Below are 144,179 nucleotides of genomic sequence, written 5' to 3' on the forward strand. Positions count from 1 at the left end.
TGGCCTCCTCCCACCCTCCACCCTCAAGTGGGTCCCGATGTCTGTTGTTTCCTTCTTCACGTCAATATATACTAAAAATTTAGCTCCCAGTCATAAATGAGAACTGGTGGTATTTGGTTTTTCTGTTCCTGTGTTAGTTTACTTACAATAAGGGCCTCCAGCTCCAACCATTTGCTGTAAAGAACATCATCTCATTCTTTCTTATGGGTGCATAATATACCATGGTAATATGTACTACATTTTTATTTTTATCCAGTCTACTGTTTTGTTTTTTTTTTTGGGGGGGGGAGGAAGGAAGGAAGGGAAGAAGGACGGTAGGGAGGAAGGAAGGGATGAAGGAAGGAAGGAAGGGAGGAAGTGGGGGGGGAGGGAGGGAAGGGAAGGAAGGAAATCAAACAATGAGAGAGACATTGCCGACCTGGATCTAGAGGTTTACAAGTTGATTTCTTTTTTTTTTTTTTTGAGAGAAGAAAAGAAAAAAAATAAGTAAAGGAGAGGATGAAAGAGGAAGAGAAAGAGGGAGAGTAAATGGAAATATTGCTTTATTTTGAAAAAAATTGGGTATTAATAATGGCCAATCAATGTTTCATTTAAACTTATGGGTAGGTGTGATGTGGTATTGACAAAAATGTATATTTTGTGTATTTGAAGTGGAGAGCTCTATAAATATTTATTAAGTTTACTTGTTCTGGATCTGAGTTCGAGTCCTTGATATCCTTATTAATTTTCCGTCTCATTGAATCTAAGTCTCGTATCTGGGTGTTAGGATCGTTAGCTCTTGTTGTTGCATTGATCCTTTTACCACTATATCTTTGTTGCTTTAAAATCTATTTTATCCAATACAAGAATTGCAACTCCTGCTTTTTATTTATTTATTATTTATTTTTGCTCTCCATTTGGTTGGTAAATTTTTCTCCATTCCTTTGTTTTGAGTCTTTGTGTATCCTTGCATGTGAAACAGGTCTGGATGTAACATGCCATTGGGGTTTGGCTGTGTCTTTTGATTGGGGGATTTAGTCAATTTATATTTAGGGTAAATGCCATTTGATGTTGACTGGCTGTTTTAACCATTCGTTGGTGTAAATTCTTCTTTATGTTGGTGCTCTTTACTTTTTGGTGTATTTTTAGAAAGGCTAATACTGGTTGTTTCTTTCTGTGTGTAATGCTTCTTTCAGAAGCTCTTGTAAAGCAGGCCTGGTGGTAATAAAATCTCTGAGTTCTTGCTTTTTCATAAAAGATTTTATTTTTCCTTCAGTTGTGAAGCTTAGTTTGGCTGGATATGAAATTCTTGGCTGAAGGTTCTGTTCTTTGAGGATGTTGAATATTGGCCCCCACTCTCTTCTGGCTTGTAGAGTTTCTTCTGAGAGATCTGCTCTAAGTCTGATAGGCTTGCCTTTGTGGGTAATCTGACCTTTCTCTGTGGCTGCCCTTAGTACTTTCTCCTTCGTTTCAACCCTGGCGAATCTAATGATTATGTGCCTTGGGGTTGCTCTTCTTGAGGAATATCTTTGTGGTGTTCTCTGTATTACCTGGGGTTGAATGTTGACCTGCTTTGCTAGTTTAGGAAAATTTTCCTGAATAATATCCTGAAGGGTATTTTCCAGCTTGGATTCATTCTCTCCGTCGCATTCAGGTACACCTATCAAACGTAAATTTGGTCTTTTCACATAGTCCCACATTTCTTGGAGACTTTGCTCATTCCTTTTTAATCCTTTTTTCTCTAATCTTTTCTTCACGTTTTATTTCATTAAGTTGGACTTTGACCTCTGATATCCCTTCTTCTGCTTGAACAATTCAAGTGTTTAAACCTGTGCATACTTCTCGGAGTTCCTGTATTGTATTCTTCAGTTCCATTAATTCACTCATACTCCTCTCTAAGTTGTCTATTCTCAATAGGATTTCATCAAACCTTTTTTCAAAGTTCCTAGTTTCTTTACGTTGGGCTACAACATGTTCTTTTAACTCACCGAAGTTTGTTATTATCCATTCCTTGAAGAGTGATTCTGTCATCAGGAGGCGCTCGTTCTGCATCAATCCTTGTTCCATTGTCAATGTGGAACTGTGATCATCTTTAGAGGGAGAGGCGTTCTGACTTTGAGTATTCTCAGCTTTTTTACGCTGGTTTCTTCCCGTCATTGTAAATTTATCCTCCTGTCGTCTTTGAAATTACCAACTTTCAGATTAGGTCTCTTGAGTGGACGTCCAGGTTGTTAGTTCCCAGGGCCAGAGCAGCGGCGTTAATACTGATGGTGATTTTCTGCCCAGGATTCTCCTGTCGGCTTCCTTCTTGTTTCCGTAGTAGGTGACTCTGCCTTCCCTGGGCTCCAAACCTCGGTCAGAAGGGGAACCGGTCCCGTTTACTCTGCGCCGAGCGCTGCCGCGCCGAGGTGCTGGCGGAACCCCGCTGCCCCAGTCACGAAAGTCGCGCTGGCGACCCGTGTGATTCCTCCACTGGGGGATCTTCTGCTCCGTGAGCGACCAGAATTTGTCTGAAAGTGTGGCTTCCTCTATTTCTCCGCGCCTTCCCTGAGAGCTGCAATCCAGGGATGTTAGCGATCGGCCATCTTGGATCGTTCCTCCCAGTCTACTGTTGATGGGCATTTAGGTTGATTCCACATCTTTGTAATTGTGAATAGTAGTGCAGTGAACATACATGTGCATGTGTCTTTCTGGTAGAATGATTTATATTCCTTTGGGTATATACACAGTAATGGGATTGCTTGTTCAAATAGTAATTCTGTTTTAAGTTCTTTGGGAAATCACGAAACTGCTTTCCACAATGGCTGAACTACAGCAGAGTGTATTACATAGAAGATAGAGACATTTGCCTTCTCCCTCTTCAAGAGACCTTAAAATTGTAATGCCTATATCAAGATGAATTGGCAGAGGTCAGCATCTCAGTATAGGCAGGACATCATGCCCTGCTGTCAAAGGCCAGGAATAGGGGAACAGAGGCCAGTGAGAGCAGTGTGGATTGACCATCACACTAGTCGAGGCCAGCAGCTGTGGCTTAGTTGGCTTCACAGGTAGCGATGGAGGACAACAGTGCCTTCTGGTAAAACTCAACTTCCACAGTGATGGAATGTAAGGTTAGCAGAGGTTATGGTGCCCCTATAGTGTATCTCCAGAAATGGTGTTCGTTTGGATGCATGTAAGACATTCTTTAGGGACTTCAAGAAATATTGGCTAGAGGAAGATGTGATGCTTTTCAAGGGACTTGGTGTTCCTGTGTGAACCAAGTGAAGGGATAGAATTGGCAAAATTCAGAGATTAATGTTAATATAATCTCAGTTGTCCCTAGAACATGAGATGTTCAGAGATATGTGGAAACATCAGGATTTCAGGATGGAGGTGAAGTCACTAAAAATTGTTGGTCCATTTTCATTTTTGTTATATGCATTTTGTCAAAAATTTTGTCATACTCATTTTGTCAAAAATTCAAAGCACTGTGGAAAGAGTTTTTAATAGTGATAACTAGGAAAATATTAAGCCAGATATTTTATACAAGTAAATACTAAATAGCAATAAAAACAAATGAACTATAGCAACATGAAACAATATGGATAAATCTTAGAAATATAACATGAAGAGAAAAATACAAAAAAAATTACCTACAGCAATATGGTCTTTAACTTATAGTTAAAACTAATACAAAAATATATTTAAGGAAAACATAGATACATTAATATGATAGAAAGAGGAAAGGAGCGGAATAATGAACATAAGATTTAGAATGGCTTTTTATCAGATGGAGTGAGGCAGAAGAAAGGAATGGGAGAAGCCACAGAGGTGTAGTCGGTTATTATCTCAGGGTTAATGGGTGCTTGTAAGAATAAAAACTGACTAGAAATAGATCACATATGAAAAATGGTAAGACTATGTCACAAAGCAAAAATCACAATGTGATTATTTATACATAAGGCCTCTGCAGTGGGGGTGCAGGTCCCATATGAAACTAGCAGAGCCTTTAATAAAAGCTGGGGTTATTTTTCATCATATCTGAGGGTAATTTGGTTGGGAATGTCACTCTGTCAGTACAAAAATGCACTTCAGATAGAATCACCTTAAAATCTTGTTCTATAACTTGTTTTGGTTATTCCCAGTATGGTGGCAAGGATACAGCATGTGCACCAAAACATCAGCAGTGCCACTTCTAGCCACACAAAAAAGGAAACAAAATATTTGGAGCAAATTGTTTATACAGAGATAGCACATTAACAGCTTACAATTACTCTTGAATCAAATGGTCATGATTGTGCCCTTGCAGCCCTGGCTAGACCATTTCTCTCTCCTCTAATTCTACAGCCCTAGGAGCTGAGGGCCCTTCTGCCTTGCCATGTGTCTCCACTGTAAAAATAACTTAGTGCTTGCTCAGAGGCTGCCCACTCTTTTCCTAGGGAACACACAGACTCAGGCACAGGGGAGATTTGAAGACCTTTTGCACAGCCTCACATCTCCTGCAGCCCAGCCTCATAGGAGGCAGAGTCTGGACAGAGGGATGATGTGTGGTTGGAGAGAACAGAAAAAACTGGTGCTGACTGTTTCCTGTGGGCACTCTGGGTAAGGGGCTAGTGGTCTGATGCCAGTGATACACATGGTACATTCTCATAATTTTCTTCATCATTTTCATGCACGCTGCCTCTGTTGCTAGCCTGCCCGGCAGAGTCATCTAGGTGTGTCTTCTTCAACTCTGAATAGAAGACTGTGAGTTCCTGGTGGAAACAAACAAACAAACAAAAGAACAAAAAATAAAATGTAAGCACCTAAATACAGGTAAGGAAAGCCAGAGAGGAAAAAAAGCCAAGAAATGTGACTCACCTCATCATCCTTCTGATGCATCCGTGGACAATTAGCTGTTGGGGAGGAGTAGCAAAGAAAAGTATTAAACTGTGGGCAATATATTCCAACTTACAACCTACACACACTGCATTCCAAGCCAATCTTCTTGATTTGCTTGATCTCTTGACTGTTTCCTCTGCTGGATTCTTCCAAAGCCACATAGTGAAAGTACTCCCCCAAGTACAAACACTAGTAAAGACTTTCCTCTTGCCCACCAAATGCAGAATGACTGTCATAACAATTTCCTTTTTGCTCCTCTGCTCATCATAACCCCAGACGGGTACCCGCCCCCAACCCACTGCAGACTTCTATGGCTGTATTGATCCTCTCGGAGAAGGAGGCAGATATGAGTCATTTCACTTTGCACAGGGAACTTGGAAGAGGCCAGAGAGGAGACTGCCAGTCTAAGGACACATGGCAATTTCCCAGGAAGCCAAAGAGTTGCATTGGAGCATTGAGAAAATTTAGTGTGTGTGTGTTTTCTTCCCTTCCAAGGGGCTCTTTGTATCTCTTTTATTTGTGCAGCCAATAAGCATTTACTAAGCAATGGGCTTCTATTAGGCATTAGTTAAGTTATAAGGAGATATAGAAATGAACAACTCCTGGCCACCATAGTGAAACCCCGTCTCTACTAAAAATACAAAAATTAGCTGGGCATGGTGGCACGTGCCTGTAATCCCAGCTACTCGGGAGGCTGAGGCAGGAGAATTGCTTGAACCCAGGAGGCGGAGGTTGCAATGAGCCGAGATAGCACCACTGCACGCCAGCCTGGGCGACAGAGCGAGACTCCCTCTCAAAAAAAAAAAAAGAAGAAGAAATAACAGAAACTCAGTCCGTGTGATCAAGAACCTATAATTTTGAAGGGGAGAAATGGACATAGCAACAAATGTGAAAAGCACTATGGGCACCAAGATAGAAACACATATTGAACTATGTTGTTGCCATAAAAAATGAATGGCTCCTCCCAGATTAGAATATGGGAAGGGCAGTTGGCATCAGTGTGAGTTTCACGGTGGTACCTGAGCCATGTCTTGAAATGTGAGCAAGGGTCACCAAGTAGATTAGAGGCAAGGACATTTCAGGACAAGTAAGGAACACGAGCACCAGGCATAAAGATGCCAAGAGTTCAGTATGGCTAGAGGAAGGGCATTAGGCAAAGCTCGCGGGAGGGGCCAGCATGCAGAAGGCAAGGATCATGCTTTGGAATGGATGGCATTGAGGGCAGTTAATCCAGGCCATGATGTGAACAATAGGCCACCTCAAAGGGATTATGCTAGAAACAGGTTGTGGAAAGGCTGGAGGAGAACAATATTAGAAATAAAGAGACCGGTTAAAAGAATGACAATTGTCTACACATTGATTATTCACTCGTTAAAACAATATTTTAGGGGGCCTAAAGGTTTCCAAGCGTTGGGCTGTGAATACATTAGTGAAAAAGTCATAGTGTCTGTCCCCAAAGAGTTTATGGATAATGGTGGCGACGTGGAAAGGTAGGAGGAAATGAATGTATTCTACAGCTGACAACACAGGAGGCAAGCAATGCCTTGCATGTTGGACTTAGATTTGAAACAACTCTGATCAAAGACCCCTTGCTGGGTTTGATAACACACTGCCACCTCACCTCTATTTGCTGAAAGGCATCTCACCTGAATTTTCTTTCGTATGCTGGATGCTGCAGATCTGGGAATAAAGCAGGTTGCTATCTCCAGGATTTACTGAGAAGAGATATCATAGTTGGTTGTAGTCAAGAGCCCATATTCTAGACTCTCCTTCCCAATCACCAAATTTATAACCACCTTCTATCCCCAGTGTAATGCTAGGAATGTCATTTTTAAATTAGTGACAGGGCCATGGCTGTCACTCAATCCCTCTTCCCGCCTTAACTTCTCCCTGGAGCCTTCTGCTCCCTAGGGAGTCCTCACCATTGCTGTATATTGGCTCCAGCTCCATTAGAGCTAGTGGTTCAGAATGAATGGGCTCTTGAGGGTCTGTCCTGGAGGGCTTGGACAAGGCGGGCTCCTGACACTCACTAGAACTGTAACTGTGACAGAGGGGGAGAGAAAATGGACAAAAAATATCTGTGGGTTACAAAGAATTTCAGGGAAATCGGTATCCAGGAAGGCCTGCAGTTCAGCATGATTCAAATAAAAATATTGTGTCTGCTTCTGCTTGGCTCTTTCGATAAAGTATCAGAAGTATGGCGTAAGATGAAGCCCTGGGAAGTCTTACAAAACAGGACAGCCAAGGCAAGGTCAGAGGGCAAGGCAGCCTCAAGGCCTCTTTGAAAGGCAAAAACTCATAGCTGATTAATTTTAAATATTATTTTTGAAGATGTAAATGCTTAAACATTGACACGCAAAGACCTCTGCGTTCCTAGAGAACTTAAACCTCATCTTTTTTAGAAAGCACCTTTCAGTTTCCCACCTCATATTACAATAACCTATCTTTCCTGCAAGATGCCATGCAGGCTCTTCAAGTAAAGTGGATTTTTTCCAATTTCATTTCCTTCTGCAGTTAAAATTGTGAATTGAACCTTGCCAGCATTCAGTAATAATTTCCCAAATGAGTGGAGGACTGAAGAAGAAGGAAATGAATGCACTGTAGCCCCGTGAAAGATGATGCCATCCGCACATCAGTCACTGCAGGAACTCATTTAAGGAGGTAGATAAATGAGTGTGGATAGCCAATAACATGTATTCTGTGTTTAAGTAGACACAGTGAGTATCATTCACAAATATAAGTGAAAATGACATTCACTTATATCCTCTTTTTTATTTTGTAACAATGTAAAAATGTTAACAAGAAATCCATTCAAATCTTTAAAAAATATAAAGAAGTCTTGTGCATATAAATAAATCATTAAAATGTTGACAGCACAAGAAGCAGAGACCTCACCTAGATGTTCCAGTGGCAGAAAGTCCTCCTGAAAAACAAAGGGAGGTTGATGGTGAGTGAGCTGTGTGGATAATGAACTCTCTGATAGAACATTCCTAGAAATCAGACTCATTCTAGATCTCAGCTGCAGCAAATCTCAGGGATCATCCAGCTCTACCCTCCTTGCTCCCCTCCTTCCTCACCCTATCTTATGTTATAGGTAAGGAAGGTGGGGTCTTGAAAGGCATTTGCCCAGAATCACACTTATTCCGAATCATTTTTCAATCACTAATAGGTGAATAGTAACTCTAAGTAACTGTTACTGAGTAGGTCACAACCTGGGCCAGGTGCTTCCCCCAGACCCACTCCTTCATCCTGACTGCAGCCCTGCAAGGTGGAGACAAGGAAACTGAGGCCTAGAGGGGCCAAGGGATGCTCAAAGTTGATACAGAATTCTTACACGGATATGAATCAATGGGACTACCATGATGAGCTCTACCTTCTCTTTTTCTAATTGTGATCCCCTCGCTCCTGCAGATCTATTCCAGCAATACTGAAGTGCAACCCTTTGGGGTATATAATGGCTTTTCCATACCTCTTCTCTCCTTTTTCACTTGGCTAATTCCAACATTTTTTTCCAGAGCTTTCCCTGATGCTGACAGGCTGGATTAAGTAAACTGTCTCCACGTAATATTAAAATTACTTTATTGTTTTGTAATTATTTACATCTGCGTTTGCCTCTAATTCTCTCTTTCATGAGAGAATGTGCTACTTGAGGCTGTAAACCTTGCCTTTTTTTTTAAATTCCCGATGTCATGCCTAGCAGTTAAAAATATTCGACAAAGATCTGTTAACAACTGAACAAGGTATGTACTTTGAGGACTTAAAAATAACAAATTGACAAGTTTATAATAGGGGATTACCTGTTAGAAGTCTATCCTTGAAGCCCACTCTATTAGCCTTAAAAATATGACAGTTTTCATCATCACTGAAGTATTGAATCTTTCTGGCTTGCCCCAATACAAGCCTTATCCCAGGTTCCTGTGTCCTTTGCCTTTTTAAAATCTGTGGCTCTATATCAGTCTCATTGACTTAGAGAACACAAGTCATTGCTCAAATAAACATACCAGCCTTGACTCTTGTGAAAAATAACTGAGTAACTCCCTGTTCCTCAAGGGAGTCGTCCTCCTGAGTTAAGCTAGAGGGGTATGATGAGGACGTGGTCCTGAATCTCCTCAGAGCAATCACAATCCACATGGGGCAATAACCAATATCTTTCCTGTGGGTGGTTAGCTCAGGCCCAGACTGCATCTGGGAGTCAATCTATCTTCTCATTTGTAAAAGAGAAAACTGAGACCTAGAGAGGTGGCTATTTATTATATAAGCGAATACTCCTTGAAGACATATGGGCCAGAACCGTGCTAAGCCATTTACCTAGGTTGTTTCATAGTACCTAAAAGGTAGATTTATTATAACCACTTCATACAATATCAAGTTGTCAAGTTTCATTACTGGAATTTCAACACAACTAGATTTACTGTAGAGTCAATAAACCTATCACCCCCTTTAGGAGTGATTCGCTCAGGCAAGTTGTAGAGCTCTTCACTTTAAAAAACAATGTAGAAGGTCTGAGCTTCTTCCTGAGAAGTCTTGTCAATGATGAGAAGGGACACTTTGCTATGAGGAGGTCCAGTAGGCAAGATTTTGAGAAGAAAAGAGCACAGACCCTCTGCTTGGTGAACCATCCTAATTTCTTAGTGAGTTTGTTATTTAAAATAACACTCCCCCTGGCTGGGCGCGGTGGCTCACGCCTGTAATCCCAGCACTTTGGGAGGCCGAGGCGGGTGGATCACGAGGTCAAGAGATCGAGACCATCCTGATCAACATGGTGAAACCCCGTCTCTACTAAAAATACAAAAAATTAGCTGGGCATGATGGCGCGTGCCTGTAATCCCAGCTACTCAGGAGGCTGAGGCAGGAGAATTGCCTGAACCCAGGAGGCGGAGGTTGCGGTGAGCTGAGATCACGCCATTGCACTCCAGCCTGGGTAACAAGAGCGAAACTCTGTCTCAAAAAAAAAAAAAAAAAAAAAAGATAAAAAAATAACACTCCCACTAACACTCTGGGATACAGTCCACCTGAGCTTCCATTCACATGGATCATTCAAAATGATGCTCAGTTTTCTTTCCTGGTGATGTGCTGACTGACAGCCTCAACATTGAGATTCGAATGTCTTCCTCTAGTATGTTATAGATTAGAAAATGGTATCCCAGATAAGCAGTGAGGCGGGGAGAGGGGAAGAAAAGTAATTTTGAAAGTAGGAGGTGTGACTAGCCTTCTATAAGTAACATAATATCACTTCTATAAGTAACATAATATCATTGAAGATGTATACTATAAACGCTAAATCAATCACCAGAATAACAAAACAAATAATTATTGATTCCAACAAGAAAACTTAACTATTCTAAATATATATGCACTCAACATTGCAGCACCCAGATTCATAAAACAAGTTATTCTTGCTCTACAAAAAAAACCTAGGCAGTCACAAAATAATTGTGGGAGATTTCAATATCCCACCAACAGAGTTAGACAGATCACCGAGGCAGAAAACTGGCAAACTCTGGCCTTAAACTTGACCAAATAGACCTAACACACATCTACAGAATATTCTACCCAACAACTATGGAATGTACACTATTCTCACCTGCATGTGGAACACATCCTAAGATCAGCCACATGCTCAGCCATAAAGCAGGTATCAATAATTTTTTTAAATTATATCAAGTACACTCCTAGACTACAATGCAATAAAAATAGAAATAAACATCAAGAAGATGTCTCAAAACTGCACAAATACATGGAATTAGACAACTTACTCCTGAATAACTCCTGGGTGAAGATCAAAACTTACGCAATTTAAAAAATTATTTAAAATTAATGAAATTCGGGACACAACTATGGATGTCCACTATCAGAACTCCTATCCAAGATAGTACTGAAAGTCTTAGGCAGAGCAGTCAGGCCAGAGAAAGAAATAAAAGGCATCCAAACAGGTAAATAAGTCAAACTATCTCTTTTCACTGACTGCATGGTTCTTTACCTTGAAAACCCTAAAGACTCTCCCAAGAGTAAGGTTTTGGGACACAAAATTAAGGTACAAAAATCAGTAGCATTTCTATACACCAACAAAGTCAGGCAGAGAGTGAAATCAATGGCACAATTCCGCTTTGAACAGCCTCAAAGAAAATGAAATAGCTAACAAAGCAGGTGGAATATCTCTGTGAGAACTGAAAAAAATTACATCACGGGAGCTCACGTCTGTAATCTCAACACTTTGAGAGGCTGAGGCAGGCGGATCACCTGAGGTGAGGCGTTCTAGACCAGCCTGGCCAACATGGTGAAACCCCGACTCTACTAAAACTATAAAAATTAGCTGGGCGTGGTTGCGGGTGCCTTTAATCCCAGCTCCTGAGTGGAGGCTGAGGCGAGAGACTTGCTTGAACCTGGGAGGTGGAGGTTGCAATGAGCTGAGATCACACCATTGTACTCCAGCCTGAGTGACAGAGTGAGACTCCATTTCAAAAAGAAAAAAAGAAGTCCCAGGCAGGCACAGGGCTCATGCCTGTAATCCCAGCATTTTGGGAGGCCTAGGTGGGAGAATCACTGGATTTCAGGAGTTCCAGATTAGCATGGGCAACATAATGAGACCTTGTCAAATCAAAAAATGAATGAAATCAAATCAAATCCAATTAGCCCGGCATGGTGGCGCACACCTCCTGTGGCTTGGGAGAATCTTTTGAGCCCAGGAGATGGAAGATGCAGTGAGGTATGACTGCACCACTGCACTCCAGCCTGTGTGGCAGAGCGAGACTCTGATTCATAAAAAACAGGGTAGGACCTAGACACCCACCTGTTTTCCTTCGGGTTCTGGCATGACGCAGCAGGGCAGCAGCAGCAGCAGCAGCAAGGCCCAGGATGCTGAGCAGCAGCCCCGTGACTGCCGCAGCGGTAAGGCCTGTTCTGTTCCCAGAGGTTCCTAATTGGAGGGAGCTGTACTTGAGTTCCAGTGGAACAGGTTTTGGATACAAACAAAAACCATGTAAGTAGGGTGGGTATGTTCCAGTTTCTGATTCCTCCATTTGAATTATCTGTAGCGTCATTTGTAATTTTCAAAACTATGGCACATGAAAGGTATTTGCCAGTGTCTAAGATTAAAATGTATTTCCTTTCCCTCTCCCATATAATATTAGTAACAATCTCCAGAAGTCCCAAGCCTTGCTGTGCATGTTCAAAACCTCCTTGGACAATCTAATTTGTGCTAATTTGGACAGTCTGTCAGAGGACTATTTTATTTACCATAACAGTAACCTCCAGCCCAGGTAACATTGAGTGTCAGTGCCTCACTGCGCTGGGCACCAAGCCATTGGCAGCCTCACAGGAGTAGTTTCCAGAGTGTTCTGTAGTCAAAGAGAGGTTGAAGGAGGCACCTCCTACAGAGGGGGCTAAGCTGCTTCCCAGAGTGACATCCTCGTGATGAAACCAGTACAAGATTGGGGAGGAGCCTGCCAGGGCCTCACAGTGAAGTTCCAGCAGGTCCCTCACTGCAGCCTGGGCCCCAGGAGCCCTGAGAGTGAGGACAGGGCGAGACACTGGAACTGAGGGAGGAAAAATAATTCACTGGCAGTTTTACTTAAGTAGGTATACAAGATAACTTAATAAAGGAACATGTGGCATAGCTGAGTCATAGGAACATGCACCTGAATTCAGGAGAACCTGGGCTTGAATCCTGTCTCTATCCTTTATTAGCTCTATAAGTTTGATTTTTTAAAGAACTTTTTAATTTCTCTAAGTTTTAGTTTAGTCCTCTGTAAAACTGAGCTAATGATACATCATATCTCAAACTATTGTAATAAGAATCATATTGATTGTAAAGTATTATAAAAGTTGATTATTATTATTGATATAACTAACATCAAGGTTTCTAAACATTCCTACACCTGAATCTGAGCTCTAAGACTGAGGCTTCCATACCCATCTAAAGCAGGACTCATTCCTCTCTACCAAATCACCTTGCTTTATTTTTCTGGTTACCATTTGACATTACCCAACATCTGTCTGTCTATCATCTATCTATCTATCTATCTATCTATCTATCTATCTATCTATCATCAATCTCCTATCATCATTGTTTTATATGATTCCCCCAATAGGATGGAGACTCACCTGTTTGTTTGTTATTTATAGCTGCTGGAACTTTGCCTGGCATGTAAAATTTATGCTCAATAATTGGTGATTGAATGGAAAACTGAATTGAACCAAACTGTCACAAAAATATACAGATTTAGCTCTAGCAACACTGATTTCCATTTTAATGGACAATTATAGAGATGGCACAGTGGGAAGAATAGAAACCCCTTAATATGGCATGTGACCTGTAAGACTGCTGGTTCTGCAAGGTTGTGAGGAAAACCGGATGAACTGATCTGTGTGTCATGCTTTAGATATAAGCTGTGTATCATGCTTTAGATATAAGCTGTGTACCATGCTTTAGATATAAGCTGTGTACCATGCTTCAGATATAAGCTGTGTATCATGCTTCAGATATAAGCTGTGTATCATGCTTCAGATATAAGCTGTGTGTCATGCTTCTTTAGATATAAGCTGTGTATCATGCTTCAGATATAAGCTGTGTATCATGCTTCAGATATAAGCTGTGTATCATGCTTCAGATATAAGCTGTGTGTCATGCTTCAGATATAAGCTGTGTATCATGCTTCAGATATAAGCTGTGTGTCATGCTTCAGATATAAGCTGTGTATCATGCTTCAGATATAAGCTGTGTGTCATGCTTCTTTAGATATAAGCTGTGTATCATGCTTCAGATATAAGCTGTGTATCATGCTTCAGATATAAGCTGTGTATCATGCTTCAGATATAAGCTGTGTATCATGCTTCAGATATAAGCTGTGTGTCATGCTTATTTAGATATAAGCTGTGTGTCATGCTTCTTTAGATATAAGCTGTGTATCATGCTTCAGATATAAGCTGTGTGTCATGCTTCAGATATAAGCTGTGTACCATGCTTCAGATATAAGCTGTGTATCATGCTTTAGATATAAGCTGTGTATCATGCTTTAGATATAAGCTGTGTGTCATGCTTCAGATATAAGCTGTGTATCATGCTTCAGATATAAGCTGTGTATCATGCTTTAGATATAAGCTGTGTACCATGCTTTAGATATAAGCTGTGTATCATGCTTTAGATATAGCAAGGGTCACTTGCAAAGGATCTTAAGCTCTGCTTTGCATCAGAGATGGGCTAAAGGGAATGAGTGTGAACGTGGAAACTATTCCTTGAATGGCAATTATGAAACTTGAAAATGAGCCATCTGCTGGCTGCAAGAAAGATGGCGCCAGCTGCCTCACCAGGGTACAGATGCCAAGTCCTGATATTGGAAGTGTAGAGTTCCTGCTACCTTGAAACTGATGGTTTGAATTTGTCCCTTCTGTATATCCTCTGCAATATGAAATGACCTGGGCGGGATGCAGGGGCCTCAGGGACAAGTCTTTTACAGGGTGCTTTGTGATCTCAGTGTGCCGTCACCCACGTCTGTGGGTGTTCATATTCTGGGAAGAGAGATTTCCAACCCATTGCATGCCTTCCGCTAGGGCTCATGAGACGTCTGGTTCTATATGGATATTTCCCTAAAATCAAAGAAATCTAAGACTGGAAAAGACCATGGTTATTGTCAACCTTGGTCTCCAAGATGGACTGTAAGACACCCCATTGAAGTGTAAACAAATATGAGAATGTTTAAGAGTATTTCATTTTGAGCTTGAAATTTAAAAAGATATTCAGCTTTACTAATATTCATGGTGGTGCTCTTGATCAGGTAGATGTCACATGGTGCTTTAAGATAGGACAGGGTTTCTTATGAAGGCAGGCCACCCAGGCTCAGAGGGCGGGACAGCAGTGCATTTGCCTAACTCTCAGCATATAAAGTATAATGCCCTTTTAATTGGCTACTTGCTAGTTTTTATAGATTATTTTAATTTAAATCATAAAAGAGCAACAGTGATGATCTGCTTCCACTTGAATCTAGATGTATTGGTAAGACAAAACTTGAAGCAATAACAGACACTAAAACTAATAGGAATAAGACCAAACTCAGAATCAAACCTCAAATAACTGTACCACCATAAGTAAACTAAGATTTACAAAATAAATGAAGCATAATCAATTATAACAATTTTAGTCAAATATTTTAAATCAAAGATTTTTAAATAATGTTTATTTCATTCTTAATCTTTCTTTCTCTTTCTTTCTTCTTTCTTTCTTTCTTTCTTTCTTTCTTTCTTTCTTTCTTTCTTTCTTTCTTTTCTTTCTTTCTTTCTTTTCTTTCTTTCTTTTTTTTGGCATGATCTCACTCTGCTGCCCAGGTTGGAGAGCAGTGGAGCAATCTTGGCTCATTGTAGCCTCAACCTCTTGTGTTCAAGCGATCCTCCCACCTCAGCCTCCCACATGTCTAAGAGTACAGGCACATGCTACCATGCCTGATTGAGTTTTATATTTTTTGTAGAGACAGGGGTTTCTCCATGTTGCCCGGGCTGGTCTCAAACTCCTAAGCTCAAGAGATCTGCCCACCTTGGCCTCCCAAAGTGCTGGGATTACGGGCATGAGCCACTGCACCCAGCCCCTCATTTGATTTCTATTTTTCTGTTTTGCAATGTGCCTGTTAAGTTAATACAGTAGTACATGTATATAATTAATACACAAATATGTGTGTATTAATATATACATAGGTGAGGTGCGTGTTAAACACTTTTGACAGAGAGTGATGTGGGATCAAGAATTTTTGTACTTCCATGATTTGCTGACTTAGTTACTTTATAAGGGAGGAAAATAAGCACAAGACTAGTAAGAAGACTTACTCAAGGTTATACAAATGATATTTTCTTGTTCAAGACTGGAGTCTGTTTCAGCACACTGTCTGGCATTCCCAGGTTTTAATACCTCCTTAAATCATTACCCAAGTTTGGCCTCTAGAAAAGATTATTATCAACCAAAATGTCATATGTGAATCATTGACGAACAAGAGTCCATGGCAAAATCCAAAGAATGTAGGGGTTTGTGTTTCTGGGAATTATTGCCATATCTCTTTTATTTTGTCATCTTCTCCTAGGTCCCAATGCCCTCTCCTATCCTCCAAACGCTGAGCACTTTGGGATAACCACATCTTGGACTGGAGGTTCTCTCCTAAGTGGTTGGCCACATTGCTCATTGTTCTCAGGGGCTGGACATGGGAATTATGAGATGCTTCGGTGCCTCTGCTGAAAACATAAGATTAAATGAGACCCAATCAGAAGGCATTTGGAGAAAGTGAGAAGGTTAGATAGGTCATTGGAATCTGGAGGCCGTGAAAGAGGCCTGCTGCTGTGATCCCTGTGGGTGTCCATAAGGAGAGACACTTTAGTGATCCAGGGAGCCAAGTGGAAACTTAGATCAAGATAGAGGCAGAAAACTGTTGCAAGGAATGATCTGGTCATTTGTTCCTGGGCAAAGGAACTCAGAAGTGAAGGCTTTCTGTGCCATTTTCCTTTGTCAGTAATTGCTGACCCATCACATTTTTGGTATTCTGGAAAGCCTTTTACCTCCACCAGAAAAAAAATGAATGGGGTATATGGATGGCTATTGATGACAATTACAGAGGAATTTAAAAAAAAAAAAAAAGGAATGGTCTAAGTTACTAAATGCGTAGTCACAAGGAAGAATCCCAGAGTTTCCAGGCAGAGTTAGAAAGCGTGGGAAGTCTATTGGGATATCAACCAGCAAATAGCCCAGTGGAGCTGTTTGTGAGAGGACATGGTCTGTTGTATTGGCTGTTAACTGCTGTGGATATATCTTGCTTACCTGTGACGCTGAGACTCACTCTGTGACTGCACTGGGCCCCCAAGCCATTATCAGCATCACAGGAGTAGTTTCCAGAATGTTCTGCTGTAAGAGAGAGGTTGAAGGAGGCTCCTCCAGAGGGGGCTGAGCTGTTCCCCAGCGTGACATCCTCATGATAAAATTGGTACAGGATCGGGGGAGAGCCTCTCGGGGCCTCACAGTGGAGCTGCAGCAGGTCCCCCACCACAGCCTGGGGCCCGGGAGCCCTGAGGGTGAGGACAGGGCGAGACACTGGAACTGAGGGAGACAAAAGGGCTGTCAGAGGATTCTGATGATGTGACGGATGCACAACGTCTCTCAAGGAGCCTAGCAATAGATACATCCCTTGTCCCTTGATCATTGTTTCCCACTGATCACATTTTTCTCATCTAAAAATCAGAAGCATTTTTCCAAAACAGTGATAAGTAATCCTGGGTAATTCGTTTTCATGACCACTCAGTCTTCCCCACAAGAAGTGAGATGCTTCAATGTATTTCACCATCTTTTCATCTCTCTCTCTCTCTCTCTCTCTCTTCTCTCTCTCTCCCCCTCCCCCACTCTCCCTTCCTCCCCCCTCCCTCGCTCCCTCCCTCCCTCCCTCTTCTAGGAGATCCTAATGGTTGAAAAAGAACCTAAACCCTGGCTTGCAACTTGAGGCTGTGTAAAAGGAATCAGAACTTACTCCTCACGGTGACTCGAATCCGTGTGCTGAGGATGGGACCGTGAACATTGTCAGCTGCACAGTAGTATCTCCCTGCATCTCTCTCCTTCACAGTGAGGACCTGTAGCTCTGCCAACAGGGAACGCTGGGTCTTTCTACCCAGGCTTCTCACTGCTCCTTCTCTGTGCCAGGAGAATGTGACATTCCCTGAACCTTGGGCTACTGAGCAAATAAGGACCATATTTTCTCCTTCAATCAGCTGCCCTCCGGCGGGCTGGATCTCTAGATTCACATTAGACACAGGGACTCCTGGGAGAACACAAGATAGCATATGAGGGTCCTGATGGCAGGGGCCTCAGGGTCAAGGGGAAGGCTAGAGGTGCCATGAATAGCCCATAGCAGCAGGTGCCGCAGGCAGACACCCTAAGTAAGAAATAAGAAATTGTGTATACTATTATAAAGGAAACAACATCCCTCTCACTCCCACAATTCCCATCCTTGGGAAATGTGGACACCAAGTCCACAATCTTCGTAAACCCAATGTTTCCTGATCACATTTTATGCACATTCCTCTCTAAGGAATCTTTGATGCACCAGTGAACCTCAAAGTACAAGGGAACAGTGGCTCAAGCCTGTAATCCCAGCACTTTGGGAGGCCCAGGCGGGTGGATCACGAGGTCAAGAGATAGAGACCATCCTGGTCAACATGGTGAAACCCTGTCTCTACTAAAAATACAAAAAATTAGCTGGGCATGATGGTGCGTGCCTGTAATCCCAGCTACTCGGGAGGCTGAGGCGGGAGAATTGCCTGAACCCAGGAGGCAGAGGTTGTGGTGAGCCGAGATCGCGCCATTGCACTTGAGCCTGGGTAACAAGAGCGAAACTCTGTCTCAAAAAAAAAAGAGAGAACACCGGAGATCTGTTTTGAAGATCAAAACAGAATCCAAACCCTTCTCCTATTCTTCAAGACTTCTTCTCTAGGTTTCCATGCATGTCTCCATATCTTCATCTGACTATTTCAGTCCATATTCATCTTCCCTTTTTCTAACTATTTTGTTGTGAATTTAGGTCACCTAATGGAAGCACCACAGGGGCCTCTTAAAACTGCATGTGTTCAGCTGTGCTCCTAGTTGTCTGTTGGTTCCTGAGAGAACCGATATTGTACATCTCTGTAACCCCATAGGGTTGGGCACTCAGTAACTGATCAAGAACTACTATGACCTGACTCAAGTGGAATAAAATGTTCTAGGGCTGTTAGACCAATGTTGAGCTTATTAAAGAGACAATGATACCAGAATAGTTGGACACTCCTCTCTGTTATGTCCACCATCCCAGGGGTGCAGGACATGTCACTGGTCTGTTCTCCTCTCCCCAGCTCTGACTCTGGAAGAGCAGCCCCTTGGATACTCACTCTGTACATGTATCTGAGATCTCAGGCTCCCTTTTTTGACGCTGTGAGTCACTGTCTCTGCCTCACACCAGTAAGATCCCGAGTCTTCTGTCCACATTGCAGGGATCTGGAGCTCGGGGGACCTGCTCCAGCCTGATCCGAGGGTCTGGCTGTGTCTGAAGAAGGAGAACTGGAGCTGAACATTTGGCTTCTGTGGAGAGAGCTGGGTCTCACAGGTCAGGGTCATGGCACTCCCTTCTATGGGTGTGGAAGAGCTGGTTCTCAGCACAGGTTGTGGAAACAGTTCTAATGAAAAGAAAAAACATAGTCCCCAGGGTGGTGAGGCTCAGAGTTCCTGGAGAGATGCACCTGTGTTCTCAGCACCAGCCGCCCAGAGACAGAGAAGCATGAAGAAACCATCTCCCTCCCATGGCTGAGCCATAAGAAGCACTTCATGAAATTCCCCCTGATAAACACCTTCCCTTTATTCTCAGTTTCCCTACCAAACCCAATAATCCACAGAAATCTAACCATTACCTTGAACTTGGATATATAGGTATTTTGAAATTTGTGTAGATGTTCTTAGGAAACTCATCTTATCAGCAGTACAATGATATTTGCTATTGTCCCTGGAGACCGAATTCAGTGTGATGGAGTCTTCATTAGAACTATTAGGCAGCTGTTTTCCATCCTTGTAGTAAACCTTGTTATGGGCATATTTGTCATCTTTCCCCTGACATCTCAGAGTGACATTATCTCCTTCAAAGACCGGATGAGAAGCCTGCAGGATCAGCCAGTCTGCAAAGAGCACAGGAGCACAGTCAGTTTATCCACTGCTGCTTCTGCCTTCACACTCATTTCTGCCCATGAGGCAAGAACCACAGTTCTATACACACTTGCAAATGGTTCCCACCCACATTGCCACATGACCCCAACACTTGATTCTTCCTTGACCTAGGAGAGTGATCCAGTTCCCAGAAAATGTCCTTGAGAAATCCTCACACATCTTTACACAGAAGAGGAATCCCAGACCTGAACCCCTTTTTGCCTGATGGTCTCTGGGTCACCCACACTCCCTTGGAGGAAGGAGATGTATAGACAATCCAGCATCATGCCACTCCCCTATCTCCTTATTTTCCCCACTGGGTTCAGCCCATCAAACATCCCCACATCTGCTTACAACTCTGCCTGTGCTCCCTGCATTAACCCAGCCCTCAGATACTCTGCCTGGTGGCTTGACTTAAGACTTCCCCTTCCTCTCCTCACCAGATGAAAATTCCACATGCACAGCGTCACTGAAGGAGGATCCTCCGGTCTTGCACTGGTAATTTCCAGACTCTGTAATTTGGATCTCGTTACGTTTGGATCTCAACAAATTCTTACCACGATACCAAAGTGTATTTCCCTGGGCTAGGGAATGGGATTCCCTGCATGTGAGAGTCACTTTTTGTCCTTTGAAGGTTGTGGACCATGGAGGTTTGAGGAGAAGTTCAGCTTTTGGAGCTACCCCTGAACAGGAAATAGAAAGACAGAGGCAGGAGAAGGTAAATGGGAGGTGGACACAGAACAGTGGGAGCCCAACCGACAGTCAGGACTTTTCCTGGACTAATTTCCAGTCGGGACCAGGGTGGAAAATGGAGCAGAAATAACCTGGGGAAATGCCTGGGAAAGAATCTGTTCTTCCTCACCTTTTTCCTGGAGGTGGGCAAAAGGGTATTATAGAGGAGAGGTCTCAGGCTCTTGGCATAGCCTCAGAAAAGCTCAGGAGATGCCATTTGCTATTGGACAAACACTGTGAAGGCCTCAGAAGGTGGCTGATTCTGAAATTCTCTCGTCCTATACATTTCTGTCAGGATAAAGGTGAACCTGGGATGTAGATACCTCAGAAGTAGTTTCTAGACTCCAGAAAATCACTTCCTCCTTGTTAACATTTAATGAATAAGATTTTTTCACTTGTGTTACTTTTATACCTTTCTCAGTTTGAGAGTCTATGGGGAACACAACCTTACTCTCCATCTAAGTTGGACACAGTAAACAATGGAGGGATATGAAGAATTTAAATGGAGGCAGATGGGCTGCTTGAGAAGTCAGACTTGTATATGGAATTGCAACTGACTGACAGGCTTGGAAGTGAGGCGTGGCAGTGGTGTGAGCTCTCTTTGGAGATTTGTAAGGATTCTGCTGTAGCATCTTCCTGCAAGAATGAGAGCTATTTCTGTGTCCTTTGATAGCAGCATGGGCAAACTAGCTTGGGCATACAGAGGGAGAGGTATTAGGGAATACGGAGATCAGCTATGAGATTCCTTCATCATCAGCCTCTCGCCTTTGCCCTTTGTTCTGCAAATGTTTCCTTCCCCTCTACTCTGAGGAATCCTGATAATGTGGGGGATTAAAAAACAAAACAAAACTGGAGACTGAAAAAGTCGGAGGAAGCTCTGTTCACCCAACGTAGCAACAGATTGACCCCAGAGCAGCAGCACTGCTGATGCGATGCATTCCTGCCAGGGTTGGGACAGGCTGTGTGGGCTGAGGGGACCAATACCCAGAGACCAGAGGGTCAGAGAGAAGGAGAAACTTACCTGATTGTTCTCTTCCAGGAGCTGTGACAGAGCAGAAAATGAAAGATTAGCATGAAGTAATGTTTTTCAAATATTTTCAATCAAACACTCTCTGAAACATTTTCTAACAACCCACCCACAACCGCTTCCTTTCTTTTTCCTTATCCCTTCTTTGCTCCCTGTGTTATATCACCCTGAGTCCCTAAACAACAAAAAATAGCCAATAATTTATTTCACAAACGTGGCGCCTGTGTCCAAGACCTGACTCCTCTGTGCTATCGATTACTTGGCCGCGGTATCCTTCATTCCCTCCCTGTCTTCTCTGAGGGCAGAGGCAGGCAAGGATTTGCCAAAATGGTTTATCCTCCCTTCGTTCCCTGGGCTTCCTATTGTTCCTCTCCCTTTTTCAATCTCTGATTAAATTTTGGCTTAAAACTTCTAGAAAACAGTGATGTTTCTCAGTCGACCTTCCTTCATGTGCCTAGGTTTTAGAGGTAACTGTTTATCCGAAAAATTATTTCGTTTGAGGCTTAAGAGGGAGGGAGGGATATAGAGTCGTGGTTTGGCAGAAGGAAAAATCCAAGTTTCCTCTGAGATGAAAAAAAGCAGTGGGTGAGAAGCCAAGGGCAGCATCTCTGGCTTACTCTGATAGTTGCATTTGGAGCCTCTTGGTTGTCCTGGGAACCCAGCTCTGCTCACTTCCTGTCCCTTGCTATCGGTCTCTGAACCCCAAGCAGAAGCAGAGATAAAAGCTCCTTGGCTTTTTCCCTGGCCAGCTTTAGGAACGGAGGCCATAGCCCCCAGTCTAACCGATCTACTCACTCAGGATCAGCAGCAGCAGCCACAGAAGCATGGGTACTGGCCAGGCAGAGGGCAGGACAAGCCTGCCTCACCAAAAGCCCGACTTATCTCCAAGAAAGCGGGCAGGAAGCTGCTATTCAGATGAGACCTGCAAGAATTAGAAAAGGGAAGAACTTAGTATCATATCTTGCTTTGGGCTCTGAAAATGTGAATTTGGCTACTTCCCTACCTAAATGCTGTTTGTATCTCAGTCGTGACAGCGACGATACGTTTTCAGAAGTTTCAGTCCATCTTCTAACAGTTCTGGTCTGTCAGGAGTGATGTCTGCAGGGCTGTGCCTAGGTTCTCTAGAAATGCCAAGCTGCGGATTTGCCAGTATGCAAATAACTCTTTCTTCAGTTTTCATATGGGAAACCCCTTCACTACCTTGTCTTTGTTTCCGCCTGCAGCTCGTAATAGGCAAGCTTAATGGGCGTGGAGTGAATCACACAGTCAAGACATCAAAGCATACATGTTTTTGACTTTCACATAAGTTGTCATGAGACTCTGAATAGGAAAATAATCGAAATTTACAGATTGGGAACTACCCCTAAATCTGTGCAAATTAGGAGATAAATTAGCAACGTGCCACTGCTTTTAAATCTAGAGCCCTTTTTGGAAAGGCCTTCCCTTACTTTTCAATCAAAGTGGTTCCACCCCATTGTTTTGTTTCAGGTCCTTTGTGTGTTTTTTGCAGTGTTTATAATAATTTGCGATTATCTTCTCACTTGTTTTGTGTCTTCTTTCCCACTAACATTGAAGGGCCCTTTTTCTTACCGACTCTATTCCCTGCACCTCTAACAGTTCTTTCTTGAAAGCATGCTTTTAATAAATATTGTTTGAGGGACTGCTGAATAGACTGGCAAAAACTCTAAACCAGTGTTTCTCATCCATTGTTTCATTCTCTCCCCTAAGGATCCTTTTTAGACATTTTCGTTTCTAGCCACCCCCTTCTTCCATGAAAATTCAATGCCACAAATATACTGCTTATCTGTTCATGTGCTGCATGTATCGCTGTGTTTTATACGTAAAATATAAGACTTTTTTTTATCTTTCCAAGAGCCAGTTCTTGCCCCTTTGAGGGCGATATCACTTCTGTTGGGAATGCATGTTTTAGACTTAGAGGTAAACCATTACTCTCACTACCAGGATAAAGTTGTCATCATCCAGAGACCTTGTGTCTTTACATTAAAAATGGAAGATGATCTCAGATCAAATGTCCCATCCTCAGGGTGGCCAACCTTTAGCATGTAATGAAAAGAGCGTCTTGTTTTTTAACAACTATCGTTCTGTTCTTTCACCCATGGAAGTTACCAAATTTGATCTTTCTATATTTATGTGATTGTATAATACCTATTTTTCTCATTAGATACTTATCACAAGGATTAGTCATCACGAGTCTGGTTTGTTCTTCATTTTGTTTCAGTGCCTAACAGAGCACTTGTCACATACCAATTTGTCAATAAGGACTTGCTGAATGAATGAGCAACAAACAGGAACAGGATGACAACAGAAGAGGATTGGATGTGTTTCAACGTGTTCTTAGTCACTCCTGGTTAGAGATTTCTCCAATGTCCTGGAGAAGAGGTATTGGTTATATCAGTTTATTTAAATTAAATTACTTGTTAAAATTGTACCCAGTTAATCCATACTTCAGGGTCATTATAAACTAATAATTGTAGAGTATGGTGCCACTTCTACTGAGAGGTATTATCTGACTTGCCACATCTGGGCTGGGTGTTCCGCTCAAGTGCCTCAATAACACTTGAATTTCCTTCACCCCAGAAGTGATCACAGTGAAGTGAAATTTCCTATCCCCGCAGTGGTATTTCTCAGTGATCTAAGTATCCTTAGGAAAGGAAGTGGCTAGGGCTTTTTTTTTTATTTCTCTGAGGATAGCATGGCCATCAACAAAAGGAAGGCTCACTGGAACATGGATAGTTTCAAAATACAGTGTGTCAATTCAGAGTAACTCAACACCTGAATAAATGCAAATTCATTTCACGGTCCAAGGTGAAGATATTGTTGATGGCTATGAACAGTTGTTTCTTGTGGTTGGAAAGAGATGCTCAGAAAACAGCATTTTGTATTTAATTGCTCATCTGTAGCCAAAAGTGTCACATTTTTTTCTACTTCCCCCTCTGAAGACAGGGACTATGTCATATTCACATGATCCTAGCACCTTGCACAGTGTCTGACACTCGGTAGAACATTGCCAAATAAAATACAAGGTATTTAAATTTGCATTTCAAATAAAAAACAAATAATTTTTACTATAATTATGTTCTATACAATACTTGGGATATGTATTAGTTCATTTTCATGCTGCTGATAAAGGCATACCAAGGTGGCAATTTATAAAATAAAGAGGTTTATTGGACTTACAGTTCCACATGACTGAGGAGGCCTCACAATCATGGTGGAAGGCAGGAAGAAGCAAGTGATATTTTACATGAATGGCAGCAGGCAAAGAGAGAATGAGAGCCAAGAGAAATGGGTTTCCCCTTATCAAACCAAAAGATCTCGTGAGACTTATTCACTACCAGGAGAACAATATGGGGAAAACCGTTCTCATGATTAAATTATCTCTCACTGGGTCCCTCCCACAACACATGGGAATTATGGGAGTACAAGTCAAGACGAGATTTGGGTGAGGATACGGAGTCATAACACAGTATAATTACATTTAAAAAGTAGTCACTGTTTATCTGAAATTCAGATATAACTAGAAGTCGTATATTTTTATTTGCTAAACATGGCAAATCTAATTGAACAGAATAACTTAATTTGTATGATAAATTAATGAATGGTTGTGTTGGAGGGATATCTGTATTTTCTATGTGTATGCAACTCCTACTCCTGCTCTTCCTGCTGCTCCTTAATTCATTTTACCCTGGAAGAAGTGATGTGCCTTATCTGATTGGTAAATTTGGGAAGAATAAATGAGTCATGCTAAACTTATTATTTTTATTATTATTTGAGAAGGAGTTTCACTTTGTTGCCCAGGATGAAGTACAGTGGCACAATCTCGGCTCACTGCAACTTCCTCATCCCAGGTTCAAGAGATTCTTCTGCCTCAGCCTCCCTAGTAGCTGGGATTACAGGTGTGCACCATCACTTCTGGCTAATTTTTGTATTATTAGTAGAGATAGGGTTTCACCATATTGTCCAGGCTGGTCTTGAACTCCTGATCTCAGGTGATCAGCCCACCTTGGCCTCCCAAAGTGCTGGGATTACGGGCATGAGCCACTGTGCCTGGCCCTGTGCTGAACTTAGATCCATGCTCTTACCCTTGCATGCAGCTCTATTGGTAGAAGGGTTTATGAATAAGCATAGGCATTCCCCTGTATGGGGATTTAAGTGGGTAGGGAGTGGGAGAGTCTAAAGTTCCAGAGCAAATTATCAGAGACACAAACACCTGGGGCACGGGTTTAGCTGTAAAAGAACTAAAAACAAAGGAACAAATGTATGAGAGCTATATATTCACAAGGAGAGGCTTTTGGTAGGAACAGGTCCTGTGGTTCTCAGTCTTGGGCTTTGTTTAGTAAGAGAGAAGGACATTTTCCAGATTGTAGAGGACAATGCTCAGCCATCTTTTTTAGTTAATTACTGAGCCTGGGCAAGATGCTTGCAGTCTTAAGGCACATGGTTTTGTGACCTTGGAAGGTAACACAGCTTATGGTGGCTTTGTTCATAGGCCAGTGGCTGTTTCTACAGAGGGGGGACTGTACCCATGAATGTCAATAAGCAACAGGCACAAGGTTCTTGTGCGGGCCTTCAAGATTGCTGTGAAGCCCTCATAAGCAGGGACAGACAAGGCAAGAGCTAACCTACAGGCAGTAGGTGCTTGGAAAGCCACAAGTGCTGCCTGGCAACAGAACTTACGGGGGCTGCAAGATGGCTCAACAAAGGCCCACAGTAGGCTGAATATGTTTTCTAGGTAGTCATAGCTGAGGCAGATAGTCTTTATGTTTTGTTTTGTTTTGTTTTTTGGGATTTTTTTTGTGTGTGTGGCAAAAATCGAAATCTCTATAGCATTTTTAGGCACCGGTGACTGGAGTAATATTTTTGGCTCTAAGATTCCCTGTATGATGCAAAAGTCTAATAAGAATCTAGTTTTAAATTGCTAAAGTGAAGTCTAGAAAAGCCTTCAACATCTCAGTTACCCCAAATCTTACCCTGCTTTCAGGCCCAAGCAGCACATTGGATGGATCACTCTTGAATTCAAGTGGTGTTCTCTAGGCTCAAGGGTGGAAAACATTTAATCAATTACTGACATGGTTTTGAGATTGCATAGTTATTGTAGGTGGCCTAATTTTTAAATTATTTCATATAGGGACAGGGCTACACTGCCCAGACTGGTCCTGAAATCCTAGGCTCAAACAATCCACCCACCTCTGCCTCCCAAAGTGCTAAGGCTGCAAGCATGAGCAAACACACCTGACCAGATACACTTGCTAACTGAACTAAATGTAAGTGCAAGGTGAAAATATTCCCTAGGAGACAGTCTTCTTAGGCCAGTACAATTCCATATCAAGGAGAGGCTGGTCTGCTCACTTGAGAGGGTAGATGCTGTGTCACATAAGAGGTCCCTTGCTGAACTCAGAGCTGAGGTGTCAGAAGCACTTCATTCGAAGAGGAAGTGAAAACTAAGAGGCTTTGAATAGATTCAATGGAAAAGAAAGACACAAAATGTTATTTTAAGGTAGATTCCTTCAATACCTAGTTTATTGAGAGTTTTTAACATGAAGAGATGTTAAATTCTATTGAAAGCCTTTTCTGCATTTATAGAGATAATTGTGTGGCTTTTGTTTTTAGTTCTGTTTATGGGATGAATCACATGTATTGATTTGCATATGTTGAATCTTGCATCTTGGGGCATGAGAAACCCACAGCCAATATCATACTCAATGGGCAAAAGCTGGAAGCATTCCCCTTGAAAACTGGCACAAGACAAGGATGCCCCCTCTCACTACTCCTATTCACATAGTATTAGAAATTCTGGCCAGGGCAATCAGGCAAGAGAAAGAACTAAAGGGTGTTCAAATAGAGAGGAAGTCACACTGTCTTTGTTAGCAGATGACATGATCCTATATCTAGATAACCCCATCATGTCAGCTCAAAAGCTTAAGCTGATAAGTAACTTCAGCAAAGTCTCAGGATACATAATCAATGTGCAAAAATCACAAGCATTTCTATACAGCAACAATAGACAAGCAGAGAGCCAAATCGTAAATGAACTCCTATTCACAATTGCCGCAAAGAGAATAAAATACGTAGGAATACAGCTAATAAGGGAAGTGAAGGACCTCTTCAAGGAGAACTACAAACCACTGCTCAAAGATAGCAGAGATGACACAAAAAAATGGAAAAGCATTCCATGCTCATGGATAGGAGGAAATGATACCATGAAAAAAAATTTATAGATTCAATGCTATGCCCATTAAATTACTGTTGACGTTCTTCACAGAATTAGAAAAAAAAAAACTATTTTAAATGTATATGGAACCAAAAAGAGCCCAAATAGCCAAGACAATCCTCAACAAAAAGAACAAACCTGAGATATCACACTACCTGACTTCAAACAAATACTACAAGACATTAGTATATGTTGACCAAAACCGCATGGTACTGGTATAAGAACAGACACATAGACGAATGAAACAAAATAGCCCAGAAATAAGTCCACACACCTATAACCATCTGATCTTTAACAAACCTGACCAATACAAGCAACGGGGAAAGGATTTGCTATTTAATAAATGGTGCAGGGAGAACTGGCTAGCCATGTGCGGAAAATTGAAACTGGACCTCTTCCTTACACCATATACAAAAAAATAACTGAAGATGGATGGAGAACTTAAATGTAAAACCCAAAACTATAAAAGCCCTAGAAGAAATCTAGGCAATATCCTTCAGCACATAGGCATGGGCAAAGATTTCACGACAAAGACACAAAAAGCAATTGCAACAAAAGCAGAAATTGACAAGTAGGATCTAATTAAACTAAAGAGCTTCCACACAGCAAAAGAAACTATTATCAGAGTGAACAGACAGCCTGCAGAATGGTAGAAAATATTTGCAATCTATCCATCAGACAAAGGTCTAACATCCAGCATCTACAATGTACTTCAAGAAATTTGCAAGAAAAAATAAATTAAAAACCAACCCCATTAAAAAGTGGGCAAAGGACATGGACAGACACTTCTCAAAAGAAGACATACATGTGACCAATAGACAAAAAAAGCTCGACATTACTGATCATTAGAGAAATGCAAATCAAAACCACAGTGAGATACCATGTAACACCAGTTGTAATGGCTACTATCAAAAAGTCAAAAAACAACAGATCTTGGCAAGGTTGTGGAGGAAAAGGAAAGCTTATACATGGTTGGTGAGAGAATATATTAGTTCAAGCATTGTGAAAGACAGTGTGGTGATTCCTTCAAGACTTAGAGGCAGAAATACCATTTGATCGAGTAATCTCATTACTGGGTATATACCCAAAGGAACATAAATTATTCTAGTATAAAGATACTTGCATGCATGTGTTCATTGCAGCAGTGTTCACAACAACATGGAATCAACCTAAATGCCCATATCCATAGACTGGATAAAGAAAACATGGTACATATACACCGTGGAATGCTATTATGCAGAAGCCATAGAAAGGAGCAGTATTATGTCCTTTGCAGTGTCATAGATGGAGTTGGAAGCCATTATTCAGCATACTCATGCAGAAACAGCAAACCAAACACTGCATATCCTTGCTTATAAGTGTGAGCTGAATGATGAGAACACATGGACACAGAGGGGAAGAGCCCACATTGGGGCCTGTTGGAGGGTGGCGGGGGTGGGAAGACAGAGAGCATCAGGAAAAATAAGTATTGAATACTAGACTTAATACCTGAGTGACAAAATCATCTGTACAACAAATTTCCATGACACACTGATTATGTAACAAACTTCATATCCTACACATGTACCCCTGCACTTCAAATAAAAGTTGGGGAAAATAAAAGAAACTACTCTGTTACAGAGTACGGCATCCTCAGAAAGCAGAAGGGATACTGCTACCGCACATGTGATGCTTCTCGTACAGGATATTAAAGCTAAGAATAGTGTACTTTATTATAAAGGCTTGTGATCAGCCTGTGACAGCCTATAAGCATTTTTGTCTTCCTGTGTAGCTACTGATTTCAGTAAGAATTTATGAGTGTACTACTATCTTTGAAGTGAAGCTTATTCTTAAAGTAAAAATGCTTTTTGTTCTTTAAAAAAGAAGGCACTTTGGGAGGCCGAGGCGGGTGGATCATGAGGTCAAGAGATCGAGACCATCCTGGTCAACATGGTGAAACCCCGTCTCTACTAAAAATACAAAAAAATTAGCTGGGCATGGTGGGTGTGTGCCTGTAATCCCAGCTACTCAGGCAGCTGAGGCAGGAGAATTGCCTGAACCCAGGAGGCAGAAGTTGTGGTGAGCCGAGATCACGCCATTGCACTCCAGCCTGGGTAACAAGAGCGAAACTCCATCTCAAAAAAAAAAAAAAAAAAAGAAGAAGGCACAAAATGAATGGTTCCCAGCCCTCCTTAAAATAGTAAATGCTTGGTGTCTAAATTAACCTTGTGCTGGGAGTTTCCCCATAATTGAGTTTAAGTTCAAAGGTTCTGAGTCCACTGGCATCCACTGGCACCAAATGACTGGCATTCTGCTGAAGCTAAAAATGAGTTTCTTTACCTGCTTTTCTTTCTTTATATCTAAGTGGATCTCCATCAGGGTCTGTAGAGACATTAAACACGGTTCTAAGAGTGTAAGTGTGCTTAGTGTTACTGCTCTAGAGTTGGGGCTTGGCTGTCTAGAATTCAGTGACTATGGGGCTTGTGCTGTGATAATCTTTTATCCCTTATTAATCCTTTGAACTTATTAAAACCGTGGCTCATGAGAGTCTTGGCATTGAACCAATCTCCAACGTTCTGAAAGAAATGATTCAATTCAGCCGTGAGACAGTACAGACAGCAATTGCTAAAACAATCTTAGCTTCATCCAGACATTGAAAACTTACACTTGGTTGAGATTAAGCAGAATATAAGAAGTTGGGTGTCAGAAGTTACATTAAATTCTTAAAGATAATTTGATTTAAGGCTTTAGTTTATTTGGATTTTACTGTGTCTGGAATTTTTCCTACAAAAGGATTTCATCTTTGAACATCCGTTTTTCCCAGGGATATTAAAAAGGGGGGAAAAAAGGTTTGTAGTAAAACTTGTGGCCATTGAACATTGTTACGATTTTCCTATTGGAGGATCTCTTTGTTTAATCTTACTGAAGAACCTTGGAACTGCTTATCAAACTTAATTTGGCATGAAAAATGTATAGCCAGGTTCTAGCCTTGGATTCTAAGTGACGTCTGTGTTTATAGCTAATATATTTTTCTGGGGAAGCAGCTTTGTGAGCATGGGTGACGACGCTCGGAAATTCTGATAGCTACTGTTGGCAATATGAAAAGAAATGAGACAGGATCCTTAAAAAAAAGGATCAAGTTTTTCTGAAGAGTGTTAGATATGATAAAGGTGTGTAAACAAATCTCTATGTGAAAACCAAATATGAAATAAGTACGTTATTAAACAAGGTGTTTACTTAAGTATGCCATCAAACACGATATAAATATTTGTCAAAGCAAGGGTTCCACGTGAGTGGAGAGGCAAAAGAAAGTCATAGATACTCCATGGCCAGATATGGTAGAGATCTAACCTCACTTGTACTTCATCCTAGAATGAGACATTCCATCTTTAAGATCCTAGCAACATTTGAAAGCTTAACACTGAATAAAATAAAATAGAATGAAATTCTCTCTCTCCCCTACTTCACCTCCCTCTTATTTTCCTCTCCCTTTGTAGTGAGTGACCTTTTTGATTTGGACAGCTGGCCATTGTGTTCTATTGATGAGCTAAAATACAATATGAAGGACACACACAGATGGGACCAAAAAACAGAATGCAAAGGCACTGCAGCTTTGTGCTTTACTGACTGCAAAGCTCTTGAAAAGACTTGGAGGTAGCTAAGTTCTGCCTTAGGGTCAAACGTCCCTTGGGAGTCAAAAGGGTGGACAAAATACGTCTGACCTCAAGCACACTAAAAGTGGGCATAGAATGGTTAAAAAGCAAAACCTTGAACATCGACATATGTGAAATTAGATTTAGTTTTATTACACACAACATGGAGGCACTTGACACCTTTGTGCAGTGGTAGGATTATTTTCAGGCTTTTTTCAGAGCATTTGATTTTTCACTTCATTAAATAGGTTTTTCTCCTTACTCTAGAGCCTAAACCAAAATAGCCAACGTTCACTGAACATTATCATTCATGTGTCTACTGGCACCTCCACATTAACATACCCAAAATTGAAACAATCTTTTTTTTTAACTATTTGTACTCCCTCAGGTGTCTCCATCACCATTCACTCAGGTGCTTAAGCCAGAAACCTGAAAATTCTGTTTGATTCTTTTCTACTCTCATTCCCAGCTGTACCATTGCTGTTTGATAAAATTACTCTTGACTCCTCTTGCTTCTCTTTTTATTGTCATGGCCCTAGTCCAATCTCTCCCCACCAGTCTATTCTTTTTTAAGGCTGTTTTCCACATGTAATATATATGTACAGCATAGTACATACAACAAAAGCATTTAGCTTAACAAATTATTGTAAAGCAATCACCCATATAAGCACCACCCAGATCATAAAACAGGATATCATAAGGACCCTAGAAGTCCTCGCATGCCTCTTCCTCATCACGACTTCCTGTTTTCTCGGTGTTCACTTCGCTTTGCTCTATCCAAACCTGATCAATATCGATTAGTTTTGCCTGTCTCTGAGCTATATATTCATTTAATCAAATTATTCCTATTCTTTTGTATCTTGCTTCTTTCATTCAGCATTATGTTTGCGAGACTATTCATGCATTTATTCTAGGTTATTTATTTTTATTGCTGTGTTCTAACTTTCTATTAAATTCATTCTGATGTATGAATGCATCACTCTTATTTGTCCGTCCTACCACTTATGGCCATTTGAATAGTATCAAGTTTTTGCATATTCCAGTGATATTATGGATATTGTGAACATTTTGGAATATATGAGCACACATTTATACAGAAATTGAAATTTTGGGTCACAGGGTAGTATACATGCGTGTCAGCTCTAGTACATAGTGCCAAAACATTTTCCAAAGTTGTTGGACCAATTTACATTCAGCCTCGTTCTCATTGCTCCACTTAAATTTAGCCATTGCTATTGGCGTGTAGTATTATCTCATGATTTTATTTTGTATTTCTCTTAGTATTAATGAGGTTGACCATATTTTTACAGGTTTTTCGACTTTGGATTTTCTTCTTTGTGAAGGGCTCAAGTTTTGTGGTCAATTTTCTATTGAGTTGTTTGACTTTTCTTTCTGGATTTGTAGTTCTTCATGATTTGTAATTTTGGATACAGACCCTTTGTTGGGTTTATGTAGTGTAAATATTTTCCCTCACTCTGAGGCCCTGCTTTGCACTTTCTTCCTTGTATCTTTGGATAAACAGAAGTTCTTAATTTCGATGTAGTTAAACTTTATCAATCTTTTCTTTTATCTTTGCTGTTTTGTTTAAGAAATCTTCTCAGCTGGCAGTGGCTCACATCTATAATCCTAGCACTTTGGGAGGCCGAGGCGGATGGATCACGAGGTCAAGAGATCGAGACCATCCTGGTCAACAAGGTGAAACCCTGTCTCCACTAAAAATACAAAAATTAGCTGGGCGTGGTGGTGCGCACCTGTAGTCCCAGCTACTCGGGAGGGTGAGGCAGGAGAATTGCTTGAATCCAGAAGGCGGAGGTTGCCGTGAGCTGAGATCGCGCCATCGCACTCCAGCCTGGGTAACAACAGCAAAACTCTGTCTCAAAAAAAAGAAAGAAAGAAAGAAAGAAAGAAATCTTCTCTACTCTAACTTATAAAGATATAGTCCTAAGTTATCTTCTGAAAGCCTAGTTCTCTTTTAGTTGTATAGTTCACTTGGAATTATTTTTTATTGTTCACATATGTAGTAATAAAGAAGCTAAAATTTATTTTACTCTATCTTGATATCTCATTATCCCAGGATCAATCATAGAAAGTTCTTCTTTTCTGTGTACTATGTTTAATTTTTAATTTTTATGTTTTGTGGGTACAAGTAGGTGTGCATTTTCATGAGATATCTGAGGTACTTTGATATAGACGTGCAATGGGTGATAACCACATCACGGTAAACAGGGTATCCATCACTTTACGCATTTATCCTTTCTGTTACAAACAATCCATTTATACTATTTTAGTTATTTAAAAATATACAATTAAATTATTATTGACTATGGTCACCTTGTGCTATAAAATACTAGGTCTTATTTATTCCATTTTTTTGTACCCATTAATCATGCCTCTTTTCCCTCCCTCCATACTTCCACTATCCTTCCCAGCCTCTGGTAATCATCTTTCTACTCTATCTTCATGAGTTCAATTGTTTTGATTTTTAGTTTCCACAAATAAGTGAAAATACGTGTTTATCTTTCTGTGCCTGGCTTATTTCACTTAACATAACGATCTCCATTTCCATCCATGTTGTTGCAAATGACAGGATCTCATTCTTTTTTATGGCTGTATACTATTCCATTATGCATGTGTACCACATTTTCTTCATCCATTCATCTGTGATGAACACTTAGCTTTCTTCCAAATCTTGGCTATTGTGAACAGTGCTACAACAAACATAGGAATGCAGATAGCTCTTTAATATTCTGATTTCCGTTTTGGGGCATGTACTGGGTCTCACCTGAAGCCAGGATGTCTCAGAGTCTCACCAAAAGCCTATATAGTATACTACCTGAGTATTGCTCCTGGTTATCGAGGACCCAAGGGCTATTTTTTCGGCAGGTGATAAATCTTGCCTGGACTGGGTCCTTCTCTTCAAGGCAGCAGATTTTCTTTTAGCCCATGGTGTATCTAGAAATGTCATCTGAGAGCTAGGGCTTGGAATGGGGGCCTTACAATTCTGCCCAATTCCCTATCCCACTGTGGCTGAGCTGCAAGACAAAGTCCTCTTTACTCTTCGCTCTCCTCTCCTCAAGCAGAAGAAAGGAGTCAATTTCTTTGCTACAAGCTGCGCTGCCTGGGGTTTTGAAAAGGGTGGCACAAGCACTCTCTCTTAGCCACCCCAGCTGGTGTCTCTCTGGGTCACGTGCTACCCTAGTTCACTGGCTCTAAGCCCACCCAGCACTAGGAATTGCAGTCCTTGTGTCACAGACTGCGTTTCAGGTTTATCTAGAACCCCGGAGCACTTTAGCCCACAGTGACACAGTGACACAGTGACAAGGCTTGCTGAGAAACGTTCTGGCCAGGCACAGTGACTCACACCTGTAATCCCAGCACTTTGGGAGGCCAAGGTGGGTGGATTACCTGAGGTCAGGAGTTTGAGGCCAGTCTGACCAACATGATGAAGCCCCGTCTCTACTAAAAAAAATACAAAAAGTAGCTGGACATGGTGGCAAGCACCTGTAATATCAGCTACTCAGGAGGCTGTGGAAGGAGAATTTATTGAATCTGAGAGGCAGAGGTTGCCATGAGCCATGACTATGCCATTGCACTCTTGCCTGGGCAACAGAGCAAGACTCTGTTTCAAAAAAAAGAAAGAAAGAAAGAAAACAACATAAAAGTATAGGCTGGGCACGGTGGCTCACACCTGTAATCCCGGTACTTTGGGAGGCCAAAGTAGGTGGATCATGAGGTCAGGAGTTCAAAACCAGCCTGCCCAACATGGTGAAACCCCGTCTCTAATAATAATACAAAAATTAGCCAGGCATGGTGGTGCATGCCTGTAGTCCCAGCTACTTGGGAGACTGAGGCAAGAGAATCGCTTGAACCAGGGAGGCAGAGGTTGCAGTGAGCTGAGACCGCGTCACTGCACTCTAGCCTGGGCAACAGAGTGAGACTCCATCTCAAAAAAAAAAAAAAAGAAAGAAAGAAAGAAAAGAAAAGGTTCTGAACCTCTGGGATGGGCTATTCCCCTCTGGCTAGGGCCTAGTCCAAATGTTCCCTCCATGGGTGGGCACTGGTGGAACCCAGCATTGCTTTTCTCTCAGTGCTGTGACAGGGTCGCACTGAGTTTAATGCCAAGTTCCCAGTCACTGTGCTCTCCCTCCCCCAACTGCACAGATTCTCTCTATGTGCCACCCAGCTGCTGGCAGGCAAATGGGGAGGGGTGGTGACAGCAATTCAAGACTGTCTTTCCTACTCTCTTCGGTGCCTCCTGCAGTACGATAAAGCTAAAATCAGGTACTGTGGTTGCTCACCTGATTTTTGGTTCTCATGATGGTGCTTTTTCATAGTTGTTAAAATCTGGTGTTCCTGCAGGAGGGATGATTGTGGAGATTTCTATTTGTTCGTCTTCCCCTGCCTCCTCCTGTGCTATGTTTTATAACTGAAGTGTATGCATATGTACGGTTCAGTTTCTGAATTATCTATATGATTACATTGATTCATTTATCATTGTGGCTGCATCACCCTTTTTATAGCTTCAAAATATATTTTAATCTGAAATATTTTGTCTTTATCTTCTTTCAAAAATGTCTTACTATTCTTTGCCCTTTGCATCTGTATATGCATACCAATTTTTAAATCAACTGTTAAATTCTATAAAAAATAAAAACAACGTCTTTTTAGGATTAAGATTGAGATTTCATTATGCTAATAGAGCAATTTGGGAAAATTTTGGTTTTCATATTAAAACTTTTAATTGCTAAATATGGCATGTTTCTCTATTTTCTAGGTCTTCTTTAACTTTTTCTAATGCTTTTATAATTACTTTTGTGGAAGTCTAGAATGTCTCTTGTCTTCCTTATTCTTAGGCATGCTATCAAAAATGATATATATAATAGTACATTTTATTTTATTTTTGTTGATGTGAGAAAGACATTTACTAATTTTTTTTTTGAGGCGGAGTTTCGCTCTTGTTACCCAGGCTGAAGTGCAATGGCGTGATCTTGGCTCACCTCAACCTCCCCCTCCTGGGTTCAGGCAATTCTCCTGCCTCAGCCTCCTGAGTAGCTGGGATTACAGACACGCACCACCATCCCCAGCTAATTTTTTGTATTTTTAGTAGAGACGGGGTTTCAGCATGTTGACCAGGATGGTCTCGATCTCTTGACCTCGTGATCCACCCGCCTCGGCCTCCCAAAGTGCTGGGATTACAGGCGTGAGCCACTGCGCCCGGCCGACATTCACTGATTTTTGTATACTAATTGCTTTTATTCAGTAATCTTTCTAGACTCTTGTGTTAATTTCAACAACTTATCTATATGTTCTTTTGGATTTGCTATATTTGCATCATATTATTTGTGAATAATATTTGTTCTTTTACTTCTTGCTAAGTCTTTATATTTTTTTATTCTTTTCCCTGCCTTTCTGCAATGAAAAGTGTCTCCAGGCAATGCTGATGAGAGTGCTGGCCCACTGTAATGTTGTGGATTTGTTTTTCTTTCATTCAGATTTCTCCCTTCTAGGTTTAAATGGGAACTTATTATTATTTTTTAAAACACAGACCAGTGTCATTTTATCTGTGCCAATATATGTTATTGTTGAGTACTTAGATTTGAGAACTAAGGAGTGAAAGTGGAATTCAACTGTCAGCATTTTCTGGAGTGGGATAGTGCGATCTCAGTTCACCGCAACCTCCGCCTCCCGGGTTCAAGTGATTCTCCTGCCTCAGCCTCCTGAGTAGCTGAGATTACAGGCACATGCCACCATGCCCGGCTAATTTTGTATTTTTAGTAGAGATGGGGGTTCTCCATGTTGGCCAAGCTGGTTCTGAATTCCCCGCCTCAGTCAAGCTATCTGCCCACTTCAGCCTTCCAAAAGTGTTGGGGTTACAGGCCAACCGCGCCCAGCCAACATTTTCTTCCCATGCTTATGACTTTGGGCTCTGCCCAGAAATCTTAGAAGAAAGCATGTTTCCACTGAAGGATACAATTCCATTGCTCTGCAAATCAAGACTGTGACTCAGTTTGTGGCTCTTCATGTCAATAGACCAATGCGCAAAAAGTTAGTCATGATTGTCCAGAAAGACAGAACCAATGGGATGTATTAGGGGATTGGCTCATGTGACTATGGAGACTAATGAATCGCACGACACGCTGTCTACCAGCTGGAGACCCTGGGTTGCCAGTAATGTGGCTCAGTCAAAGTCTGAAAGCTTCAGAACCAGGAAAGTTGATGGGGCAATTCTTAGCTTAAAGTAAAGGCCTGAGAAACCAAGGCTGGGAGGGTCCAGGCTTAAGTTCTGGAGGCCCAAAGCCAGCACCCTGGGTCCTGATGTACAAGGACAGGAGGAGAACAGTGTGTCCCAGCTCCAGGAGAAGAGGAAGTCGTTTCTTCTGCCTTTTGGTGCTGTCTGGGCCCCTGCTGATTGCATGGTATATATTCTCATTGAGGTCAGACCTTCCCCACCTTGTCCACTCAGACTCACATGGCAATCTCCTCACAGACATACCCCAAAATAGTGCTTGCCGGTCCTCTAATTGTCCTTTAATCCAGTCAAGTTGACATCTAAAAGTGACATCACACTATGTTGGCAAACATTATTTATTATTATTATCAAGGTAAATAGCATTGCCAACACAATAGGGTTGGACAAGAGTATGCCTGGAATTCAGGACCTCTCCAGAGGTACCTCCTGCTATAGTCAACAGTAAAACTTTCACATTTATTGACATGCAATTATTTATTATATCTTTTGTTAAATCTCTATACGTTGTAGCTACCTACTCTTTAATATTATTAAAGGGTAATTTTTAATATTATTAATATTACATTCTAAATATTTCAATATTAAATTTTTATATTCTTAAAGGGTAATTTTTTACCACATTTTTTTTTTCTTTTCTCTTAATCAGTCTTGCTAGATGTTTGTTAATTTCATTAGTCTTTTTACAGAAGCAGCTCGTGGTTTTGCTGGTTCTCTTTCTGAGTTCTTTTTTATTATTCTATAATTTTTTGTTATTTCTTTACATTTCCATCCATTTTTGAAGGGAAGAATTCTATAGTTCCATTTACCAGCTTTTTGAGTTGAATGGTAGGTTCCTTGACTTTAATTTTTCTTTTTTTATTAATTCAATAAATAATTGTTAATTAATTCAATAAAATTTCCTCTAAGTCTTGCTTTAGCTGAATTCTATATTTTTCACATTACATTTTTATTACCATTCTCTTGTATATTATGATATTCTTTATGATTTCTCTTTAATTAAAGTATAATTTTGAGTAAGTTTTTATTCTTTTGGCAGATATGAGACTATTTTTACTGTCTTCTTTAATCAGTTTTGAATTTTGTTGTATTGTGGTTTAAAAACATATGTTAGTTTTTTATTGAATTTATAATTGACTCATTTGAATGCTCCCTGTGTACTCCTAAAGTGAATTTTTAATTTCATATAAATTTATCTGTATTTGAATTTATTACTCACATTTATATTTTTGTTTAGTTTTATCTATTGGTTTCCAGAAGGGTTATATTAAAATCTTCAACTACAATGATTGATGTAAATTTTCTTCTCTTGTAGTTCTGACTTGTTGCTCCATGTTTGGAGACTCTATTGGTCCATGGGTATGTAAGCATGATATATGATGTTTTTTGGACCAATATTTACTTTGAATATTGGTTTCTTACATTTTTTGTTCGACTTTTCTGATTTGTTTTAAATATATAACAAGTGGTTAAAACAAAAGTTTTGCTTAGATATTATGATTCAATCGCTGTAAATTTTCACAATAAAATGGCAAATAGCCATATGTGACTTGTAAATTATATTCTGAGAAGATGTTCCGTGACTCTTAAATTCCTCATTTGCTTAAGGAATATAAAAGGTTTAGGAGAGAGAAAAAAAAAGAGATTGTTAAATATACTTCTTTGGGCAGAGTTTTTGTGCTGGATTGCTTTCCCTACTCCTCACTACAAGAGGACAGGTTTGGGGTGATACTTCCCTTGCCTTGGGTCTGATACTTTTTAGAGTATCAGACAACTTTGAAATGTGTTCCTTGTATTCAGAGGAGCGCAGTAGACTCTGGTCTGACGCCTTTCTGAGAAATCTAAAGGGAAAGAATAGACAAATGGGATCTAATTAAACTCTAGAGCTTCTGCACAGCAAAAACTATCATTAGAGTGAACCAACAACCAACAGGATGGGAAAACATTTCTGCAATCTACCCATCTGACAAAGGGCTGATATTCAGAATCTACAAAGAACTTAAACAAATTTACAAGAAAAAAACAACCCAATCAAAAAGTGGGCAAAGGATATAAACAGACACTTTTCAAAAGAAGACATTTATGAGGCCAACAAACATATGAAAAAAAAGTTCATCATCACTGATCATTAGAGAAATACAAATCAAAACCACATTGAGATACCATCTCACGCTAGTTAGAATGGCAATCATTAAAAAATCTGGAGACAACAGATGCTGGAGAGGATGTGGAGAAATAGGAACACGTTTACACTGTTGGTGGGAGAGTAAATTAGTTCAACCATTGTGGAAGTGAGTGTGGTGATTCCTCAAGGATCTAGAAATGGAAATACCATTTGACCCAGCAATCCCATTACTGGGTATATATCTAAAGGATTATAAATAGTTCTATTATAAAGACACATGCACACATATGTTCATTGCAGCACTGTTTACAATAGCAGACTTGGAACCAACCCAAATGTCCATCAACAATAGACTGGATAAAGAAAATGTGGCACATATACACCATGGAATATTATGCAGCCATTAAAAAGGATGAGTTCATGTCCTTTGCAGGGACATGGACACAGCTGGAAACCATCACTCTCAACAAACTGACACAAGAACAGAAAACCAAACACCACATGTTCTTACTTATAAGTGGGTGTTGAACAATGAGAACACATGGACACAGGGAGGGGAACATAATACACTGGGGCCTGATGGGGGGTGGGGAGGCTAGCAGAGGGATAGCAGGGAGAGGGGAGATTAGGGAGAGATAACATTAGGAGAAATACCTAGTGCAGGTGATGGGGGGATGGATGCAGCAAATCACCACGGCCTGTGTATACCTATGTAACAATCCTGCATGATCTGCACACATACTCTAGAGCTTAAAGTATAATTTAAAATTTTTTTTTTTTAAAAAAAGGGCATATTAAGTGCTTTGATGACGGGCCTGGGAGAGAGCTTTTGCTGAGTTTGTTGACACCAAAAGTGTGCATTCCTCAGAAGAGGATCTCACAGGACAGGGAATGAGACTGAAAGGGAGCCGGGGTGTGTTCATCTTAGGTTTTGTCTAATAAGGCCACCTATAGGTGTGGAGAGACCTAGAAATAAAAAGCCAGGAGGTGCATACTCAGAGCTGAAGAAGGAGTAACAAATTACCACCTAGACTAGAGATGCAATTGTGTGGCTCATGGAAACTTCAAAAGGAAAGACACAGCAGGCAATTTCTGAATAACCAGTTAGAGCCTCCAAAAAAAGGAAAGACGGCAGCTTTAAATATCTGTATGTTATGTCATCAGAAGCCTGAGCCTTTCTAATTCTGCTTTCCTATGACAAAAGTCGTTGATGCCAGCTAGAGGGGCAAAATGGAGAAAAGAGTTGTAATAAAACATATTTTATACTCTGTTTTTACTGTAGGCTTTTTAGCATGAAGTAAACTTAGGCTGAGAGAAGCAGAAGTTTCAAATTTTAGATAATGGCTTGAACTTAACGTCCTAATTAGCCAATTGAGAGTTAAATATTTACCTTACCTATTGCCTAAGAGTGAGCAGAAAAACCATGGAACCTGCTTAAATTTCTAGGAGAAGAATAATTTTATTACCATGACATTAATTTTTATGGTAAAATGAGAAACAAAAAATAGTTTCAGTTAGAAGTGGTACCCCAAATAGCATTATTTAAATTAAATTATGTTAAATGAAATTGATATGATTTGTTTGGTTAGTGTGTTATAGATATGTTTCTGAATGTATTGTTGGATTTCTAACAATACAGTCGAAGAGTCTATGCTTTTTTATTGTTACGTTTAACTCATTTACAGTATTGTAATCACTGTGCTAATAGGACCTAATTCTGCAGTTTTATTTGGACCTGTTTAAAAAATATCCCTTTGTGCCTACCAGTTTTTAACCATAGAATTTGGATTTTTAACATTTTAATTAAATTTTATTTAAGTGACATTAATTATAGCATTTGAAGAAGATAATCTAATTCCACACAAAATAGAAGACTCTAAACCATACCCATCAAACTGTTAAGAAAATAAATTGATAAAATTGTAACAGAAGTCCACTTTAGATTGTAAGCGTGATTACAGCCACAGAGACCTTTCCAGGCTTTTAGTGCATCTAGTATTCTTAGAAGCTATTTCATTCTCTGTTGCAAGGACAATAAAGCTACAACTTGGGAGAAAATTAAGTCTTTGTAATAGTCCATTGTCACATTGCTATAAAGGAATACCCAAGACTGGGTCATTTAAAAAAAAAAAAAAAAGAGGTTTCACTTATTCACAGTTCTGCAGGCTGTAGAGGAAGCATAATGGCTTCTGCTTCTGGGAGACCTCAGAAGACTTTCAATTATAATGGAAGGCAAAGGAGGAGCAAGATGTCTCAGATGGTTAGAGCAGAAGGAAGAGAGAAATGGGGAGGTACTACACACTTTTAAACAACCAGATATTCTGAGAACTCAATCACGACAACAGCACTAGGGGGATGGTGCTAAACCACTAAACCATTAGAAACCATTGCCATGATCCAACTTCCTACACCAGGCCCCACCTCCAGCATTGAGGACTACATTTCAACATGAGATTTGGGTGGAGACCCAGACCCAAACAGTATAATTCCACCCCCGATCCCTCCCAAATCTCATGTCTTTCTCACATCGCAAAGCACAATCATGCCTTCCCAACAGACTCCCAAAGTCACAGCTCATTTCTGCAGTAACTCAAAAATACAAAGTCCAAATTCTCATCTTAGACAAGGCTAGTTTCTTCTGCCTGTGAGTCTGTAAAAAAAAAAAAAAAAAAAAAAAAAGTTACTTACTTTCAAGATACAATGGGGATATAGGCATTGGGTAAATACACCCATTCCAGAAAAGATAAATTAGCCAAAATAAAGGGACTATAGGCCCCACGCAAGTCTGAAACCCAGCAGGGAAGTCATTAAATATTAAAGCTCCAAAATAGTCTCTTTCAACTCTATGTCTCACATCCAGGGCGTGCTGGTGCATGAAGTATGCTCCCAAAGCCTTGGGTAGCTCTGCTCATGTGGCTTTGCAGGGTTCAGCCCCCACAGCTGCTCTTATGGACTGGCATTGAGTGCCTGCAGCTTTTCCTGGAGCACAGTGCAAGCTGTCAGTGGATCTACCATTCTAGAGCTTGGAGGTTGGTGGCCCTCTTCTCACAGCTCCACAAGGTAGTGCCCCACTAGCAACCCTGTGTGGGGGCTCCAACCCCACATTTCTCCTCCACATTTCCCTAGTAAAGGTTCTCCATGAGGGCTCCCCCCTACAGCAGGCTTCTGCCTGAAAATTCCAAAGATCCTCTGAAATCTAGGTGGAGGCACCCATGCCTCAACTCTTGTACTTGGGAAGAGTATACCCGCAGGCTTAACACCATCTGGAAGCTGCCTAGACTTAGGGCTTGCACCCTCTGAAGCAGTGGCCCAAGTTGTATCTGGGGCCTTTTGAGTCATGGCTAAAGCTGGAGTGGCTGGGATGCAGAGAGTAATGTCTCCGAGGTTGCACAGGGCAGCAGGGCTTGAAGCCTGGGCCACAAAACCATTCAGTCCCTCTAGGCCTCTGGGCCTGTGATGGGAGGGGCTGTCAAGAAGTTCTCTGAAATGTCTTGAAGACCTATTGCCCATTGTCCTGGCTATTAGCACTTGACTCCTTTTTACTTATGCAGATGTCTACAGCCTACTTGAATTCCTCCCCTGAAAATGGGCTTTTCTTTTTTATCACATGGCCAGGCTGCAAATTTTCCAAACTTTCATGCTTTGCTTCCCTTTTAAATATAAGTTCCAGTTTTACATTAGTTTGTTAGAAGTAGCCAGGACACATTTTGATTGTTTTGCTGCTTAGAAATTTCTTCTGCCAGATATCCTAAATCATCACTCTCAAGTTTAACGTTCCACAGATCCCTAGGGCAGGGGCACAATGCCTCCAGGTTCTTTGCTAATGCATAACAAAAGTGACCTTTGCTCCAGTTCCCAATATGTTCCTCATCTCCGTCTGAGACCTCCTCAGCCTGGACCTCACTGTTCATATCACTATTAGCATTTTGATCACAACAGTTTAACAAGTCTCTAGGAAGTTCTGAACTTTCCCTCATCTTCCAGTCTTCTTCTGAGCCCTCTACACTCTTTCAACCTCTGCCAGTTACCTAATTCCAAAGCTGCTTCCACATTTTCAGGTATCTTTAAAGCAATGCCCCATTCCTCGGTACCAATTTTCTGTATTAGTCCGTTCTGGTATTGCTATAAAGAAATACTTGATACTGAGTAATTTACAAAGAAAAAAGGTATAATTGGCTCATGGTTCCGCAGGCTGTACAGGAAGCATAGCAGCTTCTGCTTCTGGGGAGGTCTCAGGAAACTTTCAATCATGGTGGAAGGTGAAGAGAAAGCAGGCATGTCTTGTGTGGCCAGAGCAGGAACAAAAAAAGAGCAGGGGGAGGTGCCACGCACTTTTACACAACCATATCTTATGAGAACTCACTCCCTATATAGTACCAAGGAGGACAGGAGTGAACCGTTTATAAGAATTTCACCCTATTATCCAGTCACCTCCCACCAGGCCCCACCTCCAACACTAGGGGTTATAATTCAACATAAGATTTTGTGGGGACCCAAATCTAAATCATATCAGTCTTGAATTATTGGCTTCATCACCCTTGCTACCTACAAATGGCACTAATGAAATAGCGATCACACCCTGAAAATTACTTTTGATGTAAAAAAGGTGTCGGACTAGAGTGGAAATAGACCATGAATATACGTCTAAAAAGGTCTCCTTCAGATAAATTGGTACACACCATCAAGCTCATTAGGATAGGAAACCAAGGTTCAATTCTCAAGAGGTCACAATTTCATTTACTCAGTATGATTTTACAAAGTGCCTACACATTATCAGCTCCCACTTGCAGCTGTTTCTAAATTAAAAAAAAAAAAATCTCTAGAGGGACCACCAATTCCTCCTAAATCTCCAACTGAAAGGACCTTTTGGGAATCAGGTTTCTTCTGTATCTCTGAAAGGGTAACACCTTAAACACACTTTAACCCAGAGATTTATCGTAATATCTAATAATACTTGCATCCTAGACATACATCATAAAAGGGTACATTAAATTTTGAAGGTAGCTATGCTGCAAAATAGTTTAAAATGAAATAATTGTACAGTATTGATTTGTGCTTCAAATCCAGTCTTAGGCTGGTGCAGTAGCTCACACCTGAAATCCCAGAACTTTAAGAGGCCGAGGCAGGAAGATCACGTGAGGTCAGGAGTTTGAGACCAGCCTGGCCGACATGGTGAAACCCCGTCTCTACTAAAAATACAAAAACTAGCTGAGCGTTTTGGCTCATGCCTGTAATCCCAGCTACTCAGGAGGCTGAGGCATGAGAATTGCTTGAACCCAGGAGGCTGAGGCTGCCGTGAGCCGAGATCACGCCACTACACTCCAGCCTGGGTAACAAGAGCCAGACTCTATCTCAAAAAAAAAAACAAAAAAAAATTCGAGTATTAGACCAAGCTGGTTTTAGAACAGCATTGACATTTTGTCATCTAGCAAAACTGATAGAATTAGTCTGATAACTGCTTTGGAGTCTGAATGTATCCTAAACGTCTCACTGGAGTTGTTCACTTTAGCTGAGAAGCAGTTGTCAGGATCTGTCGGCTACTTGGCTGCTATTCCAAAGCAAGTGTTATTGTTTCCTGCTGTCCACGCATGATTGACAGTGGCCTCCAAAGTCTTATTCACCTTCTGGTAAGTGGAGCTGTCAAATACTGTCATTTATAGTCGTGTGATGCTGAAATTCATCAGTCTTGAAGCCAACCGCAAAAAGTTGTTCTATGTCACCTGGGACTCTGATCTCAAAATATATTTGGCATCCAGCCAGCGAGTCCTTATAACTCAGCACAAGAGCACCCTGAATGAAAGGTCTAGAGATGTCAAAATCCAGGCTGCAGCCCTGGTTGGTGTGCTCTCACTTGTACCTTCTCTTGATTCTAGCATTTTGCCCCCAGTGTTAGATGAAGAGGCTGAATCACAGGTCAGGTCAGCTTTAGTCCACATAAAAAGCTCATCTTCCCCAGTAATCCCTGTGCCTAGTGTCTTGTCAGCGTTCCACTTCTCTGTAAATGTCAGACGATATTTGATCCATCTGTTCTTGGTTTCCAGACTACCTTTCACTTTGGTGGCCTCAGGATTGGCTGAGCCTGAACTTGTAACATCCAGTCTATTCCCAGATTTTGTTTTCAAATGAAGTTTTATTAACGCTAATCTACAGCGCTTGATGAAGACATCCCTGGTAGATGTGTCAAGATTGGTGTAAATGGGAGGGACAGCCATCTTCTGCTCAGTGGCAGCCACAGGAGGCTCAGCAGGGTAAGGGGGTGGATTTTCCTATGCTGCTCTGAAGGTCATCTGTTCTTATTTCTGGTGGTAACTACTCACTTACTAAGATGAATAACAGTATTTATTTACATGTCTTCAAAACGACTTCCTCCCCACCCTTCAATCACATTACCTTTCTTGAATTAAAGTAATAGAATTTTATTTTACTTCTTCTTTCTCTGTGTTTTTTTCATTGCTTAAACAACAAAATTTTATTATATTCAAACTCACTTTCCATAACTTGTGGCGTATTTCTGCATTTATTTTTCATCTCACCATAGCACTTCCTCTAAGAATGTTTTTAGTGGTTTGTGTGTGTCTGTGTATGCGCACGCGTACGCGTGTGTGTGTAAGATTTTCAGGGTATAATACCAAAGAAAAAAAATCTTCCTTCACCCTCACAGTTAAATAAAAGTCTAGATAGATGTAAAATTTTAGGTTTGCCTTTTTTCTTTGAACATTTTGAAAACATTTCCCATTGACTTCTTACATTTAGTGTTATTCTTAAGAAGTCTTAGGCTAGTCTCATTCTTGTAACTTACAGATAAAGCTTTATGCTCTTTAATATTTCAAAATTTTCCCTTGGTCTTTGATATTCCTTAATTTTACTTTAATATTTAGGCTTTTAAAATCAATTCAGTTGGAAAATGATGACACTTTTCATTGTGAAATCTTTAGTCTTTCTCTGATTTTATAAAATTTTTCATTATTAATTTTTTCCAGAAGTTTTCTCCTCCCTTTTACCTGTATGCAGTACCTGAATCATAGAGGTATTGACACTTCCTATGCCACCATTTGTATTTTTAACTTGTATACTCTCCTTCTCTGTACAAGCAAGTCATATGTATTGATGTTAAGCCTGAAGGGGACAGTTACATGGTGAAGTGACACCTCTTTCTCAGATATTCTGAAACTGAAACCAGAGAGGTCACTGGCAACTTAACTATCAGTTCAGACCTTGCATTTCTGAAAGCTTGTCGTTCCCCTCAGGTTCTGGCAAGCCAGAAATATTCAGGTAAGTAATTCTTAATAGACAAGGGTGAGTTTGAGATGGTTATTTGTGCAGGGAGTCACTGAGCAGAGATACATCGAGTTGCCTATCTCCCCATGTATACTTGGATATCTTCCTCTGGAGCAATTTACTCCAGAGTTGCTGTTAATAATGGGAGTATGGCCTATCTCCCAAGGACGGTTGGGTGTAAGTAATTGCTGAGAGCAATTTTTCACAGCTGGGTGCACTGGCTCAAAACCGTACTCCCAGCACCTTGTGAGGCCATGGCTGGAGGATCACTTGAGGTAAGGAGTTTGAAGCCAACCTGGCCAACATAGTGAGAACTCACCTCTACCAAAGATTAAAAAAAAAAAAAAAAATAGCTGGGTGCAGTGGCACACACCTGTGGTCCCAACTCCTTCAGAGGCTGAAGTGGGAGGATCTCTTGGATCCAGGAGGTCAAGGTGTCAGTGAGCTGTGATTGTGCCACTGCTACTAATGCAGCCTGGGCAACAGAGTAAGACTCCATCTCAAAAGAAAACGGAAAAGAGAAGAAAAGAAAAAAGTGGTTCCTCATGTCTAGGGTGGTACCAGATGCTACTATGCGGTTAATGTTGAGTCTCCTGTACCGGCGGCTCATGCATCATTGGCCCGAGGAAATACACCGGGAGGTTGTCTAGGCCAACTGCTTCCGAGCCCCTTGGTTCATAGACGTTTACTTCTAAGTTGGCATTTAGCCTGTTTCAGTCTAAATTTATATACTTGTTTTATTGTGCTTTGCAAATACTGTGTTTTTTACAAATTGAACGCTTGTGGCAGCCTTGCATTCAGCAAGTCTGTTTGTGCCATTTTTCCCAAGCATGTGCTCACCTTGTGTCTCTGTGGCACATTTTGGTAATTCTCATAATATTTCAAGCTTTTTCATTATTATTATATGTGTTATGATCATCTGGAATCAATGATCTATTTTAATTGTTTTCCAGCTCTACAAACCATGCCCATATATGACAGTGAACATATATGATAAATGTTGTATTGTTCTGGCTGCTCCACAGACTGGCCTTTCTCCTTTTCTCTCTCTCCCCTTGGGCCTCCCTACTTCCTGAGACAAAACAGTATTGAAACTAGTTCAATTAATATCGCCACAATGCCCTTTAAGTGTTCAAGTGAAAGGGGGAGTCACATGTCTTTCACTTTAAATAAGAATCTGGAACTGACTAAGCTTAGTGAGGAAGGCATGTCAATAGCTGAGATGGGCTAAAAGCTAGGCCTCTTGTGCCAGTTAGCCAAGTTATGAATGCAAAGGAAAAGTTAGAAGGAAATTAAATATTCTACTGCAGTGACCACATCCGTAATAAGAAAGCAAGATAGCCTTTGCTGATATGAAGAGAGTTTTCATCATCTGGATTGAAGATCAAGCCAGCCACAACATTCCCTTAAAAGCCAAAGCTTAATCCAGACTGAGGCCTTTTAACTCTATTCAGTTCTATAAAGACTGAGAGAGGTGAGGAAGATGTGGGAAAAAATTTGAAGCTAGGAAACGTTGGTTCATGAAGTTTAGGGAAAGAAGCCGTCTCCACAACATCAGAAGTACAAGGTGAAGCCACAAGTGCTGTGTCAAAAGTGGCGGCAAATTATCCAGAAGTAGCTCAAATAATTGATAAACGTGGCTACACTAAACAACAGAGTTTCAATGTAGTGAAACAACCTTTTACTGGGAAAAGATGCCATTTAGAATTTTCACAGCTAGAGAAGAGAACTTAATGCCTGGCTTCAAAGAATCCAAGGACAGGCTGACTCCCTTGTTAGGTACTAATGCAACTGGGGACTTTAAGTCGAAGCCAATGCTCATTTACTATTCTGAAAATCCTAGGGCCCTTAAGAATTACACTAAGTCTAATCTTTCTGTGTTCTACAAATGGAGCCAGAAAGTCTGAATAACAGCACATCTGTTTACAACATAGGTTACTGAATATTTTAATCCCACTGTTGAGACTTACTGCTTAGAATAAAATATTCCTTTCAAAATAATGCTGCTCATTGGCAATGCACCTGGTCGCCCAAAAGCTCTGATGGAGATATACAAGGAGATTAATGTTGTTTTCATACCTGCTAATATAACATTCATTCCGCAGCCCATGGATCAAGGGGTAAGTTAGATTTTCAAGGTAAGACCCTATACATGTTGCAAGATTATTACTGCTTTAGATTGTGATATCTCTTGTGGATCTTGGCAAAATAAATGGAAAATGTTCTGGAAAGGATTCACCATTCTAGATGTCATTAAGAACATTCACGATTTGTGGGAGGAAGTCCTAATATCAACATTAACAAAAGTTTGGAGGAAGTTGGTTCCAACCCTCATGGATGACTTAGAAGGGTTCAAAACTTCAGTGAAGGAAGTAACTGAAGATGTGGTAAAAGCAGCAGGAGAACTAGAACTGGAAGTGAAGCCTGAGATATGACGGAATCACTGCAATGTCATGATAAAACATGAATGAATGAGGAGTTGCTGCTGATGGATGAGCAAAGAACATGGCTTCTTCAGATGGAATCTACTTCTAGTGAAGATGTAAACAATGTTGAAATGAAAACAAAGCGTTTTGAATATCCCATAAACATAGTTGATAAAGTAGCGGCAAGGTGTGAGATGTCAGACTCCAATTTTGAAAGATGTTCTAATGCAGGAAAAATGCTTTCAAACAGCATCACATGCTGCAGAGAAGTATTTTGTAGCAGGAAGAGTCAGTCAATGCAGCAAAAGTCATTGCTGTCTTATTTTAAGAAATTATTTCAGCAACCACTACTCTGACCAGTCAGCAGCCATCAACACTGAGGCAGGACCTGCCTATCAGCAAAAAGATTACAACTCACTTAAGGCTTATGTGACCATTAGCATTCTTTAGGCAATTAAGTATTTTTTAATTAAGATGTGTACATTGCTTTTATTGACTTAATTCTATTGCACGCTTAATGGACTACAGTATTGTATAAACATAACTTTCTTTTCATGTTCTCAACACTTTAATTAAGATGACTTCTCAGGAAATAATACACATCACACCAACTGTCTTTGTAGATTTAATTGGTACTTGAAGAAATCCTGAGATAATTCAATGTATCTTTAACTCTTTTCTTTTTTTTAATTTCAAATTTTATTTTAGATGCAGGGGGTACATATGCAGATTTGTTACGTGGGTATGTTGTACCCAGGTCATGAGCATAGTACCCAACAGGTAGGTTTTTAACCCATGCTCCTCTCTCTCTCTTCCTGCTCTAGTGGCCATAGTGTCTGTTGTTCCTATGTTTATGTCCATATGTACTCCATGTTTAGCTCCCACTTATAACTAAGAACATGTGATATTTGATTTTCTGTTTCTGCACTAATTTGCTTAGGATTATGACTTCCAGCTCCATTTATGTTGCTGTGGATGGTATGATTTCATTCTCTCTTATGGCTGTGTAGTATTCTGTGGTTCTATGTACCACATTTTCTTTTTTGTTATTTGACTTTGAAGTTCATGGGTAACTGTACAGGTTTGTGATGTAGGTAAACTTGTATCATGGAGGTTTGTTGTATAGATTATTTCAGTACTTAGACATTAAGCCTGGTACCCATCTTTTATTTTTTCTCATCCTCTCCCTCCTCCCACCCTCCACTCTCTGACAGGCCCCAATGTGTGTTGTTCCTCTCTATGTGTCCAGGAGCTCTCATCATTTAGCTCCCACTTTTAAGTGAGAACATGTGGTATTTGGTTTTGTGTTCCTAGGTTAGTTCGTGAAGGATAATGGCCTCCATCCCCATTCATGTTCCTGCAAAGGATATGATCTCCTTTTTAATGGCCACATAGTATTCCATGCTGCATATGTGCCACATTGTCTTTATCTAGTCTACTATTGATAGACATAGGTTGATTCCATGTCTTTGCTATTGTGAACAGTGCTGCAATGAACATATGCATGTATGTGTCTTTATAATAGAACAATTTATATCCCCTTGGGTATATAGCAGTATTTCTGGTTTTAGGTCTCTGAAAAATTGCCACATTGTCTTCCACAAATGATTGAACTAATTTACATTCCTACCAACAGTGTATAAGAATTCCCTTTTCTTCATAACCTCACAATAGCATGTGTTATCTTTTTAACTTTCTAGTAATAGCTATTCTGACTGGTGTGAGATGGTATCTCACTGTGGGTTTGTTTTGCATTTCTCTAATGATCAGTGATGTTGAGGTTTTTTATCAGGATTGCTGGATGCATGTATGTCTTCTTTTGAGAAATGTCTGTTCATGTTCTTTGCCCACTTTTTAATGGTTTTTTTTCTTGTAAATTTGTTTAAGTTCCTTATAGTTGCTAGATATTGGACCTTTGTCAGACACGGTTTGCAAAAATTTTCCCCCATTATGTATGTTGATAGTTTCCCTTGCTAGGCAGAAGCTGTTTAGTTTAATTACATCCTGTTCATTAATTTTTGCTTTTGCTGCAATTGATTTTGGTGTCTTCGTCATGAAATCTTGCCTCATTCCTATGTCCAGAATGGTATTGCCTCAGTTGTCTTCCAAGGTTTTTATAGTTCTGGGTTTTACATTTAAGTCTTTAATCCATCTTGAGTTAATTTTTTATATAGGGTAAGGAAGGAGTTTTAATTTTCTGCATGTGGCTAGTCAGTTATCCCAGCACCATTTATTAAATAGGGAAGGCTTCCCCCTTTGTTTTTGTCAATTTTGTTGAAGATCAGATAGTTGTAGATATGTAACCTTATTTCTGGGTCCTCTGTTCTGTTCCATTGCTTCATGTATTTGTTTTTGTACCAGTACCATGTTGTTTTGGTGACCTTGGCCCTGTAGCATAGCTTAAAGTCAGATCGTGAGATGCCTCCAGGTTTGTTCTTTTTTTGAGACGGAGTTTCGCTTTTGTTACCCAGGCTGGAGTGCAATGGTGGGATCTTGGCTCACCGCAACCTCCGCCTCCTGGTTTCAGGCAATTCTCCTGCCTCAGCCTCCTGAGTAGCTGGGATTACAGGCACGCACCACCATGTCCAGCTAATTTTTTGTATTTTTAGTAGAGACGGGGTTTCACCATATTGACCAGGATGGTCTCGATCTCTTGACCTTGTGATCCACCGCCTCGGCCTCCCAAAGTGCTGGGATTACAGGCTTGAGCCACTGCAGGTTTGTTCTTTTTGCTTAGGATTGCCTTGACTATTTGGGCTCTTTTTGTTTCATATGAATTTTTAAATAGTTGTTTTTTCTAGTTCTGTGAAGAATGTCAGTGGTGGTTTAATAGGAATAGCATTGAGTCTATAAATTGCTTTGGGCAGTGTGGGCATTTTGATGATATTGATTCTTCCTATCTATGAGCATCAAATGTTTTTCCATTTGTTTGTGTCGTCTCCAATTCCTTTGAGCAGTGTTTCATAGTTCTCCTGGGAGAGCGCCTTCACCTCCCGGGTTAGCTGCGTGCCTGGGTAGTTTGTTCTTTTCGTGGCTATTGTGAATGGCATTGTGCTTCTTATTTGACTCTCAGCTTGACTGTTATTGCCATTAAGGGATGTTGGTAATTCTTGCACATTAATTTCGTATCCTGTTTATCAGCTTAAGGAGCTTTGGGGCTGAGACTGTGAGATTTTCTAGATATGAAATCATGTCATCTGAAAATTGGGATAGTTTGACTTCCTCTCTTCCTATTTGAATGCCCTTTCTTTTTTTCTCTTGCTTGAATGTCTTGCCCAGAAATTCTAATACTATGTTGAATAGGAGGGGTGAGAGAGGGCATCCTTGTCTTGTGCTGGTTTTCAAGGGGAATGCTTCCAGCTTTTGCCCACTCATTGTGATGTTGGCTGTGGGTTTCTCATAGATAGCTCTTATTATTCTGAGGTATGTTCCTTCAATACCTGGTTTATTGAGAGGTTTTTTTTAAACCATAAAGCAGCGTTGAATTTTATTGAAAGCCTTTTCTACATCTATTGAGATAATCGTGATTTTTGTCTTTAGTTCTCTTTGTATGATGACACTTATTGATTGGCATATGTTGAACAAACCCTGCATCCTAGGAATAAATTCTACTTGATTGTGGTGGATGAGCTTTTTGATGTGCTTCTGGATTCAGTTTCCCAGTATTTTGTTGAGAATTTTCAAATCAGTGCTCATCGAGGATATTGGAAGTTTTCTTGTTTTGTTGTATCTCTGCCAGCTTTTTGTATCTGGATGATGCTGGCCTCATAAAATGAGTTAGGGAGGAATCTATCCTCCTCAATTTTTTGGAATAGTTTCAGCAGGAGCTCTTTTTCATACATCTGGTAGAATTCAGCTGTGAATTCATTTTGTCTTTGGATTTTACGTATTTATTAATTTTTTTATTGTTAAGCTATGCATTATTAACTCATTTTCAGAGCTTGTTCTTGCTCTTTTCAGGGATTCAATTTCTTCCTGGATCAGTCTTGGGAGGGTGTATATGTCCAGGAATTTATCTTTCTTCTAGATTTTCTAGTGTGTGATGTACCACATTTTCCTTATCCAGTTTACCATCGATGGTCACCCTGGTTAATTCCACATCTTTACTTTTGTAAATAGACTGGTGGTGAACATACTAGTGCATGTGTCTTTCTAGTATAATGATCTATTTCCTTTTGAGTATATACCCAGTAATGGGATGGTTAGGTGGAATGGTAGCTCTATTTTAAGTTCTTTGAGAAATCTTCAAACTGCTTTCCACATAGGCTAAACTAATTCCCTTTTTTTCTACAGCCTTACCAGCATATATGGTTTTTTGACTTTTTAATAATGGCCATTCTGACTATTGTGAGACGGTATTCCATTGTGGTTTTGATTTGCATTTTTCTGGTGATTAATGATGATGAGCTTTTTTTTTTTGTCACTAGCATGTCTTCTTTGAGAAGTGTCTGTCATGTCCTCTATTCAGTGTTGAATGGAGTTATTTGGGTTTTTGCTTATAGATTTATTTAAGTTCCTCAATATTAGACATCTGTTGGATGCATAGTTTGTGAATATTTTTCCCCCACTACATAGGTTGTCTGTTTACTCTGTTGATAGTTTTGTTTGCTCTGCAGAAGCTCTTTAGTTTAATTAGGTTCCACTTGTCAAATTTTACTTTTTTTTCCTTAATATATATTTCATTGCATTTTACGTTTTGGGGTACAGGTGAAGAATATGCAAGATTGTTGCATAGGTGCATACATGGCAATGTGGTTTGCTGCCTTCCTCCCCATCACCTATATCTGGCATTTCTCCCCATGTTATCCCTCCCCAACTCCCCACCCCCACTGTCTCTCCCCTAGTTTCCCCCCATAGACCCCAGGGTGTGATGCTCCCCTCCCTGTGTCCATGTGTTCTCATTGTTCAGCATTCACCTATGAGTGAGAACATGCAGTGTTTGATTTTCTGTTCTTGTGTCAGTTTGCTGAGAATGATTGTTTCCAGGTTCATCCATGTCCCTACAAAGGGCATGAACGCATCATTTTTATGGCTGCATAGTATTCCATGGTGTATATGTGCCACATTTTCCCTATTCAGTCTATCATCGATGGGCATTTGGGTTGGTTCCAGGTCTTTGCTATGGTAAACAGTGCTGCAGTGAACATTCGTGTGCATGTGTCCTTATAGTAGAATGTTTTATACTCCTTTGGATATCCACCCAGTAATGGGATTGCTGGGTCAAATGGAATTTCTATATCTAGGTCCTTGAGAAATTGCCACACTGTCTTCCACAATGGTTGAACTAATTTACACTCCCACCAAGAGTGTAAAAGTGTTCCTATTTCTCCACATCCTCTCCAGCATCTGTTGTCTCCAGATATTTTAATGATTGCCCTCTTGGCAGAACTGGAAAAAACCACCTTAATCTTTATATGGAAACAAAAGAGAGCCCACATAGCCAAGACAATTCTAAGCAAAAAGAACAAAGCCAGAGGCATTGTGCTACCTGATTTCAAACTATACTACAAGGACACAGTAATCAAAACAGCATGATAGTTGTACTGAAACAGAGATATAGACCAATGGAACGGAACAGAGGCCTTGGAGGCAATGCCACACATCCGCAACCATCTGATCTTTGACAAACCTGACAAAAACAAGCAATGGGGAAAGGATTCCCTGTTTAATAAATAAATGGTATTTGAAAACTGGCTATCCATCTGCAGAAAGCAGAAACTGAGCCCTTTCCTGACACCTTACACTAAAATTAACTCCAGATGTGTTAAAGACTTAAACATAAGACCTAACACCATAAAAACCCTAGAAGAAAACCTAGGCAAAACCATTCAGGACATAGGCATAGGCAAGGACTTCATGACTAAAACACTAAAAGCATTGGCAACAAAAGACAAAATAGACAAATGGGACCTAATCAAACTCCAGAGCTTCTGCACAGCAAAAGAAATAATCACTAGAGTGAACTGGCAAGCAAGAGAAAGAAAAAAATTTGCAATCTACCCATCTGACAAAGGGCTAATATCCAGCATCTACAAAGAACTAAAACAGATTTACAAGAAAAAAAAACCCATCCAAAACCAGGAGAAGGATATGAACAGACACTTTTCAAAAGAAGACATTTATGAGGCCAACAAACATATGAAAAAATGCTCATCATCACTGATTATTAGAGAAATGCAAATCAAAACCACATTGAGATACCATCTCACACCAGTCAGAATGGCGATCATTTAAAAATCTGGAGACAACAGATGCTGAAGAGGATGTGGAGAAATAAGAATATTTTTACACTGTTGGTGGGAGTGTAAATTAGTTCAACCATTGCAAAAGACAGTGTGGTGATTCCTCAAGGACCTAGATATAGAAATTCCATTTGACCCAGCAATCCCATTACTGGGTATATGTCCTAAGGATTATAAATCATTCTATTATAAAGACACATGCACACGAATGCCCATTGTGGCACTGTTTACCATAGCAAAGACCTGGAACCAACCCAAATGCCCATCGATGATAGACTGGACAGGGAAAATGTGGCACATATACCCCATGGAATACTATGCAGCCATAAAAACGATGAGTTCATGTCCTTTGTAGGGACATGGATGAACCTGGAAACGATCATTCTCAGCAAACTGACACAAGAACAGAAAATCAAACACTGCATGTTCTCACTCATAGGTGGGTGTTGAACAATGAGAACACATGGATACAGGGAGGGGAGCATCACACACTGGGGTCTGTTGGGGGAGATAGGGGAGGGAAAGCAGGGGGTAGGGAGGTTGAGGAGGGATAACTTGGGGAGAAATGCCAGATATAGGTGATGGGAGAATGGAGGCAGCAAACCACATTGCCATGTATTTACCTATGCAATTCTGCACATGTACCCCAGAACTTAAAGTGCAGTAATGTGTGTGTGTGTGTGTGTGTGTGTGTGTGTCTACTCCACTGAGTCATTCAAAGGTGGATTTAATACTTTTTGAAAAAATCTGTAATTTATTTCCATGGTTTTGATCAGTTTTGTACCTATAGATCAACCAATCCAGAAGAAATGTTTTAACACAGAGCCTTACGATCACAGAAATTTTTTTTAATGGGAGTGATCAGTAAAATATTTCCAGAAATAAACATGAATAACATTGCATCTAAATTTGAATAAAAAAATATCAGTGAAAATGTGCATTCACAGCCATAAAATTGAAAAAAAAAACACATGCACACAATGAAGGGAACAATAGGGGGCAAGGTGGGATGGTTAATGGGCACAAAATAATAAAAAGAATGAATAAGACTATTACTTAATAGTGCAATTATAATCAATAATAATTTTATATTTTACAATAACTTAAATATTGTAATCGAATTTTTTGATGCAAAGGATAAATGCTTGGGAGGATGGATACCCCATTCTTCATGGTGTGATGATTACACATTGCATGCCTGAATCAAAATATCCCATGTACCCCATAAATATATACACTTACTACGTATCCCATGTACCCCATAAATATATACACTTACTAGGTACCCCCCAAAATTTAGAATTTTTTTTTAAAAAGAAGAGAACAATAGACACTGAGGCCTGCTGAAGGGTGGAGGGTAAGGAGAGGAGAGGACTGAAAAACTACCTATTTGGTGCTATGCTCATTACCTTGGTAAGAAAATAATCTGTACACCAAACCCCTGTGACATGCAATTTACCCACATAACACACCCACATATGTACCCCCTGAACCTAAAATGTAAGTTGAAAAAAAAAGAAAATGTGCATTCACAGAAGAAAAGAAATATGATAGTATTAAATCCATAGAGTGTTTATATTTTATTCTATACACTTACAAAAGTAATACAACAGTTTATTGCAAATACCCACATTTACTGTGTCAAAAAGCACGTTTTTGCAAATATAGGCAAACCTTGGTGATATTGCAGGTTCAGTTCCAGGTCACCAAAATAAAGCAAATATTGCAATAAAGCAAGTCATAAAGATTTTTTTTTGTTTCCCAGTGAATATAAGTTATGTTTACATTCAAATCTATGCACATAAAGAAGAAAATCTGGAGGAAATGGATAAATTCCTGGAAACACACAATCTCCCAAGATTGAACAAGGAAGAGACAGAAACCCTGCATAGAGCAATATCAAGCTCTCAAGTTGAATTAGTAATAAAAATCTTACCAACTAACCAAAAAGCCCTACACCAGCTGAATTCTACTAGATGTATAAGAATAACTGGTACCAATCCTACTGAAACAGTGCCAAAAAATCAAGAAGGAAGTTCTCCTCCCTAACGCATTCTATGAAGCCAGCATCAGCCTGATACAAGTATCTGGCAGAGACACAATGGAAAAAGAAAATTTCAAGCCAACATTCCTGATGAGCATATATGCAAAAATTCCCAACAAAATACTCGCAAACTGCATTCAGCAGCACATAAAAAAGTGAATACACCACAAGTCCTGTTCTCATCACTTCATAGTAGTGAAGGTGAGACCTTGTATGTCTTATTCATTCTTCCCTCAACTCTTTTTTTTTTTGAGACAGAGTCTCGCTCTTGTTCCCCAGGCTGGAGTGCAATGGCGCGATCTCGGCTCACTGCAACCTCCGCCTCCTGGGTTCAGGCAATTCTCCTGCCTCAGCCTCCTGAGTAGCTGGGATTACAGGCATGCACCACCATGCCCAGCTAATTTTCTGCATTTTTAGTAGAGACGGGGTTTCACCATATTGACCAGGATGGTCTCGATCTCTTGACCTCGTGATCCACCCACCTCGGCCTCCCAAAGTGCTGGGAAGGCTTGAGCCACTGCACCCGGCCTTCCCTCAACTTTTTACATACTGATTGCTTAAGAGAAGGCAGCAGAAATAATTTATTTGCACAGTGTCTGGATGTAGTAGCACTTCAATTACTATTAATAAGTAAAAGAAGATACTGGAGAAGGAAAATGATCAGAACAAAAATGATGACAGGAGATGCTCATTCTGGCTGTGGCAGGTGATAAGCCTCGAGCATTTTCATGAGGTTTTATGGCAAGTCTTAATCATGCCCCATTCTTGTTGTTGATCTTCCCTTCTGGTTCCTCCAAGTGTTATTACTTCTTCACAGAAGAGTAGATGACTTGAGAGTCCTGGGAGAGACATACAGGAATAAGGACCTAAGTGATCAAGGAAATAAATATGGTGGAGGAAGGAAAGATCAAGAACTTCCAAGGAGTCTAGCTCACCTTGTTCTCCAGAAATGTCCTGATGTTTGCTGTTAAGAAAAAAGTAATAGTTCTGAGCCCTTGCATTCTCACTTAGGCCTCACTCCCAGACTTCATGCCCCAGAACACAGAACTACTATGCTTAGTGTGTGGAACTCCATTTTCTCCTGTTCTGTAAAATCCTTCTTAAAGTTGTTAACGCTGAAGTCCTTCTAAGACTCTATCCATCATCCAAGCCCTCCACCACTTACTAACAAAGCCCTTCCCTTCTCTAATGCAACTTCCCATAGGTCGCTGTCTTTTTAATTTTTTCTTCTTGACTTCTCTATTACAGAATCCTGCCAGGGCTGTTTCCTGTTGTTTCCCTATATTCCTGTGTGGTTCACCTCACTATATAGAAGGAAATCGGAGCAGAAGCATAGATAACAGAAGACAGATTCTCAATCACACAGCATTTTGAGTGGTTGCAGGTGCTGCTTAGTGATGTCTGCTTCTTTTCCCCTTCTTTCCAGGTATGCATAGTGGGATGAAATCTCTTTTCTTCTCCTGAAGATGTATAGCTAGAGGGCTTGGAAAACAAACATCCAGTGAAAATGAAGGCACCTTTTTGATTCTGCTAGGCTGGTCAGAAAGAGAAAGAGAATGATAGGGTAATCAGTTCGCTATAGGAAGCTGAAGTGGCACAAATCTAAGCAAGGCAGGCAGAGGACCCAGCTTCAGAGGAGAGTAGCTAGATGACCACTGACCAGGAAAGCAGCCAAGCTGTCAACAGCCACTGGCTCCCTCAGAGGCAACCAGGAACACAGGAAAAGGACAGCTTTTAGGGTTGTGGGAATAAGGGTTACAGTTTTAAGGGCACTGGAGCAGAAGCTTAAAGGACATTCCTCTGCACTGCTGCAGAGCTCCACAATTCCTGCAAAGCTACACGTCAAAGTAAAAATTCTCTAGATCAGGTTTTTTCCTCCAGTTGCTCTTCCCATCCCATGTGAAGACTGCAGATCCTTCAAAAGACATACTTTCATGACCCTGATCACCTAAGAGAATCCTGGACCTTGGACATGCTCATTCTTGCCTGATTTCCTTCTTTGCCTTATATTTTAGATTCTCCCTGACTATCTAACCCCATTCAGATGAAGACTCATCAGACCATGCTCCCTGCTGAATTGACAGATTTCATATCAAGGGCAAGCGATATATTAAAGTTGCTACTGCCGGCCAGGTGCAGGGACTCACACCTGTAATCCCAGCACTCAGGGAGGCCAAGGCAGCTGGATCACTTGAGGTTGGGAGTTTGAGACCAGCCTGGCCAACAGGGTGAAACTCTGTCTCTACTAAAAATACAAAAATTAGCTGGGTGTGGTGACACATGCCTGTCATTCCAACTACTTGGGAGGCTGAGGCAAGAGAATTGCTTGAACTTGGGAGGCAGAAGTTGCAGTGACCTGAGATTGCACCACTGCGCTCCAGCCTGGGTGACAGAACAAGACTCCATCTCAAAAATAAATAAATAAAGCCTCTATTGCATACAATGCATCACTTTCTTGGGAATACACATCTGACAAGAACCACTTGGCTTTTTCTCACCTGAGTCTTCTGGCTGCTGGCTGCTCCAGACCTGAGAGTAAACCACATCCGTATCTACAGAGCCCACTGCAGAGAGAAGACAAGAGTTCACAGATGTTGGTGGCCAAGGGTTCAGACTTCATACACATCTCCCCAGACCCTGGCTTAATGATCCGGAATGGCTTCCTCCCAACTCCAATACGATTCCGAGAGAGTCATTTGTTTATTGGGAATGGCTGGGCCTCAGGGGTCGGGGTGGCTAGACGGGTCTCTACTTCTGTCTCCTCTTTCTTTTCTGCCTCAGCCTCAGAGCCCCTCCCAGTGGAGAAACTCACCGTTGGCATACACTGGCTGCAGCTCCTCCATGTCTGGGATTGGGCTGGAATGGGTGGATGCTTGAGGATTTGGCCTGGAAGCACCTCTGTGAGAAAGTGAATTAACTGCATGAGACTCCAGGGCTGTGAGTGAGAACAGAGGTGAGACAGGCTGGGGAGAGCAGGTAGAAGCCAGGGCTGTGAGTGAGAACAGAGGTGAGACAGGCTGGGGGAGAGCAGGTAGAAGCCAGGGCTGTGAGTGAGAACAGAGGTGAGACAGACTGGGGGAGAGCAGGTAGAAGCCAGGGCTGTGAGTGAGAACAGAGGTGAGACAGGCTGGGGAAGGGCAGGTAGAAGCCAGCGCTGTGAGTGAGAACAGAAGTGAGACAGGCTGGGGAAGGGCAGGTAGAAGCCATGCAATGATGACTCTATGCTTGGGTGATTTTATGTCCCTTTTACAGACTACTTTGATTTGGCGAAAATGTTGTTCCTCATCTTTGGCTTTTCCAAAAGTTATAGATAGACAATGATATTGCTCCAGAATCATTTTCTTTCTTATAAACTGTCATAAAAATTTGCCTGCCTTTTTCCCATTGCTTTATCTCTCTCTCTCACTCCTTCTTGTACTCTGGATTTATATTACATATCTGTAAGACAGTATGTCCCTTGAGGAAATAACATTTTATGCATATTTTCATTCCTCTAAATACCTAACAAAAACTTATTCATTATATGTGTTCAATAATCTTGAATATATGAATTCATAAATTAAGTTAAATGTATCTAATCCTATACAAGATAACACCTAGGCTCATGTGGACCACAATAAAACAGTGCCCTGGTGGTGTAAATGTGATGCGGTAGAGACAAGAGTATCACAGAAAGATGCCATGTAATTACATAGCCTCAATCTATGTACAGAGTTCAGTGGATATTTAAAACTGTGAATGAAGGAGACCTCTAGAATTAAAATTTTTACTAGAAAGAATTCTCACCTGGGTTCACTAGTTGCATAACGTTCTGAAAAGCAAATAAAAGAAAAGTCATTCAGGGAAGGAAGCTTTATCTCTTAAAATTCTGACATGATTTAACTATGTATAATCAGCTGGCAAGACATAGGATATAGAAGAGCAATCCAATTGTATTTCATCTAAATGGCTACATATTTATTCCAACACAACTAGTTGTTAGAAAAACAATTCATTCTTTTTTTTCCCCACTGATTTATAATGCCACTTCAAATGGCAAACCCTGCATGAACTGGTAAGTGTTTCTTGATTTTCTATTCTGTTCTATTGTCTCTTTATCTATTCGTGTACCCGTACAATGTTATTGTAACTATCATAAAATGTAACATATTTTAACCACTGATGACACTAATTTTATCTTATTACTCTTCCGTAGTAGATTTTATGCAGCCATTCTTAATTTGTAAATGTGTGCGATACCTAGTCTGTAGCAGTGATCTTGGGGCTGGGCTGAATACTGACCTCTGTAAGGCACAGCAGGCCATCTGTTGCACCATTTTGCTTTGCAGAGAGATGTAAAACAAGAAACGCAGCATATCACCATCGACACATCAGCTGTGTCTTCAGAGGGAGTTCTCATAATGATGCAGGAGATATTTTCTAATCCTCCAATTAGGAGCTCAGGAAACAATGCCACATGGATGTGTATAGGGGCCAGCCTGGCTCAAAAGCTTCATGCTTCATAGAAATCATTATCATTTGTGACATCTGTGAGTATATGAGTGTAGCTTCCAGAGGTCACCCCGATAAGACACATGCTAAATTTCAAGAGTGCACTTGAGGATACTCCGGTTGTGCTTCCCATCAGGCTTATATAATCCTGGTCAAAGCCCTCCCAGTTTAGATGCAATTTGCCAATCATGGAAAATGCTGCTAGCAGCTCTGCCAATATTTCAACTGTGTTAAGTTTTAAGGAAAACAGTGCTAGGAAATTGACTTGGACTGAGTTTGCCAAGGACAAGGTAAAACTTCTTCATAATTAGCTTGTTTAGTCTTCAAGGAAAGGAATGACCTCAGAATTGTCTGCCAAGCCAAACTGTCATTAAGGCATGTCAAGGGGAAATCAGTCATATTCAATCACGTATTAAATCTGTGTGTATGTTTCTAGGAACTCCTTCCTGAAGAAATTATTTTAAAACGGACCAGAATAGTTCTGTCTAAGCACTTTTGAATAATAACAAAATCTGATGATACATTGGTTCACAAAGAAAACCTCCAAAATATTTCAAAAATGAACATGATACAAATAATATTCTTTGATCATAATGGAACTGGTAATTCATAACAAAACTATGGAAAAATTGACATATGTCTATAATTTATCAGTTTAAAGGAAGCAAGTCTTAAGCAACTGAATACATATACAAATATATAAGAAAAAGAGGAAAACTAAATATCCAATTTGTCCAAAAGAATAAAACTAACAAAGACGAAAGGTAATAACTAACAAAGATGAAAGCAGAATTCTAGAATTAAAAAGCAAAATTGGTAGAACAAATAATAAATTCTAAGTTTTACCCTATAGGAGATAGAGGTGCTATCTTTCTAGATGATTACATTTCAAAGGGACAGCTCCCAAGTCCTAGAGATAGACATTTCTGGGTTGTAAAACTGGCAAGAGGCTAAGAGAAATTTGTATCTCAAAGAAGCAGAGAGAGGATTTACAGTTGCAAGTTTTCTAAAGTAAATACTCTAAGAAAAGGGAGATGAGGAGTATATAGTCAATCTGAGGACACTATTAAGGCCAGCTTGGTTCGGGGAGGAGTGCCCCGTGTGGACACATGCCTGAGGAATCTTAAGGAGCAAACTTCCTCTTGAAAAGCAGGTGAAGGAACATTCATTTCAGGGAAGATAGGGTCATCTGCCTGAGGCAGGAGCTGCATATTGACAGGTGGGTGCAATGGTGTGTGAGTGTTCTTGTGGATGCATCTGAGCCCTGTGGAAAAGAGGCCTAGCTTGAAGCCATTTAAAAATCTGCCCAAGATGACTGCCTGAAAGGTATGGGGTATGGGGTTCCAAAATGAGGGTGGAGGGGAAGGGGAAGAAGGCTCTAGATTCTTAGAAACTGAAGAGAGATGCTAAGTGCTCAGCTAGAGAAAAATGAATCACCTGCAAGAAGGGTAGGTAATGTTAATAGTTGGGGGGCTCTGGAGAATCCAGAAGCATCCCACCAAAATAAGAGCTGATTTTCTCAATCCAGCAAACCTGGAGAGTCAGCTTTTTTGGAGCCAGAGGAAATCAGTGCCAACCACAGGGGCTTCAAAAACAGAAGCTAGTTGAGGAGAGAGAGAAACATCTGGCTAGAAACCTTTACACACTGCAGAAGGCTGGCCTGAGGAGGGTCTGAGGTGAGTGGGTGGGAGCTGAGTGCTTTAACTTTGTGATTCAGAAAGCTTTTCATCGTTATTGCATGAGACCAAGCACACTGATTAATAAACAAGGACTCTGGAGAAACTACGTTTTTTGTTGTTGTTGTTGTTTGCCTAAAATTACATAAAAGTGATATGGTTTATCTGTGTTCCCACCAAAATCTCATCTGGAATTCCCACATGTTGTGGGAGAGGCCCAGTGGGAGGTAATTTCATCATGCGGGCAAGTCTTCCCCGTACTGTTCTTGTGATACCGAATTTACATCTTTGGTAAATTGCCCAGTCTCAGGTGTGCCTTTATAAGCAGTATGAAAACCAACTAATACAAGGAGTAAGTGGGTAGACTATGGGCCTACCTGAGATTTCAACCAGAGTAAGGGAAAATATAAGCCCCTAATAGTGAGTGTGAATGGGCATCGGGAAGAGGGAGACAAAAAATTAAGTTTTATGGTTGTACCCCAAGAGTACCCTGGCTCAATGAATCAATTACAATAGCAAAAATCAATCAATATTTCAGGATTAAGCTTAGCAAGAAATGATGAAAGCCTATATAAGTAAAACCCTAAAATACTATGACTTAAAATTATCCATGCTCTTGGATAGAAAAATTTCTCATTATAAAACTGTCAATTCTTCCTTAGTTAATCTCAAAATTTAAGAGAATTCTAACAAAAACAATTTCTTGAGAGATACTTGATTAGATTGCTTGTGGGGAAAAATAAATAAGCAATAACATCCAGAAAAATTCCGTAAGAATAACATAGTCATGATGGGAACAAGCTTGATAGAAGAAATAAATGTATTGCTACAAAGCGAAGGCATACAAACCATACACACAAACACACGCACACACATATTGACATACACACAAACAGAATAGAGCACTAAAGTTAGATCTGAATAGTATTTGACATTTAGTATAGCTAACTGTTTTTATCCACAACACTTCTGTCGCCGGGTGTGTGAGTCTTTTTTCCCCCATACCAGTCAATTTTCCAACTCTTACAATTAATCTCAGTTCTGAAACTACTCAGAGTTAGTGTAGGCCCCACAGGTAGAGGGCTGTGTCCCGCAAAACTGCCCTCAACTCCAGATGCCAATAATATGTCATGGGCTTCACATCCTTCTGACCAAATGGTTATAAATTGGGGATTCTCATACTCCCTTCTCAGTTTCAGTAATTTTCTATATAGAACTCAAAGAAACACTTTTTATTTTAAAGGATATTATAAAATACACAAATATAAAACCAGATGAAAAAAGTTAGGTAAGGCAATGTCTGGAAGTGTACTGGACACTGGAGTTTCCATTTCCATGGGAATGGGGTGCTCTATCCTCCCAGTACATAGATGTATCCACCAACTGGCAAGCTCCCCAAATCCCATTGTTTAGGATTTTGATAGTACTCCCATTACATAGGTATGATGGATTAAATGATTGACAATTGGTGGTTAGATAAATCATTAGTCCCTCTCCTGTCCTCAGAGGTCCATAGGTGGGGCTGGAAGTTCCAACCCTCTAATCACAGGGTTGATGTTTCTGAAAACCAGCTCTTATCTTGAAGCTATCCAGGAGTCCCTCTGTTGAGACTCATCTCATTAACATACCAAAGACCAACTCTTCTATAAGAACTAGAAAGGCTGGGCAAAAGACTTTTAAAGTCTATTTATAAGCATTGAAAAGGCACTAAGATAGTGAAAAACTGCTGAGACAGGAGAGCAGAGAGGATCAGGGAGTGTGAGGATAAGCCCACCCAGCATGGCTTTGCCCTCCACCTGACCACACCAGAGCACACAGCCTAGAGGCCAGGGAATTACCCAGCCCAGTCCACCACGATGGTACCTAATCCTCCTCCAGGGGGCCTGAGGTTGGGTTTACCAATCCTGCCACTATCACCCCAACTGATACCTACCCACATGCACCACCGGCAGGTCTGAAGTCTGACCTTCCCAGCTTACCACAGCTACTACCAACACCAATATGCACTGTTTGGGACTCAGAGGGTAGTCCTGCCACTGTCACTGCCATTGCCCAAGCCATGCTGGCTGCCCAGGGGCCTGAGGACCCTTTCCCCTGCCTGGCCCAGCATTGCCACTACAGGCATGTGATTAAGTCACTTGGAGAACCAATAATTGGCACACTTTTTGAATACTTTTTGAAGAGAATTCAAATTATTGGGGTCCCAGATGACAAAGACAGAATGAAAAGATTAGAAAAACCTATTTAATGAAATAATAGATGAAAACTTCTAAAGTCCAGCAAAAGATTTAGACATCCAGATACAAAAGCCTCTGAGATCTTCAAACAGATACAATGCAAAAAGGTATTTCCCATGACACACTATAATAAAACAGTCTACAGTCAAATATAAGGAGAGAATTTTTTAAACAGCAAGAGAAAAGCACCTAATCACCTATAAACACACAAACACACACACACACACACACACACACACACACACACTCCATCATACTAACAGTGAATTTCTCAGAGAAACCTTACAGGCCAAGAGAGAACGAGATTAAATATTCAAAGTACTTTAGACCAAATTCTACTAAATGTATAAAGAACTAACACCAATCCTCCCCAAACCATTAAAAAAAAAAAAAAATTGGAGAGAATGAAATTCTTTAACCCATTCTGCAAGGATAGAATTACCCCGATACCAAAAATGGACATGAAGACAGACAACAAAGAAAACTCCCAGCCAATATCCCTGATGAACACAGACACAAACATCTTCCTCTAAAGAGGGGAGGGCTCAGGGAGAAGAACCTCACTTCCGGAACCACTTGCTCCATGGAGCATTTGCTGATTCCAGAGAGGACAGTCAAGAGGCTTGTGCTTTTGATAGTGTTGTGGGATTTAAAGACATAGTACATCAGAACTCATGGTGATATATGCGGAAATTTTTTAAATGTGGCTTAAAATTCTTTGACAGTAAAGAAGTAAAGTCTGTGCCCTCTCCACTGATATCTGGGCAACTGTGAAGCACCAGGACACAATAACTTTGTGGTATAAGTGATGCAACATCATAATTTTTGAAATTAGTTGATTAAATGTATTGCAGCTTCATTACCACACTTGCTTTTGCAGCCTGAACCAGCATGTTAAAGGTCTGACTGTTTTGAGGTCATCATGCTGTGAGGAAATCCAGGTGATGCTGAGAGGCTCTCTCTGAGTCTCAGCTGAAGCTGCAACACATAGCCAGCATCAACAGCCAGACATGTGGGTGAAGATGGCTTCTTATGATCTATATCATAGATCCAAGAATTCAAGGAGTCAGTGCTCTTTTCTTAAAGAAGGTGGCTAATACTAAATGGATAAATAAAAGAAAAAAGAGCACATTAAATTGTTTTAGTTCTTTTAAATCTAGCTCCTCATTACATTTTGCTCCATCATACGTAAGGTAATTACATCTATTGAAAATTATTAAATGGCAATTAAGAATTAGAATTTTTAATTTAAGAGTCAAACATGGAGGGAACGTGTAAATATTTTAATCTCAAGTGACTATGCACAGGGGACAATGACACATTGTATAATTAGCAGTATGACCACATTGAGCATTACATAGGACTTTGCAGAATTTGAAGCCTAAGAAAAAAATTATTGAATTTTGGAGGGTTTCTTTTCTTTCTTTTTTTTTTTTATTTCAATCTATATCAGTAGTAGAAAGGTCAGAGCAAAATATGGAAAATCCAAATAGTAGATACAACCTGATACCTTGTGGAACAGCCAATACAACAGCAAAGCAACAGCAATGAAACCAAGGACACCAAACAGTCCCCCAAGAACTCTGGCTGTCATGAGGTCTCTTCTATGGCCATCGGGTCCTGAGGAAAGAAAGCAGTGCTTCAGCGCCAGAGGTTAAAGACTTGGGCCCTTCTTGTAAATGCTAAGTAGGGATGGTAAATACAAATTCATGGAAGAGGTCACTGAAGTGTAGTCTGTACTCTGTAGTGTGGGGAGAAGAGGAACAGCTGGACGCTGAGATCAACTCCCCCCTCCTCACGCATAGCAGACGTCTCCAGACTGGTGAGACACAGCCATTGTCATCATACTCTGTATCCAGGTAACACCCACCCACCTGAGATGGAGATTGGCACTGCCTCACTGCGCTGGGCCCCGAGGCCATTGTCAGCCTCACAGGAGTAGTTTCCAGAATGTTCTGCAGTCAGAGAAATGTTGAAGGAGGCTCCTCCTCCAGAGGGGGCTGAGCTGTTCCCCAGGGTGACATTCTCATGATAAAACCAGTACAGGATCGGGGAAGAGCCTCTCTGGGCCTCACAGTGAAGTGTCAGCAGATCTCCCACCACAGCCTTGGGCCTGGGAGCCCTGAGGGTGAGGACCGGGCAAGACACTGGAACTGACAGACACAGAGGGGTTATCAGAAAAGATTTGTGATGCTGCAATAGATTCACAAACTCCCATCCTGCAGGCTCAGCAAAGGGCCTGGCCCTGTGGGTATTGTGTACTTCCCATTCTCACATTCCCACTAGAACAGTCAGAGGTAATTTTCTCAGCAATATATTTAGAAGTTTGGGGAGAATATCAGTTCTGGGGTGCTACCTACAGACATAGTCATATGCTGTTCTCATCTGATTGTTTCCTTGTGCCCATCCGGCCCTCTTTTTATTTCTTTTGTTTTGTATCCTGTAACTTTTTATCAGGAAATAATTATAAGATTTCTATAATATTATAGTTTTTCCTAAGAAAACTGATACATAGGAGCATTTCCAAGCATGTATTCTGGTGTGTTTGTTCAGCCTGGTTCAGGACTGTAGGAATGGGTTAGAACAGAAATGGCCACGTGGCTACCAGGTAATTTCCCACACCAGCAAATCACCAATGCCGTGTCTCCCTTTGGATGCAGTCTCTGCAAGGTAGAAACACTCTAATCACTTTGAAGGAAATGACATAAGATGAAGCAGGCTGTTACTACTGTAAGCCTTTTAGATCCGTGGCACTCCCTGGCCCAGAGCCCCAAGGTGTCATGTAATAGATGTTTTATTATCCTATTGTAGTGTGGCAAGAATGCTTATGCTTCATAATCAGTTGCATTCCTCTTTATATTTCCTTGCACAAAAGGAAACAGGTCAGCAGGCTAACCTGCAAGGGTAACCCATTTGCAAATTGCTTTTGGTTCTCCACAACACGAATCCCTGGGGCCTCCTGAAATTTCCTCGGGACTCCTGTGTACCATGACCTTGGTTTGGGAATTTCTGGCGGATGTGAATGAGAGTGTCACTCACTTCTCACAGGTATATTCACCACCTTGCTCTGGATAGGCTCGTGGCCGTTGTCAGCTTGACAATAATATTTGCCGGCATCACTCTCCTTCACAGACAGGATCTCCAGCTCTGCTGACAGGGAATGCTGGGTTTTCTTTCCCAGACTGGTGCCTGTGGCCTCTCTGTACCAGGAGAAGGTGACATTTCCTGTACCCCCAGCCACTGAGCAGAGCAGGATCAGTCTCTGTCCTTCAGTCACTTGTCCCCCAGGGGCCCGGGTCTCCAAGCTCACATTAGAGATGGGAATTCCTAGATGGGTATAAGGTAACAGGTGAGAACTCTAAGGGAAACTCTGGGAATAGGGTTTGACTGATTCCATTCTCTAATGCAAGGAGTGGGAATGTGGAGATTGTATAGATAATCCATTATAAGCATTCCTATGGAGGTAAGGAATCTATGACAACTATCCTTGAGGAATGTGGACAAAGATCTTTGTATGTCCTAACCCTGGCTAATTTCATGGATGGTGATATTTAAAGAATTTGTGATGGATCATCCACTCCATGAGACAGGAAGCTGTTCAATTTTTTGGAAGAGTCACTGGCAGACAGATGCCTTTTACACAGAATATAGACGGCACAGATATCATCAGTCCCGCCTTGGAAAGTCACAGTCTCAATAACAATTCCCCTATCATTCCTAATTTCAAGCTTCAACCAAATACAACTTCTCCTCTGACCGCTCCATTCACTCAGATCTGCTTTTCCTGATGCTTCAGATAGTGCTATACACTATAGCACCACATCGCCTTCAGATAAGTCAAACTGGGTTGCAATTTCAGCATGTGGAGACATTTGGAAAGCCATTAGAAAGCAGGTGGTTTGTCTTTCAAAGTACCCCACCCACTGCTAAATGACAAGGCATATGGTCAGTGATCAATCAGGGCTTGATCAATGAATATTACTTAACTAATTAAAAAAAAAGATGATAAGGGGCTTTAGTCCATTTCTGATTCTTATGAAGAAAGAAGCCAGGAGCAACCTGGAGGGTTTTCTAGCTTAATGTTCACTTTCTTCAAGGACAGGAGTTGAACAAGGAAACAAGACGACTAGCAATTCAAACTGAGGCTATAGCACTCCTGTCTTTTCTCTCCAGGTCCAGCCTCACCGATACTTACTCCGCACACGAATCTGGGATGGGAGGCTCTGTTTTCTGACCCTGGGAGTCACCGTTTCTGCCTTGCACCAGTAAGAGCCTGTGTCGTCACTCCACATGGCAGGAATCTGGAGCTCCGGGGAGCTGCTCCAGCCTGACCCCAGGACCTGGTTTTCTCTGAGGAAGCAGAACTGGAGCTGAATATACAGCCTTCGTGGAGAAAGCCGGGTCTCACATGTCAGGCTCACTGGACCCCCTTCGATGGGCTGGAAGTCACTGGCTGTCAGCACAGGATGTTGAAACAGCTCTAGAGAGAAGGATCACAACAGTCCCCAAAGCAGTGAGGTCTAAGGTCCCTGCTGAAAAGCCCCTGGTAAGAAGCAATTCCAGCAAACAAGACATTCAGAGCCAGACACCTCTTACCCATCATGGCTCCCTTGATGGTCAAACCACAGCGCTCCAGTCTGTATTTGGCCCATGAGCAGCTTCCGCCTGCAGAGTACCCACCCTGCCTTGCTGCCGTGGTCTCTCACCCAGCCCATCCCAAAGAAGTGAGGGTTTTACCTTGGACTCTGATCTTTACTATATTTGAATTTTGATCCGGGAACAGGAACTTTCCTTTGGTCCTACAGAAATAGTGACCACTGTCACTTAAAACTGCACTTTGGATACGGAAACTTGAGACTTCTTTGAAAACAGATAACTCTCTGTTATCCTTGTAGTAAGCCATCGTCTGGATTTTCCAGTTCCATTCTCCCTGGCATATCAGAACGATGCTGTCTCCTTCAAAGACGGAAGAGGGCGCCAAAAGGGTCAGCTCGCCTGCAAGGGAAGGAGGGAAACTGGATTTGCCATTTCTGCAGAGAACCCAGACAGTCTTTGTGGCAGGGAGGTGGTCTTAGGCATAGCCTCTACTTCTTTAGACAATGTAGAGCTCCCAACCCACGCCTCAGTTACTGACAGCTGCATCCCATGTTTCTTGAGGGGATATGAAAGCTTGTGCTGCTATAACAAAATGCCATAAACTGAGTGGCTTATCAATAACAGAGATTTATTTCTCACAGTTCTGGAGGTTGAAAGTCTGAGGTCAGGGTGCCAGCATTGTCTGGTTGTGGTGAGGGCCATCTTCTAGCCTGCAGCCTGCCAACTTTTCCCTCACATGGTAGAAAAAGAACCAGCTAGCGCTGTGGACTGTTATAAAGGCGTTAGTCCTATTCATGGTGGTTCCCCCTCATGATCTCATTACCTCCCAAAGCCCCCCCACACAAATACCATCACTTCTGGATTAGGGTTTCAACCTAAGAATTTGAGGGAGATACAAACATTCCGTCTATTGCAGGGGTGTCAAAGCAATCTTGATTTTTTAATGTTTAATTTTTTAATGTTATCAGAAGGAGCGTTCTGATAAACTCCTCGTCTTCAGCTTTCTCCATCACTGACACCACACAGGGAAACCACTGTCCTCAGCGGGCACTTTATTTTCTCATCCCCCATGCCTTCGTCCAGCCCTCAGAGCTCTACACTGTCTTATAAATTCAGGTCTCATCCCTTCTTCTTGCCTCGCCAGATAAAACCATCAGGTGGCCTGGATTATTGGAAATGAGCCAGTTACTGGAATAAGATCCAGTATCTTTAATTCTCTACTTGAATGCTTATGGAAAATATTTTTCTCATCTATTCAATGAAGTAGAGATTGTTTTTAATCCAAGACTCACTTCCTAGAGACTGATCATATACGGAAAAAAGCTATCGCCAAAGACAAATGTCTTCCCCAGAGGTTGCTTCCTTATTTTGACTCTATCACTTCATTTATTTATGGTACCAGACTATGTTTTGTGTTTGTGACATCTTCATGATATTTTAGGATTATAGTAGAGGATTTTGACCACAAAATAAGGAATTAAGTTATACCTCAAATAAAAATCTTCTTGGGCCGGGCGCGGTGGCTCACGCCTGTAATCCCAGCACTTTGGGAGGCCGAGACAGGTGGATCACGAGGTCAAGAGATCGAGACCATCCTGGTCAACATGGTGAAACCCCGTCTCTACTAAAAATACAAAAAATTAGCTGGGCATGGTGGCATGTGCCTGTAATCCCAGCTACTCAGGAGGCTGAGACAGGAGAATTGCTGGAACCCAGGAGGCGGAGGTTGCGGTGAGCCGAGATCGCGCCATTGCACTCCAGCCTGGGTAACAAGAGCGAAACTCCGTCTCAAAAAAAAAAAAAAACCTTCTTATCACTATTCAGTTGTATCATGACTGTTAGATGTGTAGAAGGAAGTAGAAATCAATAAAATGAGCAATGTGATGACTCATAAAATACTACTGCAGAGCTAGAGCCAAAAAGTCACAGGAGATTCGTGGAGTTTGGAAAATGTATGGCTGTTCCAACAGAACTAGAATTATCTGTTGGACATTAGGGAACAATCTAATTTTTTTAATGAAATTAGAAGGGCAGAATAGGTGTGTTGGAGAAACAACTAAGTTAATTCAAGACTTGTGCCCTCCTTTGCAAATGGACACTAGATCTCATGGAAACGCCACTGTGGGACTTGGAATCCAGCTGACTTTTAAACCACTGGTAGAGTCTTCCTCCACAAACAGAAGAGATTCCTGTAAGAACGCCCCTGGTGATATGAAGAGGAGTCATGACTAGAGGCGCTGTTGGAAAGGGCAAGACAGGCAGTCTCACTGGCTCCAGCTACCGCCGGCAAAGTGAGATTTTGAGTTGGTCCTTAGAGATGATTCGTGTCCTCAAACTGCTTGGTAAGAGGCAGACTGTCCCAAGAGCAAGCTGGAGGATGGAAAGCAGTGAGGAGTGGATGATCCTGAGTCCCTAACAGCAGACCAGCTAGTGGGAGCAGTGGGGTGAGCTGACTTGCAGCCCCCGAGAGGAATCGCTGGGGGGAGAGAGGCTAAAGCTCAGAGGTGGGAAAGTCAAGATGCAGCCAGAGAGTCTCACCAGGGGATACTGATCGATTTCAGTTCTCAGAATTTTTAACCTAGTGGTGAAAAGCCAGATCATACTGCTTTGAATCCAAGTCTACTATTGTTACCTGTGTGATACCAGACAAAGCACTTTACTCTTTGGACCTTGGTTTTGTAATAAACTCTCCTATTTTTCTAAGGAAAAAAAAAGAAATATTTTTACCTTTTTCCTTCCCCTAACTCCTACTTAGCTCTTTAGGAATGCAATCAGAATCTTTACCTTCTCTCCACAAGCTACTCCTTGCACTGAAAGCTTATCTATGTGTTTACTTAAAGGTTCCAGAGATAGAAACTTGAAGCAAACCAGATGCCTCCAGAGCTCTCTCCCCCCAGAAAATTGCCTCAGTTTACAACCTAGCTCTGCCCACATTGTGCCAGCCAGACACATGCCATCCAAAGCAAGTCATGTAGACTTGTGCCACCTTGCTCCCTCCCCTGCATGCTGTTCACACCAAGTCCCCCTTTGAAAGCCCTTGCCTTCTGCCCCAGAAGCTGAAGTGGTACTTTCAAGGCAGGAGCCTGTACTGCTTCCCCTCAGCTAAGTTTTTGAATTAAAAAGTCATTTTCTTTCCTCCAGATCTCTCTCTTGTTAATTGGACTTTGTAAGCAGTGGGCAGCTGGACCTGTGTTCGGTTACAGTTTGTCATCTGAGAAATGGAGCAACAAAGAGCATTTGTCTCTCATCAGCCTGCCTCAAGGATTCTGTGAGAAGCACACAATGGTGCTGGCATTTATGGACCACTCAGCCACACATCTTCACAGCCTCAATGGGGGATGCTGGCATTTATGGACCACTCAGCCACACATCTTCACAGCCTCAATGGGGGATGTCTTTGTTGCAGAGGCTAATGATGGCTGAGGAGGAATAAGAGGACATCATAACTGCACTTCAATAGCAACCAAAATAATGGGTTTCAGGTCTGTGAGATGGGTGGATTCAGGGATACTGAATAAATGAAGGTGATTTGAAGTCAAAGCCCCAAAAGTGATGTCCTACCTATGAGGTAGACAAGTTGGTCCACAGTTTCATATAAGGGAACCCAAAGGGTCAGAATAGGCTTTGTGTGAGAGTTTGTATCCACTTGCTTCCAGCATGGCAGTGACTGCTCTGATTCCAACCACCTGACAGTTTGGAGACCTCAGCAGAAGTGTGCTGGCTCCACACTGGCTGTCATTGGAGTGCAATCTCAAGAGCTCTAATTTGTGTGCACCGTTAGTGGAGTGCAAGGAGTCAGAGGCCCTAGAAGGGAAGGGCAATAAGCCCTAATGCTGACATGTCCGTCCCCACGGAGTTCCAAATCCTCCAGCAACTGGCTGAGAGTGGCTCTCTCTACAGAGGTGCCCAATAGAATCTTCCTGACCCCCAGAGAGTACAGAGGAGAACTGCATTGGAGGGTCAGTGGTAGGGGGCAGGGAGAAGGGTAGGTTGTGAACAGACAAGTTCTTGGGAAAAGCAGATAAGAAGGGCACAAAGATTTAACTCGGGGCAAGATGTACAGGACTGAATCATGTTTTTTCACAAGAATTTCACTGAAAAGTACCATTACAGCATTAACCAAAAGCAAATGGTATTTCTCAGAACATTGCATGAAAGGACAAGGTCCCAGGTGGTGAGTGCAGCGTATGGGTGGGGCTGAAAAGAGGAAATGGGGTAGAAGACCACGTTGAGGCAATGGATGGGGACAGAAAGACCTTTTCAGCCGCTATGCTGATTAGCATTTTCAAACCTTGCAGGGGAGTGTAATTCTCAACAGACCAGAAACTTTTCCCTGGAGACAAGACTGGGGTTCAGAGGCCAAGTGATGCCCAGCCTACTTAGCAGGTATATAGCAAAGCCATCATTTCAGTTTGGTCTTTCTGGCTATATAAGTCCTGCTCTTTCCAACACCTCATGCTGGACTAAATTTCCTATTACTCTTTTTAAAAAGAAAAGATCTCAAACTTGAGAAGACCATCTCAATTTTCTGAGAAGCTCTTGTGCAAGGAAAGGAAAGGTAAGAGAATGAAGTGGCTGTTGTCCTGTTCTCCGAATGGTTGTAAGTGATTCACTTCAGGGAGCCTGCCACCCGGGCATGATTCCACTAATGGTCAGAAACCTCCTGAGTATTGATTGAGGTTTCCTCTGATTTCCATCCAGACAGACAGTGGAGGGATGGGTATCACAGGGTGGAGCTCTGGGACCTTATGTGGGCAGAATGAATGCAAGAGACCAGACTTGTTCCTCAGCAAGCTCCACATAGGACCCCTGAAGTTCTCCCTGGATGCTCTTGTTCTATTCAACGTGAGGCTGGGATCTGCTTATCCCCACACTGTTCCTTAGAGCTCAAAGAGCCCCTTCCACTTGGGAGCCAACATTCAATAGACAAGGGAACAATTCTCCCTTACTTTAGACTTTGTCTTGGCTCATGTGAAGATTCTGTTTACAGAATAAAATATATTTTTCCATTGACTTTCTTCACTAAGCACAGATTTAACTCAGAGTAAAATAAAATTAGCTTTATTTCTGTCTTTATGATTAGAACAGTAATAAATGTATTGTTAAAAACTCAAAACATACTAAATCTAGAGCAGGGGTTGGCAAATTATGGCCTGTGGGCTGGCCAACATTGTTTTGGTAAACAAAATGGTATTGGCGTGTAGCCATCCTCATTCATTTACATATGGTCTTTCCTGCTGCCACAGTGACGGTACTGAGTAGTTAACAGCACACAGCTGAAAAGCTTAGCCTCTTTACTCTCTTGCCTTTTACAAGAAAAGCTTGCTGACTCCTGAGCTAGAGCTAGAGAAGCAATGAGGACACAGGTTTATTGTGACCCTGCAGAAGTTTGTAGTTCTGACATTTTCCTTTATGAATAACTGTTCATTCAGCGTTCAGGCAGAGTATTGAGGCCTTACAGTCCTATGGGCAGGAAAACACTCCTCTCCAAATTGCTCTTCTCTCCAATCTGTACGCCTCCTTTCAGATATTACTGACCTTCAATACAGCCAGGCTTTCAAAGCAGAGGCAAGCATCTGGGACCTTGAGAAGCTTGGGTGGGACCTGGGTCGTCCAGGCACGCAAGCGGTGGTGGAAACAGGCTGCGTGACCTGAGAACACGTCGGCCTGGAGAGCAGTAACGTTAGGACGTCTTCACAGGCTTTCCAGAGCCACCTTTACAGAACCCTGGAGTAGCTGGGTAACTGATACACCTGAGACCGAGAACAGCAAAGGAGACTCACCTGCCTGTTCATTGACTGCAGCTGTGAGGAGACCAAAAGCCAGAGATTAGCACACAGCATTTGCCCTCATAATTGACAAATTTTTATTACTCTGGTAAATTGCTCAAAAACTTCTTTCCATTTTTTCTCCCTTTTCTGTTTCCCTAATCTCTCAAGATGTGTGCTCGAGGAGAGACTGAATTGTTAGTAATGAGAGATTAGGGAAATAGATTGCTTAGTCACAAGGCGAGTTGCAAGCCCAACCCTTGACTAAAGGGATTGTCGAGAATACCCACATTAAATATGTAGTGACTCTCCTTGATTTCATTTTTCTTCTGCTATCCCCCGCAAGTCTATCTCACACTCAACTTTTCAAGTGGTAGACAGACGTGACAGCATGATCATAAAGGGCTCATCAGGAAACATACATCATGAGAGTTCAAAGAAATCAATAAATCAGTCTTTTTCCTGTGGCCATATTTTACGTTAGAGCCCTTTTATTCCAATAACAAATACTTATTTAGTGCCTACACAGCATAGAGAGAGGAATCTCCTTTTTTTTTTTTTTTTTTTTGAGATGAAGTCTTACTCTGTTACCCAGAATGGAATGCAGTGGCGTGATCTTGGCTCACTGCAATATCCACCACCTGGGTTCAAGGGATTCTCCTTCCTCAGCCTCCCAAGTAGCTGGGATTATAGGCACCTGCCACCATACCCAGCTTATTTTTGTATTTTAGTAGAGACGAGATTTCACCATGTTGGCCAGGCTGGCCTCGAACTCCTAACATCAGGTGATCCACCCGCCTCGGCCTCCCAAAGTGCTGGGATTACAGGCGTGAGCCACTGTGCCCGGCCAGGAATCTTATTTTCTAGCAGCAGCTGTCATCACCCTCATCGTCCATGATTAAACAGAAGATTAGCAAAGGGTTTCAATGCATCTGCTGAACCCAAATCTTACAGACAACAACTGAATCATCGGAGTTCATGGAGGAGAAGGGCAATGCTAAATGCTAATGTTATGAACATTTTACTATGAGGACATATTATTCAATGAGATCTAAGACATTAAAATGGCAATTCATGACCAGCAAATGGCAAAGTGTTCTACCTTGAACACTAAGCATTGTGCTTAATGCTTAGTGGATGTGCAGCAATTTCATTGTCCTCAGCCTACTTCTTCACATCTGCCTCTGAAGCCCAAGCTGGAGGAAGGACCTGAGCACCCTCACCATTCCCTGTGTCCGATAAAACCTCCAACCTTTTGGGAGCTGTAGATCTCATTCTGCTGCCACCTCAGTTCTCAGCCAAATTATTGAACTCACCAAAGATGACCAGCAATGACCACAGCAGCATGAGGGCCTGATCCAGCTATTTGAAAAGAGATGTACTCTTGGCCACAAACTGGAGCCTCTGAGCAGGGGATGAAATGTGGTTTTCAGAGTAGGTTTTGTATAATTAGCAAAAAAGGAAGTAGAAGATGTCACGATGTTTGGCCATTATCCTTTGTCCTGTAAGGGCTAAAACAATTATAGCTGATCCTTTCAATGCCAGAGAAATTCCATACCCTGACACTCATGATGAGAGCAGACATTTACATATGGGTGGTAATGAGTCAGACACAGTTCTAAGTGCCTCATGCTTACAAAGTTATTTATACCTTCAGCGAGTTTCTGAAGTTGGCACTATCTCCTTTCACGATTGAGGAAATTGAGGCACTAGTAAAGATAAGTGTCTTAGCCTATTAGGGCTGCCATAAAGAATACCTTCCACTGAGTAATTAATAAAAACACAACTTTATCACTTGTAGTTCAAGAGGCTGGGAAGTTTAAGATCAAGGCACCAGTAGATTTCGTTCTCAGGCCTCAGTTCTCAGAGATGGTGTCTTCTATGTGTCTTGACACGACAAAAGGGGCAAACAAACTCCCTCAAGATTCTTTTACAAGGAGACTAATCCTTTTCATAAGAATTCCACCCTCATGACCCCTAAAGGGATCCACCTTCTATTAATGAGTTAATGAAATTCATTACTGATTAATGAAATCAAGGAGAGTCACTAAATATCCAATACAGGTATTCTTGACGTTCCCTTTAGTCAGGGGTTGGGTTTGCAACTTGCCTTGTGACTATACAATGAATGACAGCTCTGTGCTCGAGGGAGACTAAACTGTTAGTAATGAGAGATAAAATAAATAAAAGGTGTCCACCTTTTATTCTTATTGTATTAAGTATCAAGATAAGAATTTTTCCAGGACACAAACATTCAGACCATAGCAGCAAGCAAAATGATCAAGATCAGCATAGTCAATTTCTAGTAGTAACAGAGCTGGGATTCAAAGCCAGGGAGCCCAGTTCCACAGTCTGGCTCTTAAACATTGTGCCATATTATCTTGATATATTATTTCTGAATGTCCTTAAAATAATAAGGCCATTGTTTCAATAGCTCATATTTCTTAAGTAAAATTTTCTTTTCTTTTTCTTCTTCTTTTTTTTTTTTGAGTCGGAGTTTTGCTCTTGTTACCCAGGCTGGAGTGCAATGGTGCAATCTCGGCTCACCACACCCTCCACCTCCTGGGTTCAGGCAATTCTCCTGCCTCAGCCTCCTGAGCAGCTGGGATTACAGGCACACACCACCATGCCCAGCTAATTTTTTGTATTTTTAGTAGAGATGGCGTTTCACCATGTTGACCAGGATGGTCTCGATCTCTTGCCCTTGTGATCCACCTGCCTCGGCCTCCCAACGTGCTGGGATTACAGGCGTGAGCCACCGAAGTAAAAGTTTCTTTAGTCAATCGCAGACTTTCTAGAATGATATTTTACTAGACCTTAAAACACTTGCTGCATATTGCTGAAAACATTGCCATTTTTCCTTTTGTACTCCAGGCTGATCCTAATCTAGTTAACCCACACAGAGCAAAGCAGGCGTCATGTGAACACCTTTTATCACGCTCACTTTGATCAGATATAGTCCCGGTGGATGTTATCTCATAAATGATCCTTATGCAGGATGAAACTCTAAACCACAAAATCATAGGTCCTTTTAAACTGGGCCCTACCTGAAAATATTCATAGACTCTGCGTAACCTGTTCCGGTACTTACATTTACCTGAATACTTAACATTGAATTTTTAACAACGGAATACTTAACACTTTATTCTCACTATTATCATAGTTTTTATTTGAGAAATGCTTATTTTTATATGGGATGGTCATTAGAGCCTTGCTTATAAGAATATAAAAAGAAAATACACAATATCTCACAAGGAGAGATGAGGGTTAAAAATAAGTTACGTGTCAAAATGATATGGAAAACCAAACAGCCATTAGAATAATTCTGTAGAAGAATATTTAATAGCAGGATAAGATGTCTAGGCTCTATGGTTAAGAAAAAAGTGGCTTCAGAGTGCATTTTATCTGCTGCACGTCACCTCCCTGCTCACCACTTAAAAAGTGTCTGACATAATCAGCACCACAGAGTTAGTGTAATTACATCCGAAAAATCTAATTAAAGCCGAGTTTTATTTTCCTCATTTTGCTTGTCTGTGTTTTTCTACTATTCTTACAATAAACATATGCTATTTACGTACTTTTTAAAGACTCACATAAAACAAAAGCTAGGTTTTATGGCCTCTCTCATCTTTAAGTGTTGAAAACAACACTACTTTAACTTCCTGCATAGGCAAATGGTCTGTATGTGTTTGAAAGAGAAAGTTGTTCTCTCCCAGAACCAAAGCTGACCTTATCATCAAGTCTTGCCTACCGAATGGGTTTCTAGGTGGCCTATAATTCTTCCCCGTTCTGACCAACCTGGAAGGTATAGAAATTTTGTGGATGGGAGGGAATTAAGGAAAGCAGTAAAGAGAGGAGCATGAAAAAGATGGTGGAGGATTGATGGTGGGTACAGGTTTTTCATAGACAGCAAGGAGATTTTTCAAAATATCTGTATCCCTTCACTGATTTCTATATACCCTCTATGGAAATGTGGCCTCTTCAGTTAAAAAATCAATATTTCTTAAGGTCTTAGCAAATGGTATGGGGTAAAATTCACAGTTGGTATAAAAGGTACAGGTGGAAAGCAGCAGAAATGAAGTGGGTGGGTCACAGAGATGGCAACAAATCCTCTAAGATGATAAACACGTTCCATGCGGGTGCTACTCTGACAGACGGCAGTCATTTACCTGTGAATAGGCATATCCTGGAAGCATACCTAAACTTGGATGCACGCCAGGGACCATGGCCAGAGATTAAGAGGATTAACAGATATTTGGGGCAGGGGAAGCAACTTATTACTTAAGGTAATAGTGGCAGGAATAAAATTGTGTGTTTGTAGGTTTGATCGAAGTGAGAGAAAGCAGCACTCTTCGTGCAAGGATATTTTGCCACCAACAGGATGGAGTCACAGGTATGAGAGAGAAGCAGCATCGGACATACGTATAAATGCCTCTTAGATCAACCAGGTGAACGCTTAACATGGAGATTCCACAGGTGGTAACATACTGAAGCCTATTCTGCCAGATGCAAAGCAACAGTCGTCTCTGTGCACCGTGTTCAATGTCTCGCATGGAACATAAAGTACGGTGCCAAGCTGGGGCATGCCGGACTGCGACAGAGACAAGTAGAGTCTGCATGATACACGTCAGAATAAAACAAATCACACCTCCTACTTGATGAAGTTGATTACTAGGACAGTTAGCCTGGAAGAATAGAAAATGAAGCAGGTTAACTTCCAAGATCCCTAGCTAGCATCTTTTGAGCTTGGGGTTCCAAAGTCACTAGGAGAGAATTAAATGTCATAATATATGCGAATTACTTGTTATAATAATTGCTGCATAAATGGCAGTAGAAGTAGTCGTAGTCATGGTCATCATCGTTGCTGTGGCAGTAGTGGCGGCAGAAGTTTAAATAATTACTAGAGTTACCTTGAACAGCATGATATGTCTTTGTTGGGTGGGGCTTTCCCCAATAATGTCCTGTCCAAAGTAGTAACTAGATACTTTTGGAGTTCTATAGAGGAGATGCTGTTTGTTGAAGAACTTGCTAGCAGAAATCCAAATGTTGTCTATGCAGACACTCTCCAACGTAATTTAGACAGAGCCAGGCCCTTCTGTCCAGAAGATTTTTTACAATGAAATGTATTATTTCTAGAAGTCCACTGGGGCTCTACGTGGGCCAAATAGCATGACAGAAATTCAGACAGGGTGTGAATGCGCGGAAGCTCGAGTTCGTTAACTCCCTGGAAGATCTGAAGATAACAACACCCCAGAGTCAGAGAAGGCAAGAGTAAGTTGTAGTTGTAGATAGTGATATCTCTAGGGGACTGCAGTTTTACAGAGTTCATTTTTTTTCTTCTTCGTGAAGAGTATCAGTTTCTTTAGTAGCAATAGAAGCGATGGTAAATCCTTATAAAGAAGATATGCCTCTTTCTTCCTATAATGTAAGTGGAGCAGAACCCAGCCTTGGTGTCTAAGGGAAGGCAGAGACACAGGAAGACTTAAGGAGGCTCCTGGAAGACATCAGAGCAGCAGCTGTGATGGGGAGCAGTCTTCTCTCTGAGTGTGAAAATACCTCCTGGCAGGCGGCCTGGCCCCCTGAGAACAGCAGGTGGGGAGGGATGCCTAGGGGTCAAAGACAATTCAGTTCAAACCTTTCTACTTTCTGTTTTAATTGTATAAGTGAGTTTTCCAGAAGGTGGATGGGTTATGATTTTTCAGGCAAGAAGACAAAGGGAGCTGTGAACCATGGGTCATCGACTACACCAACCCTTAATAGAGTAACCCAGAGCAGCTTCCTGTGAGTGTCTTTCTGGCAGGCTGGTGAGCATCAGTTCTGTTGCAGTAGGAGGAAACATCAAGAACCAAGATCCAGATCACACTGATGGCTTTCTATCTTGTTTTACCACTTTTTTCTCTTTTTTCTGGCTCACTCTTCTAACACACTCTGCTAATAACTTTTTCACAGTTCATAAAGGTATAATTCCTAAGCATAACCATCATTCATTCCTTCATGTATGCATCCATACATTCAGTTACTCAGTAGAGTTTTATTCAGTGTCCTCTACTTTATGGGCAATATACTTGGCACTAGATGTGCACAGATAAAAAGATATGGTCTCTACCCTTAAGGAAATCACATTCCAGCATCAGAAGACTGACAGAGAAGAGTAAACATACTTGTGTCTCACATGCTGTGGTGGAGCTCCGTACAGCATGTGAGTGGGCGCAGTGGAGATTAAGGAGTAAATGAATTTTGAGAGAAAGATTTTAATCAAACAAATCAAGACTTGGGAGGATGGAGAAGTTCTAGGCCTAGAAAGCAGCATGGTAAGAGGGCAGGGACCCATTCCGGCTGCTCAGGTATCCACAGGCACTTTAGAATGGCAGATGCAAAGGTACAAGCAGGAGCATCCTAAGAGTAAGGCCCAAAGGTAGGAAGGTGGGAAAACCCTTGCATTTTCATAGGTTTGAAGACATGTTCACTCCGTTCCCAGGAAGGAACACCATTAGATAAAATTCGTTTGGTCCTTTTACCAATGCCCCTTTATTCCTACTATTTGTTCCTCTGCATGGGAAGAGAGGCTCATCTGATTGGTGAGTTGAGTTGACGATGTCATCTCCATGACCTCTTGTTCCCTCTCTTCTCTTGTCCTCAAGCAGGAAATAATCTCTTCCTGCTCATGTTTCCATGTGTAATTATCTCAAGGAGTTGTCACAGAAGCCAGGGTCCTCTGCTGGCTGAACACAACTCTCAGTAAGTCCCAAGGTCTATTGACAGAAAAGTAGAGAAAACCTCCATTTGGCTCAAATACAAGTCCCATGATCTAGCCTAGTATGGTCATTATTAAAGCTGGTATTTTCTCTTCAATCTGACTTTATTTGCCAGCTTAGTTCCGAGCCTATAGAAGACACATAAGGAGAGTAGCACCCATAACCTCCTGAATAGTTCAGGACTAATGAGGGCAGTTCAACCACCATCGGAACATAATCCTGTTGGATTTGGATAGCAGGGTTTATGTGGACTGAATGGAATAAAACTAAAGATAAAGAGAAGAAATGTGTGGCCACTGACAGAGTCCAGGATGGAAAAGATGAAGGCTTGAACTAAGGTGGTACTGATGGAGAGGAGATCAATTTTGCCAGAGTCAAAATCTGCAGAGCTTGGTGACTGGTTACATGTGGGTGTGAGAGTGGAGCCAGAATCCAGGCAGATACCTAGGTTCCTGGACCTTGTTTTTACTGAGTTACAAATCTGCTTTAATATTATTTAAGGAAGCCTGCTCTGCTTCGCTGGATTGAAGTCTTTTTTCCCCCTCATAATCCTTTATCCCCAAGATTCCTCCTGGAAGCTATCCCATATTTTCTGTGACCAAGCTAATCACAATCTCATGATATAAAATTTGCAGGGTTCTTCCCGAATGGTTGCTTCCTCATATTTTGTCTCAGCTTTAGACTCCTTTCTTCTTTCTTCTCTCTCTAACCATCTCATTCAAAGTTAGCATTGTCATTTCCTGAATGCCATTGTGGCAGATTTATCTGTTTCTCACAGGAAACTTACACACCTCATGACAAGAAACCACCACTATTGACTCATCCAGGAAGACTAGTCATAAGAAGGTATATGGCAAAGCTATAAATGGCCCACTGGTTAAGAAATCCAGAGCTGAGACAAGGATAAGGCAAAGGGTGGGATCAGTTCTAGAGCTGCCTTCTAACAATTTCCGTGTCCGTGTGTAACTAAAATTAGAATTTCCTTCCAGTGTTTCTCAAGTAATTAATTTTTTTTTACTTTTACGTGGCATCACATTCATAAGAAAATATAAAGAAAAAATGTTTTAAGATATAATGTGGGATTGGTGGACACAATATTGGGCGAATGAACAAGGCGTTGGTTGCAAGGGAAAGATCATTATAGACTAATAGACCTCCACAAATACAGAGAAAATTAAGGGTCATCTGACTCCAGCCAATTGGATCAGCAATTATTTATAACGGAGGACATGAGCCAAGGTGGTAAACTAAGCACTGGTATTTAAATCTTCCTACTTTCAAAGTCTCCTTAGATAATGAAAAAATTTAAAATCAAAATCAAATCATACCACTACTAGGAAAACAAGAAGTTCTGCAGGTTGGGGTAGACTAAAGCACCTGAAAATTCTCCCACTCTGAATTCTCCATTTAAATGCTTATAAGTGATGAACAAATATTACATAATTTTTAAATACATAAATATATGTAAGAAAGAAGAGAAATTCCCCCATTGCAGATAAAAGAGGAATTGAAAGCGAGTGTTATAACATGTAAATTGGCATTACTATTCCCCTGGGAGGAATAAAGGGAAATTAAACACTAGATACTTTTTTCTTTTGAGACAGAGTCTTACTCTGTCACCCAGGCTGGAGTGCAGTGGCACAATCTCAGCTCACTGCAACCCCTGCCTCCTGGGTTCAAGCAATTCTCCTGCCTCAGCCTCCTGAGCCTCAGCTGGGATTACAGGCACCATCCACCATGCCCAGCTAATTTTTGTATTTTACTAGAGACAGGGTTTCATCATGTTGGCCAGGCTGGTCTTGAACTCCTGACCTCAAGTGATCCACCTGCCTTGGCCTTCCAAAGTGCTGGGATTACAGGTGTGCGTCATCCCGCCCAGCCAACACTAGATACTTTTTATGAGCCTAGTGTTTAAAGTCCATGTGGAACTAGGACACAAAACTTTAAGCCTGCAAAAGGCAGAACCATGAAACTAAAGCACCAGCATAAAGTGTGGACACTCAGAAGACTTCCTTTTAATAAATGAGTGGCAGGTGGGGGAAAAAGATTCCACCCATCAGACAGACAGATGGTAAGCAAGTTTGTCGTTGTACGAATTCCAGGAAAATCAGAAAATTTCCCCTGAAGTAACAAAACCCCAGGATCCTGCCACATTAATATGTGTGCTCCAGGAAGCCCAAATAAGGAATAACCATAAAAATTGTTCCTGAGCCAGTGAAACAAATGCAAAATGGATTTTGAAGGACACAGCAAAAGCCCAGGCCACGGCGATATCAGCAAGATGGCTAACTAGAAGATGTTAGCCTTCATCCTCCCACTCACACGAAAAAAGATAGTTATCTATGAATGATAATAGCCTTGGGAGGGCTCTGCGGTTCATTTAAGCATTTGCAGCAACACATTAGGGAAAAAAAATGAAGAATGACTACATAGAAATAATTTCTGGGGAGACTTGTGTATCTGAGACATCTGCAGATGGCTGGAAACAAAGAAGGCCAGGGGCTATTTAGATCAGCCATGCCACGGGTGCCATTCACAGTCCCCAGTGGCCTTCTCTGAAGGGAACATGGGCATCATACACCACTACAGCAACCAACAGCCATCCCTGCTGCAGACTCCAAAAAAAGAGAAGCTGCTGCATGCCACCTTACAGACCATTATTAATGCAGCAATATGGATGCCTGTGCCCTGAACACACTATGCCAAACTCAAGCAGTGGTTCTTCCACATGTGACTATACTTCAGACCCCAACCCTGTGCCTGTTTTCCATGGACACTACACGTTAGACACTGGTGCCACTACCACTGCAAGCATGCCCTCAAGCTGAACCTGTCATAAAAAGAGATCCTCTTGGCCATGACTTCCCCAGTGGAAGAAAAAGAGATTGGAAGAATCATGATGGTCTTCACCACTGAAGCAGCTCTTACTACTGCTGAGGACACCCACAGCCTTGGCCACTGAGAACACCTGCAATCTTTGTCAATACCAATCTCAGCTGACAGAGCTGCCTGGAGACTAAAGCTCTACATCCTCACTGGTACTAGAATTGCTGCACTCCTTCACTCTCAGCTGGTACCTTTAGTTCCATCTAAAAGCCAAGATTTTTCCCTGCTAAAATCAGTCTATAAAGTCTAGAAGAGACAACTGCTCCATCAATGTTTGCAGACATCAAAGAAAAGCCACAAGAAAAACAAGGAAAGAAAATACCACTAAAAATGGCATGCCTATAATCCCAGCTACTCAGGAGGCTGAGGCTGGAGAATCACTTGAGCCCAGGAGGCAGAGGTTGCAGTGAGCCGAGACTCCACCACTGCACTCCAGCCTGGGCAATAGAATGATACTCTATCTCAAGAAAAAAAATGATTTTTCAGTAATTGACACCAAAGAAATTGAATTCTAAATTTTCCTGACAAATAACTCAAAATAATTGTTTGGAGGAAGCTCAGTAAACTACAAGGGAACACCCAAACAATTTAACAAAGTTAGGGAAATAAGATATGAACAAAATGGAAAATTTAGCAGAGAGATTAAAATTATTTTTAAAAAGATAAATTCTAAAGGTGAAGAATATGATGAATAAAATGAAAAGGGGCAATAGAAATATCAATAGCAGAATTGAGAAGCAGAAGAATTTGTGAATTTGAAGACAGGTTATTTAAAAATATCCAGGCAGAGAATAAGGAAGAATGAAAGAAAATGAGAAAAATTTCCTATGGAATTTAGGGAGCAGCATCAAGGGAGCTAACATTTGCATTGTAGGAATTTAACAAAGAGAAGATATCAAGAAAAGGACCAAAAGTTTATTTGATGAAATAATGTTTGGAAACTTTCCAAATCTAGGAAAAGAGATAGACGTATAGATGCAGAAAGCTCATATATCTCCAATCATATTCAATCCAAAGAAAGCTACACCAAGACATTTTAGAGTCAAACTCTTAGTAATCAAAGATAAAAGAATCTGAAAGCAGCAGGAGAAAAGAAGGTCCTATGATAAGGGGATCCCTAAAAGCCTGTCGGTGGATTTCTCAGCAGTAATTCTGCAGGCCAGGAGACAGTGGGATGTTATATTCAAAGTGCTGAAAGAAAAAAAAATGTCCAAGGAAGGTAGAGGCTGGAGGATTACCTGAGGTCAGGAGTTCAAGACCAGCCTGACTAACATGGTGAAACCTCATCTCTAGTAAATATACAAAAATTAGCTGAGTGTGGTGGTGATGCCTGTAATCCCAGCTACTTAGGAGGCTGAGGCAGGAGAATCACTTGAACCCAGGAGGTGAAGCTTGCAGTGAGCCTAGATTGTGCCACTGCACTCCAGTCTCCATCTCAAAAACAAAAAGGAAAAATATCCAACCAAAAATACTTTATACAGCAAAGCCGCCCATTAGAAATGAAAGACACTTTCCCAGATATGCAAAAGCTGAGAGAGTTTACCATCACCACATCTACCTTATAAAAAGTGTTTGGTGGAGTTCTTCAACCTGAAAGAAGGGACACTAACTGATAATATGAAAATATGTAAAGTAGAAAACTCACTGGTATATGTTAGTACATAGACAATTTCAGAATATTCTAGTACTGTAATGATGGTGTGGAAATCATTTATATCTCTAGTATAAAAGTTAATATGCAGAAGTACTAAAAATAATTATAGCTACAACAATTTGTTAATGGATACACAACCTAAAAGGAAGTATATTGTGACATCAAAAACATAAAATGTGTGGGGAGGTAAGAAGTATAAAGTTTTTGTATGCAATCCAAATGAAGTTGTTATCAGCTTTAATTGCTCTAACTACAAGATGTTTTACATAAGGGTCGTGGTAACCACAAAGCAAAAACCTACAATTGATACATGAAAGATAAAGAGAGAAATCAAAGCATACCACCTACCACTACAGAAAATTATCAAATCACAAGGGAAGACAGGAGAGGAAGAAAGGAACAAACGATCTATAAAACAATCAGAAAAGAATTTAACAAAAGACAGTAGTAAGTCTTTACCTATCAATGTGAATTATTAAACTCTCCAATCAAAAGTTATAAAATTACAGAATAGTTTTTCTTAAATAGAGTTTTGGTCTGTCGCCCTGGCTAGAGTGCAGCAGTGTAATCTCTGCTCACTATGACCTCCACCTCCCGGGTTCAAGCAACTCTCCTCCCTCAGCCTCCTGAGTCACACACCACCACACCCAGCTAATTTTTGTATTTTTAGTAGAGACGGGGTTTCACAACATTGGCCAAGATGTTCCTAATTTTCTGACCTCAGGTGGTCCACCTGCCCCAGCCTCTCAAAATGCTAGGATTACAGGAGTGATTCATGCACTCAGCCAGATTTTTTTGGAAGACCAAACTATATGCTGCCTACAAGAAACTCACTTCACCTTTAAGGGTACATGTAGACTGAAAGTGAAAAGATAGAGAAAGCTAGTCCACGCCAGTAGAAACCGGAAGAGAGCAAGCAGAGCTGCTTATGTCAGACAAAACAGACTTTCATTCGAAAACTGCAAAAACAGGCAAAGAAGATTATTAATAATAAAAATGGGCCAATTCCTCAAGAAGATATAACACTTATAGATTTATAAGCACCCAATATCAGAGCACCTAAATATATAAAGCAAACTGAATTGATATGAAGGGAAAGATCAACTGTAATATAAATATAATAATAGTAAAATTCTTGAGTACTCCACTTTTGACAATGAATGGATTGTCAACATCAATACATTCCATAGGCTTTCTTTATCCCTTTTCATTGATTTTGCTCCTCTGACTGCACATTTCAAATAACCTGCCTTTGAATTCACAGATTCTTTCTTTAGCTTCTCATTTCTGCTGTTGATGCCTCTATATGCCTCAGACACAAAATCAGTAAAGAAACAGCACATTTGAACTCCACTTTAGACCAAATGGACCTAACAAACATCTACAGAACATTCCATTGAATAGTAGCAGAATAGATATTCTCCTCAAGTACATAGGAAACATTCTTCAAGATAGATCATATGTTAGGTTACAAAATAATTATTAATAAATTTAAGAAGATTAAAATCATATCAAGCGTCTTTTCCAACCACACAATGTTATGAAACTAGAAATAAGAACAGGAATATTGTAAAATTTATAAACGTGAAAATCAAACAACACATGAACAATCAATGGTTTGAAGAATAAGTCAAATAGAAAATTATCAAAATTTCAAGACAGATGAAAATGAAGGCTGGCCACGGTGGCTCACACCTGTAATCCCAGCACTTTGGGAGGCCGAGGCGGGTGGATCACGAGGTCAAGAGATCGAGACCATCCTGGTCAACATGGTGAAACCTCGTCTCTACTAAAGATACAAAAAATTAGCTGGGCATAGTGGTGAGTGCCTGTAATCCCAGCTACTCAGGAGGCTGAGGCAGGAGAATTGCCTGAACCCAGGAGGCGGAGGTTGCAGTGAGCTGAGATCGCGCCATTGCACTCCAGCCTGGGTAACAAGAGCGAAGCTCGGTCTCAAAAGAAAAAAAAATGAAAATGAAAATATATTCTAAAATTTATGACATGGAGAAAAAGCAGTTCTAAAAGGAAAATTTGTAGCAATAAATGCCTATATTTAAAAATAAGAAATACCTCAAATAAACAAACAACCTAACATAATGCCTCAAGAAACTCGACAAAGAAAAACCAATTAGGCCAGAAATTAGTAGAAGGAGGAAAATAACAAAGGTTAGAGCAGAAATACATAAAATAGAGACTAGATAAAACAATAGAAAACATCAATGAAACTAATGGCTGGTTTTTGAAAAGATAACCAAAATTGACAAACTTTTAGCTAGACAAACTTATAAAAAGACCCTGTCTCAAATAAAAAATAAAATACAGACTTCAAACCATATTACCACAATTTCAAAAATGTTGTGAATAAAAGAAGACACACCGTATTCATAAAATGTTTAGAGGCTGTAATAGATAGTTTTGGATGCAGTGTGGGTTGGCCTGTATATACAAAATATGTCAAATTAAGTGTAATCACAATAACTTTTTATGTAACTTTGTTTTAATTATAAATTGGTAACAATGACTCAAAATAAATAGAATCATATTTTAGGTGGAAACTTGGCGATCCATGTAAGTGGCAGGGCTGGGGTTCTGCGTTGCCTGAGCAGAGAAAGCACTTAGACCTAATGATGGGCACAGCTCTCTCTGCTGAGAAGTCCTGCAGGATCACGAACCTTGAGTCCATGTGCTCTAAGCTTCACTGTGCCTCCACCCCAAGATCCCAATTTCTTTTATTCCATCTTGTTTAGTCTTGTAAACAGAGAAGCATCATTTGACGTGTTCTCAAAGGAGGCAGCAGGAATCTGGTTCCTATAACAAAGTTCCTGTTGGAGAATGGGACCCGGAAGAGATATACCAGAAAGCTGATGCTCCAGGATCTCTGAAGAACATATCAGGTCTGAGGCTTGGTGTCATGGATGGTTTTCAAAGCAGAATTTTCCATAACCTTACACAGCGTCTTCATAGTCCACATCTGTCATGTTTGCTTTCCTCGGCCTGGCATAGATGTCTAAGGAAACCTGGAAGCAAAGGTTAGGACTAGAACAGGAAGTCAAGCAAAACAGGCCCCCGCTGCTCCTCTTCCCCAGTCAGTTTGATGCCTCTTATCATGGCACACCATACAGCACAAAAATCAGGGCCTCTTGGAAAAGTGTGGTCCAAGACCAGCATCCTCAGAGTGCCTGTATCCCACTGGTGGACTAAAAAGATGCTCCTGACAAGCTGCAAACATGCAAACATACGATGCCTTCCCTCATTCTTTTTTTTTTTTTTTTTTTTTTTTTTTTGAGATGGAGTTTCGCTCTTGTTACCCAGGCTGGAGTGCAATGGCGCAATCTCGGCTCACCGCTACCTCCGCCTCCTGGGTTCAGGCAATTCTCCTGCCTCAGCCTCCCAAGTAGCTGGGATTACAGGCGCGCGCCACCACGCCCAGCTAATTTTTTTGTATTTTTAGTAGAGACGGGGTTTCACCATGTTGACCAGGATGGTCTCGATCTCTTAACCTCGTGATCCACCTGCCTCAGCCTCCCAAAGTGCTGGGATTACAGGCTTGAGCCACCGCGACCGGCCTTCCCTCATTCTTATGGGCCATTGTTAGGGAGGCCCACGGGCTGTCATTTTTTAAAAGGTTGTCAGATTTTGTGTTCATAAACTAAATTTGGCGCGTCACTGGAGTTTGCCAAGAAGTTGAATTTTGTCCTGAGATACTTGGCTGCCACTCTACCCTAGACAAAGCTGCAAAGCACCTACTGCTTTTGCACACGTGCTCAGAGCTGGAATGTCTGCAGTTTTCAGAGACATTCTGAAAATGTATCATTGGTGATATCTTGGATTATTCCAAGTTAACTAATTACTAAGTTTTTTTTATTTGGCCTCCTTTCCCTTTATTGTATCACACACAGTAGCATGAGCAAAGTTCTTGGAGTCTTATTAAACTCCAAACAAGAATCTTATTTTCAAATCATTTTTTATATTGTCATTGCCCAGTCCTCCCTGGTAGGGGCAGCGCAGTGAGGGAAAGCCCTCACTTACTGAGCACTTACTATTTGCCAGGCCTTACGGCCGATTACTAATTTCTTTTTGAGACGGAGTTTCGCTCTTGTTACCCAGGCTGGAGTGCAATGGCGCGATCTCGGCTCACCGCAATCCCCGCCTCCTGGGTTCAGGCAATTCTCCTGCCTCAGCCTCCTGAGTAGCTGGGACTACAGGCACACGCCACCATGCCCAGCTAATTTTTTGTATTTTTAGTAGAGACAGGGTTTCACCATGTTGACCAGGATGGTCTCAATCTCTTGACCTCGTGATCCACCCACCTCGGCCTCCCAAAGTGCTGGGATTACAGGCTTGAGCCACCACGCCCGGCCCCGATTACTAATTTTTAATGACACAAATTGCTATTAGCTTAGCTTTGTTCAGTATTAATTTAGTTGCTCTGGGTTGTTTGGCTAACCTTATAGCATAAAGTGATGGATGTACAGCTCAACAATATTTTAGGATAAAGATTCTCGAAGAAATAGAATTTTTAGACTAACTATGCACTGCAGTTTAACTAAAGATCATTCATGTGTCCATTGCTAAAGTAATGATGTTTGTAAGCCTCCAAAATTATTGTTGTAACTATGTGTTTTTACCTCCATTGCGTGGGGAGGTAGCAAAGGGTAGATCATGGGATTTTTGCTCTTTCTAAGTGGCTATAATTTAAGAAGTTTGAGAACCAGACCCCAGAGGAAAGAAAGAACATGGAGAAGAGAACAATAAAGACTCTTACCTTGTCCTTCCTATGTGCCCCCGGGGTTTCTGCTGTAGAGAAAAGGTAAGTGATGTGAGATTCCACTTATATTTAAAGTCTTTCACTAAACTTGTGTTACTGAAGGACTTTAGAAAGCTTCTTTCTCTCCCATCTATTTCCCATGTATTGGTTTCCATTCATTTTTTCTGTCTTGCTTTTCTGTTTATCACAAATATTATTCCCTTAGTAGCCAGGGGAAAATTTGCAGCCTGGGACTGGAGGGGAGGGGGTAAGTAGGCCTCCTATGCCAGTAGGGGCCTTTATACATCTCAGCTATTCTGGGGCCACCATGTATAGGATGGAACAAGAGCAGCAGCTAGGCAGCTGTGATGGGGTTAAGAGGAGTGTGTCAGGCTTACTCAAAGAGGGAAGGCAGAAGCCATCACCTCTGATGCTGCCACATGATGAGGAGAAAGGCATAAAATGTAGGCCTCACAACGACACCTTGTCGTAACTACATGTTTTTACCTTCATTGTGTTGGAAGCAGGGAAGAGGTAGACCATTGGATTTTTGCTTTTGCTAAGTGGCTATAATTTAGGAAGCTTGAAAACCAGTCCCCAGAGAAAAGAAAGGACCTTAGCATCAGCTCTGGGCTCTACTCAAGGTAGCTCCAGACCAAAGGACAGCCTCCAAGTACACACAGTGATGCTCACAGCCTTCTGCTCTGAAGAATGCTGTTCTCTGATATGCACAGCCTGATTGTTCTCTTGGTTCCAGGAAAGACAAAAGTCAGAGACAAATTTATTCCCTATGTCTCACCTGCTGCTGATTCCTGCTCCTGCTGGTTATAGTACACCAACGAATAAACCTCATCCCCACTTACAGCATTCACTGCAAGAGAAGGAAGGAGACATCATGACACAGCCCCTGATTCCTGTCTTTCAAATTACTTCCTACCATCCACCAGTCATGGCCATGAAGACAGATGAGTCTTTGTAGCAGAGGCTGGGACACAGCAAAGTCAGGTTTGGGAAGCAGATTAACATCCTATTGTCCCTTCCCCAGCTTGCTCTACCAACTTTGGCGTGGGTCATTTGGGAAGGCTCACCATTTTCATATACAGGCTGTAGCTGCACTGGGGTAGGTGAGTTTGAGTTGAGGTAGGTGAACTCTTGGGGTACAGGGCTGGGAAGGCTCCTGCAAACACAGAGACACATGTTATTTATCTGAAATTGCATCCCAAGTAATGCAGCTATCACACTGAAGGAGAGAAGCCTGTAAGAAATGGTCCTGAGCAGAACACTGAATTATGGGGAAATGAGCAGCTAGAAGGCACAGCAGGGTGGTATGAGCCCTGGCCCTGTGCACAGGCTGAGTGGGGCACTGCAGAGCAGGCACCAGAGGGTAACTCCATGGGCGTAAGGTTCCTGTCTGACTGGCTCACTGTGGTACTGCCCATTCCCGGAATAGTTCCATTCACATCATGAGTGCTCCCCAAATATTAAATGAATAGATATTGACTCATTCCAGACAGAGAACACTTTGCTGGGCAGAACAAGCAACTTGAGGAAGGGACAGAAGAAAATGGTTCTTCGTGGGCAGGTGCCAAAGAGTGCTACTCTGATTTGAAAACAATATGTGTTTATCGTCGGCATAAATGATAATACGTTATTTTAAAAAGTCAACTAAATTGACTAAATATTGGTATCTCTAGATGGAAGTATTTTAAAGAATATTTTCCTCCTCTAAACATCTAAAGAACTTCATGAATAACTGTTCAGTATGTTTATTCCTGTCTGTCTTACATTCCAGAAATGTGCATGTATCTTACCTCCCCTAAAATACTTTCAAACTCTCAAGAGCCTTTTATATTTCACACCTCTTAGCACTCAACAGAATGACTTACAGATCCTCAAATATTGGTTGATTGATTGAATTAATGCATGATCCTGCTGAAAGCAATGTGATTTTATTTACTCATTCATTCATTCGTTTATATTTATTTATTTGAGACAGAGTCTCGCTCTGTTGCCCAGGCTGAAATGCAGTGGTGCCATCTCAGCTGACTGCAATCTCTCCACCTCCCGAGCTCAAGCGATTCTTGTCCCTCAGCCTCCTGAGTAGCTGGGACTACAGGTGTGCACCACCACCACTGGCTAATTTTTTGTATTTTAGTACAGACGGGGTTTCACCCTGTTGCTCAGAGTGGTCTGGACTCCTGAGCTCAGGCGATTCACCCTCTGTGGCCTCCCAAAATGCTGGGATTACAGGCGTGAGCCACCGTGCCTGGCTGCAATGTGATTTTAATATCCTGCAGGGGTGTGGAGGGAGGTCAATAGGAACAATAATGAAAAGATTTATCATTAATGTATGAAATCTCCAAGAAGGGAAGTGACAGTGAATTGTTCAAAGTTGCCAGTAGGAGAACTCAGGAGTGCACTTTGAGTATAATAAAATAGGGAAAATAAAAGAAAGCTGAGGAGAGAACAAATCTAAATCTATTGTTAAAATCTATTTTTCTGCATTATTGGCACATATGGAGAAAACAGGCCTCACCTGAGTGGATCCCTGGCTGAACGTCCTCCTGCAAGACAAACAAATGAGCATACACATAAATGGAGGAACCTCACTGTCAGTGCTTTTGCATACCCTGTGCAGGGCTGTCCGCCATGCTCAGATGCCCACTGTGGGTGCCACTGTGTGCCCAGAAGACATCCTGGCAGTCACTTACAGAGCCTTCGTTTCACAGACAGAAACTCAGGTCCTGAGTAATTAAGTGAGCTTCCCCCAAAGCCAATTAGTACCAGATCCAGGACTTGAGACCCAAGTCTCTAAACTCCTACATTTATTGTATGTTTTGGTTTTGTTTTACAACCACACCACGCAATCTTATTGTGACATAAGTCCTTGGAGGCAGGTGCTGCCACAATGATGCTATAGATGGCGTGAGGTACCGAAAGGTGTCAGAAAAGCTTGGAATTTAAATGCGAATCATAGTGTCCTCTCTCGCCTTGTCTCCAACTTCCTCAGTGAACAGGAGACCAAGGTTAATTATATAAATAAATATCTAATTACCAGTTGTGATAACGTGTGAATCTAATAACTTGAATTATTAGTAATTCTCTTCATAATAGAAGAGAACCACTGTAGGCTGTGCAGGCCAGGCGAAGCCTGCTGGACAAAATGACATTTCAGGGGAAAAGTGAAAGTCCCAGCAGTAAGTAGAATGTGTAGAGAAGAAAAAGCACGTGACAATACTCAAAGGTGAATCAGAATTGATGCACGGACTTTCGTACTGGGAGAGAGTCGGGATAGCTGGAACTGCTAACCGTATTTCTCTTCTGTGGCCAGTTATTTTGAATAGTACATTTCTGTATAAAAATGTAATCCCAGAAGCACAAAATATCACTTGAACCTTAATGAATAGCACATGGCGGATGGAGAACTTTACGAAACTTTACGCTATGTTAATGGACACCATTCCTACCTGCTGGCGTTGTGGGCAGATTCACAGGCAAGGTGACTGCCAGCACGTACATCTCTTGCAGTACACATGTCACAATTCAGCCTATTTCAGTGAAAACAAAGATCACGGTAACAAAATGCCACTCTCCTTAAATACTAACCTATTTTTCTTTTGAGTCCATAGCAAAATAATAAGGCCACGGTGACAGGTCCAAGGGTGCCGAGCAGCCCCTCAACGACTCTTGAGGTAAGATGATTGCTTCTGTCTCCTGTAGGCACTAGAGGGAGAGACTTGTGCATGATCTGCTGGGAGGAAGGGCTTGGGGCTTAGAGAGCAGACATCTTGAGTGTGGGTTGTGCCCAAGGTCTGCTCTTCCAAGTGGGGATTTATTTATTTGTCTAGGGACTTGTGGCTTATCACATTTATGAAAAGAGAAGAGCGGCACCCAAACTTAAGTTCTCCATGCCTCTCGGATACATCACTCATGATAGCATCTCACCCAGAAGCCCCAACTTTGGTAGCACACCCCCAGAAGCATGGTGGCATCAGCAAAACTCTCCCAGGATGCTGGGAAGGAGACATTGACCGAGACAGTCCAGAGCCTGAGCTATACCTGTGAAGTTGAGTGTCACCACTTCACTGCGCTGGGCCCCCAGGCCATTGTTGGCCTCACAGGAGTAGTTTCCAGAATGTTCTGCAGTCAGGGAGAGGTTGAAGGAGGCTCCTCCTCCAGAGGGGGCCGAGCTGCTCCCGAAGGTGACATCCTCATGATAAAACCAGTACAGTATTGGGGGAGAGCCTCTCCGAGCCTCACAGTGAAGCTCCAGCACATCCCCGACCACAGCCTCAGCTCTGGGAGCCCTGAGCCTGAGGACAGGGCGAGATACGGGAACTGAGGGAGATAGTAGACTGTAAGAAAATGTCTCTGACAATGCAGCAAACTCATAATCCCTGCCCACCGATGCTCAGCCCCACTGAACTTCCTCAGCATGCGCCAGGAAACTTTGTGTGCCCCAGGGAAGTGTGGAGCCCAATTTGAGACCAGCTGGCCGAACGGAGGGTTGTGGCACTTACTTCTGACAGTGATGCTCACCAGCCCACTGGGGCTGGGATCATAGCCATTTTCAGCTACACAGTAATACTGCTCAGCATCACTCTCCCTCACTGTAGGGATCTCATACTCTGCTGTCAGTGAACGCTGGGTCTTTGTCTGAAGGTTTAAACCTTTGGCCCCTTTGTACCAAAGGAAGGTGATATTTCCTGTGCCCAGAGCAACTGAGCAGATGAGGACCAGCCTGTCTCCCTCCATCACCTGTCCTCCTGGGGGCTGAGTCTCCAAGCTCACATCAGCGACAGGGATTCCTGTATGAACACAAGATGACAAAGGAAGGCCCTGAGTAGGGAGAGTTTCAAAGATAGTAAGCAGATGTGACAGTCCTGAAAGCAAAGGCCATGAGTGAAGTCAGTGATGTATATACCTTAATTTGGGTGAGAGGGAGGGGGCCTGCTGATTGTTTGGGTTGATGATGGTAGGATAAGAAAGACACCCTAGTGTTACCATAGAGGGTGTAGCATCACCTCTCTCCCTAGAACATTGTGACTTCCATTACCCTAATCTCTCAAACTTTCATTTTTTCAAGGCACAATAGTATAGTGAAGTGATCGTAAGTCCAAATTGTAAATCAAACTGCTTTATTTGAAGAGGGGTTCCAACTCTTTCACTTGCTGTGTGTGCTTGATCAAATTACTCGACTTCTCTGAGATACAATTTCCCATCTGTAAAAGAGAGCTGGTAATGATGGTTATCTCCTGCAGTTGGATGGTTCAATTGCACAATATCTGTGAAACACTAGGATAGAGCCTGCCATCTATAAACTAAACTGCTCAATGATTATTGTGGTGGTGCTGGTGGTTCAGTTTCACCAGTATTGAGTTTTTAGCAAGTGTGGGAGAGCACAGCCTTTTGGAGGTATTAGACGTTTGCTTCACGGCACCGTAGAATGGGAGAGGATGTTGGAAGTCTCAACACTGATGTGGAATAACACGATGAATTACAAAGTACTCTTTTCTATGTATTTTTTTAAATCAAGCCCCAGCTGCCCTTCCATAAGCCCTGCTCCAGTAAGCTATTCTACACATTCCTTCCACAAAGCCTTCTCTGAGCAGCCCGGTCCTATTTCTCCCTTCTCTGTAGTCTTTGTCAACAGCCAGGCCTCCGCAATGCAGCATCGCGTATTTCACCCTGGTTATTCGGAGTGCTGGCTGAGCATCAGCTTCGTGTAGTCAGGCAGCAAGTATTGTGCAGCTCTTCCCCCCACACCCTCCAGCACAGTGAAGACACACAGTAAGGGTTCGTAAGTACTCTGTTTGCCTGAATCAAAACAGAGTGAATAAGGGAAGATCCCCTAAGGATCCTGAAAATAAGAGAAACTCAAAAATATGTTTCAAACAGCCCCTCCTCTTACAGAGCTAGAACCCATTAGGATTAGCCTCTTGCCCCTGCCCTTCTCAGCCAGTAGGGGGCATACTGACCCCACTGCCACTCACTTTGCACGTTTATCTGGGATCTCGGGCTCCTCAAGACTTTGGATGTCGTTGTCTGTGCCTCGCACCAGTAAGACCCTGAATCTTCTTTCCACATGGCGGCGATCTGGAGCTTGGGGGAGCCGCTCCAGCCTGGGCCCAAGGCCCTGGAATCTCTGAAGAAGCAGAATTGGAACTGGGCATTTGACCTCTGTAGAGAACGCATCTTACAGGTCAGGGTCACCGGGCTCCCCTCTGTGGGGCGGGAGGGGCTGGCTATCAGCAACAGCCCTAGAGAGAGGAATTAAACACAAATGTTTAATGGGGTTCAGAGTTTCTGGTAAGAGGCACTTTGTGTCTCAGCACTTCAGACAAGACTCAAAGAAACAGTCAGTGGACACACAGGCCACCCAACATGCCTCCACCACCCCCTGGTGCCCGTGGGCTTTCCTTTGCCATGAGCTCAGCCTGCTCACCCCTGGCACGTCCTGCCCCTGTGCAGCATTATCTTTCAGAAGGCAACCGTTACCTTTGACTTGGACCTTATTATTTTTTGAAGTTTCTGTTTATAAACTAAAAACACCTTTCTTGAAGCCAGCCTAGTAATACTGAAGACTGTCTCTGGAGTTGGCACTGGAGATGGTGAAGCTTGACGTTATATTCAAAGTGAATATATTTCTTTTATCCTGGGAAGCCATTTTCATTATCTTCATCTGTTCCCTTTCCCCTGGCATCTCAGAACCACACTATCTTTTTCAAAAACAGAATATGGGACCTGCAGGGTCGATCTGTCCAGGAAAGACATAGAAGAATCCAGTCCCCTCATTGCTGACTCTGTCCTGCCCCTATTATTGCTATTTCTCTTTGAATAAATGGGGCGTATTTCCTTGGGAATGCCCAGTACCCACCATCTACACAGCTCAGCTCCCTTGATCTGGGGCTTCTGCGCAAACCTCTGTAGAAACTATGATCTAGGGAGCTAATTTAATTCATACCTTACACCTCAGGGATGTGTCCCTTTGGAGTGTTAGGGCTCTTTTCTTTTTCTTTTTTCTCCTTTTTTCTTTTTTTCAAGACAGGGTCATGTTCTGGCTCTCAGGCTAGAGTTCAGAGACGCAATCTCAGCTCACTGCAATCTCAACCTCCTGGGCTCAAGCAATCATCTCACCTCAGCCTATCCAGTGGCTGCAGCTACAAGTGCATGCCACCAAGCCCAGCTAATTTTATTTATTTATTTGTAGAGACGAGGTCTCATTATGTTGCTCAGGCTAGTCTCGAACTTCTGGGCTGAAATGATCCTACTACCTTTGCCTCCGAAAGTGCTGAGTACAGGTATGAGCCACCACTCCTGGCCTGGGACTCTTTTCTGGTGATAAAGGTGGTTAAAGTTGTGCCCTGCTCTCTCCTCATCTCCCCAACTTGTAGCCCATAAAGATGTCACAATCCCTAATAGCTATGGGCTGTCTGGGCATTTGCTTATTCAGCTCTCAGAGCCTCTGCCCCTTGGAAAATGTTACACTTTCCCTAAGACAAAACCTCCTTTCTTCACCAGATGAAAATGACAAGTGTTTTGGATTACTAAGGGGTGATTCCTAGTTCAATATCTGTAAACTCTAAGCTTTTCTGTTGAAATGTGCTTTTTTAAAAAACCTTTTAAACATCAGTTTCATCCATATATTTTCTTTGTCCTGAGACATAGAATATCTTAGAGTCACTGTCTTTCCTTGGAAAACTGTAGTACCCAGGAGACTGACCAGTAGTACAGCTCTTGGAGCTAAGCAGGACAATAAATAAAAAAGGCATTTAGGCCAGGTGTGGTGGCTCATGCCTGTAATCCCAGCACTTTGGGAGGCAGAGGTGGGTGGATCGCCTGAGGTCAGGAGTTCGAGACCAACCTGGCCAATATGGCAAAACCCCGTCTCTACTAAAAATAGAAAAATTAGCCAGGCGTGGTGGTGTGCATCTGTAGTCCCAGCTACTTGGGAGGCTGAGGCAGAGGAATCATTTGAACCCAAGAGGCAGAGATTGTGATAAGCTGAGATCGCACCACTGCACTCCAGCCTGGGTAACAGAGACTCCATCTCAACAAAAAGGGGGCAGGGGGGCACTTGGGCATCTGTAGCCCACTTTTCTCAATGGGGCTAGGGTGGTGATGAAGTTGGACACTGGACAGGGCAGACTGCAAGGGTCTGGAGCTCAGTCTTACAGCTCAGAGCTTGTTTCAGATCGTTCTCCGACAGCAGAAACCGCCTGGAAAACACCTGGTGACAGAAAGTTGGTTTCCTCATCTTTGATATGGCTTTGGATTTCTGCTTAGGCTGGGACTGGGCACTTGAGTTAGGGGTAAAGATGACACCAGACACAAGGCATGCATGGTATTAACACAAGTCGTGAGTCAGGCTTGGACAACCATTAGGTAAGGAACCTGGAAGGCTAGATTGATTCGAAATCTCTCCGGCCACAGGAATTCCTAGTCTTCCCTAGTTGCACTTGCAGCCTATGTTCTTGGGGTAGCAGAGCAATCTCTGAACTCTGCAGCTAGTATTTAATGTACAAGATAGCAGTCCTCACATTTTTAACATTGAGCGTGATCTTGTGTAGAGTCCTCGGTGGGGAGAGGAATTCCCTACTCTCCTCCTCTGGTAAAGGTAAGGCTTTGAATCAGGATCAGAGCAATGAAGTAAGTTTGCATAAACCGGAGTCCGAAAGAGAAAATGAGCTGGGGCAACAGGTGTGGCTGCAGAGGAGAGTTAAAAAGAGGAAGGAGGCAGCAGTACTACTTTATTCCACACATGGCTGGAGGATTGACTCTAATGTTCTCCACGGATGCGGGATTTTGGCATTTCCTTTATCACCCCTGGTGACACACACAGCCTTGGAGCACAACTGAGAATGGGAGCTCCTGAGGCTGGGAGGACAGAGATGCTTCTAGCATTAATCTTCAGCATCTTTCTTCCTTGTGTAAACAGCATCTCCCTCCCTGTGCTGGGACTTCCCAGAAATAAGACTGTGTTCTTGAGAAGGTCAGAGCAAGACCTGTTCACCCCGCTGAGCAGACACGTGTCAGGTGCAGAGGCTGATGTAAAGACAGAGCAGCCCAGGCCCAAGGGAGCCACTGATGTTTGTACACCTCAGCAGCTGTCACCCTGATATGTCTTGGGCAGGGAGGGGCTGATAAGACAGCAGTCCACAGGCCTCTTGTGCTGACCTAAGTAGCAAAATACCCACAGACCCTGAAGAATAAAAGGAAGTGCAACTCACCAGTGGGTTCACAGAGTGGAGCTAGGAGAGAATGTAGCAGAGATCAGTACAGAGCAGCAAATCCCACACATCTACAAAGTTTAAATCCTCTGAGAGATTCCCCAACACCACCTTCCATCCCTTGTGCCCTCCCTGCATCTCTCTCTTCCTCCCTCCTTCTCTCTCTCTTCTCCCCTTCCTTCTTTCATCTTCTCTTCCTTCCTTCTTATCTTATCCCCGCTTCTCTTCTTCTTTCTCTCTGCTCCTTTCCCCGCATTTCACATCACTCACAGAGCTCCTGCCCGCAGAACCACACATGGATCTTTTCATGATCATAAAGTAATTGCCGGTAATTTTCGTTGTCTGTGATTAGGAGATGGCGTCTTTGCCAACTACCTAGCAGCTCCCTCTTCAAGCTCCTCCTTCCCACTCCCACCTCCTCCTCTCAAAAGTCTTGAGGATCCAGCTTTGGACTCACTGTCTTATGGGAACAAGAGTCAGGCAAGGAGAGTGCAAAGCCTCGGACTCCAGGCGTGGAGAACCTTTGTTCACCAATTTCAGTTCAGAGGAGGCATAGGTCCAAAAAAGAAATTCAGATTTCTCCAAAACTTCTCTTCTATCCTGAGGAGTTGACCATAATATTATGGCTCAATGATCAAAAAATAATAATTTGGGGGAAAATGCAGACTTTGAAGCTGGATGACACAGATCTGAGTACTGGCTCTTCCCCGTACAAGCTGTGTGGCTGTGGGGGGTAATGCATCACCTTTCTGTGCCTTAGTTTCCTTGTCTATGAAGTACAGATAACAGTAGTACTACCTCATGGAGTTTGTGTGAAGATTAAATAAATTCATATTCTTAAGGAACTTAGACTAGTGCCTGGAATTTACTTATTCGGTAAACATTGTGTCATCATTATTATCTATTTTACTCAATCTTGGTTTGAGATACTTCTTAGGTTAATGGTGAGAAAAGTATCAATAGGAGATAGCATAAAATCATATTTTATATATTTATCCATACAACAAATAATCTGAAATGCTCATTATATGCCAGACATGGAGTGGAGGGAGTGAACATGAACGACAATCTTGGATGTCAAGAAATTTATATTATAGTGAGAGAGAGTCCGTTTAAAAATAAGTATATAATTTTTTTTTGAAGGGTGATTGGTGCTGTAAGAAAAATAAAGCAGAGAGGGCGGGGCGCGGTGGCTCATGCCTGTAACCCCAGCACTTTGGGAGGCCGAGGTGGGTGGATCACGAGGTCAAGTGATCGAGACCATCCTGGTCAACATGGTGAAACCCCGTCTCTACTAAAAATACAAAAAATTAGCTGGGCATGGTGGCACGTGCCTGTAGGCCCAGCTACAGGAGATTTGCCTGAACCCAGGAGGCGGAGGTTGCGGTGAGCCGAGATCGCGCCATTGCACTCCAGCCTGGGTAACAAGAGCGAAACTCCGTCTCAAAAAAAAAAAAAGGGAAAAGAAAGCAGAGAAATAAGATACAGAACATCGTAAAATCTTAACTGTTTAGATAGATTAAGATGGAGTCAGTAAAAACCTAAATGAATCAGGAAACAAGTCTTCTGAATATTTGGGAAAGAGCATCCCTGGCAAAGAAAACAGCAAATGCAGGTATCCTGAGGATGAAATTAGCTTGCACCAGGAGGAAAGAAAAGGCAAGGGGGCCTGGAGCTGACCACGCAAGGGGGCAGGGTGTAGTTATCAGTGTCTGGGAAATAGAAAAAGTCCAGTCACGGGCACTTTACGGACTTGTCAACAGTTTCGGATTTCATTCTAGGTGTGATGGGGAGCTATGGACAGTTCTTACTTCATCTACAGTATCGCTCTGACACTGTGAGGAAAACAGGATACACGTGCAAGAAAGCAGGGAGAGCATTCGTGGGAATTTAGTTTAGGAGAGTAAAGATGGCGGCTCAGATTAGACAGTGCTGGTGATAGGAAGGGGTCAGACGTTACCGTAAACTCTGAAAGTAGAATTCATTTAATCCATGGCTTATGGATTAAATAGAGAGTGCAAAAGAAGAGAGAAGGGAATTAAGTCTGACCCCTAGATTTTTGGCCACAGCAACTGGAAGAATGGTAGTGACATTTGGAGAAGTTGTGGGGGGAAACAGGTTCAGTTTTGTGGAGGTGGTAATACAGCTGGAAGATGAAGAGATCTGCTTGCGTTTGAGATGCCTGTTGAACACCGGATGCATGTGAAGCCTGAGATGATTACTAAGATGTCTGTTACACGCCCCAATGCAGTCAGTACATAAAAGGTGTTTAAAAGAGAGGGCAAAGCTGGAGAAATAAGCTTGCATTTAACCTTAAGGTGGCGTATGAAGTGACATAATTATATAACTTGGGGAAGTGAGCATGGATGAAGTCTAGGCATCAACTTTGAGAAGGTCCAATATTTTGAGGTCAGCAAGGAATCAAAGCCAGATGCAGTAGCTTATGACTGTAATGCCAACACTTTGGAAGACTGAGGAGGGAGGACTGTTTGAGGCTAGACGTTTGAGACCAGCCTGGTCAGCAAAACAAAACTCTTGTCTGTAGCATATATATATTGAGATGGAGTTTCACTCTTTTCACTCAAGCTGGAGTGCAGTGGCACAATCATGGCTTACTGCAACCTCCACCTCTCAGGTTTAAGCGATTCTTCTGCCTCAGCCTCCCAAGTAGCTGGGATTATAGGCATGTGCCACGACACCTGGCTAATTTTGTATTTTTTTTTCTTTAATAGAAACTGGGTTTCATCATGTTGGCCAGGCTGGTCTGAACTCCTGACCTCAGGTGATCCACCCACCTTGGCCTCCCAAAGTGCTGGGATTACAAGTGTGAGCCACCGTATCCGGTCAGAAAATTGTTTTAATTAGCTGAGTATGGCTGCATGTGTCTCTGGTTCCAGCTACTCAGGAGGCGGAGGCAGGTGCATCACTTGAGACCAGGAATTAAAGGCTGCAGTGAGCCGTGACCATAGCACTGCACTTCAGCTGGGGCAACAGAGGAAGACCTTGACTCTAAAAAAAATTAAACAATTTAGCAAAGAGACTGAAAAGCAGCAGATACTGAATTAGAAAGAAAACCAGCAGAATATAATATTCCAGAAGCCAAGTGAAAAATGTTTCCATAAAAAAGAGTGATCAAATGGCCCTGAGAAATTGAGTAAAATAAATTAAAATTGACTCCTGGATGCAGCGACATGAAGATAGTTGATGCTTTTGCAAGAACAGTTTCAATGGCGTGGTAAGGATGAAAGATCGATTTAAGTGGGTTCCAGGAAGAGTGAGGAAGAACTATAAGGACTTGGAGCAGTTTACCAGGGGTTAGGAATGGGGAACGATTTGATTATAAGGAATTGAAGGCACAAGGAATTTTTTTTTTAGATGGGGTCTCGTACTGTCACCCAGGCTGGAGTGCAGTGGTGCAATCTTGGCTCACTGCAACCTCCGCCTCCCAGGTTCAAGCAATTCTCCTGCCTCTGTCTCCCAAGTAGGTGGGACTACAGATGTGCACCATCATGTCCAGATAATGTTTGTATTTTTAGTAGAGATGGGATTTTACCATCTTAGCCAGGCTAGTCTTGAACTCCTGACCTCAAGTGATCCACCTGCCTCAGCCTCCTAAAGTGCCAGAATTACAGGTGTGAGCCACCATCCCAGGCCAAGAAATTTTTGAAGGTGTGAAAATGTCCTGTGTTTTTATTCTGCTCGTGGTTATATGGCTCTGAACCTTGGTCAGAAATTATAGACAGTGTTTCAAAAAAGTAAATCTTAATGTATGTAAATTAAAAGTAAATTTTAAATAAATAATGAGAGGAAGTGAAGCAAAAACAGCAACTCACTGAAAACTTTATTTTTTCTCTTCTTTTATTTTTTTAAGATGGGATCTTGCTCTGTCTCCCAGGTTGGAGTGCAGTGGTGCTATCAAGGCTCACTGCAGCCTTAACCTCCTGGGCTCAAGTGATCCTCGGACCTCAGCCTCCCAAGCAGCCGGGACTACAGGAATGTGCCACCATGCCAGGCTAATTGTTTGTTTTATTTATTTATTTTTTGTGGAGATGAGATCTTGCTATGTCATCCAGGCCGGTGTCAAACACCTGGTGTCAAGCGATCCTCCTGCCTCAGTCTCCCTAAGTGCCGTGATTACAGGAAGGACCGCACCTGGTACACTGAAAACTTTATAAAGGGAGACAGAAGAAATAGTGTAGTAAACAGAAACCTATTCCTATTAGTTGAAGAGAATAGACATTGTCAGTGATGTTGGCAAGACAGCTGATTAGAAGTGTCTATTACTCATCCCCTTCCCCCCAAAAACAGACTGAAACAATAAGGAAGCAACTACATTTTGACTGCATTGTCTACAGCAGAGCACTGAAGTACACACAGCAGGAGAGTGGCAGAAACCTTACGGGGCCCAGAAACTCAGGATGGCTGCATAAAGAAGGGAATGGAGCACCTGCCTCTGCAACCCTGTCTCTTCAGTCAGGATCAGCTTGGAACCCAGGCTGGGATTCGGTCCTAGGAGGGGCTTTTCCCTGAAAACAAAAGGTAAAGAAGTCCCCAGAAGCCCTGATTATATCTGTGGACACTGGTAGTCTTTGTTGCTGGAGAATCCTGCAGTTCTCACAGCCCCTCATTCCAGTTTTGGAAGCTGCCCAAAGTTCATATGGGTGCGCTATTCTAGAGAAAGAGCCCGTACTGTGGCTCCTCCCAGCCCCGTGACCCAAGCTACTACTACTGCTACACAGCACCGTCTTGAAACGAGTGTGTTCTGTTCTTGGGGCGGTAGTCACTGCATCTCTTCATCCTCGCGGCTTCACCATCATTGCATCGTGCTCACACACAGTAGTACACCATTTACTAGCCAAGCCGCCCAGCTTCCTAACCCATGCGAACAAGCTATCCAGGAAGCACTCCATTTTCTCCATCCTAATGGCTTCAGTGCCCCAACCCAGGGACTCGAAACCTAGGCTCAGTGAGATAGCTGTGATCCTGTCACTTGAGTCCACAGTCCACATGACATTCTGCCCTGCCAAGGACTAGGCAGTCCCGCCCAGAGGGGAAGTCAAGCCTTATCCAGAAAACCAGCCATGTGCCTGCCTCCTTGGCATATGACCCAGACAGGCATCTTGCCCTTAGGGAAGTCACAGCTGAGCCAGCAGACCAATTGTGTGCCTTCTTGGTGTGAAAATCATCCTGGCACCTCACCCCTAGGGAAACACAGCACTTGCCAATCTGTATTATTCTGCCCTTCTGGGTCAAACAGCCGAAGTGTTCTACCAGGATCTGAACTAGCCCTCTGGAGCCTGAGCTGCTGACGCAACCATCTCCTAGGGGAGTGAAGCCAACATGCACTGTTCCCTGCTCTCCAAAGCCCAATACACACCTGCACACTATTACCATTCCCAGGTCTTTGCTGTTGCTACAGCTGGCATCACAGAGCTGGGACCACCACTACTGTGTCCCACCACTCCAGGGGCCAGAGTCACCACTATGTAATACACTCTTTCCTGGTGCCCAAGTTGCCACTGTGCTCCATTGGCTTGTAGCTATGATCTGCTTCCCAGTGTCTGAGCCTTTGGAACACCCTTTATCCTTAGAGCCATGACAATGCTGTGCCTTGACCCCTAGGGTCAAAGTCACAGCTAGAACCTAGCCCCTTGGGCCTGAGATACTGAGGAGTGCCTCAGAGTCACATTCTTTGGCTTGGTGGAAGAGCTGTGTCCATCTATGCCTAAGACAGTGAACCTGCATCTGGGCACAAATGCCAACAAGACACTGAGTGCAGAACCACAACCACCTCAAGCATCTGTGCCCTGAAACACAGTATTACCATGCCTGCCTGTGACCCATGCCAGGACCAACAGCAAAAGAGATCCTCTCAGGAATGAGGGTCTACGAGGAAAAGAACAAGAAGATTCCTAAAGCTCTTGCCTCTGAGAACTGTAACAATCTATCTTGCCACCCCCACCTCCACAAATTCCTACAGCCTGGGCCACTGAGGCACACACAAGCATTGCTGACATTGATTACTGCTGAAGAAATTACACAGAGACCACACTACTATCCTCACCTGAACCAAAGCCAGTGCACCCTGCTCAGCTAAGAATGCATCTCTGCCCTACAATCCATCTGCAAGTGAAAGTCTTTTGTTATAAAAAGCCACTCTATAAAACTGCACGAGGTGGCTCTTCCACCAGATGCACAAATATTAAAGCAGGGACACGACAAACATGAAAAAGCAAGGAAACATGACCCCACTAAAAGAACACAATTATTTTCCAATAACTAACTGGAGATTTATTAATTTCTTAACAAAATTCAAAATTATAACCTTTTTTTAACTCTCACAGTTGTGTTGGAGGATATTCTTTGTATCATATCTTTGTCTTTCTGAAAGGCAAAGATATATCCTTTCAATTTTTTTTTTTTTTTTTTGCCTGACACCACATTGGGCTAATTTTGATATGTTTTTACTATTTTACTTTAACTTCTAGGGTACATGTGCAGAATATGCAGGATTGTTACATAGGTATACACATGCCGTGGTGGTCTGCTCCATCCATCCCCCTCATCACCTACATTGGGTATTTCTCCTAATGTTATCCCTCCCCAATCTCCCCACCCCCTGCTATCCCTCCCCTAGGCCCCCACCACCTGCCCAACTGACCCAGTGTGTGATGTTCCCCTCCCTGTGTCCATGTGTTCTCATTGTTCAACACCCACTTATGAGTGAGAACATGTGGTGTTTGGTTTTCTGTTCTTGTGTGAGTTTGTTGAGAATGATAGTTTCCAGATTCATCCACTTCCCTACAAAGCAAGTGAACTCATCCATTTTTATGGCTGCATAGTATTTCCTGGCATATATGTGCTACAGTTTCTTAATCCAGTCTATTGTTTATGGGCATTTGGGTTGGTTCCAAGTCTTTGCTATTGTAAACAGTGCTGCAATGAACATATGTGTGCATGTGTCTTTATAATAGAACGTTTTATAATCCTTTGGGTACATACCCAGTAATGGAATTGCGGGGTCAAATGGTATTTCCATTTCTAGATCCTTGAGGAATCACCACACTGTCTTCCACAGTGGTTGAACTAATTTACACTCCCAACAGTATAAAGTGTTCCTATTTCTCCACATCCTCTCCAGCATCTGTTGTCTCCAGATTTTTTAATGTCTCCTGATTTTTTAATGGTCATCATTCTAACTGGCATGAGATGGTATCTCAATGTGGTTTCGATTTGCATATCTCTAATGACCAGTGATGATGAGCATTTTTTCATGTTTGGGCACATGAATGTCTTCTGAAAAGTGTCTGCTCATATCCTTCGCCCACTTTTTGATAGGGTTGGTTATTTTTCTTCTATGCACATAAACCAGTAAATCTAGAAGAAATTTTGTATTATTAGAGTACCAGAAGGAAAAGATATAGAGAAAGTTATGAAAGGCATATTTGATAAAATAGTAGCTTAAAACTACTCAAGTCTTGAGATGGATATGGGCAACCAAATCTATGAAGCTCAAAAATCCCCAAACAGATTTAACCAGAAGGGGTCCTCTCCAAGGTACATTATAATCAAACCGTTAAAGGTCAAATACAAAGAGAATTCTAAATACAGCATAAACATCAAGTCACACATAAGAGAATTCTCATAAGAGTATCAGCAGATCTATCAGCAGGAATCATGCAGTCCAGGAAAGAGTAAGATGATATATTTAAAGTGCGGAAAGAAGAAACTTACAGCAAGAATACTATACCCAGAAAAGCTATCTTTCAGAAATAAAGGAGAAATAAAGTCTCACCCACACAAGTAAAAGCTAATGGAATTTAAGACCACTAGATCAGCCTTAAAGTAACTGCATAAGAGACTGTTTCAACCAGAAGCGAAAGGAAAATAATTATTACTCCATGAAAACATGTGAAAGCATACAATTAACTAATAGAGATAAATTGAGCATCAAGTTCAGAAAAATCTCACTACTGTAATGGTGATGTTTAAATCTTTCAAATCTCTAGTATGATGGTTAAAAGTCAATATAGTTAATAATAACTATAGTTGCAATAAGTTGTTAAGAAATACACAACGTAAAATGTGTAATGTAAGTCAACAAAAATATAAACTATGGGGCAATGGTAAATGTGTAGACCAAAGTTAAGTTGTTATCAGCTTAAAGTAGTCTATTATAACTATAAGATGTTTTATATAAGCCTCATGGTAGCCACAAAGAGAAAATTGACAGCATGTATGCAAATGAGAGAGAAAAGAACCAAAGCTTAGTGCTACAAAAAATCCACAAACCACAAAGCTAAACAACAAGAGAGAAACAAAGGAATGAAAGATCTACAAAACAATTGGAAAATACTTGACAAAATGGCAGGAGTAAGTTTTTACCTATCAGTGGTAAGCCTGAATGCAAATAGATTAAATTATTCAATTAAAAGATATAGAGTGGCGGTATGGATTTAAAAAACAAGACCCAACTATATTCTGTATTTCTATATTTGCCCATAAGAAACTCTACCTGTAAAGACACACATAGAAAGTGAAGGGATGGGGGCCGGGCGCGGTGGCTCACGCCTGTAATCCCAGCACTTTGGGAGGCCGAGACGGGTGGATCACAAGGTCAAGAGATTGAGACCATCCAGGTCAACATGGTGAAACCCCGTCTCTACTAAAAATACAAAAAATTAGCTGGGCATGGTGGCGCGTGCCTGTAATCCCAGCTACTCGGGAGGCTGAGGCAGGAGAATTGCCTGAGCCCAGGAGGCGGAGGTTGCGGTGAGCCGAGATTGCGCCATTGCACTCCAGCCTGGGTAACAAGAGCAAAACTCTGTCTCAAAAAAAAAAAAAAAAAAAAAAAAAAAAAAAAAGTGAAGGGATGAAAAATAAATACCATTAAAATAGAGAACAAGAATCGCTATGCTCATATGTGATATAATATAATTTAAGTCAAAAACTATAAAAAGAGACAAATAAGGTCATTGTAATGATACAGGGGTGACTTCATCAAGAAGATATAACAATTTCAAACTTATATACATCCAACACTAGAGCACCCAAAAATATAAAGAAAATATTATTAGATCTAAAAGAAGATATAAACTGCAATATAATAATAGTAGGGGACTTTAACACTCCACTTTCAGCAATGGAATACCATCCAGAAAGAAAATCAATAATGAAATATCATATTTAAACCACACTCTAGACAAAATAGACCTAATGGACATTTATACAACATTTCACCCAGTAGCTGCAGAATTCACATTTTTCTCAACTGCACATGAAACATTCTCAAGGATAGATCATATTTTAGAAAACAAAATGCCTTAAATTTGAAAAGATTGAAATCATATGAAGTATCTTCTGATCACAAAGGTATAAACTTGAAATCAATAACAGAAGGTACTTCGGAAACTTCACAAATATATGAAAACTAAACCACACGCTCCCAAAGAGCCAATGAGTCAATGGAAAATAATTAAAAGAGAAATTTTAAAATCTATTGAGACAAATAAAAATGGAACCACAACATACCTAAATCAGTGAAATATAGCAAAAGCAATTCTAAAAGGGAAGTTTATAGCAATGAATGCCTATATCAAAAAAAGAAGAAAGATCTAAAATAGGTGACCTAACGTTTCACCTCAAGGAACTAGAAAAACAGGAACAAACTCAGCCCAAAATTAGTAGAAGGAAGGAAATAATACAGACCATGGCAGAAATAAATGAGATGGAGACTAGAAAAACAATACAAAAGATCAATGAAATGAGTCAGTTTTTAAGAAGATAAACGAAATTGACAAACTAGCTAGACTAAATAAGAAAAAAAAGAAAATTCAAACAAATAAAATCATAGATAAAAAAGGAAACATTACAACTGACATCACAGAAATACAAAGGATCATAAAAGACTATTGTGAACAATTATATGCCAACAAATTGGTAACTTAGAAGAAATAGATAAATTCATGTACACATATAACTTTTCAAGATTGAATTATGAAGAAATAGAAAATCTGAACAGACCAATAACAACTAAGGAAATTCAATCAGTAATAAAATGTATCCCATAAAAAAAAAAAAAAAAAACCCTAGAACCCGATGGCTTCACTGCTTATTCTACCAAACATTTAAAAAACTAATACCAATTCCTCTCAAATGATTTCAAAAAAATTAAAAGAAGAAAACACTTCCAAACTCATTCTAAGAGACCAATATTTATTTGATGCCAACACCAGACAAAAACACAACAAAAAGAAAACTACAGGCAATATCTCTGATGGACATAGATGTGCAAATTCTCAACAAAACACTAGCAAACCAAAATCAACAGAACGTTTTAAAAATTCATTTACCATGATCAAATGGGATTCATTTCAGGGATGAAAAAAATGGTTCGACATGCAAATCCATAAACATGATATATGACATTAACAAAAGCAAGGATAAAAACCACATGATCAATACACGGGCAAAAAGCATTTGAAAAAATTCAACATTCTTTCATGTTAAAAACTCTCCTAAAATTAGGCATGGAAGAGATGTACCTCAACATAATAAATGTCATAGACGACAAGCCCATAGCTGGTGTCATACTGGGGAAACACTGAGAGCACTTCTCTAAAATCTAGAACAGGAGAAGGATGCCCACTTTTGCCATTTCTTTCTTTCTTTCTTTCTTTTTTCTGAGTCGGAGTTTCGCTTTTGTTACCCAGGCTGGAGTGCAATGGTGGGATCTTGGCTCACCGCAACCTCCGCCTCCTGGGTTCAGGCAATTCTCCTGTCTCAGCCTCCTGAGTAGCTGGGATTACAGGCACGCACCACCATGCCCAGCTAATTTTTTGTATTTTTAGTAGAGACGGGGTTTCACCATGTTGACCAGGATGGTCTCGATCTCTTGACCTCGTGATCCACCTGCCTCGGCCTCCCAAAGTGCTGGGATTACAGGCTTGAGCCACCGCCCAGCCCACTTTTGCCATTTCTATTTAACATAATACCGGAAGTCCAAGCCAAAGTATTAGCCAGGAGAAAGGAAAAAAAAGGCATCCAAATTGAGAAAGAAGAAGTTAAATTGTCCCTGATGGTAGATGAGATAATCTTATATATAGAATACTCTGGACTCCACCACAAAAGTTTTATCTAATAAATGAATTCAGGGAAGCTGCTGGATACCAGATAGTTAGATAGATGATAGATAGATTGATTGATTGATAGATGATAGACAAATTAATAAATCAGGAGTGTTTCTATATACCTGCAAAAGAAATTAAGAAAAAAATTTTATTCACAATAATTATTTTTTAAAAAATACTTAGGAATAAATTTAACCAAAGAGATGAAATAGCTCTACACTGAAAACTATAAAACATTAATGAAAAAATTGAAGAAGATGCAAATAAATTGAAAGATATCACATGTTCATGGATTGGAAGAATAAATGTTGCTAAAATGTCAATACTACCCAGAATCCTCTACAGATTCTATCCAATCTCTATCAAAATACCAGTGACATTGTTTACAGAAATAGAAAAAAAAATCCCAAAATTTGTATGGAACAACAAAAACAACAACAGCTCAAATAATCTTGAAGAAAAAAAGCTGGAGGTATTACACTACCTGACTTCAAAACATACTGCAAACCTATAATAATCAAAACAGCATGGTACAGGCATAAAAACAGACACATAGACCAATAGAACAGAATAGAGATCCCAGAAATAAATCCACACATTTATAGCCAAGTGATTTTCAACAAAGATGTTAAGAATATACAATGTGGAAAAGACACAGTCTTCACTAAATAGTGTTAAGAAAACTAGATATCCACTTGCAGAAGAATGAAATTAGATTCTTATCTCTTACCATAGACAAAAATCAACTCAAAATGAATGAAAGACTTAAATGTATGACCCTAAACTGAAACTTCTAGGAAAAAACATGGGGGAAACTCTATGTCATCAGTTTGGCTAGTGATTTTTTTACTATAACCTCAAAAGCAAAGCAATGAAAGCGAAAATAGACAAATGGGATTACACACAACCAAAAGATTTCAGCATAGTAAAAGAAACAATGAACAGAGTGAAGAGACACCCTAAAAAATAGGAAAGAGTATTTGCAGTCAATACATCTGAGACAAAGTTAATATTCAAAATATACAAGAAACTCAAACAACTCAATGGTAAGAATACAACCCTGTTAACAATGGTCTAATTCTCAGAAGAAGACATGCAAATGGCCAACAGGTATATGAAGAAATGCCCAATATCACTAATCATCAGGGAAATGTAAGTGAAAACCACAATAAAATATCACGCCATACCTGTGAGAATGACGATAAGCAAAAAGACCACAGATAACTAGTGTTGTCAAAGATGTGGAGAAAAGAGAATCCTTACATGCTGTTGGCGGGACTGTAAATTAGAAGAGCCATTTTGGAAAACAGTACGGAGGCTCTTAAAATATAAAAAATTGAAATACCATCTGATTCAGCAATCCCACTGCTGGGCATGTATTTGGAGGAAATGAAAGCAGCGTGTTAAAGAGATATCTGCACTCCCACAGTTACTGCAGCAGTATTCACAATAGCCAGGACAGGGTCAGTGTAGATGCTCATCAGTGAGTAAGTGGATAAAGAAAACGCAGCATCTATACCATTCAGCCATAAAAAATGATGAAATCCTATCATTTACAACATGGGTGAACCTGAAGGGTATTATGTGAGATGAAATGAGGTAGGCACTGGAAGACAAGTACTGCACTGTCTCACTCACGAGAGGCTTGGGTAGTAGCGGGGAAGGAAGAATGAGAAAGTGTTGCTCAAGGGATATATAATTACGGTTAGATATGGAGGAGTCCAGAATAGAAAAATATAGAGAGACAGAAAGTAGATCATGATCGCATGTGGCCAGAAGATAGAGGGGTGAGGGTAGGTGAGGGGTTGGAAAAAAATTGGGAATGCCTGCTAGGCGGTGGCTATGGAGTTCTTCCTCGGGTGATGAAAACATTCCAAAATTGATTGTGGTGACAGTTGCAGCTGATCGTGGTGACAGTTGCAGCACTCTGTGATTTTAATAAAAACCATTGACTTGTATAGCTTAAATGGGTAAACTGTATTATATGCAAATAATATTTCAATAAAGCTGTTTTTATAAAAGGTATTATAGCATATTTGTAGGAATAATTTAGAATGAAGAAACATTGATGATGGAACAAAGTTTTTGAGAAAGTAAGAGGCTCATGGGTTCAATGCACAAGTGGAGCAGTCTTGCCATCATCAGAATGAAGGGCAATGTATTCGTGGTAGGGGAAGAGAAGGCAGCTGCTATGAATGCAGAGGTGAGTGGGTCAACAGCAATAGAAAGATGAGAGTTTTCTTCTGGCTGCTTTGATTTTCTCAATGAAATATGAAGCAAGATTATACAATGAAAGTGAACAGGGAAGTTTGAGGTGACAGGGTAAGTCATGCCATAGCCATCATGGAGCAACATGGGCTATGAGCAAGTAGGTTGATTGTCTGGCACTGCTCTTGGCTACCTAAGATTCGGGGGTCCTACACTTAAAGGGATAAGTCATCAGGGTCGTGCCTTAAAAAAAAAAAAATCCCATTCAGCTGTTTATGCCTGGGAGTGAAGCAACCAGAAGGGCGTATGAACCAGGAGAGTGCTATGGGGGAAGACAGATGGGGGCGTACTCAAGGGAGTGTTGTGGTGGGGAGCTGCGGAATTTGAGCTGAGTGCCGTGAGAAGGGAGCACATGAAGTGTACTCACCGAAAATGGTGACGTGGTCCTGGAGTGATGGAAGACACGCTGGAGACAGAGCGTGGGAGAAAGTGAGCTAGGAAAACGACGTAGTTGGGGGATGCATGCTGAGAACAAAGGAGTGATGACAAGTTCTAAGGTTTGACGATGGGAATGGAGAGTCAGAGAGAGATAAAAGGAAATAATGTTGATAGTAAGAAGAGCAAGGAATTCAGAGGCTAAAAATTGTTATACAGATGATTTTTTTTTGCAGCTGTTGAAAACACTGAGAACAAAGACAATTATTGATGGAAGGAAAACGGTGAACACTCCCTATGCGATAAAACTAAAATAATAGTTTTCTTTAAAATTCTGGCTTCTTGAAGTATCACAACTTTTTTGCCTGACCCGAGCCCCCAGTGGAAGTAGAGATCTGAGCATCCCTGAGCATGACCTGACAGAACCTTAGCCCTGAGAAGTCCTTACAGCTCTTCAGGAAGCCGAGCCCAGGTGTGATCGCATCCCACAGCCTGCCCTGTGGTGAGGGTACGGGATGAGTCGTCCAACTCACCACAGATCAACAGCAACAGCCTCAGCAGCATGAGGACCAGGTCAGGGATGGTACCTAGAGATGCCTCTCATCAAAAAAAGAATGCACCTCAGAAGTCGAGCGGCAGCAGCTTGTCAGAGGTTTGAGGAAGTTGGGATGGGGAGTTACCCTTCAGCAGAAGTAGAAGTAGAAAGAAGAGCCCTCCAATGACCCGTCTCCATTTCCTCTTCTATGAAGGCTGAGAAAATCATACTCCTTTTTAAACTGAGTTTGATTCAACTCCGCCGGTTGCACATAGTACACATCACTATTTGAGGGACGTCTTCCAGAACTCGTGTATCTCAAAGGAAGTTTCCTAAAGGCAGTTTCTCACTTTGATGAGTCTCATTAGGTTATGGTCCTGTGGAAATTCATCTCTGATAAATCTACAATACTTTTCACCTTTGATAGGGCTGTCTCCGGGATTGTTTCCAATCAGCACATTCTTCTTTCTCAGCAATGTAGGCCCACTATGCAAACTTTCTCTAGTATGGTCACATTACGCAAACATGTCAGTAAGTGTGAGAATGACGGAGCTGTTACCCAGGTTATGTGTAGTGTCTGACCCTTGTTGCATATGATAACTTGTGTACAGGGTCAAACTGTTTATGCAGATACGTGCTTTGATATTTAAACTTTCAGTGTACCAGTAAATGAGCATGAAATCACTGAAAAATAAAATCATGGCAAATTACAATCTGGAGGATGGTTCAAAATGAAATACAGAAAAGAAGCACATGCAAATTAGCTTCAGGGCACTTGGAAAGTGTTCACCATCAGTACTAACTCTGGCATTTGTAAAATTGGCCCTGTTTTCCCTCAAAATCAGGGAACCTATAATCTCTCTCATTGCTACCTTGAGCACCTCAGGGCTACCAGTTCTAGGCAAGTGACACCTAGACTAGGGATTGGAGGAGAATAAGCCATTCTTAATTTTCAACGTTTCATAAGTCTGTGAGTGTCTAGGATTAAGAATAACTAGAGGCCTGGTGCGGTGGCTCAAGCCTGTAATCCCAGCACTTTGGGAGGCCGAGGCGGGGGGATTACGAGGTCAAGAGATCGAGACCATCTTGGTCAACATAATGAAACCCCGTCTCTACTAAAAATACAAAAAAAAATTAGCTGGGCATGGTGGCGTGTGCCTGTAATCCCAGCTACTCAGGAGGCTGAGGCAGGAGAATTGTCTGAACCCAGGAGGCGGAGGTTGCGGTGAGCTGAGATCGCGCCATTGCACTCCAGCCTGGGTAACAAGAGCGAAACTCTGCCTCCAAAAAAAAGAATAACTAGAATGTGTGGAAGTTAAGCTCTTAGGGGAAAGGCGCTATCAGGCAATGTTGTCTAAGTCCAGGTATCCAGTCCACTGAATATGACTGAGAAAAGAAACTAGTGGTCAGTGATACACAAAACTAGAGGAAAAAGCGAGCGACGTTGGTCACCAGGCTTATGGCCCCAGGGAAAGTGCTGAAAACAAATAGATATCCCATAGCTTTATTCATTGGCTTGGGAAAGCCTGTGTGGGGATAAGCTTGCTTAGTGCCAAGTTTCAGGACCAAAGCAAAAATTCTCCTCAATGGGAATACAGAGCTCTCTGAATCCAGGGTGTAAAGCTGTTTTTGCATACAGCGTGCTGTTTCATCTCTCACTTTTTTTTTTAATCTGTTGGGTTTTTTCAGTGTTTTAGTTGACACCTTGTAATTGTACATATTTATGTGGTACAATGTGACATTGCAGTATAACACACATATATGTTGTACTGTGATGATCAGATCAGGGTGGTTGGCATATCCATTGTCTCATGCAGTTTTCATTTCGATGTGGTGAGAACTTTCAAAGCCTCTTTCCCAGCTCTTTTGTGATATATAATACCTTACTATTACCCATAGTCCCGCTACTGTGCAATAAAAATCCAAACCTTATTCTTCCTATCGAATCGTCACTTTGTACACGTTGACCAATCTCTCCCTCTCTTCCCTCCCCTCCATTCCCTCCTCAGTCTCTGATAAGCACTGTTCTGTGCTATACTTCCATAATATCAACTTTTTTTTTAGACTCCACATAAGTAAGATCATATGGTATTTGTCTTTCTGTGTCTGGCTTAGTTCCCTTAACGTGATGCCCTCCAGGTGCATGCGTGTTGTCATGAATGGCAGAATTTCATTTTGCTCGGCTGAGTGTATTCTGCGGTGTATATACACCACGTTTTCTTTATGGATTCATCTGTTGTTGGAGCGTTAGGTTGATTCACATCACATCTCTTCCTGTGCTCCTGTGTGTCTTGCTCCAGTGCCTTCAGCTGTTCAGATTAAAATGTGTTTCCTCCTCCACAGATATAAAGGCTATAGCGTTATTCGTTAAGCTCCCTCACACTTTTATTTTTATAATGTGATAGTTCCTGCATGCAAACAAAAAAGTAACATGCATATAAATTATGAAATACTACGATGAAATGAAAAACCGTGAGCCTATCTGCAGACTGTTTGAGACCTTGAACATAACTAATAGGATACTATTGCGTCTACTTGAGTGTGCCTCGGAATAATTTGTTTATATTCCTCTTTCTTAAAAACTCAGCTTATTGAGTTATAATTAATATACATTGAAATGAACCCATCATAAGCATATAATTCAGTGATTTTTGACCAACATACACACTGATATGAATGCAATCGCTGCCGTGATCTAGACCACGGGTCTCCTCGTGCGCCTTCCCAGTCACCCCAAACCTCCCAGAACGAGGTAACTCTCCATCTGCTTTCTACTGATTAGATTTGCCTTTTCTAAAGTGTCCTATAAATGGAAACATGTAATATTGACCCCTTTGTTTGTAAGTTCTTTCCTTTGGCATAATATTTTTGAAATTTATCCATGTGCTATGAATAAAGGTTGCTATAAACATTCATGTACAAATTTGGGGTAAATATTCCAGAGTGAAATTATTGCGTAGAAAATATGCTTATCTTTTCAAGAAACTGTAAAATTACTTTCCTACGTGATTTTTACCATTTTATAATTCCACTAGCAGTCTGAATTCCAGTTTAACCAAATCCTCCCCAGCTCCTTTTTTCAGCCATTCAATGCGTGTGTAGAAATACCTTATGAGTTTAACTTGCATTTTTTGGTAGTCAGTGAAGCTGAACATTTCTCATGTGTTTATTGGCTCTTTGTATGTTTTCCTCCTTGAAACGTCTCTTCGTATTATTTTCCTGTTTATTATAAGGCTGCTTGTCCAATTATTGATTTGCTATATAGTCTGAGAAAGAGTCTTTCATCAGATTAATACATCATTAACATTTAAGCCAGTCTATAAACTGATGTCTTATTTTCTTAACAGTGTCTTTCAAAGAACACAATTATCTACCAAGGCAGGAGAACCGCTTGAGCCCAGTAGTTCAAGACCAGCCTGGGCAACATAGCAAGATCCTGTCTGTATGAGGAAAAATTAAAAATTCGCTAGGCATGCTGATGTGCACCTGTAGTCCCAGCTACTCAGGCGGGGTTGTTTGGAGGGAAACCTCTGTGGTTGAGGTAAGGATTTAAACGTCTTTGTAGTCAAGCTGGTTGTCTGGTGTCAGATCCTGTTCCCCCTGCAGCCGTGAGCCCAGTGCTTTTCTTGCTGATAATTATAAGTTTATGTTTAACTTCTGTTCTAGCTAAAGTGTATGGTTTCTATGCTGACACGCAGAAAGTGACTGTTATATTGTTCGGCTTTCGCAATATCATATTGGGGTCTTTGGTCAGTGGTTGCAAATGTATTCTTTCTGTATGATTGTTACCACAATGTTGTGTGACCTCACTCACCCTCCCCTACTGAAAGAGCCTAAATAAAAAACTGAGGTTTTCAGGGAAATGTTAGACATCCACCGAGCAGTGTTATATGGTATCTCCCCTGGGCCCAGCTTTGAAGAAAACTGTTTCTTTGTCTTTTTTTTTGAGACGGAGTTTCGCTCTTGTTACCCAGGCTGGAGTGCAATGGCGCGATCTCGGCTCACCGCAACCTCCGCCTCCTGGGTTCAGGCAATTCTCCTGCCTCAGCCTCCTGAGTAGCTGGGATTACAGGCACGCACCGCCATGCCCAGCTAATTTTTTGTATTTTTAGTAGAGACGGGGTTTCACCATGTTGACCAGGATGGTCTCGATCTCTTGACCTCGTGATCCACCCACCTCGGCCTCCCAAAGTGCTGGGATTACAGGCTTGAGCCACCGTGCCCGGCTTCTTTGTCTTTTTTATTTTTCACCGACCACTTGATCACTTTGAAAGATCTTGAATCCATGTTGACATATTGGTAGCTGGTCTTCCAATATAAGTATACAAGGCAGTTGGTACATCCAAGCAGACACTTAATTTCAGCTGCATGGTTGGATTAGACGCTCCTTTAACCAAGATCTCAGAATGAGAAGATAGTTGGAGGAGACTTGAACCCATCCTGCAGCCTAGAACCAAGCCCAGCTGAGGCCAGCTGAGCCCAGCAAAATTTCAGCTGACTTGTAGCTCTCAGTTTTATTTCTGGGCAAGAAATACAAGATTACATTGTAAACCATGAGCTATTGGCATGTTTTATTAGCACAATAAGAGCTAACAGAGACACATAACAGATTAATGGCTAGGGATTAAAATGCATTATCACTTTGATTGCACTTTCAAAATAGTATTAGTTGTTTATTTAGTGGGGCTCTGCTATATACTGTTAGGGATTCACATCCTCTACTCCTCATGTTTCCATGAAAGGGAGAGATTTTTCTCTCCATACTATGCTATTGAGGAGATATGACTTATTTGATGGGTGAATTTGTTCCGGAAACAAGGAGGATAAGCCCTGTCCAGGCCTAAGTAACAGGAAGGGAAACATTCGAGTTCATTCCTGATTATGTGGTCAGAGAGGGAGAAAGCCTTTGAAGACATGAGTTCAGGGCAGTATTTTATGAACTGGTAAAGTCTTAAAGAGACTTGGCCCCAGTTTGCTTCACTCAATCTTCTGATCCATATGCAAATCTAGCCTGAAAACACTCTTACAGAAACATTCTGAAATAATGTTATCGGGACACCTAGTGACCCAGTTAAGTGGACATAAAATCAATTATCACAAGTCCCTCTCTTGTCACATTGGCACCCATACACATCTCCTTAAACCATACTTACATGCAAAATAAAGACCATCATTCCACCCAACGTTATAAAATTCTCTTACATACACCTAAAAGCACACTAATCCCTTACCCAGAAGAGAAAGTAACACCCTTGAGTGATGTTTACTCTTCTTCTTTATGTCCTTAACGTAAATACTGTGATGTAAAATTAATAATTCTTAAATATCATAATAATAAGTTAATATATTTCAGTTACACGATAAGGGAATAAGAGAGATACACACAAGCACACATGAATATGTATTTATAACAAAGTGAGGAGGAGTACTCATAGCAATTGCAGTCATCATGTCTGCATATATTACATGGCCATAGCCGGCATTTACAGCCATCTTCTCTTACTACCCATTCTGTGTTCCTTTTCCTTCAGCAAGCACTTCGCTGGCTATGATTCTTTACCTCGTGAAGTGACCCAAACCTTCAGTCCTGAAGGGTCTGGGCCATTAGTACTCTTGCCTTGAGTTGGTTGTTATAATTATCCGTTGACCTTGATCACAAGGCATGGTAATAGTGTAAGATGTCCTAAGGAATCCCTTGTATTCTAGCCATACTCTTCCTTATCTCCATCTTGGAATAGTGGCCTAATTTTCCCTTAGTAGTCAGGATCAGTTGTCCTGGTCAGCACAGTAACTCCCTTCTTTGTCGGTTGATTCTGAGCCATGAGAATTCCAAAATAGCTAGATAGCTGTCTTAACTTCCAGGTCAATGGTATCATTGTACCTTCTGGTGGAAGCACTTTTCCCTCTAAAACTAATACCTCTAGTCCAGCACAGCATAAGATCACAGGAGTAGAAAGCAGAAATTTTGGTAGTGAGTCATAGGGGCATTAGTGAGTGGTGCCATTCCCATTTCCACTCCTTAATACCTGGACCCATAAATATGATACCTAACGGGCCTGGCGCGGTGGCTCACTCCTCTAATCCCAGCACTTTGGGAGGGCGAGGCAGGTGGATCATGAGGTCAAGAGATCGAGACCATCCTGATCTCTACTGAAAATACAAAAATTAGCTGGGCATGGTGGTGCACGCCTGTAGTCCCAGCTACTCGGGAGGCTGAGGCAGGAGAATTGCTTGAACCCAGAAGGCGGAGGTTGCGGTGAGCCAAGATTGCGCCATTGCACTCCAGTCTGGGTAACAAGAGCGAAACTCTGTCTGTCTCTCTCTCTATATATATGTATATGATACCTAATGCCATATATTGAATGTTAATTAAGAGCATGTACTGTTTTCTGGAGAACCTCGCCCCAGCCCCACAAGGTATTACCACCTGGCTAGCATTGTGACTGAGTCTTCAAGAAGTGACTCCACCATTCTATCAAACTAACTGCTTCAGGATGGTGAGAAATATGAAAAGACCAGTAAATTCCATGTCACACTTCTTTTGCTATAAAATGGGTTCTCTGATGAGAAGCAATGCCGTTTGAAATATCGTGATGATGGAGAAGGTATTCAGTCCATGGATGGTAGTTTTGGCAGAAAACATTGTTTGTAGTGAAGACAAATCTATATCCAGAGTAAGTATCTATTCCAGTAAGGACAAAACACTGCCCTTTCCGTGATGGAAGTGGTTCCAGGTAATCATGGAAGTAGCGGTCCCATATACTCTGAGAAGTAGTGTCATATTGGGGACTCAGTGTGGTCTCTGCAGCTGGCGTATTAGGCACTCCATGGTGGCCTTGGAGAGTGCAAGTTCGTGATGCTGAGCTTTTGCATTATATCCATCTTACCACCATAACACTTTGTTTGAGCCCGTTGGGTCACAACGTGGGTGGCTGGGAAAGGGGACTGACCAATTTCCACAGAATGGGTCATTCTATCTACTTGATTATTAAAATCCTCCTCTGCTGAGGTCACCCTTTGATGAGCATTTACATGAAACTCAAATATTTTCATGCTTTTTTTTTTGCCCATTCAAAGAGATCTATCTACATATCCCTTCCCCAGATTTCCTTATTCACCAATTTTCCAGTCATGTTTCTTTCAAGTCTCTGACCATCAAGCCAAACTATTGCTCACAGTCCATAGAACTGCATTTCAGGTCATCTCTCCTTCCAAGCAAAGTGCACAACCAGGTGCACTGCTTGACGTTTTGCTGACTGAGAAGATGTTTCTTCACCACTGCCTTTCAGGAATGTCTCAGAAAGGTGCTGCAGCTGTCTACTTTCACGTGGTGACGGCATATTATTTAGAACCATCTGCAAATCAGGCCAGAGAGTCTTCTCTTCCCCTGTCAACTGATTGTAGGGAACTCCCCATGAAGCCATAGGTGCAGTCAGGGAGAGAGAAGGCAGTGTAGCAGGAGCGGAGACTGTGTACACGTCTTCATGTAATATCGCTGAAGTAGAGGGCCCCTAAATTATGTTCAGATTTATTTCCCACCCTCTGGAACAAAAATGTCTTACCAATAAGTCTAGAGCAGTTGCTACTTCTCACGCACTACATCCAATCAGCATAATGTCCTCAATATAATGGAGCAGTGTGATATCTTGTGGAAGATACAATCAAAATCTCTGTGAAGTACATTATGATATAGGACTGGAAAACTGAAATACTCCTGGGGTGGGACAGTGAAGGTGTAGTGCTAGCCTTGCCAGCTGAAAGCAAAATGCTGCTGGTGAACCCTACTGCCAGAGATGGACAAAAGGGCGTTTTCCAGATCAATACCGATATACCAGGTACGAGGGGATGTGTTGATTTGAATGAAATGAAACCACATCTGGTATAGCAGCTGCGATTTGTACCACCTCCTAGTCAAGCTTATGATCATCCACTGTCATTCTCCAAGACCCAGCTGTCTTCTGCACAGGCCAGATAGGTGAGTTACATAGAATTGTGGTAGAAATCACCACGCCTTCATCCTGAATAATAATTGTCCTTAATTAATAAGAGAATGTTGGTATTGTGCTAGTGTCATTCATCTCTGCAGTTCTTCCAAGAATGCGGTCTTGCTTTTAGCTCGCTTTTCCCTAGGCAGAGGCAGCACGATTGGATCCGACTTGGACTTCACCATTATAGTAGCTCTTATTCCACAGGTCAGAGAAGCAATGTTGTGGCTTTGTCATCTGCTGAGTATATCTATTCCAATTATGCTTTCTGGAACTGGGGTTATAACCACAGGATGGGCTCAGGGACCCAGTGGGCCCAACGTGAGACAGACCTCAGCTAAAATTCCATTGATCACCTGAACTTCATAAGCTCCTACTCCGACTTCTGGAACACAGTGATGTTTTGGGTCTTCTTCATTCAGAATCAGTTAGGGCCAGAATCCCAAGAAGTCTGATTATTTTCTTTTCCCTAATGCACAGTTATTCGGGCAAAAGACTACAGATTTCTTTGGAGAGGTTTTGGAGAAAGATTCACAGATTTTTTTGGTATTGTACTGATGTCCTTCCTCAAGGGGACCTTAGCTTTGTAAATTGGCTCAAATCTGTAAATTGATTGAGGACTGTGACTCTCTGCTTCTGTGATTTAGGTTATACTGTTGTTTGCTTGATCTAAAATATTTCTCTTTATACAGATCAAGTAAGAAATTAGTAGGCTTCCTATCTATTTCCGTTCCAGAAACACAAGCTTATCTAGTCAATGTCATAGGTCTCCGTGAGTCAGACTATTCTGATTGCTGCTTTGATTTTGCTGTCCACTTTGGTAACCACACCTACATAGCCCTTGGCGGTTGATGCTGTCACTTGGCCCCTGCCAGCCTGGGATCCAATCACTCCTATTGCATTTTGATTTCCCAATTTAGTGACTGCAATTTCCACCGCAAAGCCAGCCTACAGAAAAGAGTGATCACAGAGTTTTCCAGATGCCAGGGCTCCCCTCACAAATTCATTTCTCACAGCTATGATAAAATGTACGTCTTCTGAACCATTTCAGTGTGTGTGAGGAGGTCCTAAATGATAAAACCACTTTGACAGTTCACTTTCCCTAAGCCTTGGAATCCCTCCCTCTACGTTAAACCAAGGCGGTGTGTGCTGCCTCACTCTTCGTGGCCCACTTTTTGTTCCGTGTTCTGTCCTACTAACCAAACAAACTGCAAGAGCCCTTTTCACCTTCCTGAGCTGCAACATTAAAGAAAAAATATATACTTTGCAAACCTGTATCAACAAATTCAGCCTAATCAAACTTAACTTGCTTTTATCGTTATCTTATACCGTTAGTATTCATTCTCACATCTGTTCCCTGGATTTCTGTCTGTTTGAATCAGAAAAATTCAAGCAGCTCTTCTGGAGTGTAGTGTGACCTCCTCATGGGGCACAATTTATAGCTCACCTTTAGGGGCCTGTTGCAATGTGGGTATAGTTATACTCTAGAATCAAAGAAAAGTGGTAGGGGTGGGTCCTGAGGAGAACCAGCATTGTCTTTCATGACTCTGGGCGGGCGGGGGGTCATACAGTTTCCTCAAGCAATGCAACTTTAGTCCCTCAGATGGAATAGAGAGGTCAATACCTCTGGGGTGTGGATGCCACTCTGCCAGGTATGGTTAGGCTTCATCAGAGTCTTCTCACACATCCCCATCCTAAATTACAGGATCTCATTATTTCCCAGTCAATGCCTGCACGTTAACGGTAGACATTCTGGAAGTCTGGGGGGTTAAATTGCTTTGTAGTTTAGCCAGTTGCACAATTAAGATCCCGTGCTTGATTTTCAGCAATCCCAGTTGTGTAGCCACAGGACATAAGGGTTTTCCTTCAGAGCACATACGAAAGTTTTCAGGTAATTAAGGTGATGATTGAGCTGTGAATTCAAACCCCTGAGCTCATCTTTTTCTTTCACCATTTTGTCCAGTAGAATTGAGAGTAACCAGCCAACCTCATTGTATTTGCTAGTTTTCCAAAAATGTTTGGAAGTATCATAAACATAGTCACTCAGCTTCTTGCTTCTTATGAGTGGTTGATTAGGAATATCTAATGCAGATATTTTTTGTATCTTTATTACCAATTCAAGCCATGAAAAAAGAGTGCTATCTTTATTATCATTAATAGAGTTGTTAACATTTTTATATCTAATCAGATTATAGAGCCAATTTCAGAAATCCCATAACTAATTCAGAAAATTTATCCTTAAAATTCTGTTCCTCTAGAATCTCTTTGAGTACCAAAAGAGATTTGGTATTCTCTGTATTTTTTCAGAGCTCTTCAGAGACACAGAGCAAATGGTGTGTGTGTGTGTGTGTGTGTATGTGTGTGTGTGTGTGTGCATGTTATATTATATCTCAGGAGTTGGTCCACACAATTATGGAGGCTGGGAAGTTCCCCAATCTGCTATGTACAATGTGGAGACACAGGAGAGGTGGTGTGTAGTTCCAGACTATGTCTGATGGCCTGAGAACTAGACCTAATGTTGTAAGTTTTGATTCAAGTATGAAGGCCTGAGAATCAGATGTACCAGGTTTAAGTCTCGGTCCAAGGTCAGAAGAAGATCAATGTTCATCTCAAGCAATCATGTAGACAGTAAATGTTCCCTTCTTCTGTCTTTTTCTTCTATTCAGGCACTCAGCCGATGAGATGATGCCCACTGACACTGGGGAATGCAACCTGCTTTACTCAGTCTACTGATACAAATGCTAACTCATCTACAAACACCTTCACAGACACACAGAAATAATGTTTAACCAAATGTATGAACACTCCATAACTCAGTGAAATGAACATATAGAATTAACCATCACAGGTAGTTTCAGGGAAAGTGTTAAGGAGGAGAAAAATAACCAAGACAGAGCCCAACCAGAGGTATTCAGGCAGGCAGCATAAGGTGGGGATCCAGAGGCAGTAGTAACTTAGTTGCAAATTCCCATAGTAGAGTAGTTAAAAGTGTTTTTATCACTTCCAGTTTATTATCATTGCAACTTTATTAGCTCTTCCTCATGTTCCATTTTCTTCTAGAACCCAGATGAACATTCATATTTGGCTTCTGCCTCAACCATTACACAGTATAACTCAAAATAACCTTTGATGGAGGAAGGGAAGAAATGAGGAGTAAGTGGAGGAGAAGGTGATAAATTCTTTTTTTTTTTAATCTATTTTATTAAGTGTGAGAATTACAACTCCTCCTTTTTATTTATTTATTTTTGCTCTCCATTTGGTTGGTGAGTTTTTTTCCATCCCCTTGTTTTGAGTCTTTGTATATCTTTAGATATATCGTTAGATTTTGTGGATAATGTATATTTTGTGTGTTTAAAATGGAGAGCTCTATTGAGTTTGTTTGTTCTGGATCTTAGTTCCAGTCCCGGATATCGTTATCAATTTTCTGTCTCGTTGAATCTAAATCTCATTATGGGTCTTATGTATCTGGGTGTTAAGATCCCTTATTATTACATTAATCCTTTTACCCTTGTATCCTTGTAGCTTTGAAATCTATTTTGTCAAATGTGAAAATTGCAACTCCTGCTTCTTATTTATTTATTTTTGCTCTCCATTTGGTTGGTACATTTTTTTTTTTTTTTTTCCAACCCTTTATTTTGAGTCTATGTATATCTTTGGATATACCGTTGGATTTTGTCTGTATCTTTTGATTGGGAGATTTGGTCGATTTAAATTTAGGGTTGCTGCCATTTGATATTAACTGGCTATTTTGTCCTTTTGTTGATAAAAATTCTTCTTTATGTTAATGCTCTTTACTTTTTGGTGTATTTTTAGAAAGGGTCATACTGGTTGTTCCTTTCTGTGTATAATGCTTCTTTTAGAAGTTCTTGTAAAGCAGGCCTGGTGGTAATAAAATCTCTGAGTACTTGCTTGTTCCTAAAAGATTTTATTTTTCCTTCAAATGTAAAGCTTAAATTGGCAGGATATGAAATTCTGGGCTGAAAGTTCTGTTGATTAAGTATATTGAATATTGGCTCCCACTCTCTTCTAGCTTGTAGGGTTTCCTTTGAGAGATCTGCTGTAAGCCTAATAGGCTTGCCTTTATGGGTAACTTGATCTTTCTCTCTGGCTGCCCTTAATATTTTCTCCTTCATTTTGATCTTGGTGAATCTAACGATTATGTGCCTTGGGGTTGGTGTTCTTGAGGAATATCTTTGTGGTGTTCTCTGTATTGCCTGGGGTTGAATAGTGTCCTGCTTTGCTAAATTAGGAAAATTTTCCTGGATAATGTCCTGGAGAGTATTTTCCAGCTTGACTTTGTTCTCTCCCTCACATTCAGGTACACCAATCAAGCGTATATTAGGTCTTTTCACATAGTCCCATATTGCTTGGAAACTTTGCTCATTCCTTTTTATCCTTTTTTCTCTATTCTTGTCTTGTCGTTTTGTTTCATTAAGTTGGTCTTCGACCTCTGATACCCTTTCTTCTGCTTGATCCATTCGGCTGTTTAAGCTTGTACATATTTCACTAAGTTCTCGTGTTGTATTTTTCAACTCCATAAGTTCATTTGTATTCCTCTCTATATTGTCTATTCTTTTCAACATTTCATCTAACCTTTTTTCCAAGTTCTTAGTTTCTTTACATTGGGTTAGAACAAGTTCCTTTAACTCCCAGAAGTTTCTTATCATCCACCTTTTAAAGCCTACTTCAGATAATGGAACACAGTCCTTTTCCATCAGGGCTTGCTCCGTTACTGATGAGTCCTTTTCCATCAGGGCTTGTTCGGTTGCTGATGAGTCCTTTTCCAACAGGGCTTGTTCCGTTGCTGATGGGTTCTGATTTTGAGTATACTCAGCCTTCTTAGGCTCTTTTTTTCCCTTCATTGTAGATGAACCGCCTTTCTAATTAGGTTTCTGAGTCGACTTCAGACTTATTGATTCCCAGTGCTGGGATCTGAGCAACCCACTGTGGCAGCCTAAATAGCAGCGATAAGACTGATGGTGCTCTTCTGCCCGGGAAACTCTGGTCTGGCTTCCCTCTTGAGTCTGCAACAAGTGGCTCTGACTTCCTGGAGCTCCAAACTCCGGTCAGTAGGGGAAGCAGTCCCGTTGGCTCTGCGTGAAGAGCTGCTGCGACAAGACGCTGGCAAAACTGCTGCGGTGGCCACAAGAGTCGCGCTGGCGACCCGTGGGGCTCCTCCACTGGGAATCGGCTAATCGGTGAGTGATGAAAATTCGTCTAAAGATGTGGCGTCGTCTCGTTCTCTGAGCTTTCACTGGGAGCTACAATCCTGAGCTGTTAGTGGTCGGCCATCTTGGATCCAAGATCAACATTCTTTCGAAGGTGATAAATTCTACAAGACCAGGGAATAGAGTGGTTCTGGATTCTGCGTGAGGTAACAACTTGCATCTCATGTCCTTGCAATGCCCCAGGAAGACAGTGGAACCTCAGAGGGGATCATCTCTAGGGTGCCTCTAGGAAGGGTAGACTCCATGGTGTCAAGCCCAATAGTCAGTTCATCTTATTTGGCCCATCAGCACAGTCAATACCTATCTCCTTCTTGAAACACTTTCTTCATTTGGTTTCACAGATATTCTACCTCACTGTCTTCCACACCTGTGGTGGACAGATCTTATGCCTGCTGACAGCTTCCCCCCTCAAGCGCCCACATGTCTTGGCTTTTTTACCTCTAATTTTTACTGGTACTCAGGAGCTCACTAGCCCATACACAAGGCTTAACACCAAGAGGAACAACTCTAAATCAATGGGATATGGAATTCGGTAGATAAATCCTTCAGCTTACTCATTCCTTGGTGAGAATATTTTGAAATAATATTCAGAAGACCCCCAGGGAGATGGAGACTCAGTTGCCCTAACCAACTCTTTAATGATCACTTTACTGGGTTTTATATCTTTCCTGCTAACTTTCCTCAGTCTCTCATAAGTGTTTCCTAAAATTATTACCTAATAAAAAATCTGCACCTAAGTCCTTGGTTCAGGGGAATCCACACTAAATGTTGGATTAAATACTGGTTCTCTGAGACTCTGTTCTTGGATCTCTTCTCCTTTTCTGTCTCATTCATTTTCTTGGGTCTGAAGTCCTCTGATCTAAGGGACTGAATATCATGTATGCCCAGTGATTTCCCAGATGATGTGTCCAAGCCCAGACCACTCCTCTAAACTTTTACTCATTATCTCCACAGGAAGATCTAATAGGCATCTGACTTAACACGTCTAAACAGAGCTTCTGATAGCTCCCTTCCCAAAAACCTCGTCCTCTGGAAGACTTCACCACGGTTTAGTAAATGTGATGTGTTTTAGGCAAGAATGAGCTGTTAGAGGATGAGGGTAGCGGGAGATAAGGCTGGAGGAGTAGGCGGGGCCAGATCGTGAACAGGCATTTAAGTCAAAGGAAGAAGTTAACATTTAACTCATGTGCAATGAGAAGCTCTCAGAGGCCCTTTGGCAGGGTTATGACCTGATTTAAATTGCATTTTAAGACAGAATTGAGACACTGAGAATAATTAAAAGAGAAACAATTAAAATTTCACTAGGTAGCAAAGTTGAGAGCCTTTCCAACAGGGGAAACCGGAAACATGGACAGCGTTCAGTTCGATGTGCCTGTCGTCTCTAACCCACTTTCACTGGACCTTAGTTATCTGTGTTTTAATGTGGAGGCCAAGAGTTTTAAATGTCACCTGTGTAAAAGAAGTTGATAGGGCATTTATACAACCAGGGCCACTCAAAAGTAATACCTTGGAGTAATACCTCTATTTATAGGCCCTGGTCCTTATCTTTTCAGATCCATAAACTTGATTTTATAAACGCAGTGAGACTCTATTCGTTAGTAATAACTGGATTTAGCTAGTCAGCCTTACAAAAGATGAATGAATTCCCATTTTATGAATTTAAAATAAGTAAATTGGTTGGGGTGCTTTTGGTTGGAAGTATAAAACCCAACATAAGTCAATCAATAACTTCAAAAAAATTATTAGGTATAATACAGCAGTTTTTCAGAGAACCCAGGGCTGGGAATGCCATTTGACCCCAGAAACAGACAAGAATGAGAAACCAAAATTACTCTGCGGGGTTTCTGTGTGTCTCATCTGTGTCCCCTCTGAGCATCTATTTCATTCTTACTCATCTATCTCTGCAGAAGGGCTTCTTCTTGTTCTCTGATCCATGTGGTAAAGCATTTTCTTGCCTTTTCTGAAGCTAGGTTTCTCTACCTATTTTCCCCTACTAGCTTTTAAATATTTATTAAACAAATTGAGCTACAATGGAACAGTGGGTTAGGATGCAGAAACACACTTCAGTGTCATTACAAGTCATGGGATCCCATAGCCAGTATTCAAGAGTCCAGATCTTTCTGTAGGCAACCTGTCTCACATTTCGTATCTGAACAATGCAGAGTAAACATGACAAGCATGCCCTGAACCTAATGTGCTTGCCGGAGGGGTCTCTGCTACCTAACCCTGTTTAAGAGACTGCCGCAGAGAATCTGACACAGCTGCTTCTCCGTGGACAGAAAGAACATATCACAACTGTCCAGACTGTGAAATCTGATTTATTTGGCAAGTGTAAATGTGTAAATGTAGCCATATGATGAGTACTCAGCCTAGATTCAGAGTCTAAAGTCAATTTTTACAATCAAATCTTGATTCTCTCTTTAGTATTATTCCGTCTTGCCTCAGGCTTACAGGCCCCAAAGTCTCAGCTGAGAAAGTGAAAACGATGTTTTCTTCTTGGCATAAGACACACCTTTAGCCCTCCCTGACCTCTCTCTGCCTCTTGCTTGACCTTTTCCCAGTAACCAATATATATTTCTTGGAATAAAGTGTCTTTTTGACATTCCTCTTGTTAAATGTCAACCATGTGAGCATGTTGTATAGGGATGAAAAACACAAATTTGTACTGGGGCAATCAGAGGATGAAACATCATTTTGTAAGTGTCATGCAAAGGTCTAGGATTATAGGACACTCCTCTGCTCCTGAAAGAATAGTCTACCTACACAAAGAAACAGCAGAATAGTTCAGTGTTACTGTTGTGATTACCTTAAGCCTGAGGAAAAAAAAAAAAAAGAAGTTCAATCAAAATGATTCTAAGCTTTCCCCCAAGTTTCAGGAAATTGTCTACCCACATTTCCTTTCTTTTTTATTTTTTTCAAGACCGAGTTTTGCTCTTGTTACCCAGGCTGGAGTGCAATGGCGCCATCTCGGCTCACCGCAACCTCCGCCTCCTGGGTTCAGGCAATTCTCCTGCCTCAGCCTCCCGAGTAGCTGGGATTACAGGCACGCGCCACCATGCCCAGCTAATTTTCTGTACTTTTAGTAGAGACGGGGTTTCACCATGTTGACCAGGATGGTCTCGATCTCTTGACCTCGTGATCCACCCGCCTCAGCCTCCCAAAGTGCTGGGATTACAGGCTTGAGCCACCGCGACCGGCCATCACATTTCCTTTCAAATGTTCCTCTCATTGTTTCATTCCTCACATGTTGGTTACAGACACAGACCTTGCCTCAGTAATGATCTGTACTTCCGGTCAAAGTGACAGGCCTGAGGATTCCAAGCAGCTTGGGAAGAGGCTGGAGAGGCCAGAACCAATGCCAAAGGGTCAGGGGTGAGCTCAGGATACCTGGAAGCTCATTTCCCCAGCAAGAGTAACTCAACAGCTCACATCCACAGGCAGCAACGGGGGATGTTTGTCACTGAGAGCAAGGCATAAGCCCAGTGTTCAGAATCCTGAGTGGATGAGGGAGTAGTGGCTCAAGCCTTAGGCCCAGCATGAGGACGAGAATAATCAGGGCCCAGGAGAACAAGCAGGGGGCAGGCAGGACCAGTGGGGCCAGGTCAAGCATGGAGAACGCCAGGATACTATTCTGGAAAGAGAAGAGGAAAAAGCAGTAAGGATAGGTATAGGCCAGGAAGGAATTATTCAATTGAAACGCACATCAGCTAAAGAAGAAGACTGGAGCCCAACATAGGAAAAAGAGCTAAGCTATGCACAGATCCCACACTGGTGTGAGCCAGGCCAGAACCGGGTGCAGTAACCCAGGGCCTTACTCATCTAGCTGCATGTGAGTCACAAACAGTACTGACAGATACTAACATATCTTATTCTCACACAGTCACAAAGCCTTTGAGGTAAATCAGGCAAGTGTCTTTCCATTTCACCCATGAGAACACCTAGGGTCAGAGGAGTTAGGTGATGAACGTGACACAGCTTCGAAGTAGCAGCAGCAGGGTTCAAACCCTAGCCTCCTGCAGCTGAATTTATTCTTTTCTGGGCACTAACTGCTCCCCACATTCCTTGGTCAACTATCAGTTCTTACCTAATTCCAAAGTTAGTGGTTTAATCAGGTAGCCCCACGCTGATTGCGCAGCTGGGCTTCAAACCCGTGGTTCTTTTGAGTCAGTCACCCAAGGGCTACACTTGCATTTCTAACCCAAACTGGGACAGGGCTTTTTCCTTCTCCCTTCAATCCCTGAAGAGGTCTACAGTTCAGGGCAGCTATTGTGGTCTCTCTGATGAGACTCTCTGATGGACATTCTCAGAGAGCTCCCTACCATAGTCCCACTGTCACAGACTAATTTAAAATCTGGGAGTGATGACAAATGAGGTAGAACCATCTTTCATAGATTAAACTTAGAGTTTCAAGGTTGTTTCTAAGATAATCACCTTGGGTTGAGAGGAAAGACGGTTCTGCTATATGATTTGAAAGCAATTTTAATGATTTTGAAAAGTTGCTTGTTTTCTCCAACTCTCACTTTATGTTTAATATAAAGACGTTGCTCAAATAATTTTTGTATAGGGATGGAAAACAAAGATTTGTATTGGGGCAATCAGAGGATGAAACATCATTTTTTAAGTGTCATAAAAGGTCTAGGATTATAGGACACTGCTCTGCTATAGAAAAAAAGAAGAAGAAAACCTCTTGTTTTTACATTCGATACCTGTATATTCTCACAATCAATATCTGTATAGAGGTCAGCCCTACCTCTACCCACTGACCCCAGGAATGAAACCTGCCACACGGCCTGGACTTCCCGCCATATGCCTGGAAGTACTTACAGAGCAGGTGATGACAATGAGCAGCTTCGTGGAGCTTGTGGAAATTCCCTTTTCCCCAGACTACACCCCCATCATTTCCTCTTCCTTTGTCATCCTCCTCGCCAGCCCTCATGAACTCCATCTGTAGGACTTACCTGAGCAGATGACAGCCACATCTTCCTGGTGGGTGCAGTCGTGATACCCCCAAAATCTGTGCTGGCACTGCTCCAGGGACTGCTCCTCTCCTGAGCAATGCACATCATCCAGCCAGATGCGGCCGACCCCAGGGCCATGGCTTTTCCGGTCTTTGAAGGAGGGACAGAGGGACTGCCCACAGCCCAGTTGCTTGCATACCACCTGGTCCTCCTTTTCTCCCCAACCATCGTCACAGACGGAGCCCCACACACCCTTGTGCAGCACCTCCAGTCGCCCAGAGCATAACTTGTCTCCTCCTCCTACTAGTCTCAAGGCAAAGGCATCTGCAGGATCGGGGAGTGAGTCAGGGATTGGAGAGAGGAAGGGAAAGGAGAAAAAATAAGATCATTTATTTTTAATTTGTTTTCATTTTGTATATTTTGTTTGTTTGAAGACATGGTCTCACTCTGTTGCCCGGGCTGGAGTGCAGTGGTGTGATCACTGCTCACTGCAGCTTAGACTTCAAGGGCCTCAGTGATCCTCTCACCTCAGCCTCCCGGGTAGCTGGGACTACAGGTGCATGCCACCAAGCTTAGCATTTTTTTTTAAGGAGACAGGGTTTTCTATATGTTGCTCAGGCTAGTCTCAAACTCATGGGCTCAGGTGCTCCTCCCACCTTGGCTTCCCAAAGTGCTGGTATTATAGACGTGAGCCACTGGACCTGGCCAAGAAGAAGCCCTACATCCTCACCAAACCCCATCAGCACACTTGAAACTCTCCACGTGTTTCTGTGATTAGAACTCCTTCTCTAGTCTCCATCAGGCTTGACTTCCCTCACAAGGGTCTTTTCACTTCCCCATCTATTTTATAAATCTAACACTTATAAATGACATTCTAGTAAGTTTTAGAAATTGAAGAACTTAACAGATACATGGAAAGATGTACCTTGTTTGTGTAATATAGGATTCAAAATAATAAGAGTTCATATGAATATAGTACTTAATATTTACAGCATTTTCAGATACAAAGGTGGGATTATTATCTTCATTTAAAAAAAAGAATTGTCGGTGGCTCAAGCCTGTAATCCCAGCACTTTGGGAGGCCGAGGTGGGTGGATCACGAGGTCAAGAGATCGAGACCATCCCAGTCAACATGGTGAAACCCCGTCTCTACTAAAAATACAAAAAATTAGCTTGGCATGGTGGTGTGTGCCTGTAATCCCAGCTACTCGGGAGGCTGAGGCAGGAGAATTGCCTGAACCCAGGAGGCGGAGGTTGCGGTGAGCTGAGATCGCACCATTGCACTCCAGCCTGGGTAACAAGAGCGAAACTCTGTCTCAAAAAAAAAAAAAAAGAATTGTTCATCTGTCCAATTAAAGAAGTTTGCAATGGTACTTTGGCGCATGAGTAGCTCTTTGTAAATACTGTTTGAATGAGATTCCACATAATCAAATCCATGAGTAAACCTAGCCCCTGGACGCACAGGCATTACCTTCGCATTCAACCCATGTGTCTCCATCATGGTTGCAGCTGTTACTCCCCCAAGGCCGAGAAGGGCAATTCTGAAGGGTTGCTTCTCGTCCTGAGCATAACATCTGGCTCAGCCAGATGGGTCTTCGGCCCTGGGCAGGCTTGTGGCAGCGTTTCTTCGTCAGTACAGCCCTCCCACATCCCAGCTGCCGGCACACCACCTTTGCGGTCCGGAGGCTCCAGTCTGACTGGCACATGCTATACCACTGGTCCTGGTGCTTCACTTCCACGCGTCCCTTGCAGTGCCCAGGGCCATCAGCCAGCCTGATGTTCTCTGGGACTGGGGAGAAAGAGCTTTCTGGGTCTGGAGAGAAAGAAAGAGAATATGTCTGTTCCCTGCCAGAACATGGTCTTCTCAGTAAAGGGGAGCCAATGGACACATCTCTCAGTTCTTCGTGTTCGGTACAAGGCATGCTAAAGTGCTTAATGCTGCCTCATAGATGCCTGCTGAAAGAACGAATGAGTGAATCAATGAAGAAAATGTAGTTTCCAAATTCCAAGCTGAATCATTATCATTTCCGTGGCATTTTAATTTTTCAAATTGTTTTCACGTCCAGCTTGTCATTTGTTCCTCACAAGAGATCCTGTGCAGATTTTTAAAAATAAATACAATCCTAACATACAAGATACGTTCAACACCAAACGCTTCTTGGTTCATCATTGGCATTGGGAACTAAATATCTCAGATTAGTGCTCCCAGCCCTCAGTCTTTCTGAAAAATAGGACTGAGTCTTCAGTGTCAAGGCAAACGGTGACTGTTTCTCTAGAAACAAATTCTGTGGGGAGACAAAGAAAGAGGAGACATGGACTAGCTCCTCAGTCACATCACTGTCTAATGGACAAAAGAGAAGAGACTATTCATACATAGAAAGCAAGTATATGGAGAGAATGAAAGGAGCACAGATCTATTTGTCTCTGTGTCTCTCTCTCATCCATCCACCTGTCTGTTAGATTGTGTTAGTTTCCTATGAGTAACTCTTGTCCACCTGACTAGAAGATAAACTCCTGGAAAACTGAAACTGTTTTGTAAAAAGCATACATTATACTTTGTGAGCTCATTTCTTTCCCCATAACTCCATGCCCAGCTTTAGATACAGGATACTCTATTAAACAGATATTTAGTGGTGTACATGTTGCATGTGTGTAAATAAGTGAAACAGGTTCTCATATAGATTGAAACTAAGATAAAAGGCATTTGTTCAATCAACTTGGAGTCGCAGTTTTAAGTGAGAATGTTTATCTCCGGCACTAACAATCCATAAAGTATGAGATGTGGGGGCAAGGTACCAATTAGCCTTTGTGTGAAAGTCTATGGTGGGGAATGAAGACCAATGAGAGTGGCCACAATGGGTGTGGCAGCTGGCAAATGGTCCCGGAGCCGCATCATATACTCACTCTCACACGAGGCCCCGGCATCTTTATCATGTGAACAATCATAAGCTGCTTCTTGCTCACATTGAGCCAATGTATCTTCTGTTCCTGTGCATCTGATCTCTTGGATGAGGACCGCTTGTTCTTTTTCTGCTGGTGGCCCATATAAATAACCGCTGGGTGTTCCGTTGGCATCTCCACAGCCCAGCTCCCGGCACAACACAGCCACCTCGTTTTTGTCCCAGCCGTCATCACACACAGTGCCCCACTGGCCTTTCTTTTGCACCTCTACCCGCCCTTCACAGCGGTGGGGGCCCTCCACCAGCCTCACTCTAGATGGAGACTCTGCAAAGAGACAGGTTGTTAGCTGGAGACCTGAGAGGAGCTCAGAGGTTCATAGGCATGTGCTCCATCAATTTTCCTCATCTGTGAAATAATGGGGTAGATCTTATGATCAAAGTGGAAGCCCCAGGCCAGAACAGACGTGTAAAGAGAATATCTGTTGTGTTTTTCTTCTTCATGACTGTCTCTCTCCATGGCAGCCAGACTGAGGCAGAGTATCTGTAATTTAGGCTGAACAACCTAACTCTCTCTCACTATCAGTGGCCCATCATGCCCACCCTTGCTGCTTCCTATGAAATTGTTCCTTGTTCAAGTGCAATTACAGAGAAACACAGAGCACTGGAAAAGGGAAGAGTCAGAGTCCCAGAGCCCCAAGAGTTTAGTCTAATTCTAGGGACTAGAAACAGAAGAGAGGATCCACAGAGCCTCCAGATAAGTTGTGAGAAATCTAGGACTTGGTTCAGTTTCATGACTAGAACTCTGGAAATAGAAAAGACTAACAGAGATGGGGCATGGTGGCTCATGCCTGTAATCCCAGCACTTTGGGAGGCCAAGTCAAGTGTATCACTTGAGGTCAGGAGTTCGAGACCAGCCTGGACAACATGGTGAAACCCTATCTCTACAAAAAAAAAAAATTAGTCAGAAATCACTTGAACCCAGGAGTTGGAGGTTGTAGTGAGCTGAGGTCATGCTACTGCACTCCAGCTTGAGCAACAGAGCAAGACTCCATCTCAAAAAGAAAGAAAGAAATGAAAAAGAAAAAAAAAGGAAAGACTAACAGAAATGATCTTCCTTCCACCAAGACATGCAAGGAGGGTAGAGATGGCTGTGTGGGGAGACCAGAAAAGAGCCTCTCAGACAGCAAACATTTGTTAGGTGTGTACTACGTTTCTGACTTTTTTAGTGAACTCAGGGAACATCAATAAACAAAAGAAAAGAATAATCTGAATGTCAAGATGAGAACCCAGAAGCAGCATTTCTTCAATGGGAACCAAATTGCATCCATCAGGGTATAGGATTCTCCCCACCAGTAGCAATGGTTGTAGCTGTCCCTCTCTGGTGAAGTCTATACGATCAAGCAGAAGGGGAGACTAGGGGGATTAATGTAAAGAAACTGATCATCCACAACCCGTAGCCTCCCTCTCCTATAGACTCATTCTTTCACCCACCCCTTGGATTTACAATGTGTGCACTACCCAAAGACTCCCTGATCAGGAAATCCAGTCTCTACTCTGCTGGCCAAGCTATGTGCTATAAGCAACAGTGCATTTCAATTCAAAAATACCATTAAGCCTGGCAGGGAGACCCGGATATGCTGGAAACGTAACGAGAAGAAACCAAAAGGAAGTTCATTTTTCAGGTATGTTCATAAGGCAGTGAAGTGCATTCTAGACCTAAAATGAACCTAGCTATTACTGGGATGCAGGCCGAGTGACCACAGAAACCAAATAGGGAGAGGTGCCCTGCCAGGGTAAACCACCCAAAACCCTTCTAAATTCTGGAGGTGGCAATCTGCCCACACAAGACTGAATGGGTGAGGCAGGAAACCAGAAAGGAAGTCTCCTGGGCCTGTTTTGAACCAGTCTTTCTCTGTGGTTCAAGAAGCTTCAAATTTTCCCCTCTCCTGAGCTTGGAGGCCTCCCTCTCAGAAACCCCAGAAAATCTTACCTAGGAATCCAGGTCTGATGCAAACGGCTGGGGAAGAAAGAAGGAAATAGTGAGGTCAGTTTCCAAGGCTTTATTCAAAGAACGTGACCTCTAGAAGGCCTTCACAGAGCCATGTGAGACAGAGTGGTTGATGCACAGCCTCCAAGGTCAGTTCTGTTGGGACCTTCTGCTGGGATGACCAGACCACAGGGACACTGGCAGGAAACCAAAGACCAGTTCTACCACAGCTAACTGGTTCAGCCTGCTTCCTTCATGCGTGATGGTGGATAGATTGGTTTTCTATTCTGGCCAATTAGATTGGTTATTACTGCCTGAAGTAAAAGTGTGGTGAGGCAGCCTCTAGGCCTAACAGAAAAGAATGCTGGAGGCCACGGGGAAGCTGGAGGTCAAGGAAGGTAAAGATGCCATGGTGGGCAGTGCCGAAAGCAGGGGAAAGGGGCAGGATTCACCTGTGTGCACTGGCACAGCATTTAGACCAATAAGCAAACTCTTACTGTGAAGGGCCAGACAGTAATCTTTTCAGCTTTGTGGGCCATGCAGTCTCTGCTGCAGCCACTCAGCTCTGCCATTGTAGCATGAGAACAGCCACATATGTGTATGCAAATGAGTATGGCTATGTTCTAATAAACCTTTATTAGACACTGAAATTTAAATTTCCTGTCGTTTTCATGTGTCATAAAATATTATTTTTCTTTTTTCCTACCACTTAAAAAGTAAACATCATTGTCAACTTACACGCTGTTTTAGCTGATTTAGAGGAACAGCTCAGAAAGTGGTTGTACATGCAGTTCCAAACCTCCAGATTCTAACACCGGCCTATCTTTAAAACATGGGGGTTTCTTCCCCCATGTTTGGACTCCTCTCTCTGTAAGTTCCCTCCTAATGCTGTAGAGAGTCCTGAGCCCTGTAACCTCCCGGAGTCCCTCAGGCCTATGCATTTGCAGCTGCAAAACTCACCCACCACCCCCATCTTATAGGAAGTTTCAAAAGGAGAAAATATCTTTGGACCTCCAGCCCACAGCTTTTCATTCAAGTAGTTCAGTGGTTTATCCTGGAATAGTTTCTTTTCTTGGTTTCCAAATAACTTCTCATTAGCCTCATTCCCTTAATCTTCAGAATGTGGCCACTCTCAGACTCAATGAGGCTTTCTCTTCAACTGTCTAAAACTCAAGGTTCTATTACACACATGGGAATAATGCGTTACCCTCGCCCCAACATGTGTACTTGTGAAGGACGGTGTGCATGCCAAGCCTGATACGCAGGTACGAAAGTGATATAGCCAGGAAGCGACTTGGAAGCTCTGCAGTAGGTTGGGTAACTGCAGAAGGCACAGACCAGAAAGGCTCTAGGAAGGAGGTGCGAGCGCAGATGAGCCTGGAAGACCCAGTAGTACATCCATGAAGGGCAGGACTCACCGTGGATGCTGTGGGGGATGCATGGATGTTTAAGACGTGGTCAGTACCTTACATTGAACACAAAAGTGTCCTATTGAGAGGTTTGTGTGGGCTTCGGTGATGCACTAGATCATCGAGACATAAAAGTGGATGTGATTGGGGCCGGGCGTGGTGGCTCACGCCTATAATCCCAGCACTTTGGGAGGCAGAGGCAGGTGGATCACAAGGTCAAGAGATCGAGACCATCCCGGTCAACATGGTGAAACCCCGTCTCTACTAAAAATACAAAAATTAGCTGGGCATGGTGGCGCGTGCCTGTAATCCCAGCTACTCAGGAGGCTGAGGCAGGAAAATTGCTTGAACACAGGAGGCAGAGGTTGCAGTGAGCCAAGATCATGCCATTGCACTCCAGCCTGGGTAACAAGAGCGAAACTCCATCTCAAAAAAAAAAGGGGATGTGATTGATTAGCATAGGGATTTACCAGGCATTGTTAGATACTTTACATTAGTTATCTTGTAAAAAAAAAAAATGCTCCTACAATCCTCTGAGGAACATAATATTCTCCTCACTTCATAGATAAGAGAGCAAGATTTCAGTGAGATAGGATAATCTACAAATTCAGACAGCTAAGAAATCAAAAGGAAGGATGGAAAACCAGGTCTCTTTGGCTCCACAGTCGCCAGATTCACCAGATTAATCTCTAGATTACTCTAAGCAATGAGAAACTGAAGAAACCTGGAAGAGCATTGTATGAAACACTTTTAAGAGGAAAACAGACAACATGACCAATGAAACGCGATTATTTTTGCAGTTCTAACTCCTTTCCTGGCTCTACCTGCTGCTACCCAGTGCCCATTCATTTGTCTTCTAATAGTACATTCAGGAAAACTTATGTAAAAAGAGAAATGGATAAGCTATCATAAATCTGTCATTACAAACATAGCAAAATAGAAAAAAAACTGATAACCTGAACTACAAATGGGTATGGGTTAAGTGGCTTTTTAAGGAATAGAATAGTTACCAGATGTAGAAAGGAGGGAGAAGCTCATCCTTGAAAAACATCTGAATCTGTTCCAGGTTGGCAGGGAGACAGTTTTCCTAATCAAAGTTCTAGAAAATTCTGAAGCCTAAACCAACAGGTGCAGAGATACTCACTGAGAATCAAGGAGAATAGCAGAGCCATGACCAACGCAGCCGAAGACGATGAGCTGAAATTTAAGGCTGGGAGGAGGCCCCCCAAGCAGCAATATTTAGTTTTGGCTGCAAGTATGTTAAGAGGAGGGACAAAGACAGGTCCTGAGTGCAGCCAAAGTATTATAAGATGACCAGAAACCAACAGACTCAGGGGACAGAACTGACAGAGCTGGACTTGCTGAAATCAGCACGTTCCAGAGGAAGGGAGGTGGCCAGAACTGGCAGAAAGATGCTGAAAATGAAACAAAAGCAGGCTGCCATGACTCGGTTCTGCTGTAAGTCCAGCTCCATCCATCTCTGCTTCAGCCCCTTTGCTATGTAAACAAAGGAAAGACCTACCACAAGGAAAGGCAGGTGCCAGAAATATGGCCATCTCCCAGTAGAAGACGAGTCAGTACTTAGTGTCCGAGGATGGTTGGCAGGGGAAGTAGGCCGCTTTTGATTCCTTTACTCCAGAAGGAAGTGCCTAGGAAATATGGAAGCCAGAGGCCATAGGGTAAGTGCAGAGTTGCCCTTGGAGGCACATCCCATAAACCATAATCCAGTGTCAAGGTGCCAATCTCTGCATTTAGGCCCAGCTTTACTGGCTTCAAGCCAGCTTTCTCAGTGCTAAGCAGAGGGTCCAACATACAGATCTGTTCTTCTTCTCAGCTTGTGCTGGTGATGCCCATCTTTGGAAGCTGGGTGGAAACAGATCCCTGAGGTGAGGGACGTCGTGATCATTGAACTCAGGCTGCCTATAGGTCTCAGGTATGATGGACAGAGATTGAGCAGTAAGACCTTCTCAGGCCCCTCTGCCTTGCTTTATTATTAAGCACTCCTACGCTTCAGGAGCTATTCTACTCCATCAAGCAGTCGGTTTCATATGCTAACGTAATTCCCACATTCCACGCAGAGTAATCATTCCTCTACAGTGAGACATCTTTGCTTCTTTGTAATATTCAGGTCACTCAGCAGAAGGCTTGGTTCATTGCTGGCGTTCATTTTTAATCCTGCGTTTCTTTGTTTACTTAATATAGTATTCAATGAAAAGTTTTTAAGCACTCGTGAATGCCAGGCAATGTGATGGGTGGATTCAGTACATGAAGGAACAAGGGATAGTTTTGTGCTGTAAAAGTATATGGTCTACTAATTGCAATAGCATGTGGAACCTGCTGTTAAGAGAGAAAAGTGGCCGGGCGCGGTGGCTCACGCCTGTAATCCCAGCACTTTGGGAGGCCCAGGCGGGTGGATCACGAGGTCAAGAGATCGAGACCATCCTGGTCAACATAGTGAAACCCTGTCTCTACTAAAAATATAAAAATTAGCTGGGCATGGTGACACACGCCTGTAGTCCCAGCTACTCGGGAGGCTAAGGCAGGAGAATTGCTTGAACCCGGGAGGCGGAGGTTGCGGTGAGCTGAGATCGCGCCATTGCACTCCAGCCTGAGTGACAAGAGTGAAACTCCATCTCAAAAAAAAAAGAGAGAGAAAAGTGTAAGGAACTTTGGCAGCCAGGCGAGGTGGCTCATATCGGTAATCCCAGCACGTTGGGAGGCTGAGATGGGAGGATTGCTTGAGCCCAGGAGTTTGAGGCTGTAATGAGCTATGATCAGGCCACTGCACTTAGCCTGAGTGACAGAGTGAGACCCCATCTCTAAAAAAAAAAAAAGAAGAAGAAATAAAACGAAATAAAACTTTGGAGGAAACGGCTACTCTGTTTGGAGCTAATCAGAGAAGACTTCACAGCAATGATGATACTTGAGCAGGAGTTTAGGATGAGTTGAGAGTCAAAACAGGAAAAGACTTTGCTATGCATATGCAGACAAGTGAAACAGCATTACTTATTTAAGGAACCACAGGTAGTCTGGAATGACCGGATCACAGCCTGCTTGGTGATCAGGGACCAGGGGTTATTGATGTTGAAAAGTGATACACAAGTAGCAACAAGAGCCAGATAATGGAGCATCTACTATGAATGGGTTTGTAAGTACTAACTATTCACGTCCTTTCCTCTCTAGATTTTGAAGTGACACAGTAACAGGCACAGAAATATCAGCTTTACTGTTGATGAAGCTATACTGGACTGCCACTGGGATCCAAGATGCTATGCATTTACCTTCTTTCTTTCTTTTTTTTTTTTTTTTTTTTTTTGAGACAGAGTTTCACTCTTGTTACCCAGGCTGGAGTGCAATGGCGTGACCTCAGCTCACCGCAATCTCCGCTTTGTGGGTTCAAGCAATTCTCCTGCCTCAGCCTCCTGAGTAGCTGGGATTACAAGTTGCGCCACTATGCCCAGCTAATTTTTGTATTTTTAGTAGAGATGGTGTTTCACCATGTTGACCAGGATGGTCTCGATCTCTTGACCTCGTGATCCACCCGCCTCGGCCTCCCAAAGTGCTGGGATTATAGTACCCTCTTTCTTTAGGAGCCAGATGTGCAGGACTGAGTTTACCCTCGGCAAAAAAAAGACTTTGTGTGGCCTGAGGGCAGACAAACCCACTAGCCAAAACAGGCTTCATGATTCAGAAATATATTTTTCCCCATTCCATGTGGAAAATTGAATGAAGGAAGAGGAGAAAAAAAACGAAAAATTTCCCCCCAATATAGTGTTTTATTAATGGGTGAGAGAACATGAAGAAAGGAAAAGGAAGCTTTTCAGCCAGGAAGGATATTATCCCACAGGACCCAGG

The 144,179-nt window shown here is 41.9% G+C and overlaps 4 protein-coding genes across 4 annotated transcripts; all 4 read right to left on the reverse strand.

Annotated features, from left to right (window-relative positions):
• Positions 1–4,453: 4,453 nt before the first annotated feature.
• Positions 4,454–22,190, reverse strand: FCRL3 (Fc receptor like 3). The gene is given in 15 exon segments (XM_078355326.1): positions 4,454–4,712; positions 4,819–4,853; positions 6,486–6,554; positions 6,762–6,880; positions 7,735–7,762; positions 11,630–11,755; positions 12,088–12,138; positions 12,141–12,374; positions 16,631–16,924; positions 17,331–17,618; positions 18,721–19,005; positions 19,237–19,497; positions 19,966–20,208; positions 21,279–21,299; positions 22,080–22,190. Coding segments are annotated over 15 exon segments (2,229 nt in total). The 5' UTR covers positions 22,111–22,190; the 3' UTR covers positions 4,454–4,568.
• Positions 22,191–57,031: 34,841 nt separating this feature from the next.
• On the reverse strand, positions 57,032–77,684 carry FCRL2 (Fc receptor like 2). The gene is given in 12 exon segments (XM_078355327.1): positions 57,032–58,349; positions 58,446–58,474; positions 60,009–60,074; positions 60,323–60,408; positions 61,297–61,321; positions 67,415–67,534; positions 67,789–68,067; positions 68,954–69,241; positions 70,110–70,394; positions 70,652–70,909; positions 76,294–76,314; positions 77,595–77,684. Coding segments are annotated over 12 exon segments (1,524 nt in total). The 5' UTR covers positions 77,626–77,684; the 3' UTR covers positions 57,032–58,313.
• A 12,368-nt stretch (positions 77,685–90,052) lies between these two features.
• FCRL1 (Fc receptor like 1) lies at positions 90,053–115,970 on the reverse strand. The gene is made up of 11 exons (XM_008984661.5): positions 115,856–115,970; positions 101,551–101,571; positions 98,314–98,580; positions 96,841–97,128; positions 96,380–96,658; positions 95,927–96,043; positions 94,857–94,884; positions 93,409–93,497; positions 93,120–93,191; positions 92,339–92,370; positions 90,053–90,590 (listed from the first exon to the last, which is right to left on the reverse strand). Exons 1-11 carry the CDS (start codon positions 115,884–115,886, stop codon positions 90,519–90,521), a joined length of 1,296 nt encoding a protein of 431 aa, XP_008982909.3. The 5' UTR covers positions 115,887–115,970; the 3' UTR covers positions 90,053–90,518.
• Positions 115,971–131,370: 15,400 nt separating this feature from the next.
• On the reverse strand, positions 131,371–141,640 carry CD5L (CD5 molecule like). The gene is made up of 6 exons (XM_008984665.5): positions 141,469–141,640; positions 138,919–138,945; positions 136,933–137,253; positions 135,500–135,841; positions 134,029–134,352; positions 131,371–132,701 (listed from the first exon to the last, which is right to left on the reverse strand). Exons 1-6 carry the CDS (start codon positions 141,494–141,496, stop codon positions 132,697–132,699), a joined length of 1,047 nt encoding a protein of 348 aa, XP_008982913.1. The 5' UTR covers positions 141,497–141,640; the 3' UTR covers positions 131,371–132,696.
• Between the last annotated feature and the right edge of the window lie 2,539 nt (positions 141,641–144,179).

Source organism: Callithrix jacchus, chromosome 18, assembly GCF_049354715.1.
Source record: "Callithrix jacchus isolate 240 chromosome 18, calJac240_pri, whole genome shotgun sequence".
In the NCBI taxonomy this organism is placed as follows: Eukaryota; Metazoa; Chordata; class Mammalia; order Primates; family Cebidae; genus Callithrix; species Callithrix jacchus.

Coding starts and splice junctions, on each gene's coding strand:
- FCRL1 (XM_008984661.5), bottom strand. CDS start 115,886: ATGCTGCTGAGGCTGTTGCTGTTGATCTGTG. Junction 101,572..115,855: donor GCTGTTGCTGTTGATCTGTG/GTGAGTTGGACG, acceptor ATTCTCTCCTAG/CTCCACTCTGTGAACCCACT. Junction 92,371..93,119: donor GGAGCAGGAATCAGCAGCAG/GTGAGACATAGG, acceptor TTTTCTCTACAG/CAGAAACCCCGGGGGCACAT.
- CD5L (XM_008984665.5), bottom strand. CDS start 141,496: ATGGCTCTGCTATTCTCCTTGATTCTCA. Junction 137,254..138,918: donor CATCAGACCTGGATTCCTAG/GTAAGATTTTCT, acceptor GTCTCTTTGCAG/AGTCTCCATCTAGAGTGAGG. Junction 134,353..135,499: donor CACATGGGTTGAATGCGAAG/GTAATGCCTGTG, acceptor CCGATCCTGCAG/ATGCCTTTGCCTTGAGACTA.